The 110079-nt window shown below is 43.8% G+C and overlaps 2 protein-coding genes across 4 annotated transcripts; both read right to left on the bottom strand.

Annotated features, from left to right (window-relative positions):
- Window positions 1–21510: 21510 nt before the first annotated feature.
- APOF (apolipoprotein F) lies at window positions 21511–25778 on the bottom strand. Its single transcript, XM_066584831.1, has 2 exons — window positions 25639–25778; window positions 21511–22742 (listed from the first exon to the last, which is right to left on the bottom strand). The coding sequence occupies exon 2, from the start codon at window positions 22738–22740 to the stop codon at window positions 21712–21714; it is 1029 nt and encodes a 342-aa protein (XP_066440928.1). The 5' UTR covers window positions 22741–22742; window positions 25639–25778; the 3' UTR covers window positions 21511–21711.
- Window positions 25779–35988: 10210 nt separating this feature from the next.
- Window positions 35989–108601, bottom strand: TIMELESS (timeless circadian regulator). Of its 3 annotated transcripts, XM_066584812.1 has the most exons (33): window positions 108283–108601; window positions 91347–91390; window positions 91074–91209; window positions 86179–86332; window positions 85988–86102; window positions 79108–79170; window positions 77702–77803; window positions 77382–77537; window positions 75390–75523; window positions 73753–73840; window positions 73192–73368; window positions 72300–72517; window positions 71118–71221; window positions 70826–70995; window positions 70088–70210; window positions 69856–70007; window positions 69678–69775; window positions 69420–69540; window positions 66024–66225; window positions 58800–58951; window positions 58635–58720; window positions 57581–57704; window positions 57128–57210; window positions 54525–54667; window positions 52056–52269; window positions 50818–50886; window positions 48807–48925; window positions 47300–47504; window positions 41045–41108; window positions 40378–40442; window positions 39630–39687; window positions 37970–38046; window positions 35989–36796 (listed from the first exon to the last, which is right to left on the bottom strand). In XM_066584812.1, exons 3-33 carry the CDS (start codon window positions 91168–91170, stop codon window positions 36693–36695), a joined length of 3837 nt encoding a protein of 1278 aa, XP_066440909.1. In that variant the 5' UTR covers window positions 91171–91209; window positions 91347–91390; window positions 108283–108601; the 3' UTR covers window positions 35989–36692. The 3 variants fall into 3 exon arrangements, with proteins under 3 accessions (XP_066440909.1, XP_066440903.1, XP_066440917.1); XM_066584806.1 differs by lacking the exon at window positions 91347–91390; XM_066584820.1 differs by lacking the exons at window positions 91347–91390; window positions 108283–108601 and adding an exon at window positions 97656–97732.
- Between the last annotated feature and the right edge of the window lie 1478 nt (window positions 108602–110079).

Genomic DNA, 110079 nt, shown 5'->3' with positions numbered 1-110079 from the left:
ACCAATTTTTTGGGGCCCTCACCTACAGTGTAATCATAGCAATTTGTATGTTCTTCGCCTGCACTCATGGTACAGAAGTGTGTGTGGGGTTGGCCTACACTTTAGCTACATAAATGTAACTTGGGCCTTGGCTATACTGCAGCTACTGAAATGGAACTAAGACTGCGCTCCCACTATACTGCTGCTTCGGAATTGTTACTGGGGCCTGTCTTGAGTGCTACTATTGCTGACATGGAACGAAGACTGCGCTCCCGCTATACTGCTGCTTCGGAATTGTTACTGGGGCCTGTCTTGAGTGCTACTATTGCTGACATGGAACGAAGACTGCGCTCCCGCTATACTGCTGCTTCGGAATTGTTACTGGGGCCTGTCTTGAGTGCTACTATTGCTGACATGGAACGAAGACTGCGCTCCCGCTATACTGCTGCTTCGGAATTGTTACTGGGGCCTGTCTTGAGTGCTACTATTGCTGACATGGAACGAAGACTGCGCTCCCGCTATACTGCTGCTTCGGAATTGTTACTGGGGCCTGTCTTGAGTGCTACTATTGCTGACATGGAACGAAGACTGCGCTCCTCCTATAATGCTGCTAGTGATATGTTAGTGGGGCCTGTCCTAATGCTACGGCTGAAATGTTACGAATTCTGGGCTCTGCCTATACCGCTGCTAATGGTATGTCTCTGGGGTGTGGAAACAGAGGCTTCCCAAAGACATGATGGCGGCGAGGCCATTTCCCACCAACGCGGTTACTGTTAAGGTGCATATAACCACGGACACGTGGAGAGGACACGTAGTGCCTCAAAAACATCCCCCTCCTCCTCCAACAGGGAAAACATTCTTGGCAAATGCCTTTGTATTGGTTCGTCTGGTGGCAGTCCAAGAATTTCACCTTTACCGACACTACAAGAGAGCCCCCACACCATCCCCCCGCCACGGCCCACTTAATCCTGGCCACATTCCGAAAACCAACAAAATACAACCGCGCTACTAGGTCCGCAGTCACCACCACATTACCACCAACGCGGTTACTGTTAAGGTGCATATAACCACGGACACGTGGAGAGGACACGTAGTGCCTCAAAAACATCCCCCTCCTCCTCCAACAGGGAAAACATTCTTGGCAAATGCCTTTGCATTGGTTCGTCTGGTGGCAGTCCAAGAATTTCACCTTTACCGACACTACAAGAGAGCCCCCCCACCATCCCCCCGCCACGGCCCACTTAATCCTGGCCACATTCCGAAAACCAACAAAATACAACCGCGCTATTAGGTCCGCAGTCACCACCACATTACCACCAACGCGGTTACTGTTAAGGTGGATATTACCAGTCTGACTGGGGCATGCAGACACCTTGACAGAATGAATAGTGTGTGGCACATAGGTTCCCCATTGCTATGCCCACGTGTGCAGCTCCTGATGGCGGTGGCACAGGATTCTATTTCTCATTGCTTCTGTACAGCATTGTGGGCTATCGCCCCGCCCCTTTTAAAGAGGGTCGCTGCCTAGCCGTGCCAACCCCTCTGCAGTGTGTGCCTGCGGTTCCTCCTCATGGCAGACGCACTTCTAAATAGACATGAGGGTGGTGTGGCATGAGGGCAGCTGAAGGCTGCGCAGGGACACTTTGGTGTGCGCTGTGGGGGGGAGGGGGGGCGGTTGGTCAGCATGTAACCCAGGAGAAGTGGCAGCGGAGTGTCATCCAGGCAGTGATTGTGCTTTGTTGTAGCTAGTATGGTGCTTAGTAAAGGTATGCCATGCTAATGAGGGCTTTTCAGAAGTAAAAGTTTTTGGGAGGGGGAGGCCCCACTCTTGCCGGTATTGTGGCTTAATAGTGGGACCTGTGAACTTGAGATGCAGCCCAACACGTAGCCCCTCGCCTGCCCTATCCGTTGCTGTGTCGTTCCCATCACTTTGTTGAATTGCCCAGATTTTCACACATGAAAACCTTAGCGAGCATCGGCGAAATACAAAAATGCTCGGGTCGCCCATTGACTTCAATGGGGTTCGTTATTCGAAACGAACCCTCGAGCATCGCGAAAAGTTCGTTCCGAGTAACGAGCACCCGAGCATTTTGGTGCTCGCTCATCTCTAGTGAGGATTGATGACTCCACATCGGATATGCAGTGGTCACACAACAAGATGTCCTAGAAGCAGAAGCTCTGCCTCCGCATGTCTCAGCACAAGAAGCAGAACTGAAGGCCCTCACTGAGGCGAGTAGAGTGGCGAGAGGTAAGACGGCAATCCTTTACACTGACTCCTGGTATACATTTGGCATAGCTCATGATTACGGCCCAATATGGAAGGCCAGACAGTTTTTACCTTAGCAGGACAACCAATTGAGAATGGTGCAGCGGTACACAGTCGCATGGAGGCCCTACTTCTACCTGACAAAGTTGAGAGTTCGCACCGATTCCTACACTGGAGAGGCGAGAGACGACACCCTCGCTGACAGCATAGCAAAGGCAGCGGCCCTCAAGCCGTGGAAGAAAGAAGAAAAGATACTGACGGCATGAGTCAGTGGTAAAAACTTTGGACATTGACAAAATTTGGACTTTGATATGCTCAAGACTTTTACAGTTACAAGCCAGCAAGGAAGGAAAGGATAAATGGACTAATATGGGAGCAGCAGAAACAGGACCGTGTATGGTGAACAGTCAACAGCACTTGCCCACCACAGTTCCTGTATCCCATGATGGCCCAGCTGATGGACGGAAAGACCCACCTAATAAAGCAGCAATGACAACGACGCTTGAAAGAGGATGGGCGACTTCTGGGTTCTCTGTAGCTGCTGCATCAATTGTCCAGTTTAGCATGATCTATGCCATGGGTGAGACAGGGCAGAAGTAAATTTGCCACATCACACTTGCCGGGACCACTCTACCCATTTCAGGGATTGCAAATTGACTACGTTCAGCTCCCACTTGTTGGGAAGTATGAATATGTGCTTGTTGTTGTTGATGTCTTTGCAGGTTGGAGGCCGACCCTGTTACCAAGGCAAACAAGTAGGTAACCGCAAAGAACCTCATGAACGAGGTAAACTGTGAATATGGGGTACCAGAAGTGATTCAGAGTCAGACAGAGGTATAAACTTCGCAGGTGAATGTAACATGTCATGTCTGCTCTGGGTGTATCCCAGGCCTTTTACATACTTTACCATTTTTAGAGTAGTGGAAAGGTGGAGAGACGTAGTGGCATGCTAAAAAGTAAGATACTTAAAAATGACGCCACTTTGAAAAGACTGTCATCCAATAGCCCTATTCAGTGTTAGATATGAACCCAGGGGGGATCATACATTATCTCCCTACGAGATTGTTTGGGCTAGCCCCAAGGCTAGGTTGCTACTATCCTCAGTAGTTACAATTACAATCTGATGTGTTGACTAAGTATGTGATTTCCGTTGTTAAAGAACTAACCAAAGCCTATGCACAGGTGTTCTCTTCCAGACTCAGAGGCAGACACTGGGACACATATCTTGCAGCCTGGGGATTGGGTGTGCGTCAAGAAGTTCCCCAGGAAGCACCCTCTTGAGCCCCGATTTGATGGCCCCTACCAAGTGCTTCTGACTACTGCCACAGCTGTGAAACTAGCCGAAAGACTTACATGGATCCATGCTTCATACTGTAAGAAAGCTCCAGATCCGGGAGACCAGTCTTAGTTGTGCCAAAGACATTACTCTGGTTAGGGCTAGTGAGAGAGGAGGGTGGCAACTGGAATCCTTAGTCGGAAGAATATGAGGGTATGGTTAGCTTCTGGTATAACTCGTCCAATGTTCAAGTAGCAGCATATTCCTTCGACTATTGTACTGTGGTCCCGTGTCTAGGCGCAAGATCCCACCGCAGGCCAGATTTAGCTCAGTCCAGCTGGTTATATGACTTACATACCCGGGGAATACAATATGTTTGCGCCACTGATAACGTCTGGGGAGAAGACTGCCGTTATTGGGGATTACTGGGATGGAACGCAGGAACAGACTGGTCCTATAAACCGCGAAGTGCCTTAAATAGGAAAGATAAGAGCGGGAAATCCCTAATTAGTCGTATAACCCTCCTTGAGAATAATAAGGACAGCAGGTATTGGAAGGCTGAACTTTGTATGTTGCTTGGTTTTAATGCGGTTGTTACACTAACCATGGGAGATCCAAGCCCGGGGAACGGGGGGACTTACAGACTGGGGACATACCGGTACGGGAGAACAGATCCCTTAGGGAAGTTTAAAATAAGGGGTATGGTAGATGCACCCGAATGGAAGCCTTCACTTAGTCCCTTGCCCATAATTAACCCCCTCCGCCGTAAGATGAAGACCTTGACGAACATGATGATCATAGCCGAGCCTAGCTTTTGCGGACACCTTGACAGTAGCGACTGGCTACTCTGACCAGAATCTCTGGTTGGAGTTGATGAGGTACAATGCTAACAGGAGCAACAAGTCTAACTGTTGCGTGTGCGGTAGTGCCCGACTACACTCGGGGATGGTCGCCCTAAATCTCCCTGTAGATGCTGAAGAGTGGTTTATTAGTCTCTTCACGAACATTTCCGCTAATTACACTGTCCGTGAGAAGTGGAAGTAGGAATACTCTATAACTACTTAAGTGTTTTGCACTGGAGAGAGTATTACTGACTACCCTGGAAACTACACCTGCCAGGCAAATAGGCAGGGTGGAGGGAGATTTTTGGGGAACTCACCAACGGGTATTGCTCCTCCTACGGTACGATAGGAGGGGAATGGATCCAGAATCAGGTCCAGTCCTTAGGAGACGTTTACTGGCTTTGTGGAGACATGAGGTAGAGGACCCGCCTGGAGGGTAATTGGACAGGGGAGTGTGCCTTAGTGATGCCCTTATGCTCCTCCACATCCTGTCAGACAGCATTGAGGATAATGAGGTTACCCCCAATAGTTAATTTATCTCGATCCAACTCAGTCTGTGTTTTGTGGTTATCCTGTCATGTTGGTCTATCCTTGTTTTCCGCATAGGTAAGGCGGTTCCTTCCAGTCTTGTCACTAGGTAGTGTAGGGTCAGTGCAGGCGGCCTGGACGTGTCTACCATCCGGACTATCTCCAGGAGGGACATTGGTGTGGGTGAAGATCAGGGAGTCCCACGCCGTGCGTACCTGTGCACACTACTAGTAATGTAACATTATACTAGAGCGAGAAGAGAGACCCCTGGTGGTAGTTTTGATCTACACGTGTACATTGACATCATAGGATAGCCAAGGGGGGTACCTGACGAGTTTTAAAAAAAATAGAGACCAAGTTAAAACTAGATTCGAGTCCATTTTCCTGATCATTATGGTAAATAAACGTTGACTGGATTAATTATGTTTATTATAATTAGCAGTGGTTTATAAATTATACTAGAGACGCCTTACAGGGACTAGCTGACCAATTAGGACCTGCCTCGACTATGACTTTTCAAAATAGAATGGCTTTAGACATGATTTTAGCTGAGAAGGGGTGTGTGTGTAAGATGATAGGGGAGACTTGTTGTACCTACATCCTAGACGACACGTGACCCGCAGGTAAAGACGCAGTTGCCATTAAGAAGCTGACCGCACTAACTAAAAAGAGCTAACCTTTGGGACCAGCACTCGCCATGGATGAGCGGGTGGTAAAGGATCCTGGCACAGACGGGCGTCGCTGTTGTATGTGAACTGATTATCTTTTTCGTTCTAGTCTGCTGTGTTATCCCCTGCATCAGAGAGACCTGTGAAACTGATGCTGGAAAAGCTACTCCCACAATGAGTTCGCTGGATGCATCCCCAGAAGGAGTGGACAAGTCCTACACCCCCTTTAAGACCCTAAAATGAACCTTCAACGCGCTCCAGTTATAGGCTCACGCGCTGAAAATTAGATAGAGAGTTAGAGGATAGACATTTTAAGGGGGGATTGTGATAGACATGATGATTAGTTAGTATAAAATGTCTATTGATTTGTATAAACCAAATGTATTATGCTATTGTAATGACTTTTGACTTTGTGGAGGTTAATGGCCACACAATCTCATCATGGTATTTGCTAGACAATAGCATGGTGAAAGATGTGTGGTGTAATGTTAGCTTGGTACATAAGTTGCACAAACAGCCTCTAAGAGTTAAAGGTCATAGTATTATATGTAATACCTGTATTCAATACTGAGTGTTTTCCTAGCCCTTCTCCACCCCCCATACTGAAGTTACTTAAACAATGAGTTGACACGTACACAGAAATTCCTTTAGCTAGGACAAAGTCCAAGCTACATCAAGACTTGAGGAAGGGTGGGCAGAGAGGCGGGAGATTCTATATGATCCGACAAATGAGAATCTTATATGTTACTGATGTAATCTGTTGCACGCCCATTAAAGGGCAGGTGTCATGTGTTATAATAAAAAGCCTGAGCCTCTACACATTGTAGAGACTCTCCCGGTTTAGACCAGCATTTGTGTCTGATCTGGTCGATGATGTGTGCACACTATACAATTTGGAAGCTACAAAATACCCCGAAACCTGCTGGAGAAAACCATAATCCAGCTCACCAGGAGAGAGCAGTGTCCTTTAGGCCGATAGAGCGAAGCATAGTGAGAAGGAGGTCATGGTCGACAGATGTCGAATGCAGCGGACAAGTCAAGGAGGATTGGTAGAGAGTAGACACCTCTAAACTTTGCAGTCATTTGCTACTTTTGTGAGGGCAGTTTCAGTCGAGTGTAGAGAACAGAAACCAGACTGGAGGGGGTTGAGGAGTGAGTTGTCAGAGAGAAAGTGTGTTAAAGCCCACACCAAATGGTACAGATTTTGGTGCAAATCCAAGTCAAATCCAAAGCTGCTCTGTGATTAGTTGCTGTGGGCAACAAAGACAGGTCTTGTTTTAAAACCATTTTCATAAATCTGCTCCAATGAGTATGTTTTATTGTACACGTTACCACAAATGCAGTGGTAGTGATTATATGTATTTTATTTTTTGTTTTCCAAAAACAAAGAAATTTTTATAGAAAGATATGCTACTTTTTTTTTTTTCTGAATTCGATTATTTTTTGGAAAGGAATTTTACTTTTTAGGTTAAAATCACAGAGGTGAGAGAAAAACAACAAAGACATTCACTGAAAGAGCCAAAAAATGCAATACCTGATAGGCACAATCACCGTAAACCATCATAGAATGCAGTCAGCCAGACTATGATAAGGCACATGTGCGGCTATGTTTGCTCCTCCCCAATCTGGGCTGGGTTGAGTGGGTGACTGCATAATAGTCTGTACTGAACAAGTAGCTCCTCCTCAGCATAGTCTGGCTGACTGCACTCTATGAGGGTATATGGCGATTGTGCCTATCAGGTATTGTATTTTTTGGCTCTTTCAGTGAATGTCTTACTTTTTAGGTTAGTTCCGCTATAGGACTTGAGCATCCAATATCTTAATCGCTGATAAAGTATACACTACGATATGGCTGCCTGTCCTCTGCCGTGACGGAATATCGCTTCACTTCTGTGAAGTAGCAAATCTCGTCAGAGGATCGGCAAGTGTTTCCCATTGTTTTCAATGGCAAACCAAGCATCTCACTTGTGTGCACCTCGCACACCATGCAATGGGTTTTACTGTCACCAAAACATTGAAAACAATGCGCCATGCATTCTGAGGAACGTGAAAAGATAGGACATGTAAATGACTCAATTAAAAAGAATGAGGTTCATATTTGCACGCCTCACAACGCTCAAATCTCATGCAAGTTTCTCGGCCTAAAAGCATTTTTTTTGTCTGATGCCACACGTAGGTTCCAATTCTTTAGTTGGTAACACGTGCAATTGCCTTAAGCAATTATATAACTGCCCTTACATCCATTATTCACAATGGGGCTTTGCAGTGGGGTGGAGTGCACTTATGCGTTCCACTCGCAGGTAGTGGAGCGCAGCGTCCGTTCCACTCGCTCTGATTGACTCACAACAGGAGCGTCTGAGCGCGGTGATGTCATATTGTGACGTCTGGTGGCGCACGGCTCCATCAGTCATCCACAGTCAGAATAGGGAGACGTGTAGGAGATGACGTCACGGGGTGATGCGCCAGCTGGAGTTTCCGCCTCCCATTGAACGTCAGCAAGACGCTGCATTGCCTGTAAGTGTGCCAAAACTTTCTTGTTACATGAATGCCGCTTTTTGTACTAACTTGTATTAGGTTTGAGAAAGATGCCTGCGCTCACCGAAACGCGTTGCCAGCCATTGTTTTTTAAATGACACCTGGGTCAGAGGCTTTTATCTTCACTGAACTTGGATGCATTATCACTACTAGGAAGAAGCTTCTATGCCACATATCCCCCTCCTCCTAAGTAAGTGTCAATTCAACTTTATTTACGCAGTCTACATTGCTTTACAATTTCCTTCTCTATCTACAGTTATCCTGGGAGCGCAGGATTTTTTACCAATTTATTTTCTCTTCCATTAAAAAGAATGGGGTTCATATTCGCACGTCTCACAGCACACAAATCTCACGCGAGTTTCTCGGCCGTGTGAAACCGGCCTAAAACCATTTTATTTGTCTGATGCCACGCGTAGGTTCCAATTCTTCAGTTGGTAACACCCGTATGAATATTTTTAATACTGGATTTAATAAACTATTGCTTTTATTGGATTGAGTTGCTGGATTCAATTATTTTACCATTTGTCTTCACCTGGAGTCCGATAGTAGTATCTAGTCTCGGCCGGATTCCACCCCCCACCCCCCAATGTTAATTGCTGCGTTTCAGGAGTGTGGAAGAAAAAAGACATCCGGGGTGAGCTAAATTTTTATTTTATATGCAATTAGTTGATTTCATACAGAGGCATACTGACTAGAGATGAGCGAACGCGTTCGTCCGAGCTTGATATTCGTGCGAATATTAGGGTGTTCGGGATGTTCGTTATTCGTAACGAACACCATGCGGTGTTCTGGTAAATTAAACTTTCTTCCCTGAGACGTTAGCGCTTTTTTTTGGCCAATATAAAGACAGGGAAGGCATTACAACTTCCCCCTGCAACGTTTAAGCCCTATACCACCCCCCTGCTGTGAGTGGCTGGGGAGATAAGGTGTCACCCGAGTATTGAAATCTGCCCCTCCCGCTGCTCGCTATGGATGCATTCTATATGCGCTCAATGGGGCCAGCGGCAGCAGCGCTGACCCCATTGAGAACATATAGAAGACAAATCCTTCTTCTCTGGCACAGCTGTAACAGCTGTAGCAGAGAAGAACGATGTTTGCCCATTGAATTCAATGGAGCGGCAATACAGCATGTTCCACTGAATGCAATGGGCTGCCGGCGATCGCAGGATGAATGGTCGGAAAGGGGTTAAATATATAACCCCTTTCCTGCAATTCATCCAGAAATGTGTTACACTAAAAATATATACCGGCGTATAAGGCGACCGGGCGTATAAGACGACCCCCCAACTGTCACCTTATACGCCGGCAATACAGTGGAGCAAAGAATAAAAAGCATTACTTACGTTTTTAGATGATCTGCGGCGCTCCTGCAGGCTGTCACTCCCTCCTGGTCCACGGCAGAGTATTGCTTTCTCCACGAAAGACTTTAAATCCCTGCCTCCAGAAGCACATGTGCCTTCAGCCAATCACAGCCAATGACAATGATGTCATTGAATGGCTGTGATTGGCTGTGTTTCTGGAGGCGGGGATTTCAAGGCTTGAAATCCCCGCCTCCAGAAACACAGCCTATCACAGCCATTCAATGACATCATTGTCATTGGCTGTGATTGGCTGAAGGCACGTGTCTTCCTGGAGGCAGGGATTTAAAGCCTTTCATAGAGAAAGCTTGTCTGCCGTGGACCAGGAGGGAGTGACAGCCTGCAGGAGCACCGCAGATCATCTAAAAACGTAAGTAATGCTTTTTATTCTTTGCTCCACTGTATTGCCGGCGTATAAGGTGACAGTTGGGGGGTCGTCTTATACGCCCGGTCGCCTTATACGCCGGTATATATTTTTAGTGTAACACATTTCTGGATGAATTGCAGGAAAGGGGTTATATATTTAACCCCTTTCCGACCATTCATCCTGCGATCGCCGGCAGCCCATTGCATTCAGTGGAACATGCTGTATTGCCGCTCCATTGAATTCAATGGGCAAACATCGTTCTTCTCTGCTACAGCTGTTACAGCTGTGCCAGAGGAGGACGATCTTTATGCTGACAGTGGGGGGGGGCACTCTTGCCGCTATTGTGGCTTAATAGTGGGACCTGTGAACTTGAGATGCAGCCCACCATGTAGCCCCTCGCCTGCCCTATCCGTCACTGTGTCATTCCCATCACTTTCCTGAATTGCCCAGATTTTCACACATGAAAACCTTAGCGAGCATCGGCGAAATACAAAAATGTTCTGGTCGCCCATTGACTTCAATGGGGTTCGTTGTTCGAAACGAACCCTCGAGCATCACGGGAAGTTCGTTCCGAATAACGAACACCCGAACATTTTGGTGTTCGCTCATCTCTAATACTGACATTAAAAAAAATTAAAAATGAAACCCTTGTGTATTCTGACCTCAGGAGTCCACCTAGGGGTGGACCTACCCATTGATTCACAGCTATGTCTCCATGCACTGATAGAGGGAAGGCTGTCAGTCATTGAGATGGGGCAGAGTGTTCAACTTGAGAATAGTGTTTTAAAGTAGTTTATAGCCGATTTAATACCATCTTTTAATGCAGGTTTTACAGCTATACCCAGACCTGTACCGATTACCCTTGAAACTCCCCCGGTGGCAGAAAGTAAGGCATCGTAGCCTAAATCAACGGAGGCATCGATAGCTCTGTCCTCTGCATGAGCAGCGCATCCTTGCGTGGCATAATAAATGGCGCTCCCAGCATTGTAATAGCCATTGACTACTGGAATCTTTTTCATAACATTATAAATGTGTAATTCCTGTTCACCATGGCACTCCGGATCAGTAGAGCGCCTCCTCAGGTGTCCACCAATACAGTGGTGCAGCCATAACTTTGATCCAGCATGGGGTAGAATATATCCACCATTCCTTGCCACAATTATAAATTTCCCCAAGCTATCAGAAGAAACGCCGGCACAAACTGAGCCTAACTCATCGCAGTGGTCCTTCGCATCCTGTAGGGATGAATGAAGCCCAAGAATCAAACCTTTCAAGAGAACATTCTGTTCTTCGTGTTGGATACCAGAGCAATGCTTGTGATGTGACGGAGCATTTATAGAAAGGGACTCTAAATTGAATTTCAGTAAGTCAAGTTTCCCCATGTATTGTTGGCTATTGTGAGGGTTCGCAGTGGTTTGATGAATAGAGCCATTTAACTGTTTAGCCATTATATTAAACATTTGACTTTCAACTTCATCTCTAATTAAATCCAAAAAGAAATCGTCTTGTTCAGTTAAACATCCAACCTCCAAAAGGCCCAGCGCCAGAGCAGGTCTAAAAAGCCAGGATGATGAAGGCGGGAGAAGGCCAAGAAACTCCTTGCTATCCTTCAAGAGTTGGCTGCATGTCTGGTTTCCTTTTGCCCAGGAGAAATCTTTCACAGAAATAGTTTGTAGAGGACTTTTCTCGGTGGCTACAGTATCATTTTGTATCAAGTCTTCTATGTTATGTGGTTTACCGTACAGAAGTGGATGGAACAAGCAAAAAATAACACAACGCCACAATAGAGCCATGTCTGAAAGAAACGTCAAAACAGCAGTTATGTAAACTGAGAGAACAAATCACAAAACTTACAGTACCGTAGTTACATGAATACACTAAGAGGTGAAATAAACCTGTTAGGTCTGATCTGTCCACGGATGATGAACACATGGACCCGGTGACTTGAGGACGGTCTGACGGGGAATGCATTAGGAAACAAGGGATGCAATTTCCAGATGAAATATACAGATTGGTCTGAGGGTACAAACACAGGGTGGGGAAGGTGACTCTATTCTGTCCCTGACAGAAACTGCCTAAAGCAGGGTTACCGCCCTGAAAAGGGCTACCCCGTGTCCGGGAGCTCACTAGATACCCTAAGGTATAAACGGGGGCAAAGGAAAGGAAACAGAAGTGAATAGACAAAATTGTTACAGAGTAAATAATGGAAGCCCTGAGCACTGCATGCCGAACACTGACCAGTATACAAAGCGTATAACCAGCACCGATGTAATCCCAGGACAAGTTTAAAAACCTCATCGAAACACGTGATGGGCTAATAGGCAGTCCAACCAGCCTATCACACTACACAGGCAAGGAGGATTCTGCGCCCCCAGCCGCTCATGCTGGACCGGACCGACTGCAGCACTGCAAGCCTGAATTTGTTGCAGATCCAAGCAACATCTACGTAGGCTTTGTATGTTCTGCCTATGACTGTGGGTTTCCTTGCAAACTGAGGAAAACATAATGATGGGTTAGGGCGGTTGTCTCACTAAAACACCTCAAAAGACAGCTGATCTGAGGATCAACTGATTGCCACATGTTCAGCTCCGAGTCCGCTTGATGATAAGCTGCTATCAGTAGGGAACGTTTCATCTGGTCACATATACTGAATGGGCGATCATGTAACACATGGCTGAGCTTTTTGCTTTTCCTTATAAAAAGGGGGTCCTTAAGTATCCCTCCCTCTATGATGTCCATATGCTCCAATATTGGCAGAATCTATTTTCATAAGTCATTTGTCAATTGACACAGTTAAAGGATATGCGCACCTTCTCAATTGTGTTTTACTATCCCAATGTATCTCACATTAACAAAAAAAAGAGTTGCTTAAAAACATTCTACTGTTTTGTGTACACAGCTTCTATGTAAACCGGAGTATCTGCATAAATGACCATCTCATCTTGGCAAGTAAGCTACACAGGAATGCTATCTTTTCAGGATTGTTGGGGGCTCCCAATAACCCAATTACTATAAACATATTGAATATCCTAATGCATGCAACTATAGCAAGGGGGTCGCTTAGTAAATTTTTTGAAAAATTATACAAAAGCCTATTGCATACTGAAATGCCCTCTTACAGCACAATAAATGCAAGCGCTCTCATCAGCATATATGTACACTGTCCAAAACTCCCCGACACCAATAAATTCACCAAAAGATGGATGCAGAGTATTTCCAGTGGGACGAGTCCACTGCAGATTTTCTCCTGGAAATCTACAGTAGTCAAAGCTAAACCCAATAGTATGATTATCTGTTGTGGAATCCATAGTGTAATTGCTGCAGGTTTGCCACAGATTTTACCATATGGAATGGAAACTGAAATCTGCAGCCTATACAGCCATGCTTCTCCTGAGCTCCTGTATAGGTAGTGCTGGTTATACTTAGTTCTCTAATATTAGCTGCTTTCATATCTGCACCTTATTTTTGTACTTTATAATAATTGTCATAGTAAGGTGTAGTCTATTTGATATAAATATGGGGTTTGACTTACTTTAAGGTTGCCGGTGAGCCTTTTGGTTGGGAGATGATGTATGCCAGTCTGCATCTGTGTAATAACTGCTAATGATGACCAGTGAACTGCTGGCAGGTTTCCACCCCCTATTTAAAGTCCTTTCAGTATCACCATGGTTAACATGTAAAAATGTCAATATTACTTTACTAGTCAAACCTTGAAATACCTTTAGAAATTTGTTGGCAAGCTAGTAAACAGTTTTGCAAGAGGTCAGTACTGGCGAGGCCTTGGAGACCTGACATCTATGACATGCTCTTTTCAAAGGATAATTCAACTCAAATTGTATAATTGCCATGTTATTTTTCAGGTGTTAATTGGATTACCTGTTCAGCTATTTTAGGCTTCTTTCACATGAGCGCATATCGGCCGTCCGTTTTCATGGCCGGCCGATATGCGCTGTGATGTGATGCACTGAATTCCAATGCATCAGATCACATGCAGCGATTTCTGTTGTCACAGACAGCAAGGGGCGTTTCTCCACAGATAAGTAGACTTGTACATGCATCTGTCCTTAGGGAGTTTTTCGTGCAAAGACGTGGAGCCCCTATGGGCGCAGGATTTTCCCCCTCCCTGGCAGGGATTTCCATGTCATGGTGGGAGGTGAAATACATTTTTACATCCAACACTTGTTTTTCAGCCAATGTGCAATGGCATGGAAGATTTATAGACGAGCGTTTGTTTGTTTGGAAGGGTAATCCGCATGTATCTACCACATTTTATTTCAGATATAAATAAGGGTGGTTTCACATCTGCGCTGGGGATTCCGCTTTCCTGCTGCATTCGGAAATCCCTGCTGCCGAACAGTACTGGGTGGACTCAATTGGGGTCCTTCCGCTTTCCGTCCAGCTGCCTGGCTTTTGGTTCCGACACAGATGTGATGATAATCTAAAGGCCCATTTAGACACAATGATCATCGCTCAAAATCCGCTCAAAAGCAATCTTTTGAGCGATAATCGCTGTGTGCATTTACACGGCAAGATGATCACTCAAAATTCGCTCAAACGGCAGTTTGAGTGACAGTTTAGAGCGTTCACTTTGCATAAGCTCTTAAGTGGCTAATTATCTACTTAAGAGCTTATTAGTGGGTAAATGAAGGCTCCTGTTGTATACAGAAGAAAGTGGGAGCGCTGTCTTCTGTATACAGCTGCTGTGTTCTCGGAGCATTCAGCTGAGCGCTCCTAGCGGGGTATGAAGAAGATAGCTGGAGTGCTGTATTCTGTATACAGCTCCTTTCTTCTGGTGTCCCGCTGAAAACTGCCAGTGGGATACTAGCTAAAAAGAGAATCTTGTCAGCGCTGCTGGCTTAGATAGCAGCCTGCGCCGCTGATAAGAGTCATTGCTCATTTCTAGAAAACTAGAAGTGAGCGGTGAACGAACAGTGCACGACGGGTGTTTAGACGCAACGATTATCACTCAAAAGACGGCTTATGAGTGAATTTTGAGTGATAGTCGTTGTGTCTAACTGGGCTTTTAAGCAGTGTTTCCCAACTCCACTCCTCAGGGACCCCCAACAGATCATGTTTTAAGGATATCCTATAGTAAGAACCCCTGTGGCAAGGTCCAAGGCACCGACAATAATTACATCACCTGTGGCAATGTCTGAGGGACGGACTATAATTACTTCACCTGTGCAACACTGAGGAAGTCCTGAAAACATGACCTGTTGGGGTCCCTGAGGACTGGAGTTGGGGAACACTGGTATAAAGTTGTATATACTTGTAGTCATCATTACACTGAGATCTCATTTCTTGATATAAGGCTTGTGGAAGTTTTGAGTGAAAAAACGCTTAATTTTGTGATTAGGAAAGGATTGCCATTAGGCAATATAGTGTATTCAAATTGTATTTGTATTTATATTTTGAATACATTTTCCATTTAATGCTGATTGGTTAGAAGTCATGTGACCAATAGACACTATGATGTGCAGCTGCTTGTGGTTTGAAATACAACATACTATGTTGTATGTTGCTATGAGTGACTATTACATACAGAGGAGTGCAAGCTCACTAGCCAGCGTGTGTTTCAACACCGATGCAAAAACGCCTCCCATCACCTCTGTGAAGTAGCAAATCTCGTCAGAGGATCGGCAAGTGCTTCCCATTGTTTCCAATGGCAGACCAAGCATCTCACTCGTGTGCACCTCGCACACCATGCAATGGGTTTTACTGTCAGTGAAACATTGAAAACTATGGGCAATGCATTCCGAGGAATGCGAAAAGATAGGACATGTAAAAAGAATGGGATTCATATTCGCACGTCTCACAACGCACAAATCTCACACAAGTTTCTCGGCCGTGTAAAACCAGCCAAAAAAAAACAAAACACTTTTTTTTTGTCTAATGCCACGAGTAGGTTGCAATTCTTCAGTTGGTAACACCCACAAAAATATTTTTAATACTGGATATAATAAACTGTTGCTTTTATTGGACTGAGGTGCTGGATTTAAGTATTTTACCATTTGCCCTCACTTGGAGTCCGCTAGAAGTATCCAGTCTCGGCCGGACCCCCCTCTCCCTCCCCCAAATCCCCACTCCCCAACGTTAATTGTAGCGTTTCAGGAGTTCACAAGAAAAAAGATATTCGGGGTGAGCTAATTTTTTTTATTATACATGCGATTTGCTGATTTCATACAGAGGCATACTGACATAATAAAAAAAAAGATAAAAAATGCAATCCTTGCGTATTCTGACTTCAGGATTCTATTGGGTGGACTGACCAGTGATTCACAGCTATGTATATATGCACTGATAGATGGAAGGCTGTCAATCATTGAGATGGGGCAGAGTGTTCAACTTGAGAATAGTGCTTTAAAGTAGTTGATAGCCGATTTAATACCATCTTTTAATACAGGTTTTACAGCTATACCCACACCTGTACTTATTACCAATGAAACTCCCCCAGTGGCAGCAAACAAGGCATCGTAGCCTATATCAACGGAGGCTTCGATAGCTCTGTCCTCCGCATGAGCAGTGCATCCTTGCGTGGCATAATAAATGGCGCTCCCAGCATTGTAATAGCCATTGACTACTGGAATATATTTCACAACATTATAAATGTGTAAATCCTCTTCACCATGGCACTCCGGATCAGTAGAGCGCCTCCTCAGGTGTCCACCAATACAGTGGTGCAGCCATAACTTTGATCCAGCATGGGGTAGAATATATCCACCATTCCTTGCCACAATTATAAATTTCCCCAAGCTATCAGAAGAAACGCCGGCACAAACTGAGCCTAACTCATCGCAGTGGTCCTTCGCATTCTGTAGGGATGAATGAAGCCCAAGAATCAAACCTTTCAAGAGAACATTCTGTTCCTCGTGTTGGATACCAGAGCAATGCTTGTGATGTGATGGAGCATTCATAGAAAGGGACTCCAAATTGAATTTCAGTAAGTCAAGTTTCCCCATGTATTGTTGGCTATTGTGAGGGTTCACAGTGGTTTGATGAATTGAACCATTTAACTGCTTAGCCATTATATTAAACATTTGACTTTCAACTTCATCTCTAATTAAATCCAAAAAGAAATCGTCTTGTTCAGTTAAACATCCAACCTCCAGAAGTCCCAGCGCCAGAGCAGGTCTAAGAAGCCAGGATGATGAAGGCGGGAGAAGGCCAAGAAACTCCTTGCTATCCTTCAAGAGTTGGCTGCATGTCTGGTTGCCTTTTGCCCAGGAGAAATCTTTCACAGAATTAGTTTGTAGAGGACTTTTCTCGATGGCCCCAGTATCATTTTGTATCAAGTCTTCTATGTTATGGGGTTTACCGTACAGAAGTGGATGGAACAAGCAAAAAATAACACAATGCAACAATAGAGCCATGTCTGAAAGAAACGTCAAAACAGCAGTTATGTAAACTGAGAGAGGAAATCACAAAACTTACAGTACCGTAGTTACATGAATACACTAAGAGGTGAAATAAACCTGTTAGGTCTGATTTGTCCACGGATGATGAACACATGGACTCGGTGACTTGAGGATGGTCTTACGAGGAATGCATTAGGGAACAAGGGATGCAATTTCCAGATGAAATATACAGATTGGCCTGAGGGTACAAACACAGGGTGGGGAAGGTGACTCTATTCTGTCCCTGACGGAAACTGCCTAAAGCAGGGTTACCGCCCTGAAAAGGGCTATCCTGTGTCCGGGAGCTCACTAGATACCCTGAGGTAGAAACGGGGGCAAAGGAAAGGAACCAGAAGTGAATAGACAAAATTGATACAGAGTAAATAATGGAAGCCCTGAGCACTGCATGCAGAACACTGATCAGTATACAAGGCGTATAACCAGCACCGGTGTAATCCCAGGACAAGTTTAAAAACCTCATCGAAACACGTGATGGGCTAATAGGCAATCCAACCAGCCTATCACACTACACAGGCAAGGAGGATTCTGCGCCCCCAGCCGCTCATGCTGGACCGGACCGACTGCAGCACTGCAAGTCTGAATTTGTTGCAGATCCAAGCAACATCTACGTAGGCTTTGTATGTTCTGCCTATGACTGTGTGGGTTTCCTTGTAAACTGAGGAAAACATAATGATGGGTTAGGGCGGTTGTCCCACTAAAATACCTCAAAAGAAATCCGATCTGAGGATCAACCGATTGCCACATGTTCAGCTCCGAGTCCGCTTGATGATAAGCTGCTATCAGTAGGGAACGTTTCATCTGGTCACATATACTGAATGGGCGATCATGTAACACTTGGCTGAGCTTTTTGCTTTCCCTTATAAAAAGTATCCCTCCCTCTATGATGTCCATATGCTTCAATAGGGTATATGGGCAGAATCTATTTTCACAAGTCATTTGTCAATTGACACAGTTAAAGGATATGCGCACCTTCTCAATCTCACATTAACAAAAAAAAAGAGTTGCTTAAAAACATTCTACTGTTTTGTGTATACAGCTTCTATGTAAACCGGAGTATCTCCATAAATGACCATCTCATCTTGGCAAGTAAGCTACACAGGACTGCTATCTTTTCAGGATTGTTGGGGTGGGGGTCCCAATAACCTAATTACTATAAACATATTGAATATCCTCATGCATGTAACTATAGCAAGGGGGGCGCTTAGTAAATTTTTTGAAAAATTATATGAAAGCCTATTGCATACTGAAATGCCTGCTTACAGCAAAATGCATGCGAACGCTCTCCTCAGCATATATGTGCACTTTGGGTAAAGTATGCCTTTAATGAGTCCAAAACTCCCCGACACCAATAAATTCACCAAAAGATGGACGCAGAGTATTTCCAATGGGATGAGCCCACTGCAGATTTTCTATTGGGAATCTACTGTAGTCAAAGCTAAGCCAAATAGTATGATTTTCTGTTGTGGAATCCATAGTGTAATTGCTGCAGGTTTGCCACAGATTTTACCATATGGAATGGAAACTGAAATCTGCAGCCTATACAGCCATGCTTCTCCTGAGCTCCTGTATAGGTAGTGCTGGTTATACTTAGTTCTCTAATATTAGCTGCTTTCACATCTGCACCTTATTTTTGTACTTTATAATAATTGTCATAGTAAGGTGTAGTCTATTTGGTATAAATATGGGGTTTGACTTACTTTAAGGTTGCCGGTGAGCCTTTTGGTTGGGATATGATGTGTGCCAGTCTGCATCTGTGTAATAACTGCTGATGGCAGGTTTCCACCCCCTATTTAAAGTCCTTCCAGTATCACCATGGTTAACATGTAAAAATGTCAATATTACTTTACTAGTCAAACTTTGAAATACCTTTACGAATTTGTTGGCAAGCTGGTAAACAGTTTTGCAAGAGGTCAGTACTGGCAAGGCCTTGGAGACCTGACATCTATGACATGCTCTTTTCAAAGGATAATTCAACTCGAATTGTATAATTGCCATGTTATTTTTCAGTTGCTAATTGGATTACCTGTTCAGCTATTTTAGGCTTCTTTCACATGAGCGCATATCGGCCGTCCGTTTTCATGGCCGGCCGATATGCGCTGTGATGTGATGCACTGAATTCCAATGCATCAGATCACATGCAGCGATTTCTGTTGTCACAGACAGCAAGGGGCGTTTCTCCACAGATACGTAGACCTGTACATGCATCTGTCCTTAGGGAGTTTTTCATGCAAAGACGTGGAGCCCCTATGGGCGCAGGATTTTCCCTTCCCGGCAGGGATTTCCATGTCATGGTGGGAGGTGAAATACATTTTTACATCCAACACTTGTTTTTCAGCCAATGTGCAACAGCATGGAAGATTTATAGACGAGCGTTTGTTTGTTTGGAAGGGTAATCCGCATGTTTCTACCACATTTTATTTCAGATATAAATAAAGGTGGTTTCGCATCTGCGCTGGGGATTCCGCTTTCCTGCTACATTCGGGAATCCCCGCTGCCGAACAGCACTGGGTGGACTCAATTGGGGTCCTTCCGCTTTCCGCCCAGCTACCCGGCTTTTGGTTCCGACACAGATGTGATGATAATCTAAAGGCCCATTTAGACAATGATTATCGCTCAAAATTCGCTCAAAAGCAATCTTTTGAGCGATAATCGTTGTTTGCATTTACACGGCAAGATGATCACTCAAAATTTGCTTAAACAGCAGTTTGAGTGACAGTTTAGAGCGTTCACTTTGCATAAGTTCTTAAGTAGCTAATTATCTACTTAAGAGCTTATTAGTGGGTAAATGAAGGCTCCTGTTGTATACTGAAGAAAGTGGGAGCGCTGTCTTCTGTATACAGCTGCTGTGTTCTCGGAGCATTTAGCTGAGCGCTCCTAGCGGGGTATGAAGAAGATAGCTGGAGTGCTGTATTCTGTATACAGCTCCTTTCTTCTCCGCGCTTTCAGCTGGTGTCCCGCTGACAACTGCCAGTGGGATACTAGCTAAAAAGAGAATCTTGTCTGCACTGTTGGCTTAGATAGCAGCCTGCGCCGCTGATAAGAGTCATCGCTCATTTCTAGAAAACTAGAAGTGAGCGGTGAACGAACAGTGCACGATGGGCAGGTGCTTAAACGCAACGGTTATCACTCAAAAGACGTCTTATGAGTGAATTTTGAGTGATAGTCGTTGTGTCTAACTGGGCTTTTAAGCAGTGCTTCCCAACTCCAGTCCTCAGGGACGCCTAACAGATCATGTTTTATGGATCTTCTATAGTAAGAACCCCTGTGGCAAGGTCCAAGGCACCTACAATAATTGCATCACCTGTGGCAATGTCTGAGGGACGGACCATAATTACTTCACCTGTGCAACACTGAGGAAGTCCTAAAAAACATGACCTGTTGGGGTCCCTGAGGACTGGAGTTGGGAAACACTGGTATAAAGTTGTATATACTTGTAGTCATCATTACACTGAGATCTCATTTCTTGATATAAGGCTTGTGGGAGTTTTGAGTGAAAAAACGCTTAATTTTGTGATTAGGAAAGGATTGCCATTAGGCAATATAGTGTATTCAAATTGTATTTGTATTTATATTTTCCATTTAATGCTGATTGGTTAGAAGTCATGTGACCAATAGACACTATGATGTGCAGCTGCTTGTGGTTTGAAATACAACATACTATGTTGTATGTTGCTACGAGTGACTATTATATACAGAGGAGTGGAACCTCACTAGCCAGTGTGCGTTTCAACACCGATGCAAAAACACCTCCCATCACCTCTGTGAAGTAGCAAATCTCGTCAGAGGATCGGCGAGTGCTTCCCATTGTTTCCAATGGCAGACCAAGCATCTCACTCGTGTGCACCTCGCACACCATGCAATGGATTTTTACTGTCAGTGAAACATTGAAAACTATGGGCAATGCATTCCGAGGAACGCGAGAAGATAGGACATGTAAACAGAATGGGATTCATATTCGCACGTCTCACAACGCACAAAGTTTCTCGGACGTGTAAAACTAGCCAAAAAAAAAACTACTTTTTTTTGTCTAATGCCACGAGTCGGTTCCAATTCTTCAGTTGGTAACACCCACAAAAATATTTTTAATACTGGATATAATAAACTATTGCTTTTATTGGATTGAGGTGCTGGATTTAAGTATTTTACCATTTGCCCTCACTTGGAGTCCGCTAGAAGTATCCAGTCTCGGCCGGACCCCCCTCTCCCTCCCCCAAATCCCCACTCCCAACGTTAATTGTAGCGTTTCAGGAGTTCACAAGAAGAAAGACATCCGGGGTGAGCTAATTTTTTTTATTATACATGCAATTTGTTGATTTCATACAGAGGCATACTGACATAATACAAAAAAGATAAAAAATGCAACCCTTGCATATTCTGACTTCAGGATTCCATTGGGTGGACTGACCAGTGATTCACAGCTATGTCTATATGCACTGATAGATGGAAGGCTGTCAATCATTGGGATGGGGCAGAGTGTTCAACTTGAGAATAGTGCTTTAAAGTAGTTGATAGCCGATTTAATACCATCTTTTAATACAGGTTTTACAGCTATACCCACACCTGTACTTATTACCAATGAAACTCCCCCAGTGGCAGCAAACAAGGCATCGTAGCCTATATCAACGGAGGCTTCGATAGCTCTGTCCTCTGCATGAGCAGTGCATCCTTGCGTGGCATAATAAATGGCGCTTCCAGCATTGTAATAGCCATTGACTATTGGAATCTTTTTCATAACATTATAAATGTGTAATTCCTGTTCACCATGGCACTCTGGATCAGTAGAGCGCCTCCTCAGGTGTCCACCAATACAGTGGTGCAGCCATAACTTTGATCCAGCATGGGGTATAATATATCCACCATTCCTTGCCACAATTATAAATTTCCCTAAGGTATCAGAAGAAACGCCGGCACAAACTGAGCCTAACTCATCGCAGTGGTCCTTCGCATCCTGTAGGGATGAATGAAGCCCAAGAATCAAACCTTTCATGAGAACATTCTGTTCCTCGTGTTGGATACCAGAGCAATGCTTGTGATGTGACGGAGCATTCATAGAAAGGGACTCTAAATTGAATTTCAGTAAGTCAAGTTTCCCCATGTATTGTTGGCTATTGTGAGGGTTCGCAGTGGTTTGATGAATTGAACCATTTAACTGCTTAGCCATTATATTAAACATTTGACTTTCAACTTCATCTCTAATTAAATCCCAAAAGAAATCGTCTTGTTCAGTTAAACATCCAACCTCCAAAAGGCCCAGCGCCAGAGCCGGTCTAAAAAGCCAGGATGATGAAGGCGGGAGAAGGCCAAGAAACTCCTTGCTATCCTTCAAGAGTTGGCTGCATGTCTGGTTTCCTTTTGCCCAGGAGAAATCTTTCACAGAAATAGTTTGTAGAGGACTTTTCTCGGTGGCCCCAGTATCATTTTGTATCAAGTCTTCTATGTTATGGGGTTTACCGTACAGAAGTGGATGGAACAAGCAAAAAATAACACAACGCCACAATAGAGCCATGTCTGAAAGAAACGTCAAAACAGCAGTTATGTAAACTGAGAGAACAAATCACAAAACTTACAGTACCGTAGTTACATGAATACACTAAGAGGTGAAATAAAGCTGTTAGGTCTGATCTGTCCACGGATGATGAACCCACGGACCCGGTAACTTGAGGACGGTCAGAGGGTGAATGTATTAGGAAACAAGGGATACAATTTCCAGATGAAGTATACAGATTGGCCTGAGGGTACAAACAAGGGGTGGGGAAGCTGACTCTAGTCTGTCCCAGACAGAAACTGCCTAAAGCAGGGTTACCGCCCTGAAAAGGGCTACCCCGTGTCCAGGAGTTTACTAGATACCCTGAGGTAGAAACGGGGGCAAAGGAAAGGAAACAGAAGTGAATAGACAAAATTGATACAGAATAAATAATGGAAGCCCTGAGCACTGCATGCAGAACACTGACCAGTATACAAAGCGTATAACCAGCACCGATGTAATCTCAGGGCTAGCTTAAAAACCTCATCGAAACACGTGATGGGCTAACAGGCAGTCCAACCAGCCTATCACACTACACAGGCAAGGAGGATTCTGCGCTCATGCTGGACCTGCGCCGACTGCAGCACTGCAAGCCTGAAACATCTACATAGGCTTTGTATGTTCTGCCGATGACTGTGTGGGTTTCCTTGCATACTGAGGAAAACTTATTAATGATGGGTTAGGGCGGTTGTCTCACTAAAACACCTTAAAAGACATCCGATCTGAGGATCAACGGATTGCCACATGTTCAGCTCCGAGTCCGCTTGATGATAAGCTGCTATCAGTAGGGAACGTTTCATCTGGTCACATATACTGAATGGGCGATCATGTAACACTTGGCTGAGCTTTTTGCTTTCCATTATAAAAACGGGGTCCTTAAGTATCCCTCCCTCTATGATTTCCATATGCTCCAATATTGGCAGCATCTATTTTCATAAGTCATTTGTCAATTGACACAGTTAAAGGATATGCGCACCTTCTCAATTTTGTTTTACTTTTCCAATGTATCTAAAATTGACCAAAAAAAAAAAAGTTGCTCAAAAACATTCTACTGTTTTGTGTATACAGCAAACCTGAGTATCTCCATCAATGACCACCTCATCTTGGCAAGTAAGCTACACAGGACTGCTATCTTTTCAGGATTGTTGGGGAGTCCCAAATAACCTAATTACTATAAACATATTGAATATCAATAAAGACATTTCTAACCACTTTTTTATCCTCATGCATGTAACTGTAGCAAGGGGGTCGCTTAGTAAATTTTTTGAAAAATTATACGAAAGCCTAGCATACCGAAATGCCTGCTTACAGAAAAATGCATGCAAGCGCTCTCATCAGCATATATGTACACTTTGGGTAAAGTAATAAGTCCAAAACTCCCCGACACCAATAAATTCACCAAAAGATGGACACAGAGAATTTCCAATGGGACGAGTCCTCTGCAGATTTTCTACTGGAAGTCTACAGTAGTCAAAGCTAAACCCAATAGTATGATATTCTGTTGTGGAATCCATAGTGTAATTGCTGCAGGTTTGCCACAGATTTTACCATATGGAATGGAAACTGAAATCTGCAGCCTATACAGCCATGCTTCTCCTGAGCTCCTGTATAGGTAGTGCTGGTTATACTTAGTTCTCTAATATTAGCTGCTTTCACATCTGCACCTTATTTTTGTACTTTATAATAATTGTCATAGTAAGGTGTAGTCTATTTGGTATAAATATGGGGTTTGACTTACTTTAAGGTTGCCGGTGAGCCTTTTGGTTGGGAGATGATGTGTGCCAGTCTGCATCTGCGTAATAACTGCTAATGATGACCAGTGAACTGCTGGCAGGTTTCCACCCCCTATTTAAAGTCCTTTCAGTATCACCATGGTTAACATGTAAAAATGTCAATGGTACTTTACTAGTCAAACCTTGAAATACCTTTACAAATTTGTTGGCAAGCTAGTAAACAGTTTTGCAAGAGGTCAGTACTGGCAAGGCCTTGGAGACCTGACATCTATGACATGCTCTTTTCAAAGGATAATTTTTCCCAAATTGCATAACTGCCATGTTATTTTCAGGTGTTAATTGGATTACCTGTTCAGCTATTTTAAACTGTGATCAGCTATTCATAAAATTCAATACTACCCTGCTTCCCTGAAAATAAAACCTACCCCCAAAAATAAGCCCTAGCATGATTTTTCAGGATTTTTGAGGATGCTTAAAATATAAACCCTACTCCAAAATAAGTTTTGGTAACAGGTAATAAAAATGTTATTTAAATAGTGTGGTGCAGAGTGTTAAGGCAGCAGAAATGCAGTCCTAAGCTCTTGCTCACAACCTGAGGGTTGCAAGTTCAATCCCTGCATGGTTAAGGTAGTCGGCTGACTGCTGTGGAAGGGCATACTCTGAAATATATTTTAATGCCTGTAAGGAACATTTCAAACGGGTAGAATTTTTTGCATTTCACACTGCAAGCCACGATAAATTCTGCACCGAGATCCACACGGTTCTGTGCGGATCTTGATGAATAATGAAAATGGCTTAAATTGGTCTGCAATTCCACACCAAAATCCACTGTTAGCCTTACGGATTTTGGTGCAGAATTCCCCAGAGGCAAATTCCGCTGCGTCCTGGTGGAAATATTATGCCTGTGCGAAAGGACCCTAACCAAATTATGAGACAATGAGGTTTTCCCTCCTCAATGATTACATAGCATCTTGAAACAAAAGCAGAAGATTAGAAAAATCCCTTCTGGACACCAAGGATCAGAAGTACATAAGTGTAATGGGACAAATACCCACTGGGTTTATCCCACATCGGGGGATCAGCAGCCTCTATCCATGACTTCAATGGTCATATGAAATGCATAAGTATCAAAAGGTGAAAAACAGACCTGGTGCTCCGGAGCAGACCTCGGCGCTGATATAGTCAGGAATGGTTGGTAATTCACTAATAAATGTATGCGCTTACTCAGAGGGAGGGAGAGAAAAACTCCTCACACCCTCCACCCCCGGGACCTGCAGGGTGAAACAATAGAACAAATCCCACAGCCACAGTGTATTTTTAATAGTTTTATAGTTTCCCCGAAACGCACATTTATTAGTGAATTACCAACCATTCCTGACCTCGGAGGTCTGCTCTTCGGCACCGGGTCTGTTTTTCTCCTTTTCTACTATACATAACACCTTGGGTTTTGAAAGATGTTGTAGTCAGGACTTTAGTGCTAATGAGTCATGGATTACTTACCAAGGAGTTAATAGCAAGTATAACCAGTTCTACTGATAGGTAAGACACACCTGATGCTTGAGCGAACGTATAGTCAGCACTTCTAGTCGTCCAAAAATGTCAGTAAATAGGAGCATCTTGTAGTTCATTTAACACCAAATCACAGAAAGTCCGCGCTGTTCAGCACATCAGTGGGGGAAATTTATAGGACCAGCATTACAAACGCCGGTCTTAATACAAATTTCCCCTTTGCACGATGCCCCCAGTGCACACCTCTTCAGATATTAGGCGCATCTCTGCACCTACATAAGTGTTCCCCAGATCTGACCCGGCATACATCTCTGGTATCATTTACATCGGTTTCTGGTGTAAATTATGCATAAATCTGTCAGTCTGGGCAGCCACGTCTCTTCCTGACAAAAAATTGCAACGCTATTGCAAAATGCTGGAAAGTCACAAATTCTTGTGGAAGTTGGACTCACTAGAGGAGAGCGAGCACCCAAATGCTCGGGTCCGCGTTATTCAAGTCGAGATTTTCGTAAAATTCGAGAGCTGTACTCGAGTAAAGAACCCCATTGACTACAATGGGAGACTCGAGCATTTTTGTATGTGGGATGCCGGGTGCCGAGCTTTTTTTTTTTCTAGGTTCCTCTCTTTCTCGCCGGCCTGACAAAAAATTTGCCAATGACGCACGCTGCGTCTTGGCGGGGCCAAAACGCGGCGGGGCACGTCACAGCAGGGAGGAGCCAAAAGCTGGGGCGGGGTCGAACACGGCGTGATGCTCGTTCGAGTAAGGAGCACCATCGAGTACGCTACTACTCGAACGAGCATCAAGCTCGGCAGAGTATGTTTGCTCAACTCTAGGACTCGCGCCATTTTTTTTTTCATTTCAGCAGAATTCTCCCATTATGTCTCAATGCAGTAGACATGTAATATTTAGTGCAAGGACCTAATTGCTTAAAGACCCAAAGGGGAAGAGAGGGGGAGAGATAGACCTAGAAAAAAAAATAAAAAATCTCGGCACCTGGCGTCCCATATACAAAAATGCTTGAGTCTCCCATTGTAGTCAATGGGGTTCGTTACTCAAGTAGAGCTCTCGAATTTTACGAAAAGCTGGACTCGAATAACGCGGACCTGAGAATTTGGGTGCTCGCTCATCTCTACACAGGAGTAACCAGAATCCAGGAAGTGTATTTTTAAAAACTTTCAATGTTAGTTTTTCTACATTCCAATGATGACAGCTGATGCAATTTTTATTGAAGAATACAGCATAACTAGAAGAAAAAAAACCACTGTCACTTCAGTCTCTACCAGCAACAGTGCTGTACATTGTATAATTGCTGTGCCTGGTATTGCAGCCCAGTCCCATTCAAGCGATCTGACTCAGGCCATGTGATTGATAAATGTGATGTCAACAGGCCTGGAAAGAGGACTTTTCAATCAGCTTTCCGGTGGGGATCCCAAGCGACAGTCCCCACTGATCAACTAGTGATGACTTATCCTGGGGATAGTTCATCAATAGTTTAGTGCTGGAAAACCGCTTTAAAGAGATTACCCCAAAATAACTTATCACTAGAGATGAGCGAATGTACTCGTTTTGAGTAATTACTCGATCGAGCACCGCGATTTTCGAGTACTTCAGTACTCGGGTGAAAAGATTCGGGGGGCGCCGGGGGGAGGCGTGGCGGCGCGGGGGGTAGCAGCGGGGAGCCCTCTCTCTCTCCCTCCCCCCTCCCCGCTGCAACCCCCCACTCACCCACAGCGCCCCCCGAATCTTTTTGCCCGAGTACGGAAGTACTTGAAAATCACGGTACTCGGGTGAAAAAGGGGCATGGCCGAGTACGCTCGCTCATCTCTACTTATCATCTATCACAAAAGCCTGAATGTCAAGCCATTTCTCTTTGAACCATTCAGTGTGTTCCTTTGCTAATTTTCCTGGTCTTCTGATTGCAGCAGTACTCGCTGGTAAGCTCAGATCTCCTTTGATCTTTCTAGAGGTGAACATTGGCTTTGTCATTTTTTATCTTCTTCGATCCATTCAAACAGTAGTTTCCCGCTTCCTTCGGGTGTTGGGTTGCTACTTCATTGCTTAGGCATTTGAGATAATTTTAGCTGAGCTGCCTATAATTTGCTGCACTTCTCTGTATCTTTTTCCTTCCCAATCAACTTTTCAATCAAAGTCCATCCTTCATCAAACAATGTGTGGAATGACTCATTTTCACCAGTATTTTCGCAGGAAATGCACTATAACCATGTGCACTATTTGTCCTACCTTAAGGGCTCATGTCCACGGGTGGGTTTGAATTCCAGGATCCGCGTGGGGCACACGCACAGATGATCCGTAGTTCAAGCCGCCCATAGACAATTATGGGCGTCTATAGCTTAATTAAAGCATGCGGATTTGTTCTGCGGACCCTTCGGTCCAGAAAACAAATCGCAGCATGCTCCATTTTGCCGCGGATCCCACAGGGATGGCTTCCGTTGAAGTCAATGGAAGCCATCCGATTTGCAGCACACCCGGAACTGTCACGCCGGGTGTTCCGCGAATCTCGCAAGCAAGCAGGAGATTTTAAAAAAAATCTCCATTGCGCATGTGCATGAGGTGTGCCACCCACATGCACGGAGAAGGCGGACGACCCACACGCATCCAGACTGGTAAGTAATGTCCTCATGCCAAGGGCAGGGTGGGCTTTCGCGGCAGGGCTCCCACCCACGCAACCCGACCCATTCGTGGACATGAGGCCTAAATAAGGGCCAAAATGAACACCTGTTATTCCACAGAATTAATGACTTCACCGATTTAACTCCTCACTGCTATTAATTAATAATTCAGAATGACCGGTACGTCCTAATTGTTGGTCTACTCTACTATACTTACAAGTAAATTACCTGCCTTGTATGAGATTGCAGGAGTTTTAATCTTGCGCCATATCTTCTGCAATTTTTAACAGTTTAGGCAATTTTTAAAAACACCCATAACGTATTTGAAAACCGCAACAAAAAACGCCTCTTATGAACGCAGCCTTAGGCTTTATTCACACAAGCATATATACGCGACCATCTGATCATTGGTTTCCAATGCATTCATTCACGTGGTCGAACTAGCGGCACGTAAAAACGTTGCACTGTAAAAAATAGAACATACGCGACCGAAATCCGCGCCTGCTGATCTGGATTATGGTTTTCTCCAGCAGGTTTCGGGGTATTTTGTAGCTTCCAAATTGTATAATGTGCACACATCGTCGAGCGGATCAGACACAAGCCATCAGTCTCATATCCAAAATGGCTCTCCGGTCAGAAACACCCAGACAGCCCCTTTTATTGTAAAGCATAAAATGGGCGTGCAACAAATTACATCAGTAACATATAGGATTCTCATTTGTCGGATCATATAGAATCCCCCCTCCTTCCTGCCCACCTTCTCTCAAGTCCAATGTATAAGCAAGTCTTTGTCTTACAAACATGTGCTCAAATCAGAAACTGAAAGTAGATATCTCTTTGTTGAAGAAGATCCTGTGTGGGGGATGGGGAGGACTGGGAAAACACTCAAGATGGACACAAGCAATAACGTATAACACTGTGATTTAACTCTTTCCTTATGCAGCAGAGTTCCACATTAGGCTGAAGTCACAAAACACACATAATACGTCTAGTTTAGTACAAATCGATAGACATTTTACACTGACTAATCATCATGTCTATCACACTGCTATTATATGCTGGGTAAAAAGATAGTTCTGCTTCTATCTCTTGACCGATATACACTGGCGGCTCCCATAGACTTCTATGGATGCTGGGGGAAAAAAAGGAGGGGGAGGGAGTTTAGCAGCGTCCAACGCAAGGAAAAGCTGAAAGGTGACCAATGTTGCGTGAAAAAACGTGGCATGACCTATCTTTGTGTTTTGTTCCCCCATGTTTCCTTATGGAGGCTTCGTTTTATCGCATTGCGATGCGCAAACCTGCAATTTTCATGCAGTGCGATTTTAACATTAGAAAGTCCTATCTTTCTAAGCGACATCTCATGAGCAAAATCGCAATATTGCCGTGATTCTTCTGCGGCAATAATCGCGATCGCCCATCTGAAACCGGCTTAAGTGCTGCTTATACTTAGTAACCCTCACACAGTAAAAGTGCCCCCACTTGGCAATAATTCCTTCTTTATGTTCCCACTGAGTAATACCCCCTTTTGCCTCCACTCAGAAATAATGCCCCTTTTGTCATCATTCACTAAGCTTCACTAGTAATGTTCCCTTTTAGAAATAATGCCTCCATTTCATAGAATGGTAGAGTTGGAAGGAGCCTACAGGGTCTTCTGGTCCAACCCCCTGCTCAGTGCAGGATCACTAAATCATCCCAGACAGATATTTGTCCAGCCTTTGTTTGAACACGTCCATTGAAGAACTCCCCACCTCCCGTGGTAACCTGTTCCACTCATTGTTCACCCTCACTTTCTAATATCTAATTTGTGTCTCCTCCCTTTCAGTTTCATCCCATTGCTTCTAGTCTTTCTTTGTGCAAATGAGAATAGGGCCGATCCCTCTGCACTGTGACCTCCCTTCAGATATATTGTAGACCGCTATTAAGTCTCCTCTCAGCCTTTTTGCAAGCTAAACATTCCCAGATCCTTTAACCGTTCCTCATAGGATATGATTTGCAGACCGCTCACCATCCTGGTAAGTCTTCTCTAAACTTGCTCCAGTTTGTCAATGTCTTTTTTAAATTGTCATTTTTTTTTAAACAATACAGCTTTACACTTTTAGATTCTTTGAAAAATGCTGCCTCCTGAGGACATGAGGCTATAGTGATCATATGATTGTCACATGACTATGGAACACAGAAGTCAGCGAGCTACAGCCCACCCATTAAAATTAGGTGGCCTGACTGCTCTGCCTGACCCAACAGCCCAGATTCCCCTATAACCCATCTCTGGTGGTCAGCATTTCAAGTGAGTCTCCTCTGGCTTCTGCCCAGGTTTGCCAGGTGCCGACCCTGGGCCTGGCCATGTGAATCCCAACCTTAGTGCTGCACGGAGCTGTAATTGCACACATTCCTAATTCAAGTTTTAACAGCCCTAGTGCTACAATACTATGTACTGCAGTGGTACAATACTCCTGGTGGACTAAATCAAAAAAAAGAGTGGAGACTATACATATACATACTGCCCCCAATTCAGCAGTGGCTTGACTGCATTCGGTTCTGGACCGTACACTGTGGCATCCACCTCCGAGCAGGATTAGGCCAGGATGAGTTTTCAACCTCTGCAGTACGTGCATGGGAAACTTCTAGGTTACATTCAAACAGCTCTTGACAATAGTGAATAAAGGAAACATTGTGTAATATAAAGTAGCAGAACGTTTCATTGTATGATGATGACACTTCACATAAAACCCCTTAATAGCTCATCCTGATCAGTGAACTATAAGAGCTGTGTAAAAGATAATCTACAGACATAGACAATTCATGATCGGGACAATAAAGGTGTGAAAACAAGTCAATACAGATAACATAAAAAACAGAACTGAGAAATGTTATAAAGGAACAGAAAACAATGAGTTTCATATTCCAAAGAAAGTGGAGACAGGAATGAGAGTGAAGAAACCAGCTTGTTACTTCAGGGCCTGAAACAACAATGACTTGGGAGCTGGCTACAATGAAGAAGCGATTTATAGAGGTCAGACACCTACTGTGTTTCCCTGAAAATAAGACCCTATTTTATATATATTTTTTTTACCACCAAATGAGGCACTAGGTCTTATTTTCTGCGATGTCATATTATACTTACCTAGCAGGCTTGGTCCAAGTCCCTCCCGCCACTCTCCGGAGCTCTTACATGTTTCTTGCAGTCCTTGGCCGCCCACAGATTATTACTTTTTGGTTACATGATTCAGGAAATCTCACCCCCAGGAAGCAATGGCTCCAATTGGTTCTCGAGCGCTGTTCAGCTAATCAATGCAGCGTTCGATGAACCAATGCGATGATTGCGATTCGTTCATTGAAGGCTGCATTGATTGGTTCTTCGACCAATGCTCAGCCAATCACGTTGTGGAGGTAGGACTTCTAAATTGGCTGAGCCCCACCATTGATTGGCTAATTCATAAATCCCACCTCCACAATGCGATGGCTGCGATTAGTTCTTTGACCACTGCTCAGCCAATCAATGCAGCACTTGAGAGCCAATCAGAGCCATTGCTTCCTGGAGGTTCAATTTATGAATCCCGTAACCAGGAAGTGAACTTTTGTGGGCGGCCAAGGACTGCAAGAAGCGCCTTGGAGCTCCAGAGAGCAGCAGGAGGAGCCTTGACCAAGCCTGCTAGGTAATGTATTCCTTTTTTTTTGTTAATGTAATGTAGCTAGGGATTATTTTGGGGGTAGAGCTTATATTTCAAGCCTCTCTGAAAATCAGGGCAGAGCTTATTTTCAGGGTAGGTCTTATTTTTGGGAAACAAGGTATTTATAATTCAGGAGTTGCTGCCAAATGTGCAGCAGTCAACTAATGCTTCGCTTACACCGAATGAGTAGCGTTCAGAAACTCGTTCAAATGAGCGAAACTGAACAATAATCCTTGAGTTTAAATACAGCCATAGACTAAATGACAAATGAGAATAATAAAAATCAAGAATGTGAAACACTGAACAAGAACTGCATGATTCTAAACACACTGCCTGAGTGCAAACAAGGTGTGATGATGTCACCAGCTCGCTCGCTCGGGCAAATGAGAATCGTCCCATTTAAAATGGGCATTAGTCAGGGAAGCTGACCTACCTAAAAGTGGAAGCGGCACATGTCTAAGGGGTTTTCTGGGAAAAAATACTATTGATGACCTATCCTCAGGATCGGGTCCCTGACCGATCAGCTGATAGTGCGCCCGCTGATCAACTATTGATGAATTATTACAAGGATAGGTCATCAATAGTATTTTCACCAGAAAGCCCCTTTAAAGTAGTAGTTTAGTGCCCTCCTGATGGTGACTCTACCAACGTTAGTCTTTTGGTGGGAGACAAAAGAAGCCAGCACAGCTGTGTGGGTATAAGCAAATACCTTATAGATTCTCCATGCTATGGCCTATATGTGGTACTTCTGAATTGCTATCAGCCAACTAGGTCATCACAGGGCTTCAGTGAGTGTCTCTCAGAAAGCCTTTGGAAATGGGAGCCAGTGTTGATTCGCTGTGCTCTCCTTCTGTGCCAGATCAGTCTGCAGGCAAGTCTTCCTCGGCTGCTGTGGCCAGCGCCATCTTTAAGGCCCCCAATGGAGAGGAGAGTAAGTGCTCCTTTTCAGAAATTTCTACACGTCAACTAGAGTTTTGGTGGATATCGGGGTCCCCGTAGCAAGGTCACTCCCCCCCCCCCCCCCCCCATCTTCCCCACCGTTCCGTTGGGATAAGCTTGATTAACGCTGAATAAAGTATGTGTCTGACAGAATGGTAGGCTCGGGCCACCATCACGCTCACAAGTCAGGCTCTGTTTCCTTGCTATTTTTTGAACACTACTGTAAGCACATGGAGAACTGTGATTTTTTTGTGTGGAAGTATGCTTTAAGACTAGGGCACATTTGTCAAATAATTGCTCAGAGCCTTCAAGGGAGCCCATTCTCTTCAGCATCGCCACTGCTATTCAGCTGTGGTGTGCCTATCCTTGAAAGAGAAAGATTAGGCCGCAGGTGAAAACAAGTGCAGCGGGAGTCAGACGCAGATCAGTTCAGGAAGTGAAAGACTCCCTATGATTGTGATGGGGCATCCCTCCTCTACGTCTGCACCGAGAATTCTTTACTGAGCTCCACCTCCAGCTCAGCCATGTGTCCTGGCCCATACCTGACCAGTGTCAGCCAACAGGACACGGATGTAGGGCTGTGGGCATATAGAAGGCTGGTGATTTTCACAAGAGAAGCCAGGGAGGCTGACAGCAGCCTTCAGAGGAGGTGAGGGTGAGCACCGCATAATATGAAATCAGCAGATTTTGTCAAAATCCGCACCAAAGATATATAGATTTTGACTGTTTTTAGATGCAGAAATGCTGCTTATTTTGCTGCAGAAATTGTCATTGTGGACATTCCGCAGCATTTCCGCCACATGTAAACATACCCTATGTCAGTTAGAGAAACGCTGTCATGTGCAGAATGGCCTCAGTGGTAAGTGTCCCTTATATCGTCCCCAGTAGTAATATTCTCCTCTATACTGGCCCCAGTAATAAGTGACCCCAGCAGTAGCCCTAATAGTAATTGTGACTCCTATATTAGCCCCAGTAGTAATAGTGACCCTCCTATTAGCCCCAGTAGTAATAGTGACCCCTAAATCAACCCTAGAAGTAATAGTGACCCACAGAGTGGCCTCAGTGGTAATACCTTTTCTACTGGGGCTGATATAGGGGACATCATTACTACTGGGGCTAATATAGGGGTCACTATTACTACTGGGGCTAACATAAGCGACACTTACTAATATAAGGTGACCATACATCCTGATTTAGGCGTGAAAGTCCTGCCTTGAGACCCTGTATCCCGCTTCCCCCAGGGTCACAAGCGGGACAGCCATTTGTACGCTTTTGGGACATAGGGTCACCATTAGGGCTCATTTACACAGGTGTATTGTCACCGCGTATTTCCAGTGCGTACCACGGGGTGAATGACGACGAGACTCGCCATACGGCCATGCAAACGAGCCCTAAAACGACCCAGCTCCCTGGCTGGTAATCACTCTGCGTTGCCATTGGACTTCTCCTCTTTGGTTCCGCAAGAGGAGAGGAGAAAGTGCACGTTTCCACCCACAGCAGCACTGAGGAGAGAGGAGCAGCGACGCTCTGAAGACCGGAGGGTCGGGTAAGTATATGGGTTTCAGGGGGGCTCTATTAGTACTGGAGCTACTGTGGGGGTCATTATTACTACCATTATTAAGCGCTGCGGAATAAGTTGGCACTATAAAAATAAATATTATTATTGAGGCCACTATGGGGGTCACTATTACTACTGGGGCTGATATAGGGGGTCACTATTACTACTGGAGCTAATATAGGAGTCGACTACTACTGGGGCTGATCTAGGGGTCACTATTAGTGCCAAGTCCACTCTGCACGTGGCAGCGTACCTCTAGCTGACTTAGGTTATGTTTACACGTGGCGCAAGTGCTGCAGAATGTCCGCAGCAAAAATTTCCACGTCAAATTACTTAACATTTCCGCTTTCAAAAACAGCCAATGTCTGCATCATTGGTGCGGATTTTGACTGGAAATCAGCTGCGTATCCACAGCCGATTTCATACTATGCAGTGATCCCCCCTTCACTTCCTCTGAAGGCTGCTGTCAGCCTCCTCAGCTTCCGGTTCCCAGCGGCCTGGTCAGATACAGTGCAGCTAGTCCGGTGATACTGGTCAGGTGAGGCCACTACAGGCCGTTAGGAATTGGAAGCTGGGGAGCGCTGAAGGCAGGAAACCTTCAGAGGTGGTGAAGGGGAGCGCCGCATAGTATGAAATCAGCTGCGGATATACGGCTGATTTCCAGTCCAAATTTGCACCAATGATGCAGATTTTGTCCGTTTTTTTGGATGCAGAAATGCTTCGGAATTTGCTACCTGTCTTTTTTGAAGCAGCCCTGTACATTTTATAACGACGGAGTTAAAAATCATATGTCATGAGAAACCCTGCCGCCCCTGACCACACCACTTTGTCCCTGAAAAAAAATCTTGTCACCTTAACTAATAGTGTTCCCTATATCGACCCAGTAGTAACAGTGACCCCCATAGTAGCTCCAGTACTAATAGAGCCCCCTCTCCTGAAACCCATATACTCACCCACCCCTCTTGGTCTTCAGAGTGCCACTGCTCCTCTTCACAGTGTGTGTATAAATGGTTGTGTAATTTTAGAAGACTGAAACACTTGAATGAAATGTAATTATTCTAAAATTACTGTGAAATAGTATTACTGTTACTATCCAAAATAACATCTTCCTGATTACATAACTCCATTTTGTTACAGTTTAACACATTTTAGTTTCAGATATAATTACTAATGTGTAATAAGGTATTTGAACTTTAAGCAATGACATAGAAAATTTTATTGTCATATTCAACAAATTAACCCAGTTCAGACCGCTTAACTCTAAAAACACAGAACAACTTTTTTTATGGCAGTAAATCAAATACTTAAATGGTTTTTGATAATTCAGCCATATAGAGAAACTACTTTGAAAAAAAACTTAACTTATTGTTATAAATGCATGGAGTTTGTGTTTCTTTTTCACAAGCAGCTCAAGTATATCAGTTCTCATCACACATTAAAGGTGCTTAAAATACCTGAAAAATATCCAGATCATCTAAGGGTCCTTTTACAGGGGACGCCTGTCGGGTACTTCAGCACCTAACAGTTCTCCCAGAGATAATAGCTCCTATGTAAATAGAGAGTAAGCGGGCCGGAACAATCTCTGGCCCACCTCCATTCACAGTGAATAGGCAGTCGTTCATGGATGGACAAAGGCTTGTTTACACAGGCTGATCGTCATTTGATTTTTATGTCTGCAGAAACTAATCAACAAAATTATCATATGTTGTTCAGTTGCTGCGGGTATTTACACTGAACAATGATTGTTCAGATTCCTACGATCCAGTGAGAACCCCAAGCCATGATTGGCCTATGTAAGACGCGAGGCCAGGGCTATTCCGCACTACCATTATCATGGATTTACCAGAAAGGGAGCATCTGGCTAGAAAATATTAATAGCTTTAATAAGAGCAGAAACTAGTCTTCATCTTCATCCTCAATACGAAGACGCTTTTTCTTGATTGGCTGAAGGTCTTCATCTTCTGAATCAGTAGCTGCCCCAGATGTCTTTAGCTGTCCACCTGGAGCAATAAAAATATTAAAGAGTTTCTTTAGTTTTATTTTTTCTGAAATGTGGCAAGTCTGAGACCACTGGAACGTGTATTACTATAAAACACATTTCTGCCTAAGGGCTAATGCCCAGCGACGGATTATCGCTGTGGAAATCACGGCCAGACAAAAGCTGCGAATTCTACAGCAATAATCCTCCATAGACATGCCATGTAAAACGATTCTCCCATGCCTACGAAAACAAAATCAGCTGCGATTTTCTGCTCGCAGGGAGAAAAAAAAATAAATCGCAGCATGTTCTAATTTGTGCGTAAAAACGCACAGATGGCTTCCATTGCAGTCAATAAAAAAAAAAAACGTGTTACCGCCCACCGCCGGCACGTCATGCGCTGCACTGCACACCGGTAACGACTCTCACCGCAGATCCGGAGAGGCAAGTATGGGGTCTGTGGGGAGCGACAAGTCCGATTCCGCTGTGATATTCCGCAGTCGGAATCTGGCCTGGCCGTGGGCATTAGGCCTTAAGAACATAAAACTCTTTACATTAAAAAAAAACAAAAAACAGGAGTCCAAGTAGTCAACACAAACAACAAAAAAATGCCTAAAGACTTGATTCATATTAAGAGAGTTAGTGCTTTACCTGTGGTCTCCCCCTGCTTAGTGGTCTGAGTTTTACAAGTTTATGGGAGAGCGCGTGCACGGAACTCTGAAGAGAGTCAAATTTTGGTGCTTCTTTCAAAGAGGAACACCGTTGGATCGTGGGAGAGTATAAATATAACAAAAAAATAATACATTACCCGGACCCCTGTCACATTCCCTAACAGCACCATAACTTAGCTTACGGTGCTGTGGGGATGTGACAGGTCCCCTTTAGAGATGAGCGAACGTGCTCGTTTAGGACAATTACTCAAATCGAGCATCGCTTTTTTTCGAGTAACTGCCTACTCGGATGAAAAGATTCCAATGGGGGGGGGGGGGGGGAAGCGGGGGATTGCAGGGGGAACAGGGGGGAGCTCTCTGTCTCTTTCCACACCACTCCCCCCCCGCGCCCCCCGAATCTTTTCACCCGATTAGGCAGTTACTCAAAAAAAGCAATGCTCGATTGAGTAATTGCTCTAAACGAGTACGTTTGCTCATCTCTAGTCCCCTTTAATAAATGGCATTTGAATTTTGACTCTACAAACCTTGGTCATTTCCTAGTGGTGGCTCCTCCTCCTCATCGCTGTCTACCAATCTGCTTCTTTTCATGGTTACTTTTGGCCTATATGGGGAATTAAGAGTTGTTTTTTTTTTTCAGATCTATGCACCACATGACTACTTTCTAACAATGTTACAATTTAAATAGAATTGATAAGTACTTCAGAACATGAAAAAGTGCTCCCATGCATGCAGTGAACACAATCAAAAATGGTGACTTCAAATGCCAATTAGAGCCACTGACTGATAAGAGACTGCTCCTGAAGTGACATGGGACGTATACACCTATTGTGAACATCATAGAGACGCTCAAACCAGTCTCATGATAATGTCACTTTTGGTGATGACCAAACAGGATTTTTCTTAGCTCCAGCTAAATGCCATTATTGTAAACACTATGAAGAAACTAGACCCCAAACCAGTATGAGAAAGAAAACTATAAGGTTTGTTACAGTTTATATTATCGCCCGCTTCTGAGGAAAGTTGGCTTCTCTTAGGTAGACTCTACGCAGTCTACATGCTCTAAAGCAGTGTTCCCCAACTCCAGTCCGCAGGGACCACCAACAGGTCATGTTTTCAGAATTTCCTCAGTGTTGCACAGGTGATGTAATTATTGTCAGTACCTCAGACATTGCCACAGGTGTTCTCACTATAGGATATCCTGAAAACATGACCTGTTGGTGGTCCCTGAGGACTGGAGTTGGGGACCCCTGCTCTAAAGCTAATCTATTTCAGCTTAGTGTCAAGCAAGAGGCAGGCAGTTAGGTTCTCCACACCAATAGTGCTTAGTTTTGGTAGCGCTTCCCCTTTTTCTCCTGGGAAATGTAATGCTTCACGGTCAAAGACAAAGGAACATTGTGGAGGAAGATACACTTTCTTTGCCCGCCAACAGCTGGACTACAACAGCAATAGGCCAATTCTGGTTACTCTATTTACATACAGAGACACTTACTGCTGCTTGCCTACCAGAGTGTGGCACGCTGCAGCTCTACAGAAAATTATAGCCCTAGGAAGAGCGGCCCTACTGTTCTACCTATCACTGTCCTCTTCTGCCACTCATGGCCTACAGCATCTTCCATCTTTTTCTGCTGGAAAATCATTCATTTTACCTTTTCAGGTTCCCCCCTCCCACTGCTGCTCTTTTCAGGTGGGCACCTAGCCAGAAACCACCCCAGTATGGCCCACTACTCCTAATGCACAACGCTTTGGGGGGTTAACAGGCTACGAGGCTTCATCTGGCTCCTTCCTTATCCTTTTGCTTTCTGGTTCAACTACTGTATAGTCAGCTTCCCTGACTACCTGATTAGTTTAAGACACTACACCCACTTTGATTGAATCAGTGCTGCTCACGTGAGCAGTGCTGGCCAGTAAGAGCAGCATGTAATGTCATACTAATGCTCAGTGTGCGTCAGCTAGTCAGAACTAGTGCGGCCATCTTTGTTCAGGCCTAAAGGGTCCAAGGGTGAGCAGGGACCATCATCTTTTAGCAATGGTGATGCGTTTTTAGACCAAAATTTTCTAAAGTATGTTAAACATAAAAGCGTTGTGAACATGGTGACATTTTGTGATGACATTCCCTTTAACCAGGTTACTTTTAACAAATAACACGTAACATGAAGGCTGTACAAATCCTAAGAAACCCCTCACCTCTCGCTGCTAATTTTCAAAGAAATGTCTGGATTTTGCTCCTCCGTTTCTATAACTTCTAAAATAGAAAACCAAGTTATAACATACAAACACAGCAGACTGTTACACGAGACCGGTAGTGGGAGTGAAATCTTTAACATACTCGTTACCTTCCAGACAGATTTGTTTTTGTAATTACATACTAGGACATTTCAGAAATAAAAAGATCATCATATCAAGTTAATCTCAACAACAAACTAAATCTGTCTGTAAAGCACCAAGGATCAGTTCACACTGGCGGTTTGTGTTTCCGTCTAGCTGTTCCGTTGTGGGAGTAGCTAAATAGAAAGGGAGTGGAAGCAAACAAAGCTATTTGTTTGCTTCCATTTTTCATTTCCATTTTCCATTCACAGCAAAGTAACAGAAGAATAAAAAAAAAGCAAAGGCAATCTCTTTTGGTTCAGTTTTTTGGATGGGAACCAGACTGGGCTTTTGTTTCAGTTTAAAAACAAAAACGAAAAGTCGATAGAAAATTGACAAACAGATTAAAACTGAAGGTCTTCAATTTCAATGCATGTCTATAGGCATAAAAACTGAAAGGTTTTCTTTCCATCTAGCTGCTCCTATGATGAAACAGCTGGACAGAAACCGCTAGTGTGAACTTAGCCTGATTAATAATGGCACAGGAAAGTAGAAAGGTTACACGGGTAATAATAATAATCTTTATTTGTATAGCGCCAACTTATTCCGCAGTGCAGTAGATACAAACCTTTTCCTTCTTCCTCTTCATCATCACTCTCAATAAACCGGTTTCTTTTTGATGGCTTGGCTCCACTAAACAATTAAAAATAAAAATACACATTTTTAAAAACCATAAAAATGTGAAATTTAAGAAACATTGGCAAATGTATTACATATCTGCATAATTGAAAACAATGTAATCATGGGTATGAATTGACCAATTATACCATCTGCAGGAACAGTTGACCAGTTTTTAGCTTTGTGATCACTCGAGGCAGACAGGGCTGCACTACAGGTTTCCAATTTTTGTAAACAGCATGGACAATCACCCCTGTTGGTCTTCAAAAATAGAGCGACTGTTTCTTGAGGTCCCTTTCTGGTAACATTCTCACTTCCAAAAGCCAACACTTTGCTGTCTGTCAGTAAGAGGAGGAGTCAGGAAAGGCCTGCTTCCAGGATCAGGAAGTTGTGCATTCACTGTTGCTCTATGGGGGCTTCATATCGCCACACTAACTGGAACATGGACGGGGTGTGTTAAAGTCCAACATGTGAATCTACAGCCACTATGAGAAGGATCTCCCTGTCTCCAATAAGGTCACAGGAAATAGGCGTTTGGCTGACGATGTGTGTTTGGCGCGTTTTACAGTAGACCGTGAATCTGCTTTGTAAGTCAATCACAGATATTAAGCTTTTACCTTTTACTTGGCATTTCAGGCACTGTAGACAAATCATCGGGGTTTGGTTCTACTTCCTCAGCCTCTGGAATTAAGAATCAAGGAGAAGATACAGAAAAATGTTAATGATTGTATTAAAAAGTAACATTGGAAAAGAATACATTTTCTGTGAAGGGGTTTACGTAACTGCATATAGATTATATATTAACTCTTTATTACATATATTTTGAATTAAATTAATAGAGTACTATTTAATACTATAAGTCACACACATATAAGAGATAAGGAGTAGTTGTGCTTTGTCTCATTTATATAGTACTTTAAACTGTATAATATTCTAATATGTTACAATGTACTTGCTAAATATTGTCAGGATGCCTAATGTGCTACCGGGTACTTGTATCTAAGAGTCAATGCAGCACAGATTATTTCTGACATCTGACTGCAAAAGATATCTGAGGATTCAGCGTGTCAGACATCACCGATCTCCATCACCGGAAAAATATGCTACTAAGGACTGAGAAAAACAAAAGAGAAATATTCAAAACTTCTCAGCATGTCAGTTAATACTTCGGTGGGAAACATTTAGTCTTAGGCCATCCTCACACATGCGCTTTTTACAGCAATAACTCTGGCGACGCACTAGTCGCGGTACAATGCTCCCACTGATTTCAATGATCCCACGCAAACCTGCTCTTGAACGTGGTGTATTCTAACAACACGATTTTCTTGCGCTGTCTGCCCCATTTTGTTGCATTTTCACGCTTTTTAACGCACCTCATCACCCATCACAATGATGGTGTGCGTTAAAAACCGCCGTCGGACGCAGTAAACGCCACTGTATGCGAGAGTGGCCTTGGCGCTCATTCCCACAAGTGTGATTTCACTGCATATTACGCATGTGATGCATTCCTGCATCGTACGCGGTGAATGGAGCCAATGAAAGTACATTCATTTTCATTGATCCATTGACATTAGCGTATATATTCATTGCATGTAAATACGTGTGTGAAAAAGATTGCAGCATTTTCTATTTTACTGCATATTACATTCTTACAGCCCTATTCTCTATGGGGAGCATATTCAGCGCTGCCTATACGTAATACAAACGCTGCACGATCCACGAGTTTTACGCATACGTCCGGGGGAATAGGCCATTAAAAGAAAATCTGATACCTAATTTTAGTGATACGAGTAGATGACAGTTACGAGTGAGCGGTTATCATGAATACAAAGATATCTTTATTAGTTTATTAGTTTCATCTGCATTTTTGTTTTCCTTTTTCTATGCCTTTGTTTATGTTCGTGTCAGTGTACACTGCATTTCTGGCATTAGATTCATGAACTCAGAAGTCCAGGCTAAGCAATAATAAACACTGTGCTGAAGTGCACTTCTTTGTAGATGAATGCTTATGCAGTAAATCTTTCCGTTCCAACTGACAGGGCATTGCAGGAAAAAAAAAAAAAGAAAGAAAAGCACTAAGTTTTACACCTTGTAAATCAGGTCTAGTTTTTTTTTTTCTCTCAGCCCAGGGAATACCAAGCCTTTTTAAACATTGCTTGTGGTGCGCCCTCTTGTGATAGAAACACTAGCTGCAGCTGGACAAAGGTTCTGAGATAGGTTTTTAATTTTCCTGTGACTGTATTAGGCCACATAACGTCAGGGCCAATACTGGCACAGGTTGTGCACAAACTCTGGTTGACAGAATGTCACTTTCGCTTACAGTGCGCTCTGTTCATGCCACTCTACTTGTCAGCTTCGCAACACCCTCAACAAGCTACCATGCTACATCTGAAAAAAAAAGGGGAGGGAGCGGGATAATCATCTGATAGTTTTCCTTTCAGCTTGATACACATGACTATGCACTGTGACTAGCTAATGGCCCAGGAGACAGGGGATTCAGTCATGATGATCAGTCATTAGATGACCCTGATTTTGCATTCTTTGTGGATGGATTGAGGTATGGTCAAGCAGGCAGGTTCTATACAGGTTATGTTGTGCTCTCCTTACATGATGTGGTCAAGGCCGAACCCCCTCTATCTCTCATGTCAGTCCCAAGAAGCCGAATTGTGAGCCCTGGAAGAAGCATGCAAGCATACTCAAGAAAATGCGGCTATCGTCTACACGGACTCACACTACGCCTACGGCATGGCTCATGACTAAGGACCCATGTGGAGAGTGAGGTCATTCTTGAAAGCAAATGGAAAAGCAATTAAAAACAGTAAAGGTACTGATGGAAGTCCTCTTGCTGCCCGAGAGAGTGGCCTGAAAGCATAACAAAAGGCCACTCCAAGGATGGCACAAAAGAGGCAACCAGAAATCACCCGCCTTAGCAGGCTGTGAAGACAGCCACACAGAAGCCCAGACTTGATCCTTCAGGGGTTGGGGGCGGTACAGGTACCCCCTCAGACGTCACCCCTGGTGGATTATGACCTGTTGATACCATTACAAAAGGAACAATGGAAACCAGCAGGAGGGGCAGAGACATCTGGAGATAAAGGATGGTATCCAACAAGCTCTTTCTTCCACAGGCCCCTATCTAGTCATGGCTCCGCAGTCCCATTGAAATACATACCTGACAAAAACAGCTATGACAGATGTAGTTGCTAGTCACTGGTCTGCACCAGGGTTTAGTGTCATGACAGCTAAGTACACACAGAGCTGCCAGATTTGTGCGCAGAACAATGTAAGTAGGTCTGTATAGGCTCCCATGTAGTGCACCCCTTGTCACAACTACTCACTCCAGCGTCTTCAAGTAGACTACTTCCAACTGCCAAGAGTGGGAAGGTATGAGTTTGTTATGGTCTGCCTAGACCTGTTCTCTGGGTAGCCAGTCTGGCATACCCGCTCACAAAATGCCACCGCCAAAAACCGATATCTGAGGTGTTATACAAGTACAGAGTACCAGAGACAACAGAGTAACCAAGGTACTTCCATGGTAGAAGTGATGCAGAAAGTAATGGAAGTGTTGGGGGTAGAACAGGCCTTTCATGCTCCGTACCATCCACAAAGCAGTGGTAGAGCAGAGAGTTCAAATAGTACCTTAGAAACCACAATCCAGAAGGCCATGGCAGAGCTCAATAGATCATAGACCGAGTGCCTCCACCTGGCACTCTCCTCCGTAAGGTACACACCGAACAGAATTGGCCTCAGCCCATATGAGGTACTTTTTGGGTCAGCCCCAAGGTTAGGATTGTATTTTCCACGATAACTCCAGATGCAGCATGATAGCTTGACAAACTGTTATTGCTCTCACAAAACGCTTAACTAATGTATATTCAAGCGTTTTCTTCCCTTTCAGATCCTGTTTGCAGTCTGGGCTCGCTCTCTTCGCATTGCTTGAAAAATTGCCCCTTTCCATCCTTAGTTACATCGCCTGCTCTGCTCGCTGAAGACGTCATGGCGTTCCACCGCAAAACATGTGCGCCACTTTAAGTGATCAGGTGCGTGTGGTGAGGTCATTGTGGCCGAGAAGCAGTCACCGTGCATGTGCCTGACCGATCAGAGCGCCGCACAGCAGTGGAACACATGTCTCCAGTGGGCGGAGATTGAGACATCACTAAGGGGGCAGTTTTTCAGGTGATGGAAAGGGTGAGAGCCCAGACCACAGACAGATGGACCGGCCATGGGATGGTCCCGGGCTAATTTACATATGGCATGTAACAATGTTGAAGAGGGATCTCTCAGGAATGGTAGCACGTTGGAAACTGCTAAATTTATCTATGAATTCTGTGTAATCTGCTCAGATCACTAAAATTAGGTGACAGACTTCCTTTAAAAGGGAACCCGACATCACCATCTTGCCCCGAAAACTAACTTCAGTGGCTGGTAGGGGGTTTAAAAAAAAAAAAATTCACTGGCTTGTGTTACCTTCTCTTTTCCTAATGAGCTCATGTACCTCTCCAATTAGGTACCAAAGTTATTGTCTTCCCTATGCAAGTGAGAAGAGTCATGCTGATTTATGAGCTATTGAGCTAATCACAACCCTTTTCTCTCAATAGGCAGCTTGTCATGTCCCCTGATACAGAACAAACCTCATCTTTCCAGAGGAAGGGACATAATTAGCTCGGTAACTCATAAAATCAGCGTGACTCTTCTTGGCTCATTTGCATATGGCAAGCTATAACTTGGGTAACTAATTATAGAGGTATATGGGATCATTAGGAAAAGTGAGGGCATTAAGGCCCGTTTACACGGCCCGATAAAAGCTTTAAAAAAAAACCCAAAACACCCACTAAAAAGCGATTGTTTTAGTGATAATCGTTGCATCTAAAAGGTGCGCCCATCGTGCAATTTTTGTGCACTGCTAGCTGATAAATTCAGTCCAAACTAAAAATCGTCCTTCAGCCTTATCAGCAGTTCTCCCACAAAGGATCTGAGCACACATAAGGCTTTCATCTAAGGCTTCATTTGCACACTTAATTGCTCTTAAAGGAGTTCTGACATGAATCAGATTTTTATGTTTTAGCAGCCATTGTTCCCTGGTCTGCCTAATGGACACAGGGAACCCACGATCAATGGCTGCTAAAGCCTAAAAATCTGACACTTACCTTTGTTCCTGATGTTGTTCTGCAGTGGGGTCATCTTCCAGCAGGCTCCTCTTCATCCTCAGACGAGCCGCCCCGCCCCTCCAGGAATCCGCGCATGCGCAGTGGAGAGGAGCCCTCTGACAGCAGTCAGGAAGGGCTGCGTCTCCACTGCGCATAACTCAGACTTCAGCCTGGACAGACGGGCCGCCCACAGCAAGCACTGCTTTCACCTCGGAAGTGGCTGACGGACGGAGCAGAGCAGGAAGCAGTCATTTTGACCACTCCGGCTCTGCTTCTAGAAGCCACTGAAGATGATGCCTGACGGAGGGGACGTGCCTGGCGATCGGTTCTGGCCAGGCAAGGCGAGTAAAAAAAATTTCAGGTCAGAAACCCTTTAAGTAGCTGAGTATCTACTTAATAGTTTATGCAAAATGATCGTTTAAAGCTGCCACTCAAACTGCTGTTTGAGTGGTCATCGGGCCGTGTAAATGGGCCTTTACAAGCAATTGATTTTTCATCCTGTACCAGCCAGTGAACTTGGGATAATTTTTCACTGAGCGATAAATCGTTCACACGAGCAGACGTTTACAGAATTCACTCGTTCAAACAGTTTATACATGCAGAGAAATCCTTTAGATTTCGTTCGTTTAGTCGTTCATATTCACTATACGGTGAATGACTAACCAATTGCTGTTTACACACAAGGAAAAAAGAAATGGATGTTCAACTTTCCCCTCTAATACATGACCTTGAGAGCTAAATGTTACTGTGACCTCAATTAGCTCCCTGCCACAATGTAACACTGCCTGATTGTCTTTCTGAACAGTTGTGCTCATTGACTGTATCCTAGTTAAGGAAAGCCGGTTCATATCAACCTGAGGCAGCCGTGCTTTCTTATTCTGGTTACTTAGCTTTGAATTCAGATAATTGAACACAATTTATTGCATTGCAATCTACATGAAATTAAAATTATGTATCATTAGAAAATTAAAGTATTACACATAAATGGCTTTATGCGCCATCAAAAATGCACTTTATCAAAAGGTTCTCACAATTTTGGCCTCCATTGTAAATGTATCCTCCAGTATAATGTATCATTATAATGAGGATAATGTAATCACCACTCCTTTGTCCTGCTGTGCAGCTCTTTAGATGGATGTTTTATAACAAGGTATATATTGGCATGTGTAAGCACTAAACATGCCTACAATAATAAACTACATATTAGAAAACCATTTACAACAACTATTAAAAAAAAAAGTGAAAATGCCGGATAATTTGCGTTCTCTCTAATAAAATATAAAATTAGGGCCTAACAGTAAAATCAGTATGTTTATATTATGAGCTAAATGTATTGTCAGTTAGGTTGCCTGTCCATGTTGCGGTATCCCGCCGCCTACAGACGGATCCCCGCTGTCAGTTTATCTGACAGATAGGCTGACCGCGGAGAATCGTGGCAAATCGCAGCATGCTGTGATTTGCCTGGCGCGAGCGGAGAATCGCAATGAGTCTATGCTCGTGGACAGGGGGACTGCGCTCTCCATAGCAAAGCTACGAGAGCATTCACTGCGTTCCCCGCGGCCGGATTATCGCCGCGGGGAACGCAATTCAAACCCGCCCGTGGACAGGCAGCCTTACTGGCCAGATCTGCTGCACAGAGTGTCTCTTGTGATTTCACTGGACACCAGACAAAGCTTAATTTCTCCTGTATCACCGTGATTTATGCCCATTTTCTCTTCTACTTACCTGTAGGGGCTGTTGTTGGAGCTCTCTTTTTACGAGCAAGTAAAAGTGCACGCAATGCCTCAGCTCTCTGTTCTAAACCGGAGCCCTGGTCCTCAGACTCGGTGGTTGTTTCAACAGCCTCTTCAGGAGATGAGAGAACAAGACAAGAGGCTAATTTACGGAGCTGCTCTGGGCTCAATTTTGCTGGAATGCGCCAAAATGATTCCTGAAAATAAAGGCGAAAAAAACCTTAAAGGCAAACTCCGATCTAGAAAAACATTGTATAACGTCCCTTATATTGAGTTTCTATTAAAAATTTTAAAAAAAATAAAAAACTTTCTAAACTCTTTCTTGTGGTCGTCCTTCCTTAAAATCAAGGCTGCTTAGGCTGCAGTAAATTCCAAAATCCGGTTTCTATAGAGCAGTGAATTGTGGAAGCTCAGTTAAGTAAAGCACTTAACCTATCAGGTCCCATGAACCCCATAAAATATTACAATGAGAGGACAGTGGATGCAAGTGTTGAAGCAGTCTGTTTCATGCAAGTCTCATGTTTGCACCCAGGCTGTGCTACAACAGAGAAAGTCAGGTGACTATAATACCACCACCCTCCCTCCATCTCCCCAGACTCAGCAGCACGGGTCCTATGAGATCATATAACTTAGTTCATGGGGGTCACAGGATCCTCTTCTAAGGACAGGTCATCAATGTTATACAATTAGAGAATCCTCCTAAACTTCTTAGTGACCGTAAATGTGACTTTTCCAACGGCAGTCACTAAGGAGCCTTTTTCCGATGCATACACCTTTTCACGGAACACTGGATTAAAGTCGTGACGGGGAAAGCGTGAGCTCAGCTGTCTAATGACGGCCAGGCTTCAGGTTTAATGGCTAGCAGAGAAACCTGCAATCCCAGCTATGTATCCCTTTATATGCTGTAGTAAATACGACCGCCCAGAAAGGGATGCGCAAGCCAGAAGGTAAAGCAATCAAAGCAGCGTGGGCAAGGCCGGTAGGGGAGGTGACCAAAGGAGCTAGTTTTTTGCTGGACATCCTGTAGTTTCTGCTTGTACCATTTTGGACTATATACGACTTTTGACCGCTTTTATTTAAAAAAATTCTTGGAGACGGGGTGACCATAATAACGCAAGTCTGATGTGTATTTTTTTCTGACAAAATAAAACTTGTTTTAAAACAAAACAAAAAAAAAACCCTCTCAGGTTGGGGCACCAGTCCTCCTTAGGTCGTAGTGTGCTAAACAACCACATCCTAAGAAAAGTCATTCAAACTGCTTGTGGCTACCAACTGCCCCTCAAATGTCCCTGAGAGCTTTTTTCCTCTATATTATTAGACTTCTTCCCTTCCCCCGTCTTTTTGTTATTCGCTCGTCAGTTGCTGTTAGGCAATGTTGGTCTATGTGGCGGCCGCGAGCCATTCTGTAGCGGTTTTCATTTTAATCTAACCAAGCATCAACTGCCTCAGGATCTTCGACAGTAAACACTTTAGCAAAAGTAATAAACCTCAACACTTGCCTGTTCATTTGCTGGAGGCCGGATCCCCACCATTTTCAAAAGTTTTTGGAATGTTTTGCTTTCCATGGCATCCTCATTGTCTTCAGTTAGAGGGACAAGGGGAACGCTCTGAGAGGAGCCTGTAACATGGACAAGAGCAGTAATGTTGTGGAGAAAGAAAGGGTTCCAGCAAGAAATTAATGCTTTATTCTTGCTTAGTGTAACATTCAAGAGGAACAGTATACACGAGTCCACTACTTAGGCCTCCTTCCCACGAACGGATTTCCGCCGCGTAATTCGTGGCGAAAATCCGCCGCGTTGCCCGCAGCTATTAGGTTCTATTGAACCTAATAGCTCAGGGCACACGGTGCGGAATTCCACCGCGAAATTCCGCACCGTGAAATCTCCCGTCCTCACCCGTGGCATGCTCTATTTGCCGCGGGTGTATGCGCTGACGGCTTCCATTGCAGTCAATGGAAGCCGTCCGTTCACGCTATCTCCCGCTGTAACACAGCGGAAGATAGCACGAAAACGCTTTCCCGCCTACCACCGTCGCGTCACATGACACGGCCGGCTGCGTCATGTGACGCGGTGGGCGTGTCATGTGACGCGGTGGGCGTGTCATGTGACGCGGTGGGCGTGTCATGTGACGCGGTGGGCGTGGGCGGGGAAGCGTCATGTGGGAGCGAAGACACCGGATCCACTGGTAAGTATGGGGTCTCTGGGGGGCGCCGTGACGGGCTTCGTCGCGGAATATTTCGCGGCGGAGCCCGTCACGCTCGTGTGCAGCCGGCCGTATACAGTTATTCATGGCACACAGGTGGATCGGCATGAGAACATTAAAAAGATGAACAAAACCAATGAAAGAAAAAACACAAAAGACCATGAGGGCATGTGATCAAGAATGGCAATAAAAGTGAAAATATCGAAACATCTAAAAGGGGTATGGCAAAACATCTCAGATTGATTACATGTAATATAAGGTCCTGCTTTTCTATTAAGACCAAGAGGAACATCGGTTGAGAAATTTACTATGATGGTCCTCACCCCTCGGTGGTCAGATAACTCACTCAATTATTGCCATTGTCTGAGTGAAAGGAAGAGAAGGGGCAGATGCGTTTCAGCAAGCAGGTTTGATTGCCTATACTGAAAAGATTTCGTACAATTTTGTTTTTTAAACTGCAACCGGTTGTGCAACCCATGTGCTGCTTCCCATGACTAGCGCGGCCGATTTGTAATTCCGGTTGTTCTAGAGTGCTGTCAAAAGTTTGGCGCAAATGATTTGCACAAAAAAAACCCCAGATATTTTCGCCTTGCTAGAAATTTCTGAAGTGTCTAGAACAGCATGCACCAATTTGTCGAGTCATAAGATCTGCCAAATTTAGTACTTGTGCGCACCACTTTTAGGGTGCCCACCCACTGGCGATTTTTTTTCCCTGCGAAATTCGCAGCATGTTTTTCTCTGCAGGGGTCTATGGGACTTGTAATGTTAAAATCGCGATCGCGCAAAATCGCGATTTTGCGCGATCGCGATTTTAACATTACAAGTCCCATAGACCCCTGCAGAGAAAAAAATGCTGCGAATTTCGCAGGGAAAAAAAAATCGCCAGTGGGTGGGCGCCCTTAAGATGCAAAAAACTGGTCTATTAATATATATATATATATATATATATATATATATATATATATATATATATATATATATATATATATATATATATATATATATATATATATATATATATATATAAAAACAGTATGCAAGGCTGAAACACTTGGCACAACTTCAAAGAGCCTTCCTATATTTATGCTATTTATGTATTAGACAGTCTTAGTAGTCTTAGTAAATGTGCCCAATGTACCAAGCCCTGCTATACACACAGTATATAGGCTTATTGTTTTGTGGAACATTTTACAGATCCAGTGTTACAATACAAACAATAGCCCATTTAATACATTTTCTGAATAGAAATAGCTACAATGTACCAAAAAACAAAATTGGAAACCTCCCATTAGTTGCGTTTACACTTACCATCCTCTTCTCGGTCGTCAGCGGTCCGATTCAAACAATTCTGAAGCCACACAACAGGGGGGGACAAACCTATTGATCACAAAACATAACTTATATAGGAGTTCCTATGACAAAGTACATTCACACTGCCATATAAATGCTCCTTAAGATGTCCTGTCCATGGGCGATATTTCATTGCGTTATCCAGAGCAATAATCCGAACGCGGGTAACGCATGAAACGCTTCCAACTATGCCCGATCGTGCATCCCTGAGTATACCCGCTCCTGTGTTATACAGGAGCAAGTATCGCTGGATCACAGCGATCACAGTGTGGCCAGCAGGGAGGCGGGGCAGCTGAAGAATGGTTCTCTCCCTGCTCTACCCCGCCACTCTTCATTCACTGTAAGTAGCGGCCGTTGATGTTAACAATGAACGGCTAGTCATTCGGTTTTCAATCGTGCTGAAACTGAACGACTTTGAACAACTACTAAGATAATCATCCCCTGTAAGTAAAAGAGCCTTTAACACGAGAAGTTCTGCCTACAAATGATAAAAAGAAGTGACCAATGATAAATTAACAACTTATCATTTGATAGCTTGGTAAGTTAATGTTCAAAAGAGAGATTCTAAATAAAAGCAAAAGTATGAATTGAAATAAACCAACTCACAGTATAAACTAAAAATACATACTGTATCAAAAATACACAAAAATTCAAATAGTGGCATAGGAGACTATTTTTGTTGTAGTTAGTAAGTGTTCCCACATGATTCAATAGAGCTATCTGAAGCAAGTTCACTTTTTATGCCCACTCTCTCCTTTTAGGTTGACAAGTTACAATCCTCGTACAATGCAATAATTAGAGATGAACGAACACACTCGGTTAAGGCAGATACGCGAGCGAGCATCGCTCCTCCCGAGTAACTGCATACTCGTCCAAGCAAATGGGAGGGGGGAGAGATCTCTCTGTCTCTGCCCCCCCCGCGCGCGTTTTCTCGGACGGGTATGCAGTTACTCGAGAAGAGCGATGCTCGCTCGCGTATCTGCCTTAACCGAGAGTGCTCGCTCATCTCTAACAATAATCTACGAGTGTGGCCTAGCATCAATATATACCAAGTCATGTTGTATCATATTTTGCACACCATTTCTTATGTTCTCTGCCAGGAGAAACAGTACACCCCGAACTAGATATAAAGGGTATGCTAAATACGATCTTCTGTTCACTGCTTTTTCAAAAGATATTAACATAAAAGTAGTCACCTTCTTCATGTAACTTCTGTAAGATGGTTTGTATCTTCTTATCCACAAACAATTCTCCACTTCTGTGTGGTTTCTCTTTTGGCTTTTGTTCCAGCTTTGTGTGCATCTCCTCATCCTCTTCACTTTCATAATCATCATTATCATCACCATCATCTTCTTCGTCATCTTCATTTCTTCCATCAACACCAAGATCATGGAGGAAATCCTCTTCCGACTAAACACCGTACAAAACAATTATTGAACTTATTGAGCATTCTGCCTTCTAAAGTGTCCATGGTCTTGGAAGTTGAATTTAGGAGTGAAAGACAGCTTTTCTGAACAATAATTTAAAATTCAGGAAAAGTCTAGAGGGGAGCCATTTTTGAAGAAAATGATGTTTGGGTTTCTATAAACTGCACATATTGTATGTCAATAAAAACAGCTTTAACAGAAGTAGCATTGGGGACAAATCTAAGTCCATAGGCCTGATTCGCATCATGTTTTTGCCATACGTTTATTGTGTAGGTGGAAAAGCTCCTGACATATATGCTAAACGTATCCATAGTAGTCCATTAGTTAAGATGAAGTCCAAAATAGCATTATGGGGGATCAGTGGGAGTATCAGCTGTTGGACCTCCACTGATCAGAAAGTTATCCTCGGTTCACAACCCTTTTAAGTGTTTGTCACCAACGTTTCAGCCTATATACTGAATTACAGAAGGGGAAAAAAAAAAAAAAAAAGACGCCACTCTCACGCTTGTAAAAATGCTGTGTTTTTCAACGCGCCGTTTACCGCGTTTTGAGCTGTATTGACATGCGTTTTTGACAGCGTTTTCAGCACAGTTATAAACGCAGCCAAGCAAGCTGATAATGCTAGAACTGGAAAAAACGGTCATAAACGGTAATCACATTATACCACGTTTTCTGCACCCCATTAATTTTAATGGGCAAAGCATTGCGTTTTAAAACACAGCAACACACGAAGATAGAACAGACAGCGATTGAAAAACAGTGTTTTAACACACCTGAGAGGCCCCATTGAAATTAATAGTAGCATTTGACAGCATTTAGCACCACAGTGAAAACGCAGCGTTAAACACTGGAAAAACTGCATGTGTGAGAGTGGCCCGAGTCCTTATTCACACACTGCAGAACTACACGGCAGCATTTTACAGCCCAAATCAATAGTGGATGTAAAAAGGAGAATAAATCTTTCTATTATATTTCCCTTGTCTATCATGTTAAATGGTGCACAGGTGGCCTAAATGGTGCACAGGTGCTAACAGCAGAAGTAGTACACTATTGGGGTTGAGCACTAATAACCCTGTGGAGATGCAACCAGTATTGGTGGCAACTTTTTCATTTTTGCATCCCTACCTTCCAAGAGCAATAACACTTTTATTTTTACATCAATATAGTCAAATGAAGACTTGTTTTGCGCAATTAGTTGTATTTTGTAATAGCACCATACTGAAAAACATTAATTTTGTGTGCAGTGGGTAGGGGGGAAAAAAAACACCATATGTCATGTAGCATATAGACTTGCGTACATGACAGACCTGGAGGCCATTGGTGGGCCTTCGGATACCATAGCGACCGACTGGCACCCAACATTTGCCCTCTGATAAATTACTCCAGATACTTTGGGTACTAATGACTACAGCATCTTAAGGGTTAAACGGACAGTATGAGTTATTTCTGACTATTGCCATTGCAGGCGGGAGTCATTTGTTTAACATAGCTGGCAGAACTCCCAAACGTGTTTTGTACATTTTCTGTACACAATTGCCAGTAAGGCCGCCTGCACACGGGCGGAAATCCTGCGGCGGGATTTCCGCCACTGAAAGCCTGCATAGGAGTGCATTACAATACGCACTCCTATGCAGACGGCCGCGGTTTGGCCGCGCGAAGTCTCGTGCGGCAAACAAACCGCGGCATGTCCTATTTTTGTGCGGTGCTCGCCCGGCCGCCGGCTCTGGTCTGCTCATGCGCCGGCTGCCCGGCAGCCGACACATGAAAGAGCCGGGGCCGCCGGGCACGGGTGAGTACGCGCTCGTCTCTGCAGGCACTCGGGTCGGGTCCCGCGGCGAGAATTCTCGCCGCCGGATCCGACCCGCTCGTCTGCAGGCGGCCTTAATTTATGGCACATGGCGCTAAAGGGTTAAACAATCATGTTCGTTGCAATGCTACTAAAGTTAGTCTTAAATGTGAGATCTACGAAAAACAGTCATGTCAGCCTTGTGTTCAGTGGGCCTTTAGATGCACATCTCAATAGGCCATAGATATGCTACTATGAAACTAATAAGCATTCTTTCGCTGAAATATCAACATGCATAAGGATTTAAAAACAGAGTAAGAGATCTATCCACAAAGAGGAGTACATTTATACCTGTGCTAAAGCAATTTTAGTTTTATTTTCTAGTTTTTTTTTTTTTTTAATAGAATGAAAGAATATTGCAGCCTAAGTAAAATTAATGACACCTCACGTACTATGCCTGAAGATTTGCCTTTTCTCCTCCTTTTCTTATAAAGCTCCTTCCGGTCAGACACTAAACCCATGCTTATTAGTTTATCCACGATTCTAGCTTTGGAGCGTTTAGCTGTGATATGCTTCATTACATTTCCCAGTATATCTGCAAAAAACAAATAATTTACAGGTACAATTACTGGTGAAAAATAACATATCATCCCAGTTCTAACAAGCAAAAGCTTGAAGGTGCTGTCTACTTACAATCTGATTTATAATGACGGGTGCACGTTAAAAACAAAACTAGCTGTACTTACCAATCCGGAGGCCTGGCAATCCAGTCCTGCCGGTCTTTGTTTTGGAACAGCTACCCACCTGATTGTTGAAGCCAATCAGAAGCCGCAGCGGTCAGGAGTTGTTCTCCTGGTATATCTGCTCAGATGCTGTCAGGGGATATGCCAGGAGAACAGCACTTGACAGCCTCTGATTGGTAGCCATTACAAAACAAACATCGTGAGGACTGTGGGGCTGCAGCACTGGATGGCAGTGGCTGAGGATGTGTGAGTATTGTAACTGGACAACAGCTTTATAATGTAACTGGACTTTCAAAAACCATTTGACATGTCATAGTAATGTCAAAAGTATAAAATGTTGGGGTCTAGGTTCTGAGACCCCCACTGATCGCTAGGAGGAAGCAGCAGAAGCACTGTCACTGCTTGCTAGCTGAAAATGAGCTCAATAGAAAGTCTATAAGCCAGTTTTTAGCTAGCAAGCAGGAACAGCGTTTAGATGTGCACTTCTGTTGCTTTGTTCTAGCGATCAGTGGGGGGCTCAGCATCCAGACCCCCACTGAACAAAACTTTTGAAATATGCCTATGACATGTCAGTTTTATGAAAATACAGTAACACTCTAAGAGACTGTCCATCGTTATTATATCCAATGTGTTCCCAAAGGCTTAAAAAGCAGATGGGAGAGATATTCAGTTCCCTTAGAAGTGACTGAAAGACAGACAAAGAGTGTTCTCAGTTAAGGATCTGGGCATGAGGCCTTATCAACCTTTATTAGTAATTAAATAGATAAAATACTAAAAGAGATTAAAGTGAATCCTCTCCTTGAAAAAGAGCTGCACAAAAGAGAAGGATAAACCTTTCACGTTTAAGTGGTAATGGTAATAGATCTCAGTAGGGAAGCACAACACCATGTGCCAAATCTAACAGGACCAAAGCCATCTACTTGATGATCCAAAAGAAAATAGAAGTTAAACTATCCTACGTATGTCTGTTGTGTCATAACATCCTCAGGGGTCTACTTCTCCACAATATCTCCCACTGAGCCATGGCTGGGAGCCAGTTGATAGGCTTACTAGGAAAATATTTCAGTCTTCAATTGAATTCAAAACTGATAGAGATGGCGGGATTACTTTAGTCTCCTCTAACCTGCATCAAGCTGGAAGTGTCAAACATGTATTCGTTTATTATCTTTGTCACTCTCACATCAAGATATCATAGTCATCTCTTATCAGATGAGTGTGTCCTCAGCAGGAGTATGCAGTCTTTTTGTGGGTGAGGCAGTTACCAGTGCCACATCTACATAATATAAATAACTTACAGTTGCTGAAGACACACCTCATAAGAGATTACTTATTATTAGAGATGAGCGAACCTACTCGTTTCGAGTAATTACTCGATTGAGCACCGAGATTTTCGAGTACTTCCGTACTCGGGTGAAAAGGTTCGGGAGGCGCTGGGGGAGGCGTGGCGGAGCGGGGGGTAGCAGCGGGGAACAGGGGGGAGCCCTCTCTCTCTCCCCCCACTCCCTGCTGCAACCCCCCACTCACCCACGGCGCCCCCCGAATCTTTTCGCCCGAGTACGGAAGTACTCGAAAATCGCGGTACTCGGGCGAAAAAGGGGCGTGGCCGAGTACGCTCGCTCATCTCTACTTATTATATCTTGATGTGACAGTTCGCTCCTATAAACATAATAAAAAAATGTTGAGTGTTTGACACTTCATGTGATACGGGCTAGGGGAGACTAAAGTGATCCCGGCTATAAATTTTAATTCAATTGAACTATTTTACTAGTAAGCCTCCGTTCAGTGGCAGAAACTGCACATCAGTGTAGCATACCTGGAAAACTAGTAGGCCTATGACATGGGGTCTTACTGCCAAATTTAATAACACTAAAAGGATAACCTAAATGTTAGATTAGCTCATGGGAGCATGGTTGCATGTTTCTTTGAAGGCCAAATGCGCGCAAAAAACAACAACAAAAAAAAAAAAACCACAAACCACACAGTGCCATGCTTTGCTTCCATTTATTGAAATGGGCAATTAGTGTGATTAGTTCAATATGTGCTCTTTCCCTGTGCAAATACACAGGCATATAGAGCATGCTGCATATTTTTTTGCGCACACAAAAAATGCACACGCAAAGTACGCTTATATGAACAAATGCATTGAAATCAATGGGTTCTACTCACTGCGTATTGCGCACAAATTCTTTTTTCGCAATAAGCTCCGCAAATATGTTCATGTAAATTCTGCCTAAAGCTGTACATTTTACAATGCAACAAAACTGCACCTAAAACATTTTTATCTACAAGATATAAACTTGTACAAGACGTACCGTCAGTCTCTTGAAACTCCTCAAAAAGACGCTGAAGCTCCATCTCTTGGTCTTCCGTCCAGAGCACAATTCGAGTTCCCTTACTGAAATTTGGAAAATGAATAAAACGTTATAAGGTGTCTCATAGTAATCATGTTCATTCTTGTATCCTTGCATTCCAAAAGTCACAGCTTTTTTATTCTTACTTCGGAATAGCCATAAGGAATAGCCATACGAGAGCGGTTTTTTGTGTGTGCAGCAAGTTGTATTTAATGGCATCATTTAATGTACTGTGTAATGTATTGAAAAACGATGAATGATTTTTTCGGGGGTGGAGTTTGTTTACTCTTTATGTCAATAATTAAAAAACTGAAAAGTGTAATATACTATGTTGTTTACATAAATGTTAAACCTCAATGACCATTTGGTTTCAGTTGCCTTTCAAGTTCTGTTTGGCCTGTTTAATAAACTCACGTCTCTTTTTTGAAATCCTTAACACTATCAGCAAGACCCATTTGCACAAGATGGTTAATAATTTGCTTCCGAGTCCTGGTTCCAGGCTTCAGATTTGCCAGGATATTATCTACCACATCAACACCTGAAAAATATTGACAGTTCTCGTCTTTAATAATGTCATACCATAATGTCAATATCACACATTCTAATATCATTAGGCTAGTTTTATTTGGTGCAATTAAAAAACAACAACAACTATCCAACTGCAAACTAGTAATTATGATAACATGCCAGGAGCAGGAGGCGGGACAGGGTGGGGCTAAGTGCCTCAGATTAGCCCCACCCACATCCCGCCTCCCCCCATTGCAAATAGTGCAGAGGGGCGGAGAGGAGGCAGAGAGGGGGCGGGAGCTCAGTTCCTGCTCCTGGCTCTTCCATCCTCTCTCCCTTGCAGATGAGGACGACGTATATCGGCTCGGCGTGAAAACCGAGCTGATAATACGTTCGTGGGAATGCAGCCTGAGGGCCACTTTTAGTAGCAGTGATCACTTCTGTCTAATATAGGATGAGTTTTGTAATCCCCACCACCACACCATCTCTATATATTTTAATAAGCCATGTGAATAGGAGTTATCTCGAGTGGACATGCCCTTTACAAAAGGGTTAACCCATAAAGACAACTGGATATTCTAAACCATTATACAACAAGGCTGGTGTAAACCACAGACCGCAAAGCTCTCTAAAACTTAATCTCTCCACTGAATGTAGAATGACCCCCAGGCATTTCCCGGTCATCTAGTGCTGGAGGAAACATGGATTGGACAGGTTGCATTATACAGTATCTGTGCATTTGTATTGTTACTCCAAGAGATAAGTGGGACCAGAGCAATTTTCTTTTGCTCATCTTTCATCACAGTAATAAGATAATACACGTTTAGTCGAGTGCGTGTGATATATCCGTCAGCTGACAGATATACGAGGGATAAGGAAATTGTTCATGTAAGTTTAGGATTTACTGAGAATTAAAGTAATCTAAGCTTCATTGAACAAAAACCATCTTTGGAGGACCTACCTTCAACCTCTTTATACTGCAAGTATAGACTTTGTAGCTCCTCTTCCTCCTGTGGTGTCCATTTTATACGCTTATGACTTGCAGCACTATAAGAAAATAATCTCCAGTAAGAAAAATACCAGGTATTCCACAGTTTTCTTTTTAATTACAGAACCATTTTCTCACCCTTCATCTTCACCAAGTTTTCGGTAACCCTCAGTGATTTCTCTTATAACGTTTGTATTTTTCCAGAAAAGAAGCTCCACATAGGCTTTGTTGTTTGTAGCAGCAAGTGCAAAGAACTTATTAACAATGTACTTTGAAAAAGCAACCAGCTCCTGAAAAACAACAGGTTATATAATATTACTGCTCTGCTGTGTCAAAATCTGCTTAAAGACATATTTCTCGTCCATGTCATTGGGGGACACAGCAAGACCTTGGGTATAGCTGTTACCACTAGGAGGCGACAGTAAGCGATGTTGCAGAAGAACCTTTGGGGTTACCGCTGGTGCGGGGACCCTGCAGTGTGTGATGACGCTGTCAGCGCCGTATTCGCCGCGCTGCGGCTGCTGTGGGCCCAGGCTTTTCGGGCTTACAAGTCTCAGACCTCCATTTTACCACTTGGCATGTTTTAGTGCCCCCGTGGCTAGTTGGTGACCCCCGCGGGCTTAGTGGGCACCAGCGCTGCTGATGTGGCTTTTGCAACCTAGTTTTTAAAGTTACTGGCGTGTTGACTCACGCCACATCTGGCGGTAAATTTAGGCCCTGCTCTCTTTTTTGCCGTTATGGCGCTGTCAGTGGCCCCAGTGGCGGTTGGGAGCTCTCGCAGGCATTTTGAGCAACCCCGCGGCCTTTGCGAAGCTGGAAGGTGCAGCATTGTCCCCCCTGGACGTTGTAAGGGAGCCTGGGAGAAACACAAAATTGAGGTCCCGGCTTGGGCCTTCTTCTGCCTGTTATTCGTAACTGCTCTCTGCTCCACTTGGACGTGTGAGAACAGGGATGATGCTGCTGCCGCTGCCTAGGAGACGCGCTGATCCAGAAGCTCTAGCTGTGATCCGTGTGTCCCCCTGGACCGGGTAAGCTCTGCCCAAGACAACTTCCTCTGCGCTGTACCTCTCCTGCAGCTCCCCTCACACTAATACTACCCAGCTGCACTGTGCGCCGTATTGTGCTAACGCCATGTCCGACCCCACACCGGAAGCTTCTGGATACCCTACAGCCAGACCCAGGTTTTACACCTGTGCTCGCGGTAATGCAAAATTTGCATGCGATCACTGTCTCACTGTGCGAACTGCATTCCATCACGGCAGGCGCCTGTAGGTCCCACTACGGCTTCACCTCCCGCCGAGCAAGCGGTCGAACTCGAATGTGCGCGATCTTGTCTGGACGAGTGAGGCCCTCTGATGTGGAGAGTCACACAAACCCAGGGCCTCGGCGGGCAGGTGTCCATGTACACCATAACTAGCTGTGCTCTTCACGTAGTAGGAGTATTAGCTGTACAGCCATATATGCCTAACAGGAAAGCACTGGCATCAAGGTGCGCATTACTCCCTTCCACAGGATAAGTATTCGAGTTACAGTGAGACTCCAGATCACCCACGGTTCACCGATTGCTACAGTCATCCACGACATTACTCAGTCGGCGTTGCAATGATCCAGGCCATTGGGACATCCGTACACTATTTCATTACCCCCTTTTTACGGGAGGAATAGTGGTAGTACTGAGAGTCTCCGTATTCTATACGATTGCTCACTGATGGCTTTGGTCATCCACAACATTACCCTTTCCTTAGGAGTAATTGTACGCCGTGTGACTATCGGTGTAGCACAGGCCCAGGCAATAGTGACAAGCATACGCTACCTAATTAATTTTATAGGAGAAGTAATGGTAGGATGGTGAGTCTCTGTATTCTGCATGATGGCTCACTGATTTCTGCAGTCATCTAAAACATTACTCCCTTACATGGAGGAGTAACTGTACGCCATGTGACTATCAGCTCACACAATCCAGACACAGCTCACTCAGTCGGCGTCGCACAGATCCAGGCCATTGGGTAATCCATACGCTACTTCATTACCCCCTTTTGCAGGAGGAGTAATGGTAGGACAGTGGGTGTCCGTATTCTACATGATTGCTCACCGATGGCTTCTGTCATCCATGACAATACCCCCTGCTTCTGGAAGAGTAATGGCGAGCTGTATGACTCTCTACCGGCGTTGCACAGATCCAGGCAATCACCGTACACTTTCTCATTACCTTTTACAGGAGGAGTAGTAGTGGTGGGGCAGTGGATGTCCGTATTCTGCATGACTTATCACGGATGTTTTTAGGTTATGCCCAACATTACCCCTTCCCCTTGGGGGAGTAATGGGAAGCAGTGAGACTCTGTACCGGTGTCGCACAGATCCAGCCGATCGTAAGATCCGTACTCAGTCTTATTGTCCCCTTTTTACAGGAGGAGTAATGGGAGGACAGTTTTGTCTCCATATGCTGCATGATTGCTAATGGATGACTACCGTCTTATCTGCATTCTCCTTTCCTTGGAGAAGTATTTGTCGCCACGCGACTTTCTATAGGTATCGCTTAGATCCAGGCAATCGTGACCTCAGAACATATGCTTCTTCATTGCCCCCTTTTTCAGAAAGAGTAATGGTAGGACTGCAAGTCTCTGTATTCCGCATGAGGGCTACAAACATGCACGCCATTACCCCCTTCCTTAGGAGGAGTAATTGTAACCCGTGCGACTCTAAATCGCATTGATTCGGGCAATCATGGCGTCCAGACGCTCCTCATTACCCCCTTTTACAGGAGGGGTAATGGGGGTAAGTGGGTATCCGCATTTCGCATGATCGCTGGGACACCGCCCTTTGCCATTTTAGTTAAGGTTCGGGCGGTTATGTCTCATTACACCCTTCCCAGAAGGAGTAACGGTAGGACAGCGAGTCCCAGTATTCGCTGGGAGTGTTGATTGAGGTCTTCCATCACCCGCTACATTATCCCCGTTTAGAGGAGTACAGATAGTCTTGATAGGCGCTCTACATAGGCAGTCCTGGGGCCCTTCAGAAGGCTCCCGGCTGCCTAGCAACCGCACACCGTCCTGCAATCTGACCAGACAGGCTTGATAGAAGCCTGCCCGATCGCTGCACAGAATGATGTAATGCTATAGCATTACATCATACTGTGCAGGACAGATTGTTCGTATCTTGCGAAGTTCGTAACTCGAACATTCACAAGTAGGGGACTATCTGTAATAGGTAACAGTGCAACTTCTATCTTGGCGTTCACACAAGTTTAGTCAATCATGACAGTCATCCTCATACTCATTACACCTTTTCTATAGGAGTAATGGTAGGGCTGCGGGTCTCAGTATTCTGCTTGACTACTCATGGATACATACTCTTTCAAGGAGGAGTATTAGTCTGTGCGACTCCCTACTTCTGGATTGCCAGGCTATTGCGACAACCATCATTCTTTTCATTACTCCAGGGGGAGGTAATGGGAGGGCTGTATTAGGCATTTTGCTCAAGGAGGACTTCTGTCATTATTCTCTTATCTTTCGCTCCCATGTAGGAGTGATAGTAGATGCCTTCTCTCTGTCAGTAGCGCATCACTGTATGCTGTTTAGTGGCATCCACCATATTACCCTCCTCCTGGAGGAGTCATAGTAAACTGGGACACTTGCCAACCCCCATATTATGGGTGGCGCACAAGTCCGGTTACTCATGCTCACTATCCGCTCTCATAGGGGAACTAATTGTGGGACCGCGTTTCAGGCCCCTGATCACTCAAAATTTTTCCACCGTATTCTCCCCTCTTAGAACGTTTAGTGACACGCGGCTCTTTGGCTCTCATGTCGCGGCCTAGCACATAGCCAGGTTTCCTTGGTACGGTGCTTTTTCATTGCCCCGATGTGAAGGAGGTGTAATGGTGGGCTGGGGGTTCTCCATCCCTTCATGGCCATGGCTCTGATAGTCATCTGCCTTATGCGCCCCTTGTATGGGGGGATGGATGGGAGTTTTCTATAGCCTTATCTCTTGTTGCTCCCATCTGGTTGGGCACTGTTTGCTGACCCTAGTTAGTGCATTATTCATCTTCCTAGGAGGAATTCTGGCAGTGTTGTGCAATGCTGTTTCTCTCATATTTGCTACAGCAAATCTTAGATTCCTGCATTTTTTTCCCTCTGGGGCAGAGTACAGTGAGCCCTCGGGGCTCTATCCGCGTGACTGACAATCGTCCGTCATTAGTGAGGCTGGAGAAGCTTTATAGTTACTCGGTTATCATGCAGCACATCATACAGCAGCATCTTGTCCATGCTCGGGCATGGAGTCTGCAGAGAATTATATTGCCATTCTGGGAGGGTTAACTCCATCCTGCGGCAGTCTGCGTAACCTGCATCTACATTCCCAGGACTTTGAGTTGTCACCGTCTTCCCTTAAGCAGGGTGTATGACACGGTTGGTTTTGCATGTGGATACTGATCAATATGGTAATGATATTATAGCGCATATCTCTCTGCACTAGACTCTAAGAATTCTGGGACAGTACAATGGGGCGTTCTGTCATCAGTGTAAGAGGCCGGGCTGACATCGATATCTTGGCTGTGTTGGCTTAGTGACGTCCGGTGGTCCAATGCGGTGGTCTGCTCCAGTTTAACTTTTTGAACGAGCCTCTCCATGACATTGTAGATAGTCCACTACTACCGCTAAGGTCTACAGCTAGTTTTATTGGGGGGGGATTTGTATATTAGGTTCTCCCCTGTGTTACATAGTACGGCAATAAGAGGTTTATCCATACAGTATTAACGCTTGGAGCGTAGTGAGTAACTAGCCTCTAGTTCTCCATTACAAGGATGATTAAGATTTGTGTATAGATTTCTATACATTAAAGAAGGGATAACCAGTTTTACTCGTCCATGTTGAAGGTGACTCGCTGTCATCCAGCCCTTCAACATTCCCGGTCTCCCAGGAGCCGTTCCAATTAGATGAATTGTGGTACATCCACTAGTAGTATTCTGCTCCTTGACCTTCTACTTATTTTATTTTTCGGTCATCAGACCTTCGTAATTGGTCCTTTACTATTTTTCACGTGCGCCATGGGTGCCAAAATTAATCCCAGGTTCTGGCCCTCTTAACCTTTGCCCCAACAGCAGGCAGTTTGAGGGTCAGTGTCAAGAACAGCCCAGGTATTCCATTCTAGTGTTTTCTCAGGTCAGTAGTTTGCCTGCTCTTAGCGGTAACAAGCTACAAAGCACATCGTGCTTTCCTCTTGACTTTGCTCGCCTGGTCCGTAGCTTCTGTAGGGATAGAGTTTATCTCCCTTGTTCTATAACAACATTGTATTTCTCTACTGGCAATTGTTCCTTCCTAGGACAGAAACACTTGCTGTCTCCTTATCTTATGTCTGTCATGGGATAGCACACATTTATCGCTATCCGCAATGGAGTCGCATTAGCGCCCTCCGTGAACAGGCTAGTGTCTTCATTTTTTCTGGCCCCTCCCCCTTGAGTACTGCTCTGGAACGTGCCACGGTCTTGCTATATCCCCCAATGATACGGACGAGAAAACAGGATTTTTGGTATAACTTACTGTAAGATCACTTTCTTGTCACATTTATTGGGGGACACAGCATCCGCCTTATACTGGTGCTGATGTCTGTTCTAGGGCGTCCCTCGATCCAGCCTGACTCTTTCCCTAGAACTATCATTCTACGTATAGCCTCAATATCAAGTTTTTCATCAGTTATCTCCTACTGCTTGCCTACAAACTGATTTAGTTAAGTGCCTGAAGGAGGGGTATAGTTAGTAGGAGAGACGAATTCTCTTTGCTTAGTGTCGCCTCCTAAGGTAACAGCTATACCATACCCAAGGTCTTATTGTGTCCCCCAATGAATGTGGCGAGTGATTTTACAGTACATTATACAAAAACTCCTGGGTTTTTTTGCACTATATATCCCAAAGAAAAAATTCCAGATGGGTTGCAGCAACCCTAACCTTGATCAGCGGATGAGGTAAATAGAGCAAAGGAATTGAAGAACTTGCTGTATATGCTTGTCATTGCCTATATCACACTGCATGAAGGAATAAACCATTTCTTTGATTGCATCTATAGCGAGTGCTGCAATTTCTTTGTACAATATAATATACATATTTAATTTAATTTAATCTGTTCACATATTTTTGAAGAATCTCTCTTCAGAGCTCAGCTTCTTGCCCTGGAGACATCTCCTTTCTAATCCACTGACAGTAAGTTATTATCCGTATCAGCCATGTTACACATACATTTGAGCTGCAGTTCGATAATTGTTTCTACAAGCCTAACCCCACACTTTTCACTCCTTCCCAGTTCATAAATTCCTACAAACTGCCTGACAAAAGGTTATAGCCTAATGTAATCACCCGACTTTATTAACTAGTAAGTTCCTTCTATGCTGTTAGGTTAAGAGGTTATTTTAGCTCTCAGCAGGTAGAAACTAAAGGGCAGCAGTAATTCAAGCTTGCTGGTAAGTGAATGAAGCTAACAAATAGCATAGAACACTCATTTCGCTTTTTTACTTTAGATTAACATTCTGCAATTTTCACACACTTAATATGACTACTGGCGGTATAGTTTAACTTCCTCCATCTTGTGTTGCAGGGGAGTAGTAGCTTGAGACGAATGTCACATGCCTCTGCCCACCACCTTTTTCACAGGGCTGTGTTGATTTTTAACAGGCGTCAGCACAGTCTGCAGACGTGGTTCATGGCATCCCCTTATGCCACATGAAGGGAAGCTATAGTCTAAAAAGTCATTGTGGCAAATACCAAAATGTTGCATGTTTTGGTGCATAATACGCTGTGCGCCAAAATGTGCAACATTTTATACACCAGAAAACTGGTGTAAAAGACTTAAGTATATCTGCCCCAAAATATCTATTCGGACTTCAATGTTATTAAAGATGGACCTCAATACTGGTGATTTTAAAAGTATTAATGTAAGAGCCTATTTTCACAGGCGTGTCTTCCATCTGTGAGCTGTCTGTATATTTTGTGGACAGCACACAGACACATAGTCAATAAGGTTATTCACACAGGTGTTTAAATGGTCCATGTGAAATAAAGCAATTAAAGCATGACCCATTTTGGTCCATATCCAGACCAGAATCGGACATGCAATGTCCATTGGCCATGGTTATCGTAAAGTAGACGGACGGGGGTGTCTATGTGGTGTCTGATGAGTATTGTGCGCAAGAATCTTAGGCACAACTGACATATACCAGTATGAAAGGGTCCTAAAGAAGCAACAAGAAAAGCACAAGGGTAAAATTTGGATTATTAATTAAAGCAGTAATGTGCACTAACCAGTTTGATGCACTACGGTTGGGGGTCAAATTTTATCAACACATTGAGTAGGAACGTGCTTGAACTTCAATTACCTTGTAGGCACTAGCAGCTGGATCATTGAGAACATGATTAAAAATGCAGAAAACAGAGAGCTGAAAAAGAAATGCCTCCATTTTCAGATCATACGCAACTCGGTGTAACATTTTCACCACACAGTGGTTAGTGTGCGCACTATTATTCCGGTAGTGCTTTAGAAGTATAACATAGGTCTTCACCACATTGCCGTTCGCAAACCTAGGGAACAATTCCAGATAATACCTTTCAGTAACTAATAAAAATGCATGTAAAATTTTTAAAGACAAAAAGACCATTTACTAAAAAATAAAAAAAAACAAACAAACAAAAAAAACATATCGTTCTGACCTGTCAAAAGTCAAGTTTTGATCCGCCAGACCCCTGCGGATTGCTGAAATGAAGGGGCTGCAAAGCTCAACCTATCGCTGTGCTCTTTCGAACGCCTTCTCCACTTTTCGGCTGCTCTAGGCAATGGAAGACTGACACAGACTTCTATAGACATCAATGCTCACATCTTCAGCTGCAGAGGGCATCCAACAAGCAATGAAGACAGGCAAAGGAGCACAGTGATCGGTTGAGGTCTGAAGCTCCTTCACCTCAATGATCAAAAGAGGTTTCAGTACCTGTCAAAATATGTCTAATATAAAAAGTGCAGTTACTCTATAAATAATTGCAAAATATTTAAAATAATTGTTAGGAAAATGGGGGGGTGGCTTGCTGCACTGACCATGCAGTTAAACCCTGAAAGATTTCGGTGGACAGCTCTAGTGCTGAAATGTGCAGAGCACTGAGCAGTCATCTGAAATCGTCCGGTGTTTTTACTACATACTCCGCGCAGCTAGCACCGGAGATTTCCCTGCTATAATATGGTAATAATAAACCTGCCACTGAGGGGGTTAAAGGGATTTTTACTTTACTTTGCTCACAACCATGAACGCACATATATAGAAAAGTGCATTCAATATAAAAGAAAATGAAAGTTCCTAGACCACAGAACTTCTATTTAGTTGAACTGAAAGATTACTACAGGGCATCAAAACAACAAAGAATATGCAATTCATTAAAGAATACTACAAATATAGTGATCCATTTTGTATTTGATGCGAAACACAAACAAACATTCTGAAGGACACTCCCTCATGTCGCTGTGAAAGGAAACTGCTATTTTGGCCATGATATGTGCCTGATAAGCCCTTAATTGAGCACGTCTGTCTGTCACCAGGATTGCTGTAAGAGCACTTAGACCTTTAACCCGTTCCCGCTGCAGGGCGTACGTTTACGTCCTGGCAGCCTGGTACTTCCCGCAACAGGACGTAAACTTACGTCCTGGAGATAGCGCGCGATCACATATGATCCCGTGCTATCCCGCAGCGGGAGTCGGCTGTCAGTCACAGCCAGCGTCCCGCTGTTAACCCCTTCCCTGCTGCGATCTAAGTAGATCGCGGCAGGGAAAGAGTTCACAGAGGGAGCGGACTCCCTCTGTCTCCGGCCGGAACTCGCGATGTCATCGCGAGAGCCCGGCCTGTCACCATGGCAACCATGACACTGGCGTCCTGTATTGCCTATGCCTATGATCGCTGTATAAGCTACTGCTCTGCCATGCCTTATGACAGCGATCATCAGGGCAGTGGTTAAAGTCCCTCAGAGGGACACAAACAGTGTAAAAAAAACAAAGATTAAAAAAATGAATTAAAAATAGTAAAAAAAAAAAAAAGTAAAAAATACCTTTTTTTATGCTTTTTCTCAGATTAGCATAAAAAAAAGGAGGAAAAAAAAATAAAACCCCACATATTTGGTATTGTCACGTCCGTAACGACACATACAATAAGTTGCACATTCTTTTGACTGTGCACGGAAAAAAAACACTAAAAAAAACGCTAAAAAACTGAGGCAAAATGCTAATTTTTAGCATTTTGCCTCACTAAAAACGCAATAAAAGTGATCAAAAAAGCCATATGTACCCCAAAATGCTACCAGTAAAAACTACAGCTCGTCTCGCAAAAAATAAGCCCCCACAGAGCTCCGTACATCGAAAAATAAAAAAGTTACAGGACTTTGAATGCAGCAATTTAGAATAGAAAAAAGATTTCCAAAAAAAAGGGGTTTTATTGCAGAAAAGTGGGAAAACCTAAAAAAAAAAAAAAAGTTTGAATTTTGGCATCGTTGTAACCGTACCGGTCCGCAGAAAAAATGGAATGTCTCATCTATGCTGCATGATTAACGCTGTAATAAAAAAAATAAAAAAATAAATCTATGGCAGAATTGATGCGTTTTCTCTCCCTATCATAAAAAAAAAAAGTTTTACAATATAGTCTATGTACCCAAAAGTGGCACCGATAAAAACTACAGTTTGCCACGCAAAAAACAAGCCCTTATACGGCCACGTCGACGGAAAAATAAAAAAGTTATGACTTGATAAACGGAGAAGAAAATCCGCCAAAAATTGTTGCGTCCTTAAGCCCAAAATAGGCCGTGTCATTAAGGAGTTAATCATTTGCTTGGTAGTATTTATCTTTAAGACAATTGTGATCACAAATCAACTGGTCACAGCACACACTTCACCTTGTCTTGTAAGGGAGGATAACATCACACAGATAGTGCCCGCTCGACACGATCCTGGACCCTGGATCAGGAATGTATCAACCAAACCACACTGATGTCAGCAATATGCGACTGTATCGGTGGGAATACGAACAGGTGGAAGTAATTTCTTGGGTTTGCAGTGCAAGGTATGACACTAAAGCGTTTATTTGATTAATTATGCATTGCTCATCTGCGTTCCTGCACTGATTCACCCTATAACATGTGATCTATTTTAACGCACTTATGTTACATGATCTGTGATTGGTTAAGGTGGGGCTAGTGTTGCTATTTATGTTGTGAAGTTGTATGTGTTATTCAGAACTGACAAAGACCCTTGGAAGTAGGGTTGAAACGTTGTTCGTGTTTATGGGCATAATAAAGATACCATTGTGATTTTTTACTCCCTGGAGTGCTGCTCTTCTTTTCTTCGTTTGGTTTAAGACAATTGTGCATACGGTTTAGTAATTTTCCCAGTAGAAAATAAAAACAATATGGTGACAAATACTGATGATATAAGGTTGCAAAGTCATCTCTAAAGAAGTCTGGAATACGGATCCGTATTATGCATCCTTTATATTTAAATAAGCTCATCTAAAACAGGTCTAAAGGCTGTAACTTTTCAGAGTAAGCATAATTTAAAAAAAGGCAGGCACAGGGAGAAGTGTCTGCTGTGGAAGTTTTCCCCACTGGTTTCATCCCTTGGCTTGATTGACAGTTCTCTCCCTATATACAAAGGTAACTCAAAGTTTTTTTCTAAAGCCCAGAACGCACTGTTAATGGTATATGTGCATAACATAGTAAAGGTGACTGTATATACAAATTCAAATTACCGTTTCAGGTAGTCTAAGAAGTTAAATTCCCTTTCAGACACTTGTACAGAAGTTAGCTCCTCCTCTTCCACTTCCTCAACCTCTTCCTCTTCGTCTAGAACGGCTTCCATCCGACTAGATCCTGTAGTTAATGAAAATATTTGCTTCAACATATTATTCAGAAAATTAATAAATTTTAAAATGTTGAAACAAAAATGATAGAACTATGAACTTAGTATGTAGTTGTGTGAACAAAATTAACCCCATTTCATTACTTACTCGGAAGATCAGCAAAGAGAATTTGCTTTAGGAGTTCGACCTCTTCTTCGGGGCTAGACTCTGAAAATCCAAACACATTCCCCTCTGGCCATACTTCTCTGTAGAAAAGATACAGCTACATAAAATTCCTATTAAAATCAATTGTTAGGCTGGGTGATAAATATTACATAAATTGTACCTTGCAGAACGAAGCAGAACAAGCGATTCTCCAGCCTGGCCACTTAGAAGACCATTCTGTATTCGCACCAAAGCTTCAGTTCTTTGCTCCTCGACAGGTATCTCAGAAGCAGCGTCAAAAGGCACAATTTCATCAGGTAGACTTTCTAAGCCCTAGGACAGTTATGGAGCGAGATGACATAAGAAATCCACAACTAGACTTAAAGTAGTTTCCGAACAATGGTGATTATTACCATAGCACAGTTCTTTAGCTTTTCTGAAAGGGATGTCCAAATCTCCTCCAACTCTTCAGAACTTTTAGTCTGTTCCTCACGCCGACTTGATTTCTTCTTTTTCTTTCTTTTAACCTTGCGACTCTATTTGCAAGAAAACACTGAGAATATATGTGGGGCTTTTTATATAGCACTCATCTATATATAGTCTAATGCAACCAATTAGCAACATTTCAGCAGTGTGTGAAAGAGTGCCAACCAGTGGATATTTAAGAGTTCCACGTTATATCACGTACAACAGGATAGCAACTTTCCTCCACATTGTCTTCCATCTTTACAAATGCATGTGGAACTAAGTAACAATTCTTAACAACGTAAACTGCTTTTATTACAGTATAAAAATGAACACTCATATTAGAAAGCCGGTAAAGGTAAAGTCCCCTGGGTCAAGCACCAAGTCAGGACTGACGTTTTCTTGGCAGACTGTTTTTGCAGGGTGGTTTGCCATTGCCTTCCCTAGTCATCTGTTATACACCCCAGCAATCTGGGTACTCATTTTACCAACCTTGGAAGGATGGAAGGCCGAGTCAACCTTGAGTCGGCTACCTGAACCATAATAATTTTTAATTCTTAAAGCTTAGGATGAAAGGCAAGTAAAATTGGCATTTGAGCAAACAAGCTGCAAGTGCTGAGAGAGTGCAGAATACAAAGTACATATAGCGGAAACAAGTCATGATCAAGTGCTTTTGCAAAGCTTACCTGCACCATAACCGTGCTCTTCCCTTTACAAAACTTTTCTAGCATTTTGAGGAACAAATGCGTCGTTTCCACCAGATCTTTTAAGAACGACCGTGGTTGTTTGGTCTCATCAAACTTACGAAAGAGTGCAAGAAACAGTTCCCGATACTCCATCATGTAAAATATGTTATCTAGCAAGAAAGAAACCCACCAGATTTACAAGGCCAGACATACAATATCAAGCATTTGTAAAAAAAAAAAAAAAAAATTCAATACATTAAAAAAAGCACACAAAAGCAAAAGGATGACTCACTTTTAATGACTTTGCTACCTTCTCGTACAGAGGAGTCTTTTGAATGATCCATTTCATTAACAGTCATGAGAAGTTCCTGATAGGCCTTTAGTGCAAGATGCATCCTGTAGTTACAATATGTACATTTTGAGCAGGAAAACAGAACATGTAGTTTAAAAAACAAGTCAGCTACCCATTTCTAGGTATTGCGTAGTGCCACAGGTTAAAACAGCACACAATGTAGGTTAACGTATATTTCAATATCACCGCCAAGGCAACTTCCGGCCACCCTATGTAAAATACAGATGGAGACTGATCGTGAAACATCAGAAGTACAGTTTATCACTCCCCTTAAATAAGCCCTAGCTAACCTACATGAAAAAAATGACATCACCGAATGGCTGTAATTAGTTCATCAAGCGCCCGCTGTGATTGGCTGGCGCTCAATCCAATCATAGCGCTCGTTTTGCTGGAGGCGGGGTATTCAAAGTCCCCCTGTCACCAGAAAGAAACTGAAGTGTCAGCGTGGAGGACACTGTAGCTTGCAGCAACACTGCTCGAGACCATCGCGAGGCATGGGGACACGCGGACCAGCTCTATTGTACTGCGCACCTAAGGTCCCCATAGAAATCAAATGGGGTACGCAAATGCACACACAATATGAAAGGAGATGCGTAATACACTGCATAAGTCTGCTGGAAAATGAACACACCTGGAACTCATTAGCCATTTCAAACAGTGCGCCTTGTTTGCCACGTGCAAAAGAACATGCCCTGCAGTCAGAAAAAGTACAGTAAAATACACCGATATGCGTGAAAATGCTCATATGTCCATGTCATGGAACCCTTAATATACCCATTCTCTTGATTGGTGGAGTCCCCATAAGTGTGACCCCCAGCGACCAGACACTCATCACCTGTCTCTTGGATAGGTGATAATAGCTATTTTGTGAAAATCCCTTTAAGGGGTTACGAAATAACTTCCAAAAGCAAAACCAATAATCAGCATCACCTATATAATATTTTTATTATGTTAACATAGGTCTCTATAAGCATGTCAAAGTATACGTTTTACAAAATTACTACAAAACTGCTAAGTATAGTGTATACTTTGCTTAAAAAGAATAAATGTAGTACAACAGCAAGGTTTAATTCTTCGCACTTAGCAAAAATGCCCACAAAATTAATTCCATAAAAGTCCTACCTGCGAGCCCAAGAAGTAGCCTCTTTCTTGTCCATTAGCATCATCTCATAGTAATTTGTAAGGTTTTGTTCTATAAAATGGAAAGTCCTTATGCTGGCAGTTTCAGATACAAGTTCTGGTTGAAATTTATGCACACGATTGAATGCCATGAAAAAAGCCATAGACCAAAGGTAGTAGGTTTCATCATGCTGCTGCGCCTTCTCACGAATCAAGTGATCCTTCAAGAGGAGATATTATTAAAATTATACAGAGATAAGTTATACAGAGATAATTGGAACCGATGCGAGCTGCACCAGAGAATCTTGGGCACAACTCACAAAATTGCCATCTGAATTCAGTCTAAAGTTAAAAAAAATAATTTCAACCCAAAACGATTGTCATAGGGTAGAAATCAACAATGAACAATCGTTTTAGCTGATCAATGACAAACTACCCCCCCCCCCCCCAAAAAAAAAACCAAAACTTAGGTTTGAAATTTTCGTCCATTGCCTGGTGTCCTGAACACATATAGCCAGTTTGAACTGTAACCGTCGATATTAATTAAAAATTGTATGGTTCAGTCTGCAAATTGATCATTCACCAGGCGCTTGCTTATTTGACAGTTCATCCAAAACCCTTCTTCTGTCTAATGTATATGGCTATCGTAAGACAATTGCCTACTATCACTGGTCTTTCTGCAAAGAACACTAAGCCCTGCACCGTCAGACTGAAATCACAGGGATCAAGGGGAAAAACACTTGTGTTCTCCGCAAGTGTTCTAAATAGAATTCCTTCTTATTCTGTAATGCTACTGAAACAAATGCCATGCGCAAGTTTTTCTTCAGTATCATTTTTACCATTAGTTACTTCGTTTAGTGTTCCTTTAATAGTTATGTCTCACTACATCACTCACCTTCACAAGGTACATGAGTCGATTATAGCAGTTCTCTAGGAAGTCAATGCAGAACTCCTTCAAGAAGAGGCGGACATTTAAAGCAGAACGATGGCGCGCCTCTGTATCTTTGGCTTGTAATTTCCTTTTAGGGACCCTCTTTAATTCCTTTCCAAGGTCATGGGTGTAATTCTGAAACTGTTATCCACAAAATATTAAATACTGTAATAGACATTTCTTAACAAAACAGACGGCTTAGGCCACATTCACAATTGCACCCTGGCCGATTCTCACTGTTCAGCTCTGTCCTCAGTGCCAGAAAACGAAAATACCAGAACTACCTGATCCAGCGCCGGACGGCCCTAATGGACTGTAACGGGGTCTATCTGGCTTCTATCTAAATCTACGTACATCTACAAAAACACACAAAGTAGGATTTATCTGCCCCATAGTTATCCAATACATACAAGCAGATGTGTCTTATAAAACTTATACCACGTTTCATATCACCTTACAACACACATGAACAATTGTTTGCGCACCCATACGTAGCTCCAAACACTTCAAATGAAAAATACTTACATTATGTAGCCCCTTGTGGTAAATTATGTCTTTATCTCCAATAGACTTTAAACCCTGAATTATGTATGAGCCACCAAAGCGGGAATGCCTAGAAGAGAAATCCAACTTAGTAAATACAATTGATCTGTATAATTATCACAAGTAAATATTTGTTTTCTGCCAGGGATTTCATATAAGAAAACGTGTTGGATTTACAATATGCAAATCAGACATGTGAACGAACCCCTTACATGTGATTATACTAAGCAAAGTCTAGTGTTTATGGTTTTAGTCAAAAGCAGATTTCTTTAAAGTGGACATGTCCATTCTCCTGACATACCTGTTTTAGTAAATACTTGTAATCTCCATTAGATACAATTCAAAAGACTCTTTTCTTAGAACTCAGTCGTGCTGTTCCTCTGTTATTTCTCCTGGAAATATATGACTATATTGACAAATGGAACATTCCACTTGTCAATAGGGTGTGTTCCTACATAATTTGTCATTATCCATCATTGCAGATAGACATTCACACAAGGAATAAGGGGAAAGTAACAACACAGCTCTAAGAAAAGATACCCCAGAATTGTTATTTCATGAGAAATACAACTGCATGGAAGCCTGCCGTCACCGCAGAGTACAGTGGGAGGGGCCCGGACGGCGCCTACTAGGTGAGTATTGCCTTTTTTCCATGTAGTGTAGTTAGGGCTTATTTTTGGGGTAGGGCTTATATTTCAAGCTTCGAATAGAAGTAGCCAGGTTATGTAAAAGGGATGCAACAAAGTTTTAAACACGCTTTTTTTGTTGGACTATTTTTGATGCATGTCCACTTATCATCCATCTATTATGAAAAGTACAGGCTGTGCTTTAACATAACAAATCTCTTTGTTTCTAGTAGCTTTCTTATATGTAAACGTTTCTTTGACACTTCACTTGTTTTTAACTAGATTATATTTCAAATATGGTAACTGAACAAGCTGATCTAACTGAACTTAAGAGGGTAGTCAGACTTATGAAATAGTATTACTATTCTGTAAGACTGCAGTTTTTATCAGGACAAACAGCACTTTTAGCAACATTTTTGATGTCTCATAATACCATATGATTATATAAAATCACTGGAAAGATAATTAAGCGTAGAATGTAGGGCAACACTTGTTCAATTATCTGAATTCTCTACAAAGTCAAAGCTAAATAACCAGAAAAAGCAAGCACAACTTCCTCAGGTTCATATTAATAGGCTTTTCTTGACGGGAATATAACCAATGTAAATAGCTGTTTAAATAGTTAAGGAGATCATGGTAGCATTCAACTCTCAAGGTCATGTATTAAAGGACCATTTACACAGGACGAGTGTCGGGCAAACGATGCCCGACACTCGTCCCTGTGTCTCCGCGCTCCCGTTCTCCTACACGGCAGCTAGCAGAGCAGGCTAGTTCACGAAGCGGCCAGCAGGGGGGGCGGGGCAGTGCAGGAAATTTCTCTCCCCTCGCTCTCTTGCCACCATCCATTCACATAACACAGCTGCCGTTCACTACAAAAAATAAAAACTGGATTTATGTGCCAAAAAAAAAAAATGCACTGCACTTTTTTTAAAAGGTTTCCACAATTTTGGCCACTGCTGTACGTTCTCAAATGACAAATTTTCAAAAACTCACCGGGTACCACGCTGAAACACTCTGTTCTTTTTTTCTGCCATTTCTCTTTGACGAAGAATCTCCAGATTTTTAAGGTCTGTTGCTCTTTCAGCCGAAAAGCGGGTCTGACCAGTCGTAGCCAACTGCTCAGCATTCTGCAAAGCAGTTCATTTATATGGAAAAAATAATAAAAATGGACAAATGTCTACTGTTCATACAATACTGCACAGAAAAACAGCAGCAGCATTAAAGTTCCACACTGACCTCCCATCATTTCTGACAACAGCATATAAATCCCTCGAATTAAGTTTGGGGGGACTTCTACGGCCCCCGGCGATGAGATCTCAAGAAGCCGTGTGGGTGTCATCGCAGTCGGGAGCCCTCTGAAAGGCCCCAGGACTCTCGTGGCAGAATGCCTATCAAGCCATCCCTGTGGGGTGGCTTGATAGATTGCCTGCCCGATAGCAGTATGATGTAATGCTATGGCATTACATCATACTGCAGGAGTGATCAAAGCATTGCAAGTTGTGGTACCCCAGGGAAACTCAAAAAAATAAATAAAGTACTAAAAGTTTTAAAAAACGGCTTTTTGCCATAGTTCTAATAAAAGAATCTAATAAATCAAAAATACAGGTTTGGCCTCGCTGCATCCATAAAAGTAATGCATTATTTACCCCGCACAAAAAATAAATAACAATGATGCGCTTTTTTTTGGTCACGTGGTTTTCAAGAACAAAAATGCAATAAAAAGCGATCAAAATGTCATATGTATTCCAAAACGGTACCAACGCAAACTAGAGGACGTTCCGTAAAAAATTAGCCCTCACACAAGTATGTCGACAGAAAAATGAAAAAAAAAATTTAGAGCACAGAAGATGGCGGCAGAAAATAATTTTACAAAATTAAATATCTTTGAAAAAAGTAGTACTGCAAAAGAAAAAAAATGATATATAAGATTAGAATCGTAGTAATCATACTGACCCATAGAATACAGTTATGTCATTTTTGTTGCAGTTTGTGCACCGTAGAAACAAGACGCACTGAAAGATGGCGGAATTTTTCCCATTTCTCTCCACTTTTTTTTTTAAAGATTTTTTTTAACGTTTTTTAGTACTTTATATGGTACATTGAATAGAACCATTGAAAAATACAATTCATCCCGCAAAAAACAAGTCCATATACAGCTATGTTGACGGATAAATAAAAGGAATTATGATTTTTTAAAAGGGGGATGGAAAAAACAATAGAAATAAACAAAAAAGTTTTGTCACTAAGGGGTTAAGCAGTAGAAGAATAATTTCGAATTCCTTAACACCTTAAAAAAAGCCAAACAAACTATGGAAGGAAAGTAAAAATCATTACAGCAGAAACAGCAAAGAAAACAAGAACCACCTGGCTGGCAGAAGACACCACCCAAATCGTCGACATGCGACGAAAAGCAAAAGCTTCTGGAAACGGGGACAACTTCCAGTGGCTAAATGGCCAGCTTCAGTGCGAAGCAAGGATACACAAGGAATAGTTTTGGGAAGCACACCACATGGAAAAAGCAGACCCCCAAAAAAAGGGACAAACCAGAGAGCTTTTCACTCAAGTTAAAATGGCTCTTGCTCCTTTTGCATCCTCAAAATGGCAAGAAACTACACGATCCTGAACAAATCAATCATAGATGGCAGGAATATATAAAAGAACTGTACGCAAATGATGGTGGAAATCAAACGGCAAACAGAAGAACTAACAGAATTAGAACCAGATATCCTGGAGAATCACCTGAGTGGGTAGTGAATCAGCTACCTAAATTGAAAAGCCCCTGGATATTTATTATACGCGCGTGGAATCCGCAAATCATTTAAAATCAAATCCACAGGTGTTAAATGCACTGCGGATGCCCCACGCTTCTCTATGAGCGGCTTGAACTGCGAATCATTCGTGCCGATGTTGCAAATCAAATCCGCCCGAGGACATTGAGCCAAAATAAATCATTCCACTTCTTGCAGATGTCTGATAGTTACTCACCTGATCTCGGAACATGAGAGACACTGTTTCTAGGACATGCATGCTCCACTGCTGCTCTGACTCCGAACTAGCCAAGAACTTCACCAGGTCATCCATACCACTCATGTGGATTGCCCATAATACTCTGTCATGAACACTAGCATCATCATCCACATTCTGAAAGAGGCAAAATGTAATGAGCAAGGCAAGGATAAAGAATTTCTTACATTTGCTTCAAGGTAAGATGCTTTCACTGTGGCAAATCTGTCTTATAATACGGCTTTACATCTGCAAAATGTCATAGCTTCAAACACGGATTGTAATAAAGAATGAGAAAATACCTTTTCCTCATCTTGATCAGGAGGTACATGAAGGATATTTCGTACTAGTAAAAGAATCCTTTCAATTAGTAAGTTATGTTCCTCTTCACGTTGTTCCCAATCCTATCAGAAAACAGATAAGATAAGAAGTAGAAAATGTACTTTAGAGAAGAGTTAGGGCTCATGTCCGCGGGTGGGCTTGAATTTCAGAATCCGCGTGGGGCACCCGTGCGGATAATCCGGAGTTCAAGCCGCCCGTAGACGATCATGGGCACCCGCAGCTTATGTAAAGCATGCAGGGTTTTTTCCCCCCGACTTTTCATTCGAAAAAATAAGTCGCTGCATGCTGCCGCGGATCCCGCAGGGACAGCTTCCACTGAAGTCAATGAAAGCCATCCAATCTACAGAACACCCGGAACTCTCACTCTCAGTGTGCTGCGAGTCCCGCGGGAAAGTAGGAGATTTAAAAAAAAAAAAAAAAAAAATCTCCACTGCGAATGTGCGGGGGAAGTTGACGACGGACAACCAGCACGGAGGAGACTGGAAAGTAATCTCCTGATGCCGCGGGCAGGGTAGGATCCCGCAGCGGGGCTCCCGCCCCCCTCCCCCCCCCCCCCCCGTGGACATGAGGCTTAAAGATATCAAGCAATGTGCAACACAAAGGTTGAACAGTTTCTTCTCTGAAATGTAGAGGTAAGTTCAGATGTGGCATATTTGTTGCAGATTTGCCACATCAAAACAAAAATCAAAATTACAGTAGAAAACATGTGGATGTGGTTTAAAAAAAAAAAAAGCAAAAAAGCGCTATGCCACATGTAGGGGAAGATTTCCATGTGGTAAAACAACATGCTGCCGATTTTCAAATCTAAAGCATGCTATCGAAGTGCAACAGATTTGCACTCCTTCAACATAAGGCTACACACACACACACACTTGTGCAAATATGAACTCCATTCTTTTCTTTTCTCATTTCTTTTGAATGGAGTCATTCATATGAGCGATGTATGCCCCTCATTGCGAGGTACAGAACAAAAAAAAAATTTTCAAATCGCTGCATCTTTTAATCTTTCATGTTCTTTGGAACACATTGCCCATTGTTTCAATGGGACCTTAAAGACATTGCAAGGCACTCGCATGCCGTGTGATTAGAAACTCTCGCAATTCTCTATCACCTGTGAAACACGCGCATTAGGTTCGGAATTTCACCCAAGCAATACAAAGCTATTTTGCATGAAAAGCGACTTGCATCTGCGGGTAAAACACACGTTGAATAGCACAATATTCATCATGCTCACCTGTGTGAATGTAGCAAATGTTTTACTGGGTGACATTACCAGACAAAACAGGCAATTAAAAAAAAACAAAAAAAAAAACCCCCCACTACATTCCAGCTTGACCATTACTAACAGATATACTGGATCACTTACCATCTGCAACAAGTCATACAGCTTTTCACTCAATACTACAAAGAGTCTTTCATTTGCAAATGCCTGATAATATAAAAACACATTTAGTCAGATCAACTCAGTTACTACTAAGCAAATAATTCGTGGTTCACAATAAATGGAATATAAAACAGGACTGCGACACACAAATGATTTACAGTTATGCTTAGTAAAAAGAAAGCTGACACACTGAAGTGAACCAATCACTATTTTGCTGTGTGAGGGTTTGTTTTTAGGGACAAGCTGTAATTTGCAAATGCATAGGATTTCTTAATTTTTTTTCCATTTTTTACAACATAAGTGGTGACAAAAAAATTTTTTGGTACAACTTACCATAAAATCTTTTTCTCGTCCTGTTCATTGGGGGACACAGCAAGACCTTTAGGTATAGCTTCTGCCACTTGGAGGCGACACTAAGCATAAAAGTGTTAATTCCTCCAACTACCTATACCCCTCCTGCAGGCATAAGCTAGCTCAGTTTGCATGCAAGCAGTAAGAGCAGCCAGTAGGATACTACAATAACTGTTAATAAATAACAATACTCAAGAACTGTAAGTCATTCTAACACCATGAGCGACTGCACTGAGGACCCTCCTAACAAGGAGTATATGTTACAGTCCTAATACCAGACTGGGCGGGTGCTGGATACTCCAATGAACAGAACGAGAAAGATTTTACGGTACGTTTCTCGTCCTGTTCATTGGGGAACACAGCAAGACCTTGGGACGTTCTAGAGCAGTACCCTAGGGAGTTGGAAAATGTAAGAAGCCGCAGGTGTAAAGAAGCGTAATCAGCTCTTTCCCCTCGACCAGCATTAAAGGATACCCAGGCATCAAGCAAGCTTAAAGACGAAGCTTAAAGGGGCCAGAGTATCGGTCCCAGCAACCCACCGAGAGAAAGATCCCGACGAGGCACCCGTTGTCCGAATAACATATGCCGTAACGCAGCCTGAAGGTATAATGTCCCTGACATGGTGACGCTGTACTATCGTGGAGCGAAGTCAGAGCGAGGAGCCCACCTCAGAAAACCAAGGACATGACTTGGGCTAGCAGGAGGGCCAGCCCAGAGCCAAGGCTGCTGACGAAAGCCACGAGAGAGGTAATCTTGCGAAGTCAGACCAAGCCCACCTGTAACTGGTGCGTCCCATAGGACAAACCGCTATTGTAAACCGAAATCTTCATTGACGCGGACCCGGATACTACATGCAGTGAGGTAACATGCAACAGGTTGTTAACAACTTTCTTTTGAGGACAAGGAAAATTCTGCCAGATAGCGTCTCCTGCTCGGAAGGCAGACAAGTAGTTAAGGCGAGCTGGACGTGACGTCAGCACAGAGAGCTGGGGGTCTTCAGCTGTCGACCTAAAGAAACACAGGGTCCGCTGAAATCCAGACTAACACCCCTCTATGGAGGCCATCGTTAACGACAGCAACGCTGTTGAACGGTTAGCAGCAAGCATCCCAGGCCATGTATGGGAGCTACCATTACCAGAGAGCACTGCAGATGGGGACACATGGCTTAAAAATATTATCAGCCCTCAGAGACTGTGGCAACAGCCACAGCACCCTCCCCACCTTCTGCACGACGCCTATGGTTTTTGAAGAAGTCTAATCTTGGAAATGGCATATCTCCGGGTTCTCAACTAGGGTGGCTCCTTACCAAGATGTCACAGCAACCGCATGACTCTAACCAGGCAACATAAAATTTGGTGCTACTTCAAGACAACACAAGTACGCGAATCTCGCTGGTCCATTTGTGGAAACGTAAGGAGTCGGGAGGGGCGAGCAATGGAATTGAAATCAGTATTAGTGCATACTGTTTCACGGTCTCCTGCAAGCAACAATGCAGGAGGAAATAGTCCAGGAGGATCGCATCATGCTTCTGGATCAGTCCAGTGTAAAACTCTTTCTATGCCGGACGGAGCTCTATAAGGCGTAGTCCGAAAACTGAACCAGACATGTGAAAAAGCAAACTTACTTCCAGCGGCTCTCAGCCAATACTGGTCTGCACAAACGAGAGGACCTTAAAAAAAGGTATTTGCGTAATCGCCGAGGAACCCAGGCAAATGGTCTGCTGACGCAAATGCACCCATCCAATGGGAGGTGCGCCAGTCATAGAGCGAATTGATTTTCGTCAAAATGAGGCACTAGAGGATGCCTGGCATCCTAACTGTTCTGATTAGCGAAGCAGTTGTCGGACAGGCTCTAACGTCGGACCAGAACCCTACGCCTTGTACCTGCATACGAAGGATCTCTGGAGACACGCTCTAGGAGCGAAGTTAGAAACTACTCTGAATTACAGAGTACACCTTATGGCGACAGTACAATCATCTTCAATCAAGGAAATTAGGGTCAGCAGTAGGCTCCATCTCAACAGGAATCATTCATGCATCACAGACAACCGGAGTGACCCACGGCCGCATGGCCACAGCCGCAGTCCAGTCTTCCTAGAAGGCAATAGATGCCAGAGGGATCGGACCCCTAGAGGTTCAGTGTGCTATACAGCTGACCAAAAGGGAGCTAGTAGACTGACCTACAGCCCCCTGGGTCCCTGTTGGAGGGTGAACCCCCAGACTAGCACTATACTTAGAACAAGACTGTTCCTAAGACGAGATATTCTTTGACTGACTGTCCACCAATCTTGTACTGTGGCGAGAACGCAAAACATATGCGGCTCTGGCCTGGCTACAGACTGTCTCATCCTGTAAGTGGAGATCGCGCCAAAGCTGCCTGCAAGGAAACTGCAGATGGGCCACCATAGGGGAGCTAGCCCTTAGGTAAGGCTCCCCCATTCCAGAGCAGAGACGAGGAGCGATGTGTGCGCACAATTCTTGTGAGTACTCTTTCCATATGGAAGGCAACCCTGCTCTTCAGCAAGGCTGGTGGAATGCTGATACTTAGCTAAAACACTGTTGTCCATAAGACGAGATATTCTCCACTGGATGTAATCTCGTACTGTAGTGAGGGCGCACATAGTACATGGCTCTGGCAGCCCCTGTCCGATTGTCATCCTGGATCTGGACACTGCACTAGCTGCTTGCAGGGAACCGCAAGAGCAGCAACAAGGGAGCTAGCTGTTAGACAAGGACCAACCCAGTGAGAGCAGACATGAGGAGCGATGAGTCCAGAGAATCCCTGTGGCCATCTGGAAGGTACCACCAGTGTCAGCAAGCCTGGAGAGATGCTGATAATTAGTTTGAACACTGTCGTTTGTGAGATGTGATCTTCTCTGCTGGATGTAATCTTGTACTGTAGCGAGAGCAAATTTGGTATGTGGCTCTGGCCGCCCCTGTCGGGGTGTCATCCTGGACTCAAGACACACTGCGCTAGGCTGCCTGCAGGGAACTGCAAGAGGGGCAACAGGGGAGCTACTGATGGGCAAGGCTCAACCCGGGGTGGAGCAGAGTCCAGGGTATTCCTGTGCAAAGTACTCTGTCTGTATGGAAGGTACCACAGGTCTCAGCAAACAGAGTAACTCTGACAACCAGTTCTAACACTGTTGTCTGTAAGACGAGATATTCTCTACTGGATGTAGATCTCGTAATGTAGAGAGCACGTACTTGGTATGTGGCTCTGGCCGCCCCTATCCGTGTGTCATCCTGGACTCCAACACTACGGTACAGCTGGCTGCAGGGAACTGCAGGAGTGGTGACCGGGGAGCTAGTCGCTAGCCAATGTTCAATCCGGTGCGGAACAAACATGAGGGGCGATGAGTCCAGAGAATCCCCGTGCAAAGTACCCCTTCCGGCATGGGAGGTACTACAGGCGTCAGCAAGGCAAGAATCATGCAGAGGTTCAATTGGGCAGGGAGGAAGCGAGACTATGGAGCCTAGGAGTAAGGGCCATAGCGTTTCGGGATGAGAGAGGATACAAACGTCACTGCAATGGCGGCAAAAAAAACAGCATCGCCACCCCAATGGTGGCAAAAAACCAGCATGGCCGCCATGATAGCTGCAAGTAAACAACCGCCGCAAAAATACATACATCACTGCGGCAAAATTACACAGCATGGCAGGCCCAGTGACACAGGAGGAGGCTCCTGTTATGGGGGCAGGGCAGCAGGGGGAGAATACTTATCTACTCTGCCGGGTGTGCTGATGCTGGGAATGTTCCCTCATCTCCAGCAATGAACACCCCATCTGCTCGCTGTCCTTTAAAAAGGATGCAAGTGCTCAAGGATGGGGACACTTTGGCTGGCGGGTCACTATTAAGCTTTCTTTCAGAGTTGATGTGCCAACTTTTCTTCTGCTCTCCTCATGAGGAACAGGGAGAGTCCTGCCTGCCGTGTTGACCACAGCCATGTGGTCCTGAAGACCTTGAATAAAGAGGTCTGCCTCATACAGACACTGAGCAAAAAACTAAGCTAGCTTATGCCTGCAGGAGGGGTATAGCAAGTGGGAGGAGTTAATACTTTTATGCTTCGTGTCGCCTACTAGTGGCAGAAACTATACCCCAAGGTCTTGCTGTGCCCTCCAATGATACAGACGAGAAAGTAGATTTAATTATATTGGACTCTTTCAAACATGGCAATACCAAATATCTCTATTCTTATTATTTACATTGTTATAGTGTAAAAATGGGGGGGGGGGGGGGGGGGGGGGGGGGAGTTTTTGAAATTTCAGCCTCTCAATGAGCAAACGTGTTTTTATGGCAGTCACTAGGGGGCCTTAGGTTAGGCTGCTTGAAAAACAGGGTGGCCCATTTTAAAAAGTTCAAACGTTCTAGGCGAACTGCAACATGTTATAGAGCAGGAGGAGCTGAGCAGATGGATATATTAGATTTATGGAGAATGATTCACTATAACTTGTAAATTATTCATTTACATCTCTACTCATTCTGAGCTGAACAGGCCACTAGGTGGTCCTATCAATGATTGATGGCGGTATATGACTGTACATGTAGAAACATTCACTGATAGGACCGGCCATTGGGTTGTTCAGCTCAGAATGAGCAGTATATAAATGAATAAAATACTAGTTCTACTTTTTTTTCCATCCCATTTCCTGTTTTTCCTAACCCCTTTTAATCATCAATGTAGATGAGGGGAAAAAAAATGAAAATCTACCATCTTTGGGTGTGTCTTGTTTCTACGACGTACACATTGCAACAAAAATTACTTCACTTTATCCTATGGGTCAGTAGGATTATTACGGTATCAAATTTGTGCCTTTTTTGTGTTTATTTTTTCGCAAAGATATTTAATTTCTCTAGATTTTTCCGTCCACATAGTTGTGCAAGAGCTTATTTTCTGCGTGATGTCCTATAGTTACCATTTTGGAGTACATATGACTTGATCGCTTTTTATTACATTTTTCTGGGAGACAAGGTGACCAAAAAAAGCTAAATTCTGGAGTTATTTTTTCTGACGACATTCACTGTGCGCAGTAAATAATGCGTAACGTTGATAGATAGAAATTTACAAATGCAGCGATACCAGATGTTTTTTTTGTTTTATTATTTAGATTTTATTATATTATAAAGATGGTAAAAAGTTTTTTTTTTGTTTTTTTTTTTAAACTTACTTTTTTTTTTCTTAAATAATTAATAATACTTTTTAAAACTAATTTTTCCAGGATTTTTTAGTCCCCACAAGAAGGGCCCCTGGCTGTCATAGCAACCAAGGAGCAGTGCAGGACCCTCAAATATCATCAGGGCATTTAAAGGATTGTCTGGATTGACAGCAGCATTTAAAAGAATAACAGCTGCGATCAGTGGCGCGGCTTATTAGAGCTGCTGTGGGCGGGTGCCGGCTGTTAGTTGTATGGAGTGTGATCGGCCTGTGATCCCCCCTCCATATATACCTCGAACCTGCAAGATGTAGCTGTACATCCTGTTGCATTATGGGGCTTAATGGCATCCACACCACAGAGAATTTTGATCTCTTCAGTTCTGGTGAACATATGAATATGTACAGGTAGACACAGGCATATATGAACACATTTTAGGAGGAACTTTAAATATCAGATTTTGCTAACTTTTAGCCACATTTTTTTAACCATAAAGTTTCAATCCAATTTTTTTTTATGTTACATTTTGCTGCAAAACAATTTTTATGCATCGATGATGCTGTGCAGCATTTTTACACTGTGACTGGTGTTTTGTGTGCATTAGTTAAAAGTGTCAGAATTGGCAGCAAAAAAGTGTTCTAGCCAAAAAACGTATGAATTTTCTTAGATCCTGATCACATCACTTTTTTGTTTTTGCTTAAATTTCGCATGTACATTAAGAAAGTTCCTCACGATCAATAAATGTGTCTATAAGGCTCCATTAGACAGAGGCTTATAGGCTTCTAGCTGGTATTGATACACCATAAAAAACATCAGGAATAGCATAATAGACTTATACATTGAAAAAATACTAGCCTAAGGATGGCAGATATGTAAAATGAATAATAGTATAGCACCCATACAGATGACAGGTGCCAAACAAAAACGTTTGTTGTTGTGTCATATCTCTTTACTGTGTCGAACATTTGCTGCTTTACTGCATTTGTGCTGCCCGTTGTAGTCTACTGACTACTTAGCTACGCAAACAACATAAGAGTGCTACAAAATCGACGTAGTGCGCCTTGCCAGTCAAATGAAAGACCAATACATCTGTATATCATGAAAAGCTATTGAAGCTCATCAGATATTCAGTAGACCAATACCATTGTCTATCGGTGATGGATGCTACTGTTAGGCATTCAACACAGCCTCCAGCAGTATGTTGGGGGCTTTTACCGACATAAACATTAAACAGAGATAAAAAAAAAAATAAAAATGCAATGCGGACCAGGGTCGATGGTGTCTTTTTTTTTTTTTTTTTTTTAACTGTTCACTGACAAGTTTCTAGGATCAAGACTGGAATAGAAATGTGACCTCACCTCTTTATAAGCCTGAAGGTAGGACACAACCTGCAGGAAATGATGGCGAAAAGTGGGGTCTTGTGGAACTTTTCCAAAGCACAGAAGTGCTGGCTGGGTTAAATTTACCATTAACCTGTAAAACAATGTAGTTCTCTGGTTATGAAACTGTTATAAATGTGAAATATCTCCCACTTGCACATACTAGTTACCTGATGACAGCATCAAAGAGTTGCTTGTCATTGTTGTGCTGGATGACTATAGGTACAAGGTCATTCTGCAGAATTTGGGCAGCACCCAGCTGTTGTCGGATATCTCTGGTTTCATCCTCGTGTCGAAGATAACGGATCAAGTCTTTCACGCTCTCTAAAGTGGAACATAAGAAAGAGACTTAGGAAACAAATGCATTCCTGACATTATCCTTTTCTCATTACTATCAATACCACAAATCTTGTGTAAAGCTAATAATGCAAGGAAAAAATCTGGACAAGAGTCTGTAAAGAACATGAAGTTGTAGGTTTATTATATTGTACACCGATTCCGCACAATATGTAAGGTGTATTGTTTGTAGATGGTCAGGTGATCTCAGTTCTAACCAGCTCAAAGCTACTTGAGGTTATAGATTAATATTCTAGACAAATTCTCAGTTTGTACGATACTGTTACATGGATTTACCACAGAAACTGCTTACAGGGGAACACAGACACTCCTATCATGGTTAATGATGATGATCACAGAACTCTATCACACAGTCATAATAGAGGAGATCACAGCTCATTCTCCTGACTGTATACTTATGGTCTGCAGCTTATTTAGGTGAATACAGAAGACAATGTGCACTGTGCAAAACAGTATGGGCATCCACACAATGGCCACAGGACTGCAAAAAAAATATATTCATCCCTCTTCCAAAGAAGTGTCAAGGCAGCACTCCAAACAGCGAATTAGATGCAAATGAATAGACTCTTTGGAAGAGGCCAATAAAAAAAAAAACAAAGGCGACTCCTGGAATTGCTCCAACTACCAAAAATAGCCCTCATTTCACATGCAAGCAAAATGCTTTTCAAAATCATACAAGACAGACTGAGATCAGTAACAGAAGCGGCACTCCCTGATGTGAAGGCAGGATTTCGGCGAAGACACAGCACTTTCGAACATATTACAAACATGCGATCGACCATGCAAAAAGCTCGAGAATATCAAAAGAATATCTACATGTGCGTTATCTACTACATCAAGGCCTTTGACTGTCGACCATAACAAGCTATGGAATGCCGTACAAGAGCTGGGTGTATCGGCACATCTTGTCAAGCTGATAAAGTCACTTTATACCCATCAAGAAGCCACTGCGAGCACACAGTATGGGGTGTTGTAGTAATAATATAAATGTGTTTCTTAAATCAGCCTATGCAAACATATATATATATTCATATATCCAACTTCAAAGGAAATATATAGCAGTTAAATTGTTAACGAGCTTAATATTATAGGTTGGTATGTACAAGTAGAAGTTGAAGCTCCCACGTACAGTTCCCATAGCTCGCTAGCAAGGGGAGTAACTTCTTATCTCTGACTGCATACTTTCGGTCCAGATCGGAATATTAATAAAGTCTCTGCTGCTTGGGTATATAGGAATTACGTGTTCACATAGGGACATACACCTAAGGCGTAAACATATGTTAATCATCAGTGTCATTACATACTAGGCCAATCATGAGTTGTTATGATGTTGGGGGCATGCATGTAATTGGTGCGTCATATTCAGTATATCTGTATTGTACTTCCTTTGAATAAACCAGAAGAGTATTGGGGGCTGATGGATAACATCCGTGAGTTCAAATACATATATTCATGCATGAAGCTTCTCATTATAACCAATCTGGAGCAAACCAGTGAAATCTTCTGGAATAAGATTTATTCCCATAACAGGGGACACAGATTGGTTTGGGATCGACAAAGGTTGACAGTGCTGCATCCCCTCACCCTTCTTGTTTAACCTATAGATCATGTGGAGTTAAAAACAGGGAGACAAAAACGCGCTGCAATGCTGAAAATAGAAATAAAGCATTTGTTAATGCACACGTTAAAAGTGCTGCGCTAAACTGTTCGCCTAAGACAGTGTTTCTCAACTCCAGTCCTCAGGACCCCCCAACAGGTCAGGTTTTCAGGATTTCCTCAGTATTGCACAGGTGATGTAATTATTGTCAGTGCCTCAGACATTGCCACAGGTGTTCTTACTATAGGAGATCCTGAAAACATGACCTGTTGGGGGGTCCTGAGGACTGGAGTTGAGAAACACTGGCCTAAGAGAACCCTATTGAAATTAATGGAGGCTTAGTGCAGCGTTTTTAGAGGGCGTTGAAAACCCCAAACACTGTAAAAAAAAAACTAAAAAAAAAAAACACTTGTTTTTAGGACTCTTTCACACAGGTGACCGATAATCCCTAGAGAAACATAGGCTACAAAACATCCATTATGATCCCCACACATCACACACAGCGCTCTACTATATCCATCCTGACCACACACATTACACAAACAGCACATGATACACACAGCTCTGCTACATCCATCCTGATTCCCACACACGACACACACACAGCTCTGCTACATCCATCCTGATTCCCACACATGACACACACAGCTCTACTACATCCATTTTGACCCCAGACATTACACACACAGCAGTTACATCCACATCCATCCTGTTTCCACACATCAGACTCCTGGATACAGTGAGGAGCTTATGGTCATGTGATTCCTGACTCCACCCACACCGGTGATCACGATTGTGACATCATCACAGGTCCTGGTAGTAGCTGCTGTCAGCTTATCCAGTATACAGTGCTTTCTAACAAACTGCACAATGACTCCTCCCACAGCAGTGATGTCCCCGCAGGTTCTTCCGCCTACCGGATCTCTGAGGTGACGGTAGGTCGGTGTCTTCTGTCCGGACCAGAGTTGTGTCTGAGATAACAAACGGCTTAATTGTATTTTCATTTTGTTATTTTTGTCCTCCCCTTTCGAAGAGCTGTAACTGTGTGGTTATTCTGTTGGTCAGGCTGTGTTTTATATATGTTGTAGGACCTTTGATGACATCACCAGGGGTGGAGCATCAGAAGCACTCACATACTGATAAGTGGTCATTAGTAGTTTAAAGGAGATGTCCCGCGCCGAAACGGGTTTTTTTTTTTTTAAACCCCCCCCCCGTTCGGCGCGAGACAACCCCGATGCAGGGGTTAAAAAAACCACCCGCACAGCGCTTACCTGAATCCCGGCGGTCCGGCGTCTTCATACTCACCTGCTGAAGATGGCCGCCGGGATCCTCTATCTTCATGGACCGCAGGGCTTCTGTGCGGTCCATTGCCGATTCCAGCCTCCTGATTGGCTGGAATCGGCACGTGACGGGGCGGAGCTACACGGAGCCCCATAGAGAAGAGGAGAAGACCCGGACTGCGCAAGCGCGGCTAATTTGGCCATCGGAGGGCGAAAATTAGTCGGCACCATGGAGACGAGGACGCCAGCAACGGAGCAGGTAAGTATAAAACTTCTGATAACTTCTGTATGGCTCATAATTAATGCACAATGTACATTACAAAGTGCATTATTATGGCCATACAGAAGTGTATAGACCCACTTGCTGCCTCGGGACATCTCCTTTAATACTAATATACTGACAGATCACACTACCTATTAATAAGTTAGATTGCTGATAATTTTTCAGACAATTCGTCTTGCAATGCATCTCCAACCACCGAGAACACCGATGCAGTGGGTGGAGAAAGATTAAAATGTATACAGCATATCACTGAATTACCAATGACAGCGATCACTGGGGCAGTATCAGTTTGCACCCATTTCCAACAGATCTCTTTTTGTTTTCTTTTGCTTCTTTTTTTTTTTTAAATGAGTATTAAATAGTATTCCCCTCCCCCCCTCTCTTTTTTTTTTAACAGGGCAGAGAAATAAAGTCTGCTTGTCTATTTTGTAAAAAGAAAAGTATCCTGACAGAAACTCAACAGACGGGCAATAAAACATAATGGTAGAGCCACTAAAAAAAACTACTAGTCCATTAACGGATCCATTTGGAAGAAAATAAATAAAAATAGGCTGTTTACTTTTTCATTCCCCTTTTCTTCTTCCTTCATGGGGGCTGGAGAATGGAATCCCTGTTAAAACGTATTTATTGCAAGCAGTAAGCCATCTATTGGGACAAGCTCACATCATGAAAATGTGATGTGAACAGGTCCCAATAGATGGCTCACTGCTTTCAATAAATAAAGTTTAAACAGTTACATGTAAGCTATTTTACTTACAGAAATCTTTGTCTTCTATCTTCACATGAGCTTCAAAAGTAGATCATGATAATATACATAAAATGGGTCCTGGTAAAGGCTGATTTAGACAATGATTCTCGCTCAAAAAAAAAAAAAAAAAAAAAAAAAAAAAAAAAAAAAAAATCGCTCAAAGCCGTCTTTTGAGCGATAATCATTGTGTCTAACTGCACTGATAATCGCTGATCGTTCTCTTTCAGCATGCTGAAAGACAACGATCAGCCTTATCAGGAGTTCACAGCGGAATACAGCTGATACTATTCTTTCAGCTGTATCCCGCTCCGTGAACACAGCCGGGGGTATGATGAAGAAAACAGCGATCCAGCTGTGTTCTGCATACCCTGCACGGAGCGCACAACTGTATACCAGCTGAGCGCTCCATGAACACAGCCGGGGTATGAAGAGTACAGTGATCTAGCTGTGTTCTTCATACCTCGCTCGAAGCGCTCAGCTGTATAACAGCTGAGCGCTCCTAGCAGAACAGCTGGATGCAGAAGACAAGTGGCCACTCTTGACTTCTGCATACCCTGCTCGAAACGAAAAGTGATCGCTCAACGCTTGAGCGACCATCTTGCCCTGTAAATGCACATAACGATTATCGCTCAAAAGACATCTTTTGAGCGATAATCGTTGTGTCAAAACCAGGCTTAAGAAAAATACGGTTCAATTTCAGAGGTTAAAACGTATGACATAAGTAATTACTATAACTGCCTGCATGTTGTAGTAACTACAAATGGTTTACAACAAAAATTTCAAAGAAAATGTGCACTCACCGAGGCAATCAGGTTCTTTGTGGTAGGTATCACCTTCTAGGTATCCCAAGGCACTACACGTTGCTAATAATTCACAGTTCATCATGTACAAGTCCATAAATTTCTTGCCACTTTAAGGAATAATGGTGTTCTTCACCTGACAATTAGAGCAAAATGTTAACACCTTACTATGAGCTACATGTAACATGTAAGTACTATTGAATCCTGTTCTAATTTTGTCACAAAAAAAGAAACACTGCAGTTGTTAATGTGCAATTCCCAAGGCATACTAACCTGATATAGAACAGTTCAAGGGTTAAATGTGGTGCCAGTATGCCCTGTAAGGAAAAGTGTTCACTTGTAAATGGTACAACAAGTACCATAAAAAATAATCATTTCCATCCTAAAGAACAGAATATACAATGTTCATGTAATAAAATAACGCATCTATCCTTAACGTCATTACAGGCTAATTAGTAAATGTGTTGTTTAAAAGGAAAACTTCCAGCACTCTGTTTCGCCAGGCACATGGAATGAGGGAGTGGTGCATGACCCAGGGTTTCTCACTTTGGTGGGTTTTTTTTTAATTCTCTGTGTTGTGTTCAACCCTACTTAACCCTGTACTTGGCATTGCACTGCATCACGTTTGCTTACAGTGTTTTCCTTGAACGATAGAGTGAAGGATTTCTGATTTAAGTCCTCCTTCACACAGGCGGATTTGCATTGCGAAATCTGGAGCGGGATTCTGCAGCCAAATCCAGCCAATAGCATGCTATAGCAAAACACGATTTCCTGCCACGAGTGGAAATCGATTGTGATTATCCGCTTGCGAGTGAGAAATCGCAGCATGCTGCGATCTTGTGTGGGATGCGCCCTGCGCCTTCCATTGAAGTCAATGGAAGGCGTCTGTCCTGCAGCACTTCCGCAGTGAGCACTGCAGAAGTATCGCAGATCAGCGTCATCGCAGAGCGCCGGCGGCTGCAGCGCATATGCGGCAGATTCCTAGTCGGCACATTCGCAGTGCTGAACAGAACCCACCAGACAGGTACACAGGGGTCACCAGTGGGGCACGGGGGTCGAACTGTTGCGGGAATCTCGCATGCGGTTTCCGATTCGCCCGTGGGAAGGAGGCCTAAGTCAAAGGAAAGATTGAAACTTCACTTTAAAATACACTGAAATTAACATCTGTCACGATACCAAAAGTAAAAGTAATTCTTTTTTCGTACAAGTTTCCAGAACTTTTAGGCCGGCTGCGCACGGCCGTGACGGGCTCCGCTGCGAAATTCCGCGGAGGAGCTTGTCACAGCGCCCCCCCTCCCCCTAGGAGACCCCATACTTGCCTGCGGATCTGGTGTTCTCGCTCCCGCACGACGCTTCCCCGCCGCGCCATGCGACACGCCCGTGTCACATGACGCGGCCGGCAGTGGGCGGGGAAGCGTTTTCACGCTATCTTCCGCTGTGCTAGAGCGGAAGATAGTGTGAACGGACGGCTTCGATTGACTGCAAAGGAAACCGTCCGCGCGTACACCCGCGGCAAATAGAGCATGCCGCGGGTGAGGACGGGTGAATTCACGGTGCGCACCATGAGCACTGAGCTATTAGGTTCAATAGAACCTAATAGCTGCGGGCAACGCGTAATTCGCGGCGGAAATCCGTTCGTGGGAAGGAGGCCTTATGCCGTTAGAACCTGCTATTGCATATACATGTAAAGCCAGGATTTTAATTAATGTAAATATCCATTATACTGTAATCTTATATCGAAATAATAATATGGCTGCATAGACACTGCACAGCTGTAGAGTCAAAATTTGATACAAAATTTGACCAACAGATCTGAAAACACAGCCACAATCCTATACAAAGGTTATTAAAAGTGTTTTTTTCACTTATAGGTCAATAAAGTTTAATCAACATATACAATAAATAAGAAGTTGTACAACTTTCTAATTGACTTTTTCAATTACTCGCTATTTTCAAGCTATGTGACATATGGATACTCTTGTTAACATACAAATGCTAAAATGCCTCAGCGGGTACTATTGTATCTGGTCTCAACCGGAAGAATGGGTGGAGATAAGCTGCAAGCCCACAACCAACGCCCACAATTTCATTGGCTGAGCTGGAGAATGGGTGCCCATTATCTCCCTTCTCGCCTGGTGTTACTCACCCCTCCGCCGCTGTCCCTTGTCTCCTTCCCAGCTCCAGTGTCATTCACCCCTCTACCGCTGTCCTTTGACTCCTTCCCGGCTTCAGCGCTGTGGGTCTCCTCGCTGCCGTTGCATATTGCAACCATTATGCGACGCCGGCGAGGAGACAGACAGCGGGTGAGCGACTGCGGTGGAGCAGGGACGGGAGAAGGCAGAGCGCCAGGGGCATTGACAGCAGAGAATGCAGGGGGGAAGGGTGGGGGGAATGACAGCGCCGATGCTGTCAGGGGGGGAAGGTTGCCGGGGGAAATATGAGAGCGGAGCAAGGAGGCCAGAGCGGTGCAGCTTGAGGGGTTGCCAGGAGGGGAGCTTGGGGGGAGAGAGAAGGTCGCAGAGACAGGCTTGACCTATTGTCTGCCCCAGCCAATCAAATTGTGGGCGATGGTTGTGGGCGTGCAGCTGGTCTCCACCCATTCTTCTGGTGGAGACAAAATACAACAGGACCGCTTCAGCGTATGTTCAAAAGTTTCGGATTTAATCTGACAAGTATTTATTTGGGGATCCAATGGCAGAAATCTGAGGAAGACACTGACATTTCTGCAATGGATGTGCCAAGGTTCCACCTGAGGATTAGCTCTGTTTTTCAACGCAGCAAATCTGCAAATCTCAGCATTTCTGTGCAGAATCTGTGGACACAAGTAGCATGCTGCTTATTTCCATGGTTGATTTGGTAGATGTGAACAAAGTTGCAGAAAATGCATTCACGCACACAGGGTTCAGACTTCTGTCTGATTTGATGTGGACTCTGCATACAAATTTGTGTCAAGTCTAGCAAGCATAAGCAAACCCTAAGGGTATGTTCAGACATAGCAGTTAGATGACTTTTTCCCCCCATGACTACTGCAAAATAGCACTTTTGGGCTAAGCCACCATAAAAAGAACAAAAACATATTTGCCTAACTATATCCTTATATAGCTACCGGTAGTCTTTTATCTGAGAAGTGGATGAGACTTTATCCAGTCCATGCCATAGGCCGCCTGTAGACGGCCGGGTCAGATTCGACAGCGAGAATTCTCGCCGTGGGACCTGACCCGAGCGCCTGCAGAGAGCAGTGCGTACTCACCTGCACCCCGCAGCTCCGGATCTTTCATGTGCCGGCGCATGCGCAGACCGGAGCTGGCGGCGCGTGAGTGACTTTTCTGTGCGTGTGAGCCCCGCACAGAAATAGAACATGCCGCAGTTTGTTTGCCGCGCGAGATTTCGCACGGCCAAACCGCGTCCGTCTGCATAGGATTGCGTTTGTTACCGCAATCCTATGCAGGCTTCCAGCGGCGGAATTCCCGTGGGAAATCCCGCCCGTATGCAGGCGGCCATACTCAGATATGTTTGTATCAACAGAACAAATCTCACTGATCGTTTGTTACAATGTATCCATCTGGAGTTCAGGACATTTAGCTCATCTGAACTTGCCTAGACTGGATACAACTGTAACCACTTCTCAGATGAGAGTACGACTGGCCATGCATGGTGTTTGCAGCCTCTGAGTGTTAACAAAAACACTGAATCACAGCAAATATATTAAAAATAGAAATAAAACTACTGCATATGATGCCCCTTCTACATGGGTTGAGACTCTTAACGATTCTCGTTTGCCCAAGCGAACGAGCTGGTGACCTCATTACCATGTCCAGGCGGCCTGTTTAGACAGTACGAATCTTGTCAAGAATAGTGCAGTCCTCGTGCACCAGTCATTCAGCATTTTACATTGTTATGTATAATCAAAAAAGGTTGGTACCGTGTTAGCCAGGAGATCAAAATGTCATTGTTCCCAGTAAGAGAAACCAAGTAATCTTGTCGATATGATACTTTTTAATGGCTAACAAATATACATGATGTTAATACAAGTTTTTGGAATTCTACTTTATTCCATTTCATTATGCCTTGGTGAAGGACTGGGAGTAAAAGTCCGAAAGCTTGCATTCATATCATGTATTTTTGTTAGGCATTAAAAGGTATCATATCTACAAGATTACTTGGTGTCTCTTACTGAGAACAATCACACATTGTTATGTGAAACACTGAACTACCAAGTTTAAACTGCACAATAAGTGGACAAGACGGCTCTGTTTTTTATGCCGGCGGTAACTGAATGATGAGTGAGAACCTCATGATTCTTGTCCGTTGTTGACTGCGTTTAAACTAAACGATTATCAATCAGTTTCACTTGTTTGAACAATTTTCTGAACAATAACCGTTCAGTCTAGAACTTTTCATTTATTAGGTTACTAACCACTTGAGAACTACTCAGACTATAAACATCCAGGCAGCTCTTATCTATCTCTGCAGGGACATCTTGAAAGCTCTTTGCAGAGAATCCCCTCTAGAATTGCCCTGCTGTGCAGGAGCTCCATCATGTAAGAGACTAATGATACCCCAGACCATGCGGATCACTGTGACAGCCAGTTAGGCTCTATCCACACTAGCGTTAGGGATATTGGTCTCTGTTCCTTTTTTGGGCAAAGTAACTGAAATAAGTGTCTTTTTCCCCCCCACCGATTTCAATAAGTTGTCAGTAAAAGACAAAGGTTTTTCTGCTTCTATTCAGTTTCTTCAATTGAACAAATAGCACTTCCTACTGCGCTATTCGTTCCGTTCAGAAAATGCGAACAGAACGGTAGTAAACACCAAGTCTTTTTTTGACAACCTATTGAAATCGATAGGAAAAAACCTGAAACATTTAATTTTGTTTATCTGCTCCAAAAAAAGAGCAGAGAAATGGGAAGCCTTAACGCTAATGTGAACTTACAGTCTTACAGCCATCACAGTGACAAGGCACTACTGTGCCCTTCCCCTCCAGCTCAGAAATCAGACAGTTCATCTCATAAAAGGGAAAAACAAAAAATGATAAAATCGACAAAATGTGGACCTTTATTAACTATTTAGTGTGGTATGACCATCTGTATGACAAGCAGAAAATGTCAAATTTTGAAAAATGGACATTTTTCCAAAAGTCATTACCACTGACAGTGAAACATGTCAGATTTGTAAAATTGAGCTTGGTCACATAGACCAAATCTAGTTTTGGGTGGCCATAGGTAAAAACTTATTTAACCCTTTAAGGGTGCCTACCGACTACCGTTCTTTTTCCCTGGTGTCTATGGGGCTTGTTAATGTTAAAAAAGAAAAGAAAAAAAAAATTTGCAATTTCGCCGCGCTGTGATTTTAACATTAACAAGTCCCATAGACCCCAGGGGAAAAAAAAAGGCTGCGAATTTCGCAGTGAAAAAAGAAAGGTAGTGGGTAGGCACCCTTAGGACGCTCCTTTTTTTATTATTCATTTTCAGTTATTCCTCAAAAGCTTCACTCTCATTTATGCATCAACATAACTGTCTGAGCTTGTTTTTTTGCAGGACGAGTTGTATTTTTCAATGGTACTATGTAATGTACCATATAATGTACTGAAAAAAAACTTTAAAAAGTGGAATGAAATTGAAATTCTGCCATCTTTGGGGGCGGGGGTCTGTTTCTACAGTGTACACACTGTAGCCAAAATGACACGATAACTTTACTCTATAGGTGAGTATGTTTAATATGATAACAGATCTATAGGTTTGTTGTTGCTTTTTTTTTTTGCTGTACTACTTTTAAAAAAAAATTCTTGAAAATAAAAATTTATAGTAAAATAACTTGTTTCTCATATTGCTTTAGAACGGCCTCAATAGGGGAGATTTATAAAAATTTGTGCAAGGAAAAACGCAGCAGTTACTTAAAGCAACCAGTGACATCCCTGCTTACAAAAGGGCCCGATGAGAAAGTTGCCATTGGCAACTTGTTCAACATTTTTCCATTACACTAGTTGTTTGTATATACAAATACATATCTAAACGATGCAGTATACTTTCCTATCATTCTCTTTATATCTTAGACATATGGTCCAACACACAAGCAGCATAAATACATTACCATCTCCAATATTTGTACATGACTATAACAATCAATCAAACTGATCAAGCCTACACAGACTTCACCTAAAAGCGAAGGGAAAAACTATGATACATATTACATCAAAATGACTAGTTAAAGAGCGCACGCTGGGAATTGGCATTTATGTAATGCCCTGCAGCTATGCTCTGTCCTACGTTTTTCAAAACTCCTGAGCTGTGGAAGAAAGAGTAATTTTTTAAGAAAAGTTTTGTATTATTAACCACCACGGACAACTTGGTTATCTTCGCTTCCTCACTGCTATTCCTCCTCCACCTGTCTGTCTGCTACATGGCAGATGCAGGAAATCTTCCTTCCTATATAATCCAGTTAGCATTTACAAGAGCGCACAGCCTCCAGCACAAGAAGGAATTATCAAAGAATGACAACTAAAATACGGACACATTGTGTGCAAGTTATAGGTTCTTACAACCCAAAAATGTACAAGTCCTGAGCCCCTCTGTTTGTCCATACCTGTCCATTAGAAAGACAACGGAAGTGACCTTTGTGAAAATCTTGTGATGCCTCTTAACTGGAAACCTTCTGATATCCAACGATCCACAGTGACAGTGAAGCAAAGGCAGCACTCAATAGCTAACAAAGGCTGGGAGTAGGTGGGAAGAAGAGAGGGAGGGCACATCACATAACCTAAGTTATACAAGTGGTCTATTTACCCCGAGGCCTCCACTGAACTAACCTACATTCTAACCCACTCAACTAGAAGCAGCACATGTCAGCAAGGGCCAAGCTAACAGCAAAATCAGGTCACAAGACTACAACTGGGATAGAAGCGAGTGATGAGACCCATTAGGGTTGTCACTTCAGATAAAGTTCATAAACTTTATTTTACATGGAATGATTGCATCTATTGTTAATGGCTGTTTTCTGTGATTGTTTTTAATTTTTTTTTTTAATTTCCCTTTCTGTGATGCATTTATATTAGTTGTTATACTATCTATTATGCTCCCCATCAGATGATGTTCTAGCAAGTTGAGTGTAGTGATTTATTCTCTATGCGATCATGTGACACTGTCTCGCACACAATGAACTGAGTCACGTGATCAGCGTCATATCACGTCACTGGTGACGCGCCCGCGATCACGTGACACTACTCCATGGGCTGCAACGTCAGGATTGATGTTCTTAGACACACCCATTTCTCCGAGACACGCCCATTTTGAATAGCGGCGCCACCACTGACGCCCAAAACCATGTGATGAGAACCTCCAGTAAAGCAACGCCCCTTACGCTGCGTCATCAGTGACGTGACGGTAATTATGCCAACCTACAATGAATCGTGTTGCCATGGTTAACACCCACAATCACGTGAAGATAACTTCTAGTAAAGTAACGCCCCATACGCCACGTCATCAATGACGTGACGGCAACTATGTGAAATCATGTCTAAAACAAGCTTCTATATCATTCATTATATAGCGATTCCCATACACATTAGTGAACTATTCAGCTCTACTTCCGATCACTATATTATTCATCATATAGCGATCTCCACATGCATATTGGTGAACTATTCAACTCCACTCCTGATGAACAATCCTCTCCATGCATTCCAGCTCACATGCTACAACGTCATCTAAGTGGGCCATGATCTATTATCTTCAAAACACATGCACTATAAATTGTCAGCATGTCATATGTATTTTATGCTTAAAGGGGTTGTCCCGCGGCAGCAAGTGGGTCTATACACTTCTGTATGGCCATATTAATGCACTTTGTAATGTACATTGTGCATTAATTATGAGCCATACAGAAGTTATCAAAAGTTTTATACTTACCTGCTCCGTTGCTGGTGTCCTCGTCTCCATGGTGCCGACTAATTTTCGGCCTCCGATGGCCAAATTAGCCGCGCTTGCGCAGTCCGGGTCTTCTGCTGTCTTCAATGGGGCCGCTCGTGCAGAATGCCGGCTCCGTGTAGCTCCGCCCCGTCACGTGTCGATTCCAGCCAATCAGGAGGCTGGAATCGGCAATGGACCGCACAGAAGAGCTGCGGTCCACGGAGGGAGCAGACCCCGGCGGCCATCTTCAGCAGGTGAGTATGAAGACGCCGGACCGCCGGGATTCAGGTAAGCACTCTCCGGTTTGTTTTTTTAACCCCTGCATCGGGGTTGTCTCGCGCCGAACGTATCTTGGCCAAAATCTGACCAATGCCTTGCATTTATTATCTATCATTCACATGCAGTGTGGCTTTAAGACTCCAGGGGGAGCCCAGGGTGGCAGTACCAATGTGGTTTACTGATGGAAGTGCAGGGCAACCCGCCGAATTATTATGGCGTCATTAATAGGTTGCTGGTCTGCAAGGTGAACTACATATATCAGAATTGTCTGGCACTTTGTATCCACTATGTGTGGGAGAATACGCCAAGCAGCCACCCCCCTCCATATCAAGAGGCAGTGTGAGTGGCTGTCTCATCGGTGTCCTGCACAGGTGTAATTCACTCCCTCATTTGATAGTCAGCTACCTGCAGGGTGAGAGCATGCATTATATGCACTCCTTACTCAGTAAGTAATGGCCGTTTTCTGTGATTGTTACATCTATTGTTAAAGAACTGAAAATTCTGAAAATACCAGGAAGCGACTTTTACCCATGAAATATGAAAAACTGAAAGGTAATAAGCTTCATTTATTGACAGATTTATCAATGTTAGGCCCAATGTCCATGGGCGGACTTGATATGCGAACCCGCACGGGGGAGATCTACAAATCAAGCCCCCCCATAGGGATGCATTAGCGTCCGCAGGACAGTAAAAGGCATGCGGATGTGATCACAGCATGCTTTATTTTCCTGCGGATCCCGCAGTGACGGCTTCCAATGAAGTCAATGGAAGCCGTCCAATCCGCGGGACACCCGCAGCTGTCATTGTGGACATGCTGCAGATCCGCGGGAAAGCAAGAGTTTAAAAAAAAATAAAATAAAAATTAGCACTGCACATGCGTGCCGGCCGGCGCACCAGGATGTATCCGCCATGCTGAAGAAAGAAGATCTAACTGGCGGAGAGGAGACCCGCTCTGACTCCGGAGAGGTAAGAAACTGTCTTTTAATACCCATGTCTGCGGGCACTCACAGATTCCGCTGTGGGATTCAGCAGTGGAATGCATGCGTGCAAGTGGAGATGAGGCTTTAGACTATGTCTACACTGCATCTGCAGTATTTAACATGTGCGCCAAGAAAGCTTGTGGGAAGATGTACCAATACCTATATAGCGCCACCTATTAGAAAGCAGCATTCCAGCAAGTCAATGTCTGATTTTTTTAAAAAGCGTTATATCAATGACTGGGAATTCAGAGCCAAAGGCAAAATAAACACGCACAGACAGCTGTTTGAGGCTCATGACGTGGCACATATGGCAAACATAACAAGCTGCTATGGGTAACTGTACCACTTCTGCTCTAGTTTTGAAAATACTTGTCCAAATTGCCTAACAAAAACTTTCAATGTCCTGGTGTGACAACCAGATTCTTCAAATGACTGGTTGATGTGGACAACACTGACCCTTCAAGATGCACTAAACTTGTCACCTGTCCCCTGTAAAATGAAGGGGAAAAGTAGTACAGGTGGGTTGCATTCAAACAAACTGTAATTTTGCAAAGACATTGGGGAGCATTTATCAAAGACAGCTGTCCGATGTAAGTTGCACTTGAGCCTCTTGCGCCCAACTCACACACATAGGAAGTTGCACCTGCCCTTTGTATGCCTAAGCTGGGAGTGGGTTGAAAATACAGAAGGGGTGCAAAACTTTCCATTATATTTTTCTCTATAGGTTCCACTTTTGGTTTTGGCTTATAAATACAGATGTAACACACGAAGCAAAATACACCATGTAAAAAAGTACCGAATATTGTCTAGCATATCTTGGGTTTACACAAATACTTTCCATAGGGTGCTCTGTTTTTCATAAATATAGTGCAATTTTCTTTCCTTTGTAAGGCATTCTTGGATTATTTTTCTCCCAAAAGTTCTGTGATCATTCAAATAAGGAATTGATTTTAAATGCATGTGAAAGTCTATAGCCGGGCGTCTCATTTAGACTAGTGTTTTTGCATGCCAGGATTTGTCTACGTGTCAATTTCTTGATCACAATTTTTTTTTTAATTTACGGGGAAAAAAACACTACAAAAAACAGGTCAGTTGAAAAAGAAAAAGACATAAGTAGAATAAAAACACCCACTAAACACAAAGTGACAGCAGGATGTTGAATCCTGTTCTGACAGAATGAATGTGTGCTTCTAGGCCACAGACAATACAAAGTGGAGATCCGCCTGGCTATGTATGGGCATGAAGTGTCATCATTGCAGTTTGCCCTTATGTCCGTATTGATGGCCATTAAATTTCACTTCTAGTGAACAGTTAGGAAGCGTCCTGCCCAACATTGTACTTTAAAGCCATTCGTGGATAATTACGCTTTGCATCTTCTTACATATTTAAAAATACACGCACAAAAACAAGGAAACATTAAACGAAAACTAAGGTATCGTGCACAGGGGCGGATTTGGGTTCCGCAAATCTTCCGGGTCTTCTTTCTTCAGCACGGCGGATGCGTTCGGGCACGCCGGCCGACGAGCGGGGCGCATGCGCAGTTGTTTTTTTAAATCTCCCGCAACACGTTCGCCATAACAGATGCGAGTGTGCCGCGGAGATCTGCAAATCAAGATGCCCATAGGGAGACATGAGCACCAGCAGAACAGCTTTAAAGCATGTGGATGTGATTTTTTTCCCCTCCAGTGTACGTATCGCACACGCGGTAAGAAATCGCAGCATGCTCTATTTTCCTGCGGACTGCGCGGGGACGGCTTCCACTGAAGTCAATGGAAGCCGTCCAACCTGTGACTCTCGAATGTGTCACTGCGAACGTGCCGCGGATCCGCGGAAAAGCAGATTTCTTTTTTTTTTAAAAAGGCAGTGCGCAAGCCCCAATGCATCCGCTGCGCTGATGAAAGAAGATCCGTCCGCGACAAAGGAGACCCGCGCTGAATCCAGAGAGGAAAGAACCTGTCTTTTAATGCCTATGCCTGCAGGCACGGTCAAATTCTGCTGCAAGATTCAGCAGCGAAATCCGTGCGTGTCCGTGTGCATGAGGCCTAAGGGAATCTTACATGATTGTATGCATAAAACGCTGCATGTATTGCCGTATATAAGCAACTTCGCTAAAAGACAGTGCGAGGTGAAAAAACAAGTAACACTGCGGATGACAGCATGCATATATGTGCAATCTGACTGGTTTTTTTTTTTTATTTCCCGCCATGTCTCTTAGTGGCATAGAGTATAAACGCTGCACATACACAATGCATTCTGTACGTACAGCGTTTATTACATGCTCATAGAGAATAATAGGACTCTAAAGCCCATAACATGTGATACAATAGAACATGCTGAGTTTTTTTTCACGTGCATATTAAACGCAATACAAAAACGCTAGTGTGAGTGGGTCAATGAAAGTCACAGTACTTTCATTGACTCCGTTCACCACATAATAATACGTGGTGAAATTCCGCTCGTTTGAGCCCGCTTTCATGAAAAAAGCCGCGGTAAAATGCACTTTGACAAGTGAGATATTGCAACTGGTTTCTCAGCTCAATATCGTGCTCGCCCGTGTGAAGGTAGCCTGACAGTCGGGTGAATTTGATAGCTTCTCGTATTAGGACTATTCATGCACAGCTGAAAAGAATCCGCATATAACTTGACACTATCTTTCCAGATATTCTGCAATCATGAAATGGGGGATATAATTTAGCTGCCCGGCACATGTTATTTGACACTGAGCCATGTGACAGCACAGCATCTGAGCACAAAGTGTTCTTCCCACGTGTATCTCCCTTCGCCTCCTGCTTTAACCCCTTCATGACATGGCCTATTTTGGCGTTGAGGACCAAGCGATTTTTTGGTATTTTTCCATCTCCATTTTTCAAAAGCCATAACTTTTTTATTTTTCCGTCGACGCGGCCGTATAAGGGCTTGTTTTTTGCGTGGCGAACTGTAGATTTTATCAATGCCAATTCTGCCATAGATTTTATTTTTTTTTTTTTACACCGTTAATCATGCAGCATAAATGAGACTTTCCATTTTTTCTGCAGACCGGTACGGTTACAACGATACCAAAATTCTAACATTTTTTTTAGGTTTTCCCACTTTTCTGCAATAAAAACCCTTTTTTTGGAAATCTTTTTTCTATTCTAAATTGCTGCATTCAAAGTCACGTAACTTTTTTATTTTTTGATGTACAGAGCTCTATGAGGGCTTATTTTTTGCGAGACGAGCTGTAGATTTTATTGGTACCATTTTGGCGTACATACGACTTTTTTGATCACTTTTATTGCGTTTTTAGTGAGGCAAAATGCTAAAAATGAACATTTTGCCTCAGTTTTTTAGCTTTTTTTTTAGCGTTTTTTTCGGTGCACAGTCAAAAGCATGTGCAACTTATTGTACGCATCGTTACGGACGCGACAATACCAAATATGTGGGGTTTTATTTTTTTTTTACCATTTTTTATGCTAATCTGAGAAAAAGCATAAAAAATGTTTTTTTTACTCTTTTTTTTACATTTTTTTAATTCATTTTTTAAATCTTTCTTTTTTTTACACTGTTTGTGTCCCTCTGAGGGACTTTAATCACTGCCCTGATGATCGCTGTCATAAGGCATGGCAGAGCTACTGCTCTCCCATGCCTTATCGCTTATACAGCGATCTCAGGCATAGGCAATACAGGACGCCAGTGTCTGGCGTCCTGTTGCCATGGTGACAGGCCGGGCTCTCGCGATGACATCGCGAGTTCCGGCCGGAGACACAGAGGGAGCCGCGCTCTCGCTGTGAACTCTTCCCCTGCCGCGATCTACTTAGATCGCGGCAGGGAAGGGGTTAAAAGTAGCGGGCGCATCTCCGATGTCCCCCCGCTGCTGCAGCGAGACGCCGGCTGTGACTGACAGCCGGCTCCCGCTGCGGGATAGCGCTGGATCATATGTGATCCCGCGCTATCTCCAGGACGTAAGTTTACGCCCTGTTGCGGGAAGTACCCCGCTCCCAGGACGTAAACTTACGCCCTGCAGCGGGAATGGGTTAAAGGCTAAGTACTGTCAGTCTTCATGCAGTTCGGCCACGTGACAACGGTTTGTTTGTTCGGTTGTCTATATAAATTACACAAAAATTTTGAACTAAGAAAAATAATATTGATTCTAATTAAAGAGATTATCCCCAAAATAATCTAATATCCTAAATAATTGATTTTAGTCCTCCACTGCTCGGCTGCAGTATCTTCACCAACCCCACAGAAGTGAATAGGTAAATGGTCAAATGTATACTGTAGCTCCATTCATTCAGGGTATAGTGTTGACGTGATCATGAAGTGGGTGTTAAAAGGGTTTTTCAGGTAAAATACTATAGCTGACTTATCCTCAGGATAGGTCATCAAATAGTTGATTGGCTGGAGTCTGCCACTCAGGATCACAGGCGATCCACTGATCAGACACTCAATGTCAGCGCTGCTACACACAGGTAAGAAACGGAAGCTGCTGCTCTAATCGTATGTAGTGGCCGTAGCTTGTAACTGCAGGGACAGTAACAAGCATCAGCCATTACACAGGGGTTGAAACAGCAGCTGGCACCCACTCAGCTGATCAACCGGGAATCCGAGCAGCACACGAGATTTTATAGTGATGCGACATCACTACAAAACGCATGTCTGTGAAGCCCGTGATTTCCAATGGGTTCTTTCACATGAGAGATGTTTTTTTTCCATAGCCTGAAAGAACCCATTGCAAACTATGAGCTTCTCATGATTCTGAAGCCCGGACAGGCCACGGATTGGACGGCTTTCATTGACTTCAATGGAAGCAGTCTGTGCGGGAACCGCACTGAAATGGAGCATGCTGCGATCTGATTTCTGCATTCAAAGATCCACAACTCCAATCTACATGCTTTAAAGGGGTTGTCTTGCGCCGAAACGGGGTTTTGTTTTTTTTAAACCCCCCCCCCGTTCGGCGCGAGACAACCCCGATGCAGGGGTTAAAAAAACAACCCCCACAGCGCTTACCTGAATCCCGGCGGTCCGGCGTCTTCATACTTACCTGCTGAAGATGGCCGCCGAGATCCTCTGTCTCCATGGACCGCAGGGCTTCTGTGCGGTCCATTGCCGATTCCAGCCTCCTGATTGGCTGGAATCGGCACATGACGGGGCGGAGCTACACGGAGCCCCATAGAGAAGAGGAGAAGACCCGGACTGCGCAAGCGCGGCTAATTTGGCCATCGGAGGGCGAAAATTAGTCGGCACCATGGAGACGAGGACGCCAGCAACGGAGCAGGTAAGTATAAAACTTTTTATAACTTCTGTATGGCTCATAATTAATGCACAATGTACATTACAAAGTGCATTAATATGGCCATACAGAAGTGTATAGACCCACTTGCTGCCTCGGGACAACCCCTTTAATTCAGGTGCGGACGCCCATGTTTCCCTATCCGCAATTCAAATCTGCCCGTGGAGCGATGCGAGACTAACCGAAAATGCAGAATTATGAAACCAATCATTTTCAATGTTTTCACTCATGCGATGTTGCAAAAAAAACGCAGCATGTCCCTTCTTTCTGCGTTTTGCCATCTCCTATTTTTCCCTATGAAGCTTCCTTTTTATTGTATCGCAGAGCAAAAACCTGCGATTGTTGTGCGATGCGTTTTTAACATCAGAAAGTCCTATTCCCTTCCGCGTACAAAAAAAAAAAAACATGCGGAAAAATCACAAGTGGCAGTGATGTTTTTGTGAGAAAAAACAGAGCTGACGCTCAAAAAAACAAAAACAAAAAAAAAAACGCGATTTTGCTGCGGCGATATCACGACCACCAGTCTCACACAGGCGTTTGTTCTTAACGCACCCCATCATCGCTGCAATGGGTGATGTGACGTATTAAAAATAGAACAGCCAGCGTTTGAAAAGCACAGCATTAGAAATGCCAAGCTCAAACGCTCGTCTGAGAAGCCCAATGACATCAATAGTGGCTCAGCATTTCAAATGCCCACTAAAACGCTGTAAAATGCACCTGTGAGAGTGGCCTGCAGGCGGCTTCATATGGGCATATTCGCTATTGTATGTGCTTTAGGTCCAATGTCCACGCGCAGATCGGATTCCGCATGCGTGGGCCCGCAGCGAGGACACAGCTTACCTGTCTGAGTCTTCTATTTCCTTCACTGCGGATTTGTGCGGAAGCGCTGGCCTGCGTGCCAACGCTCGTGTGCAGTTGGGTTTGCTTTTATAAAACCTCCTGCTTTTCCGCGGACCATCCGTAATTCAATTGCGGACAAGCTGCGGATCGGACAGCTTGCATTGACTTCAATGGAAGCCATCCGTGCAGGAACCACACAAATTGAGCACTCTGCGATTTGTTTCCAGGACCAAAAGGTCCGCAAAACAAATCTGCACGCTTTTAATTCATGTACGGACATCGCAAATCAGATCCGCCCGTGGACATTGGGCCTTAGTGTAACATTTTTGCGCATACTGCACCGCACTTTTTCATGTCCACTCGCCCATGTGTGAATAAAACCACTTAAAATAATATGCTTCATATTTGTCTGATTTCAGTCAGAAAAAAAAAAAGTTGTACGAATTAACCCTTAGGTATTTGCAAAATTTGCATGCACAAGACGCAGTGTATAGAATCCATTGATTTCAATAGGTCTATTCACGTGCGCATATCATGTGTGCAAATTTTTGGGCCGCATAAAAAAAAAAAAAAGAACATGCTCTTTTTGCGTATTTGTGGACCAAAAATCCTGCGAGCCTGCAGCGGAATCCGGCCCGGACAGCAGCCAGGGTCCATACCGGTCTCTTCTCCTCTTCATCTGTACTGCGGATGGTCGTGGAGCCGCTGTTGGACACGAGCAGCACAGATTTTTTTTTTAATCTTTATTTTTCCACGCAGTCGCTATGCAAAGACGTGAAATATGCGGCCTGTCCGCAATGTTAATTGTGGACAGCCCGCGGGTCGGACGGCTTCTATGGAAGCCATCCCGGCAGAAGCGGCGCATGCTGCGATTTTATCTCCGCTCGGAAACCGATTGTGGTGTGCAGGAAGAATTGATTTCCCATAGTAGGCTATGGACGGTATTTGCTGCGGATCCGCAGTGTGGACGCCCCCCGCGGATTCTGCAGCAAAAATCCGTTTGTGTGCAGCCCGATATACCCATTATAGTCTATGGGGTCCGGTCAGTTCCGTCATAAGACTAACCCGTTTGGTCGCGGGGATTCCTGCTTCCCGAATGCAGCAAGAAAGCAAAACTGCAGACGCAAAAGCAAAATCCCGCGGTTTTGACGGAGCAAAAAACCCAGAGATTTCCGTGGGACAAGCGCAGCTCCAAAACGCGTGGCACTTAGCAGCGGGTTTTGGAGTGGCTTGGCCGTATGCTTTTCCGGCGCGGCTGGCGCTCCCATAGAGAGCAGCGCGGCCGCAACGGAAAAAAACAAAATGACGTGCTGCAGCTGGGGAATTCTCGCCGGCTAATGCCGGCTTTACAGCGACGGATTGGCCTTCCAGTGTGGACGACATGCCCAGACAATTAGCGGTCAGAGGCGGATGTGCAGCAGCTAAATCCGCCCGCGGCCGCTAATCTCGGGATTAGCCAGCCATGTGGACGAGATTTCTCAGAGATCTCGTCCACACTGGACGGCGAATCCGCTGTGCTAAGTCCGGCTGAAACCGCGGCTGCAGCGACCGCAGCCGTGGCTTCAGAATATGCAGCATGTCCATTCTTTTTTTCATTCCGCTGCGGCCGCGCTCTCCTCTATGGGAGCGCCGGCTGCAGCGAAAGAGCGAGCGACCGGGCCGCTTCAAAGCCACCGCGGCTCTTTCCGCGGCAAAAATCTCGCGGTTTTTGCTGCGGCCAAACCGCGAGATTTCCTACGGGAATCCGCCCCGTGTGAACCCAGCCTCAGACCTATAGAACTCCGCAGCTGCGCCCTGTAATTCCATCTTGTATGAAAGGTCCCCATAACCTCTGAGAACAAGCAGCTCAGGGCAAACATCTAGTGCTGGTTTATTATAGAGCCATGACAGCCTGAACACGGGGAAGACATTACAGACCAGCTAAAGCAATGACTGACCTGCATCGTTACCGTCCTACGGAGGAGCCCTGGGAGACGTTACCGGGGGGTCCCGCCCGTCCTCCGCTACCAGCAGCCTCCGTCGGCAGTCCCGCCCGTCCTCCGCTACCAGCAGCCTCCGTCGGCAGTCCCGCCCGTCCTCCGCTACCAGCAGCCTCCGTCGGCAGTCCCGCCCGTCCTCCGCTACCAGCAGCCTCCGTCGGCAGTCCCGCCCGTCCTCCGCTACTAGCAGCCTCCGTCGGCAGTCCCGCCCGTCCTCCGCTACTAGCAGCCTCCGTCGGCAGTCCCGCCCGTCCTCCGCTACCAGCAGCCTCCGTCTGTCTCCTCACGAAGCGCGGGAAACTCAGTCACTTTCTCCCAGCATCAGAGCGGCGCAGGATCATACCAACTTTTTCCGGAAAGAGGGGACGCCAAATGCAGTTTTCGATGCTGTTTGCCTTGTTTAGCAATCCTAACTCATATTAAAAAAATGTACACAACGAGTATTAAAGACGGTGATGGGAAAACTCCTCATAGTTTTCCCATTAAGAGTTATTATAATACATAAGCCGGATGGTAGCGTCTGCGCACAGTTGGCGGGTAATTCGTCCTGTGAGGTGAAGTTACTTACTGAGCTTGGAAGCCGTGTGTGACCAGAGCCGAGCATACCGGCGGCCGTGCAGAGAGATCACAGCCGAGCATACCGGCGGCCGTGCAGAGGGTCACAGCCGAGCGTACCGGCGGCCGTGTAGAGGGTCATAGCCGAGCATACCGGCGGCGGTGCAGAGAGATCACAGCCGAGCATAGCGGCGGCGGTGCAGAGGGTCATAGCCGAGCATACCGGCGGCGGTGCAGAGAGATCACAGCCGAGCATAGCGGCGGCGGTGCAGAGGGTCATAGCCGAGCATACCGGCGGCGGTGCAGAGGGTCATAGTCGAGCATACTGGCGGCCGTGCAGAGGGTCATAGCCGAGCATACCGGCGGCCGTGCAGAGAGTCACAGCCGAGCCTACCGGCGGCCGTGTAGGAGGGTCATAGCCGAGCATACCGGCGGCCGTGCAGAGAGATCACAGCCGAGCATAGCGGCGGCCGTGCAGAGCCATAACACATTATTACTGTATCTACACGAGCTGCCATCCTGTTCTCACCCTTTGAGTTCTCTGTGTGATTCTGCGGCCGCTCGTTCTCCAGACACATAACAGGTCTGCATAAAGAAATTGTAAGAGCTGTTTTGGTTATTTCACGTAATCTTCATATTTTTCGTTACGCTGAATCCGGATATGACCTCGGTCCTGTCATCGGACGTCACGTTTCCTGATGATTCAGTTATCTATGTTATATAAGGCAATACCTCTGAATGAAAATAGACATAAAATTCATATTTAATTACATATTTTACATGAAAATCATTTTGAACTGAAATGAGCACTAAAACACTAAAATGGTTCCTTCTTCCCTGTGAGGCTCCTCTTGTACATTTACGCTTGTGAGTAGCATCTGGAATGTCTCTCTGAAGCACCCAGCAGTCGTCCGCCATCATTGTAATGCTCCATTTTCCCTGGTATCGTCTTTCCATCTCTTTAATGTCCTGGTGGAATCGTTCACCTTGTTCTTCACTCACAGCTCCCACATTTTCAGGAATAGAGTCACGGTGGGATTGAAAGAAATGCACTCATCAGGCAACCTAAAGCTTGAGATGCTTTCAGCATTCGTCCGACGATCTTTTTGTAGTCGGGATCTTTCTTAGTGCCTAAACATTTCTCTACGGCCTCTTTAAATACAATCCACCCTTCTTGAGGATCCGTCATGGTATTGACAA

This window comes from Eleutherodactylus coqui, chromosome 1, assembly GCF_035609145.1.
Source record: "Eleutherodactylus coqui strain aEleCoq1 chromosome 1, aEleCoq1.hap1, whole genome shotgun sequence".
In the NCBI taxonomy this organism is placed as follows: domain Eukaryota; kingdom Metazoa; phylum Chordata; class Amphibia; order Anura; family Eleutherodactylidae; genus Eleutherodactylus; species Eleutherodactylus coqui.
Note: the sequence above shows the minus strand (reverse complement) of the source record. Positions and strands in the feature narration are given on the sequence as shown.

Coding starts and splice junctions, on each gene's coding strand:
- APOF (XM_066584831.1), bottom strand. CDS start 22,740: ATGGCTCTATTGTGGCGTTGTGTTATTTTTTGCTTGTTCCATCCACTT.
- TIMELESS (XM_066584812.1), bottom strand. CDS start 91,170: ATGGACTTGTACATGATGAACTGTGAATTATTAGCAACGTGTAGTGCC. Junction 77,804..79,107: donor TGTATGACTTGTTGCAGATG/GTAAGTGATCCA, acceptor GTTTTCTGATAG/GATTGGGAACAACGTGAAGA. Junction 72,518..73,191: donor GACTCATGTACCTTGTGAAG/GTGAGTGATGTA, acceptor CTCCTCTTGAAG/GATCACTTGATTCGTGAGAA.